The 144,179-nt window shown below is 46.9% G+C and overlaps 1 protein-coding gene across 1 annotated transcript; it reads right to left on the reverse strand.

Annotated features, from left to right (window-relative positions):
* Positions 1-2,680: 2,680 nt before the first annotated feature.
* Sply (Sphingosine-1-phosphate lyase) lies at positions 2,681-110,077 on the reverse strand. Its single transcript, XM_070529496.1, has 13 exons — positions 109,490-110,077; positions 107,113-107,281; positions 94,932-95,107; positions 85,216-85,467; positions 80,637-80,728; positions 76,374-76,410; positions 67,605-67,712; positions 63,880-63,942; positions 54,760-54,906; positions 52,741-52,861; positions 48,101-48,218; positions 5,254-5,521; positions 2,681-3,848 (listed from the first exon to the last, which is right to left on the reverse strand). Exons 1-13 carry the CDS (start codon positions 109,505-109,507, stop codon positions 3,738-3,740), a joined length of 1,680 nt encoding a protein of 559 aa, XP_070385597.1. The 5' UTR covers positions 109,508-110,077; the 3' UTR covers positions 2,681-3,737.
* Between the last annotated feature and the right edge of the window lie 34,102 nt (positions 110,078-144,179).

Here is a 144,179-nt window from a genome sequence, read left to right on the forward strand (position 1 = left end):
GATCGAGGGCGTCCATGCGATAGGCCAGCGCGCCTAGGCCTCTCCTCGGGTCTCCTAGGGCGACTTGCACCTGTGCCAAGCCTTGTAACTGCTGCACGCTCTTAGTGAGCGTGGCCAGCATGCCTTTGATCTCATAAGTTTGCGAATCTGAATCGTCCTTACTGGAAACTGCCCTACGCTTGGCGGCCCCGGCCGAGTCGCAGGCCGGAACTGGTGCTTCTGTGGCGGTCGGCGCCGACGCGTTGGATGTAGCACTCTGACTGATTACCAATTTCTTAATCTATCATTTCGCTAGCCATCTTTCTGATCATTTCTTTTAAGTCCGCGTTTTCCTTCATAAGGCGCGCTACCTCGGCGTCCCTGGCTTGCTCTGGAAGCGGGTCACGTGGGCCCCGGGAGGATCTCGCGTCGGCGCCGCCAGCAACCATATCTGCGCACGATAGCGTCGACTTTCTCTTCCTCTGCTGGCCGGCACTGGACCCATACCGGGCCCTTGAGACAGAGCGGCTCCTGGAGCGGCTTCCGGATCTGCCCCAGGACATAGATCTGCCCCTGGACCCGGATCTTCCCCTGGACCTGGAACGGCGTCCGGAAGGCGGAGAGGGGCTCTTGGACCTAGAGCTCCCGCGAGCCGCGGAGCGACCGGTGGCGGCCGGGAGTTGTCGCTCGCCTATGGCGAGGGCCGGAGACTTGCTTCTATTGGCTCGGGATCGGTCTCCGTGCCTGCGTCTGACGAGGTACGGCGTCTGGTACCTCTGCTTGCACTCCTTGGCAGCGGTGAAGTGTCGGCCTCCGCACAGCCTGCATTTGGGGTCGCACTTGTGTTGTTCGTCCGGGTTGGCGATCCCGCATCCCCTGCACATAGTTTCGCCCGGCGAGGGGCAGACGTCCGCTCGATGCCGGAGGCGGCCACAGGCATAGCACACCTCCACTTGCTTCCTATATAATGCACACCTGACAAGTGTGCCGCCGTGCGACACGTAGTTTGGCACCTTGTAGCCGTCGAAGACCACAACCACGGTGCCCGTGCTCGATTCGTTTGGCTCCCAAGGCCAGCGGGTTCTTCGAGTTGACAATCTTGCGATCGAGCTCCTCCGGGCCTTCACTCGGTGCGATGCCGCGGATGACGCCTTTGCATGTAGAGTTGGGCGCTGCCTCGTACGCGTTCACCTCGTGCTGCTGGCCGCCAACAGCGATGCACTCGACCCTGACGTAGAGGGTCGCATTCTCTCTGCTGGGGGTGCTGATGACCCTGATATTTTGTTGGAAATTCGGGCACATCGTGTCCGAGTCCCGCTTCGCCTGGTCGAAACCGACTGCGTTCCATATGGCCTCGGCCACAACTGTCGGCCCCACCTTGCTGATGTTTAGACCTCCCTTCGGCCTGACGATGACCTTCGCGTCTTCTTTGGGCAACGGAGGCATCCTTCCACCCCGAATAATTTTGGCTTTAGCGCTGCTGCGGTCTCGGCGATCCTTTGCGGTCGCGTTGTTATTTGGCTTAGCGCCGGCAGAAATGGCACCAACTCGCTCGACGGGCGCCGATTTGGCTCTGGAGCGCCTGGCAGCAACTGTTTGCCATCCGGGATCCTTGGAAAATTCCTCGGGAGTCAGAAGGTCCCATTCCACTTCACATTCTATCACTGCAGACACTGACGAAAAAAGCTGGCGCCGCAGCAGCACTTCGCCGCGCTAACACAAGCGCAGCTAGGGTTAGCGTCGCAGCGGCGTGGTCTGGACGGAAAAGGCCGATAAAATTGCAACAAGGCCACCCACCTTCAAAGAGTCGGGTGTCTACGGGATCGCCACAACTTAAAGAGTCCGTTGGCACTAAAATAGTCGATCTGGGCTCAAGTTAAATCACCGAAATCATTTTCAGAAGCGGGAGCCAGTCTTCGCCGCTTACTGGCACGTTCGTCGTTACTGGCACGTTCATCTCAAAGGCTATGCTTTTTGGTACTGTGAGCGCCAATAAACGTTACGGCCACTATGCTTTAAATATTACCTGGTGTCACTTCTCGGCAGAACACCTCGTTGAGAAAGAGCATATAGCCTCCAAGATGTAACATGAAAAAAAAAAGAAGAAAATAAACACGCAGCGCCACGTCCACGTTTTTATCTTGAAGATCTTGAGAGATGGAGAGAACCGACCTGCAACAGAGGCAATGGCCATGCCTCGCCAAACGCAAATGCGTCTCTCTCTCTCTTTCCACTCAGACCAAAACGAAGGGCCGCAGACGGAAGCAGCCAAGTTGCGTGGCCGGTGCGGCGACGCTGGCGCGCTTCCGCGCACTAGCGCTCTCCCCGCCCACGATGGCGCCGAGTTCGCATTATCGGTGGCGGTGCGGATTTCAGTGTGAATTTGCGGGACGCGTTACGTATTGTTTTCGATACACTGTTGGACTACTTCACATTATCCCAAGTTTCGAATTAACGAGCTGTTACTGTAACTGTTATAAGTAGGTTCAATTACGTTTTTTGTATAATTAATGTTTTGATGTCTGCACCGTTTTCGTTCGTTTTCGTGCAACCCGGCTTAAGCAATTATCCATTAAAACAACGTAATTTTATTGACACTTGAATATTGTTATACAAGGTGAACAGGGGATATGTATTTATGGAACAGGATATATGTATTTTTATTTTGACCTTGACCAGTGACACGCTTTTTTAACAATGCTTTTACCAGACGGTATTCCGTCGAACTCTTGATTACATTCTTATAAGTGCGTTCGATTGTACTCCTAAAATATGATATCTTCACTGACACCAGTTTAGCAGCTATGAGTGGTTCAGAGCCAAAGATAAATTAGTATACAAGGGCAATGCAAAAGCGATGTCAAAAACAAATTACTGGATATTTCAACTAAACAATCACAAGTGATGGAAAACATTATAAAAAGAAAAAAAGAAAGCATCCTTTGTCCTGCACTAAAGCAAGAATCCAAAGCACTCCAACTTGCCATTGCACAATACAAGCACCTTTTGCTATCCTTTTGCAGCTCGTAAAATGTTTCTGGAAAAGACTGCATCTCTCAGCCTCACAAGGTAGACGAATGCCAATAGTAGGTGCACATCAATGACGGCATAAACAAGGCAGAGTTCTCAATATTTGTCATGCATATCTGTTTTATGAATGCAGCAAGCCAGAATAATTAACACGAGAATGCCGTGACCTCGTAGCCTTCTTATACATGGACAGAGTTAAAAACCAGCGTCCTTTCTACAGTTACAACTAAAATACAAAACAGCGTACTCTTTCGTGAGCCCATGAATGATCATGCACACAAAGACAGCCACTGTTGCACGGGGGAGATGTGCGTCGAAAGGCAGCACCATTCTCCAGAAAAATAATGAGTTCAATTATCTGTCAAGTTTGTCTATAAGAATACTCAAGGAGTGAAGTACAATTTGTAGGTCACAGTACAGCAATATATGCAAAAGGCTTGTCAACTAGTGAGCACAAAAAGCAAGTATATTTTTTTTCATGTGCTGAACAAAATACATAAAACTTACGTAAAAACAAGAGACAGTTTCGGAGAGGCCAAACAAAACTCTTTTGTGGCCTCAAGCGTCACAATCCGAGATGTAATAAAACAATTGGATTTCAAAGGCGCATCTCCCCTTAACCCTATTGCGATTGTAAGACCTACTTACTAAATACTGTTCCATTCATATCAGTTCAGATGCAGCTAATGGCAACAAGTGAGGTAGGCAAGAACTAACATGATGCAAGGTTAACTTGGTGGGAGGTAACGCGTGCTATAGCAGGCGTCAATGTAAGCATGCGCCAGCTCTTCGATCACAGAACGATCAGGAATGCTTTGAGCCATGCCGTAGATTGCAGCCTGCAAAGAGACAAAAAGCAAATCATCAGGTCAAGAACGAGCATGTAAAATTAAAATGTCTGTTATAAATATGAATCTGCTCCTAATTTTCCTTCAGCATAAAGTGGGATTTTTTTTCTCTAATATTTACGCTACGGTGGAGGAATATTAGAGGTGTATATGAACCGGCCTCTAAGCGAGAGAGACTATACTCGTTGATATCGCGCGCTTTTTAGGACAGATGGCACGGGAGAGTGGCGGCCATCCAAGGAGGTCCCGCTTGCTTGGTGCACAATACGTGCCTTAGGAAGGTTTGCCGAAGTACACTAAGTAATAAAACACGTTTCAAGGCTTCATTTTGCGCATTTCCGCTCTTATTGAGCGCAGGTTATGGACTGTTCATGCTGAGAAAAACATCAAAGAATATGTGCGAGCATATAAGTGGGGATCAAAAGAACATATATGCATCTAGGCTCCTGCTTCACTCGGTGGTTTGTAATAAATTACCCCTGGTGAATGACGACGACAGCGAGATGAAGCTAAGAACACAAATTCAAAGAAGCCAGACGTTTACATTCGATGTGTAATTCAGACTCCACGGGGAACGTAAATAAGTCGGAACTATCAAATGTCTGAAAAAACGAACATATCCAAAAAAAGATCATTTTATTTATATTTTAAGGCCCCTGTGCAAAGGATAAGTGGTTGCTTCATTGCTGCACGCACTTCCGCTTACGTGCGACCAAGTACCAGTCTTGCGCTGTCACTGTACGCCGATGCCAGGGCTGCAAAGGCGCGAGCTCGCACGTGAAGGCTCCAGAGTACACGGCACATCATCGTCATCATGTTGTTTGATGGTGGGAGAACTTGCTCAATTACTTCGTCATTATTTTGTTCGGCACACAACAAAACCGCGCTGTTGACACTTGCAAAATTTTCAACTGTAACGGCGGCAGAAATAGGTCCGCCTTTGAGCACGTTGTGGTTTGAGCCTGCGCGAGCATGCCGCTTCACTAAAAGGAAACCCGTGCAGTCATCTGGCTGCCCACTGTAACACGTGTGGTTGCACCCCGATTTTTAAGAAGTGCGAATGAATTGGCAGATATACGGAAAAGCGTACGCGGAAAATCTTTGAAGCATTTTGCATATTCAAAAGTGGCGACGCATGCTTCAGTTCTACGTCCCTCACACTCTCAACAAAAGAACTGGATTATCTTCTCGGCTGACGCTTATCCTTTTTTTTATGTTCTTTGTCACATTCAATGATGTCTTTATATGCTGATTCTGCAAATAAAGCGTTTGGTTGCTAGTCAGCGCTCTGTCCTGTGCTCTTTACTCGCTCGTCCTGTGTTGCATTGTTCCTGTTTTTATTCCAAAGATGAACCAACCAGTCCCATTGAACACACTGCCAGACTCATTGTCTCACCTTTCCAGTGCTTGGCAAGCGAGGGGCATGCATGATATCGGCTGTGCATTCGCGGACGTCAGCAACGAACCGGTCGGCCACCTTCTCTGCCACGTGCAGCAGCGTGACACACAGGTGGAAGCCTGCTGGGTACTGCAGTGGGTTCAAGTTCCAACCACGCTGTGTCAGCTTGTCCATCAACTGGAAAATGTCAAACTCCTCCGAGCCAACGGCCACCACGCTTACATCGGGTGAGCCGAGCACCTGGATGCCGGGCACTGCACGCAGCCTGTACAAAGGCAAACCAATCAATCAATCAATCAATATTGTTACGCGAAGGACGAGTCAGCAAGACGAGCAACTATTCACAGGTTATATTTACAACAGCGGTTGCAGCTTTGGTTTGGTTTGGCTTGGTGCCTGTAGTTATAGCACAACCCACTACGAGGGATTGGCCATGAATCGGGCGGCAGTGGGTCGAAAAATAATAAATACCTAAATAGGATTTTTTTAACTGAAAATGCGATATGAAATGAATTCTAATCATTAATAATAATTTTCATGCTATAGTTCCTTAAAATTAGAAGTTCATATTTTTGGTGTCTTGTGGAAAATAAAACAGTAAAATTAGCATGGAAGTCTCCTTGTTTGCATTACAAAATTATATATGGCATCACATACGTTCCTATTAGAGTGTCCTAGTGCCGACGCCCCCAGAGACAGAATGATAGGTAGCGTAATGGCTAATCCAAGTTGGCGGAAGGGACCTTCTAGAAGTCGTTTTCTATGCACATTGAACCTACAACACTCTATAAAGAAATGATCCAGTTTCGGGTTCATTGCAGTAAAACATGTAGGAGAAGGTGCCAAACCAGACCTATGGGAATAGAAATTCAGCGTTCGGGAGTCTTCGGTTTAGCTCCCCGAGGTCTCAGTCCCTCAGGACTCAAATAAAGTTCTTGTCATGTCATGGTATTCGCCAACGCATACGCGTAAAAAAAACTCCAAATTTTCTTGTTGCACATTATCCGCTGAGCCAAGGAAATCTCAGGTGCTGAAAATCGGCGTTATCTAATACACATGATTTGGCATGTTTTTCTTGAAAATAAATTTTTTTAAATCTTGCAGAAGTGACGTAAGCCGAAGGTTTTAGGATCCTCAGCACCGGGCCTTTAAGAGATGCCGCTGCTGCTGCGTCTGCTGACTCGTTTAAAGTGAGCCCCACGTGACCTGGCACCAATACCAGGTGGATGAGGCGTAAATGTTGGGGAATGAATGTATGAAATTCTCGGAGAATGATACTTGAATTGGGCACAGATAAAGCGGAGGAAGCAAACAAGGAGTCGGTTAAGATTACGGCTGAAGATATAGATGTGGGAAGTTTCCGTAGAGCTAGGATGATCGCCAATAACGCTGCTTGAAACATTGGCGTAAAGTCGGGTAGTCGAAGGGAGAAAGACCAATTTAATGATGTCGAAAATATGCCCACTCCGGCTTTCTCTTCCCTGACAGAAGCATCAGTGCCTACTACTGCATTTATTTGGAGGTTGTCAAGGTGGTCATCTAATAAATCTTTTAGGTATCGAATAGGTAAGAGCTTAGCGTTATTGGGAAATATATCGCCAAATTCAACACTTACTGTCGAAGTAGGTAAATTTTGAAAAGCCACATCACGGATTATTATTTGTAATTGCTCTAATAGCTTCTGCACAAAAACTACCTGGGGACAATGCAGTTCGTTCGGACCATTGATTCTCAAAGAATGCGGTTGGTTCTCGAATAAAAATATCGTAGGAGCGTCTCTAGGGAGAAGCATAGATGTTTAGAAATGTTTGCACTGTTAGTATACGAAATAGAGTTTGAAGAGAAGGCAGGCGAGTTTCATGATAAAAAATATTATTGGCTACAAATTTTGGACGGCCGAGACACAGACGTAGTGATACGCGTTCTAAAAGAACCAGAGGACGTAACTTATACGTAGGACCTCCTGAAAATAACAAGCATCCAAACTCTAGAATGGGGCGGACATACATACAATAAATCATCAGCAAGGTCTCCCTGCGCATTCCAAAACGACTGCTGCAGACTCTTCGTCATAAACCAACAGCGCGTGCTCCTTTAGGTGCGATGTATTCTATGTGTGTCTGCCAATTAAGCTTTTCGGTCGAAATCGTTCCCAGATATTTAAAAAAAAAAATGTACCTGCGGAATAACCTCCTGGTCATACGACAGTGTTATTCGGATAGGAAAAGTTAAGGGAAAGACAATGATCGCACTTTTGTTGACATTTAGCAACATTTGTATTCCTTTTAGACAAATTTCAATCTGATTCAAATACGACTGCAAAGCTTTATATAGGCTATGTATATCATTCGATACCGTGAAGAATGCGATATCATCAGCGTATACGTATACCTGTACGTCATGATGTATCGGGAGGTGATTTAGTAAAATATTGAATAATGCTAGGAAAAGCACTGCACCTTGACGAGCGCCCCTTGTCTGTGTTTAGAAGAAACACCGTTTTGATAGCAATAAAATGTTCGTCCGCTTGGAAAATTTTGAATCCATGCAATTATATACTGTGGAAGACTCACACTATTGAGTCTGTTGATTAAAGTATTGTGGTCGACACTGTCATACGCCTTCGCAATGTCTAATGTCACTAAGGCCGCGTACTGGTTGTTGCGGCGAGCGAGTTGAATTCTACTCTCCAAGTCAACATGAGCACACCAAATTGAGCAGCCGGGCCTGAATTCTATTTGAGAATCACTTAATATTTGGTTCTCGCCTATCCACCTATCGATATGACCATACAGAACTCTCTCGATTAACATTACAAGATTTGAGGTCAGAGAAATAGGTCTATGTTGTCTATTGTATATCTATCACCTGGCTTTTTGAGTAGTGGAATTATTTTGGCAACCTTCCAATCTGGATGAATCCATGTATTTTTAATCGAGTAATTTATAAAATTAAGCAAATCTTGAGGAGACAATTCAAATAATAATTTTATCATTGCTGTAGTTATGCCATCTGTACCTGGAGCTCAAGCTGGCAGCATCTTTACCTCTCTCATTAATTCTTCTAATGTGACTGTTATGTACTCATTAGCTGGTTCAGGTGCCGGTATATGATAAGGGCGAAGTGATGTGAATCGACGTTCTAAGCCTTTTGCAATATCCTCCAGTGACTGCACTAATTCAGTGGAAGTTAAGCTAACGGTCTCAACATTTATTGGGGCTGAAACAATCTTTTTAGAGCGAAGAAACCGAAATAGGGCTTTTTTATTACTAGACTGCGATAGGTAACTGTAATGTTTCGTGTTATAATTTTCTTTCGCTTTGTCAACTGTTTGCCTGAATGTAGCTGCAACAAACTCATAGTAATTCCAATTACGTGGACATTTACACAGTAACTTTCTCCAGGCCGCCTTTCTTCTTCTATATTCGAGTGCACAGTCCGGATTCCACCATGGTGAATAAGTACCACCTTTAGTTGACTGCATACTGAACTTGCATTTTTATAACTGTCACTTAGCACTTGACACAGATTAACTGCCTTAACTTCATCATTTAGGCCAACCTGTTTTTCTAAAGCTGATCGAAGTGAAACTTGAAACTTACTATATTTAACATAGGTGCGGACATGCTTTTAAACCAAATTAATTAGGCGCGTTATTTCAAAAGTTATTGGAAGATGGTCGCTATTTGTGGCCGAGGTAATAGCAGACCAGGAGGAAATTACACAGCCCGAACTGTTAGGTCTAACACCGAACGCGATTTGCCGGATACATAAGTTGGGGTTCTCGAATTTACACAATTCAGGTTATTTGACGAAACCCAATCTAACAATCGTTTACCACAAGAGTTGGACCGATAACCCCATGATACGTGGTGAGAATTAAAATCACCAGCTATGATTATATCCTTTCTGCATGCTGCAACCACGGTATCAAGAAAGCCTGTATTGCGGACTCCTGTAGGAAAATAAACATTGATTATCCAAAATGGGGCGCATCCAGGAAGCGTTACATCTAATGCTACAATCTCACTTTCAGTGGAGAATGACTGGTGACTAATTTAACTCTATGACAAATTTTTGTTTAGGGACGATTTAGACGAACACTGCGATAATTCTTTAAATGATAACTCTTTTATGTGGATAAACAAGTTTCTTGCAGAACAATCAAATCAGGAGAAAGGTCTTCACAGAGATATAAGAGATCAGCGGCTGCAGCAAAAATGGAACGACAGTTCCACTGCAGCACTTTCAAGCTTCCTATGTTGACGATATTCCGGCAGTATTAACTGCCGTCTGTAGAGTGTTATCGTTTAGGAAATCATCCTTTGATAAGCTCTTATTTTCACTCTTTTTAGCTTTTAGTTTGTGGAGGGTAGTAGCTCTCGGGGAGTATGGAGAAGCACGAAGTTCTAGCATCCAAATCCATGTTCTCCGTGGTATCAAAACCGGATTCGTGACTGTGAAAGCCCTCATGTTCTACATGAGTTGCGGGAGCTTCAGAGGCATCAGTACTGCGAGGCGAGGCCTCTGCCGATACGTGTTTCTCTATGTTCTCATCAGAGACTGTGATTTCAGAAGCAACACTTGGACGCGCAGTAACATGCAAAAGTTGCGACAACTGAAGGTGATAACTTGTCCAACGGTCTATGAAAGGTTCGTAAATAAACTGTCAAGGGCTTTTGCCATAGCTTTCTCTACGGCAGCAGCTACATCACCAAGAGATGCATCCATTGTTTTAGAGTGACGAGCAGCAGCTTCAGCATAGCCATATGATTTCTTTAATGAGAGTGCACGAGCTTCACGACGCGAACACCGTTTCCGTTCTATAATTTGTAGCATTTCGAGCTCTTGGTCTCTCGCAGGGCATTGCGCACAGTCCCTAGGGTGGGAACCTTCACACAAACAGCATGGTTCGCTCTGAGAGGAACACGTTTTTCCATCGTAGCCTTCTCCGCAAATGCGGCACCGAAGCTCTGATCGACATCCCTTAATACTGTGGCCATATCGCCAACACTGAACGCATTGCACTGGGCGGGGAGAAACTGCTTCCACCCTGTATATTAATGGCCACGCCTTGATCTCTGACGGCCTATTTGTGCCTGAAAAGGTGACAATAACCGACTCTGTGGGGGCTCTTTGATTCTCACAAACGCGTGAACATCGGTAGAGGGAGACGGCACCTGCCGGGGAGAACATCTGCAGGACATTGGAAACACAAAGACTCGCGTCGACTCCACGAACTAGCCCCTTAACGCAAGCTAGATGAGCAGGAATAAAAGGCCTCACCGGGTGATTCGCGAACATTTCGCACTTCAGAAGGTCGGAGACACAGGTCTTGTCTGGCGAACAGCATAGAATGCCCCCCTCGGCCAAATTGTCGAACATCGCCGTTATGCTTCGGAAATGCGGGGTTACTTTCCGCAGCTTTTCTTCAATCACCTTGGGATTCTTCACGCGGATGAATCCCCCATTGGTCGGCACTAGGGCCACTGGAACGCTGTGAATGCCACTGCGCAAGAAAGCCTCTATAGGCATGTCATTAGTGGGAAGCAAAGCCATCCAGAGGAAAGATCTCTGGCCGGGAGAAGAAAGAGACATTAGGAACTCACGATCAGATTGACGACACAATAAGAGGAAAGTACAAAACAAAAGAAAATTAAACCGCCCGATACTTGACCGATTCCCCGCGGAGAACAATAACGTTTGTACCCGAACTCCACGCGAGCCCCGTGGAACGTTTCTCCTCTTCCCATGGGACACGGGACGCACACAAAATGTATGCTCAAGTGTTCCTGGCACCTCACAGCCTTCAAAATTTGGGCTAGTATCACTGGCACCTATCATATGTCTATAACGGTTGGTGAATGCGACACCAAGGCGAATCCGGTGCACCGTGCTCGTGTGGCTTCTTTTGAGCTTGTGAGGCATACGAAATTGCATTTCTTGCTCCCATTTGTGTATTCGCTTGTGTCGTCGATCTGGTTGGGTCCAGTGTTCTAACGTAGAGTTGCGGTTTACGCGACGTTTGTCTGTTCATGAGAACGGAAAGTGCACGTCTCGGTGACGCCGGTCGTACAAACGCCTTTGACTCTCTTGGGACTTCAGAAGGCGGTCACGGAGAATTGCCTTTGCGTGGGCACAGCGGGCGATGGCGTCATGTGCATATTCACTGGTCAGTGCCACGTGAACAGGGAGGGTTATGTCGAGGGGCAGTGTTGGTTCTCGGCCGAACAGAAGGAAAAACAGGGAATAACCGCGGCTGTGCCCTGGCGCGAGGAATTATAAGCAAATGTTAAGGGACAAACGGTAGAGCGAGGACCCAGTCAGTGTGGTCTGACGACACATATTTCGCGAGCATGTCTGTGAGAGTGCGATTGAGATGCTCCGTGAGGCATTTCTTTGCGGATGGTATGACGTGGGTAGCTTGTGCCTCGTGGCACATGACTGCAAGATGTCCGCGATAACTTTTGATAGGAATGTCCGGCCACGGTCTGTGAGAAGTCGCGGAGCTCCATGCAATAAAATGACATCGCGTAGAAGAAAATCGGCGACATCTGTGGCGCAGCTTGTAGGAAGCGCTTGGGTGATGGCGTAGCGCATGTCGCAATTCGTGGCTACTGCGATCCACCTGTTCCCAGAGGTAGAAAGAGGAAATGGGCTAAGTAAGTCCAAACCAACCCGAAAGAATGGTTCCGCGGGAATGTCGAGTGGTTGAAGGTACCCAGCAGGAAGCGTCAATGGTTTCTTGCGTCGCTGGTATTTCTCATACGCAGCTACGTATCTTCGAACGGAGCGAACAAGCCCTGGCCAAAAGAAGCGTCGGCGGATCCGGTCGTAGGTACGTGACACACCCAAGTGACCGGCCGTGGGGAGGTCGTGAAGTTTGCGGAGAACAGCCGAGCGAAGGTGTTTAGGGATCACAAGGAGTAATGCAGGGCCGTCGGGGTGTACGTTGTGGCGGTACAGCACACCATCTTGAAGTGTGATTAGGCGAAGGGAACTGTCGGCGAGTGACGATTCCAGGCAGTCAATGATGATACGCAAGGACGGGTCACGGCGCTGCTCGTCGGCGACATGGAGGAGTCGAAAAACAGAGAGAACACCGGCGTCGGTTTCAGTACCAGACGTAGAGGTCGCGTCTTCGACTGGGTAGCGAGAGAGGCAATCCGCGTCCTGGTGTTGGCGTCCCGACTTTTAAGTCACTGTGTAAGGATATTCTTGTAGTCGGAGGGCCCAACGACCGAGCCGGCCAGTAGGATCCTTGAGCGACGAAAGCCAACAGAGCGCATGATGGTGTGTGATTACTGAGAAGCGATTGCCATATAAATACGGACGGAACATTGAAACACCCCAGACGACAACAAGACATTCGCGCTCGGTAATCGAATAGTTGCGCTCTGCAGTAGTCAGGAGCCGGCTAGGGTAGGCAATAACGCGGTCGTGTCCGTGTTAGCGTTGCGATAAGAGGGCGCCGATCCCATACCTACTGGCATCGGTTCGGATCTCTGTAGGTGCGGTCGGGTCAAAGTGTGCCAAGGCCGGTGGATTGGTGAGAATCGTGATAAGGCGTGAAAATGCGGCAGCCTGAGGGTAACTCCACGTAAAAGGCACGTCTTTCTTCAGAATTTCAGTGAGTGGTCGAGCGATAGTTGCGAAATCTTTCACGAACCGTCGGAAATAAGAACAGAGCCCTAAAAAACTCCGGACGGCTTTGACAGACTGAGGTACAGGAAAAGCTGTTACTGCTAGAACCTTCTCCGGGTCGGGTTGTACTCCGGAAGCATCAACGAGATGGCCTAGCACTGTAATCTGTCGGCGCCCGAAGTGGCACTTCGATGAGTTTACTTGGAGCCCAGTCTTGCGAAAGACGTCAAGGATAGCTGCGACGCACTCAAGGTGCGTTTCAAATGTAGGAGAGAGCACAATGACGTCGTCGAGGTCACAAAAGCAAGTTGATCATTTGAAACCTTGAAGCAGAGAGTCCATCCGCTTGAACGTGGCGGGGGCATTGCATTAACCGAACGGCATAACCTTGAATTGGTAGAGGCCATCTGGAGTGACGAAAGCGGTTTTTTTTTTTTTGGTCTTGCTCATTGACGGAAATCTGCGAATAACCAGATCGAAGGTCGATGGACGAAAAGAATTTGGCACTGTGAAGACAATCAAGAGCGTCATCGATTCGTGGTAAACCGTAAACGTCCTTTTTAGTAATTCGGTTTAGGTGGCGGTAATCAACGCAGAAACGCCACGTGCCATTTTTGTTTTTGACGAGCACGACCGGCGACGCCCAAGGATTCGACGAAGGCTCAACAATGCATCTGGCGAGCTTCTTGTTGACTTTCTGCTGAATAACTTGCCGCTCTATCGTGGACACGCGATACGGTCGGCGGTGAATGGGAACTGCATTACCAGTGTTTATCCGATGCTTAACAAGGGACGTCTGACCAAGTGGTCGATTGTCAGTGTCAAATATGTCGCGGTAGGAAAGCAAAAGGCAATATAGGGCGGCTGCTTGGTTAGGTGCAAGGTCCGGTGCGACCATGGGACGTAATGGGCCATCGAGGTTCAAGGCATCCTGCGGGTAATCAGGAGGATCTGAGTAATCGGGAGTAATCAGGAGAATCAGGAGCAGTGACGTGGTCGTCTGTCACTGACCGGAGCGTGGCCACCGCTATGCCTCCAGGAAATAACACTTGCTTCGGCAAGCCAAAACAGATAACGGGGAGACACATCCGATTAGCGGCAAGGGTTACGACGGAGTGTGGCAAAGAGATGTCGCGCGCCAGGAGGACATCACGAATAGGTGCAATGACATATGACTCAGTCACACCGGCGACTTGAGGAGGTCACGCGACCATTTGCGACTCGCGATCAAAAAGCGACCGAAGGCAACTGATGTTCACACCGGCAAGCCCGGCTGAGCGCGACCCGCAAGTCGCAGTCCCGGAAATTATCGTTTTTACTGAGAACTCTCGGAATCTACGTGGAATTTGAACGCGACGCGGGAGGAGGCCGGATGTTGACACATGAAAGATCACTTCTGGTGCGCCGCTGATTGGTTTATCAGTTTTGCGACCACGGTCGCGCGACTGAAAAATTGCACAGAGAGCGGCTGGCCCAAAATGGTCGCTTTTCGAGAAAAGCGACCGCTTGCGACCATTTGCAAAGCGACCAACTTGGTCGCGCGACCACTGTCCGTCGCCGGTGTGAATGAGCCCATAGTCTCCATCAGGCACGGTTGTCGTTGAGGCCAATTCGGCGCAGGTTAGGGCCTTTGGAGGTAAGCGAACAAACGCTGTAGTGCAGAGGGTGTTCGGTTGTTCGGGGCGAACGTCTGAAAGAAGAGGAAGCTCGAGGCACGGCGTACCGCTGCACAAGCCCCGTTTACATGAATGCGACAGTGGCGCATCGCATTTCCAAGCGCATTTGGGAAAGGCGATGCGACGCTGTTTACATGTAGCGCCTTGACTCTCGCGAGAACGTAGCGCCACATGGTGTCGTAGAAGGGAAGTGCAACCGACTTGCGGTGTAAGTGGTTTCCGGTAGTAGGCCGAATGCACGTTGGTGGTTGAGTGCCGAGAAATAGACAGTTTTAGTTAAGCGTACGCAATTTATAGCGTACGCTATTAGTGTAGCGGGCGCAAAGCCGCGCACGTGTTTTGCAGCTTTAGTTGGCCAGCGAGATTTTCGGATCTCAGAGGCCATATGCCGTTGTTGCGGCTATTTTCCAACTCTAGCGATAGGTAGCGCTGACATCTCGAATGTTGCTTTCGTTAGGCTTCGACTCGTTCGAAATGAGAAGCGATCTCGAAAACACCACAAGGGTATCCATAATACTCTGTCGTCGAAGCGGCCTGAGACTAAGCGAAAGCCGTTTACACAATCATTTGCTGCGAACGAAGTGCATTTTACAAAAGCAACGCCAAATTCAATTCGAAGCGGGCAGCCGGGATCGCCGCCATGTTGATGACCAATTCCTTCCCAGCATTCCTAATGTGACGATCCTGCGTTTACATGCTCCGCAAGAGTCGACTCGCGCCCGTAAATCTACCCTCGCCTGGCGCATTAATGCGAGCGCTTTCCTAGCGCATTACTGCTGTTTACATGAATGTGATGCGCTAGAAATGCGATGCGATGCGACACTGTCGCATTCATGTAAACGCGGCTACAGTCGATGAGGGCTGAATGCGTCGTCAGAAAGTCGAGCCCGAAGATTAGGTCGTGAGGACAACTGGTCAGCACGGTGAACAGGACTGCAACTTGGTAGCCAGCAATTCCTATGCGAGTAGTGCACATATCCATGACGGCAACAGTGGCGCCATTGGCGACGCGTACGGCTCGCGTGATGGCAGGCGTAAGAGCTTTTTTTGAGGCGACGGCATAGGTTAGCGCTCATTATGGACACTTGGGCTCCAGTACCAATTAATGCCGTCAACGGAACACCATCTACGTCTACTTCAATAGGGCTCGTGTTGGTGAGGAGCGTCAAAGGAGGATTTGGACAGGACGAACGTGATGCAGTGCTACCTCCAAGAGCTGCATGGCCTACTTTTCCGTCAGTCGGTTTGGCGAGGAAAAGCGGCGAGGCTGGAGTGACGGCGAGCGACGGTGATCGCACGGAGGAGCGGCTGTCAGGGGCATCCGGAGTATGGTACAGACGGCGAGGTGAATAACGGCGAGCGTCGGCGTATGGGCGAGGAGCAGGCAATGAGCTCCAGTACGGCGGCATCGAGGTGGTGCAGCAGTGGTGGGATACATGACCAACGCGGTGGCAGCGGAAGCAGATCGGTTTGTCATCTGGGGTTCGCCATTCAGCAGGATTGCATGGTCTGGGAGCGAAATACTGGTCATTACAGGTTGCGGACATGGGAATGGGTGCCGAATCAGGTTGGGAGACAGAGCAGGCGGTAGGGATGCCAAGGTTTGCAATTTTTTGCCGCACATCTGCTTAAATAACAGAAATACTGGGAGCCGCTTGGTCAAAGATACCGAAAGGGGGTATAGTGGATGAATGGGGGCGGGACTCGCCGCTTCAATCTCACGGCGAACGATAAGTGTGACGTTCTCTTGAAATGGTCGTCTGGCAGTAAAAGCGGAGCAAGAGGACGTGGCAGGGGTGTTTGGGAGCCGGGAAAAGTGTGGGACGATGCGGCGGATTTTGGCTACCTGGAAGCGGCGGCATTCTTTGATGATGGCGTCGACGGTAGAAACGTCGTTATAGACGAGCAAATTGAAGGCGTCGTCCACGATGCCTTTTAGGGTATGGCCCACCTTGTCAACTTCGGTCATTTGCTCGTCGACATTCCGGCAAAGCGCGAGCATTCCCTGTATGGAAGGGACATACAATTCGGTCGACGACTGGACACGGGTGGCAAGCTCTTTTCGCGCAGCCTGTTGGCGACCTGACGGGTTGCCAAATAGGTTGCGAAGCCGCTCTTTGAAAATGTCCCTGCTGGGGTGCTCAGGGGTGCGAAACCAGGCACGCGGTGTCCCGTCTAGATAAAAGATCACATTGGCAAGCATGATGGTACGGTCCCAATGGTGGCTTCGGCTAACACCCTCATACATACTGAACCAGTCGTCGACGTCAACGTCATTTTGGGCGGAGAATGTCCCAGGATCACGGAGACTAGGAACCGTTACGTACGTTCTGGTTAGCGCCGCAGGCGTAGGTGGAGACGGAGTGGTTCCATCGGAAGCCATGGCTGAGAGGACGATGGTGCGGCCGCTTCGGTGCTCCGTGGCGAGGACGGGGAACGTTCCACCTCCACCACAATGTTACGCGAAGGACGAGTCAGTAAGACGAGCAACTATTGACAGGTTATATTTGCAACAGCGGTTGCAGCGCTGACCGGTTAGATTCGAGCCCAGTTCGTTCTTCCTCTTTTCTCCAGTGATGGCACCCATGTGCCTCGTTGAAACAATCAAACTCCACACGCGTGTAGCAACATTCATAGCTGCCTCAATCAGGTATAATACAAAGGAGCCATGTAGCCAGTAAGCAGCTAGGTACGTGTACCAGCATGGAAAAAATAGTCCACGCTCGTTACAACGGACCCGCATACAACATACTTTCGGATATTATTGGGCCATATTTGAGCCTTAGTTTGTTCTACCGATTTTATTAATGCAACGAAGTTCACTTTTAAGAGGCCGCGCTACAACGGACTATCAGCTACAGCAGATGCAATTAGCAGCAATTTTTTTTTCAAAACCGCATGTATAAAAAAATACTTTTGCCGTGTCGACACGGGCTGACAAATGACTTGCGAGGGTCAGCCAACAATCGTGGCTCAATATCGTACGCGCGAGGGAGAAAGGCGGGGCGGAAACGCGCTGTCTTCTTTCACGCGCAAGTCAGGGGGGGGGGGGGGCGAGAGAGCGGAGGGTTCTACTCCAGCGGCTGCTGCTTTTGGCGCGGACGCAGCATCTTGAAAGCGATCAATAATGTGGACAATGTGAGCCCAGTGCTGGTAGCTTCCTATGCGCTGTGCTTTCGAGGTTTAGCTTGCGTTGTAGCGATAGACAGCACGAATGTCAATTCGCTCGCTGCTGCGCTTATCTTACTTAATAATACAAGCTGAATGAACTGATATCTCCCCCACCGAGATTTCCGAAGAAGCAGGATGGTGCGTCATTGGCCCGCGCGAGCGACTTTCTCCTGTGGGCAAGCGCGCTAACCCTATAGCATTGCATCAGCCTCCCAAGCCGGCGTTGGAGGCACGAACAAGGCGCAGCGAGGTCCACGCGCTCAAAAGCAGCAAGTTTTGAAGGCAGAGAAGATGCCCACCCTTCCACGTGATCACCACAAAGTTGTTATCAGGCCACGGGGTGGATTGAACGTTGCAACAGTCGGGGTCATCCGCCTCGCTTAGGCCCTATACAGGGCAGCAAGCGTATCTCCACAAGACGCCACGGAAGACATTGTCTGCTCAAATATGCAGCGAAACATAATCGTTGTGAGTACCCCTCACTCTCCTAATGCAGAACGGTACCGCCGACTCGATAGCTTTGAGGTCGATGGGCACCAGTTCGAGATTCGGGCATATGAAACTGCGCCCGACTATACAGTCAAGGGAGTCGTCCGAGGCATTCCTCTCGAAGACGCCAAGGACATTCACCTCAATATCGTCAACAAGAGGAATCCGAATGCCTTAGCGGCCAAGAGACTCAGCAAGACGACGTCGGTCATCATCGCCTTCGATGGTGGTCGGGTACCAACGTGGGTGTACTACGGGGGTGCAATGCTCAGGTGCACCTTGTACAGAAAGCAGATTGACGTGTGCGACCAGTGCGGACGCGTCGGCCATCGCATGGACGTCTGCCCGAACCCCCAAGACCGTGTGTGTAGAGGTTACGGAGCCTCGAACCCAGACCCCAATCACACATGCCCGCCAAGGTGTCAGCTTTGTGAGGGAGCGCATCCCAGTGAGGACAAGACCTGCAAGGCACGATTCAAGACCCCCCTATCTCGTTAAAAAACGACGCGGGGACCGACAGAAGGCAGCAGCGGAGGCTGCCTTCGAGCTACAGCAGCAGAACTACGATGAACATTTCCCACCTGCCCCCCCCCCCCCCCCCCCCCTCGCAGCCGGGCGGGGTCTCGCTCGGCAGCGGGGCCTCCATGCCGCCAGCAGAACAGGTCTCGGAGCCGGGCGCGCAGCAAAACTCCCGGACCGAGCCGTGGCCGATCGAGCTCGCGGCGTCCGAAGCAAGCCGGCCAGCAAGATCCGGACCTATCTGACAAGGTGAGCTGGGCGATGCGGTCAAGGGCTCGCTGAGACGCAAGGCTCAAGGAGCTACTGCCTCAGAACCCAGTAAAAAGAGGGACCCTAGGGATGTGGCATTAGAAGCAGTGCAGCGCGAAAACGCACAGTTACGCACGGTCGTGCTGCAGTTAACCCAAGAAATTCGCGAGATTAAACAGTCGATGGCGCAGCCATCTATAACTAAACCTGCTTTAGTCCCGACTCCGGTCACGAACGGTTATGACAGTGCAGCGCCGCCCGCACAGGAACACGCGGCGGCGAGTTGCAAGTCTCGATAAGCTCGAATCAGCAGTAAGCGATCGGCGCAAATCACATGTCACGATAAATTACTGGCGGGAAGAACACGAAGTGAGGAAGCTGCTTTCTGAAATTCAAACCGGGATGCGCAACATCGGCGTTGCGGTCAATAACCTCACTGCTCGAACAGACAGGGTTGAAACCTATAAAGACAAGATCGAGACTCACATAGGCCTTGGCCCAGGCATGGAAATTATGCCCAGGCATGGAAATGATGCCCACCATGGGCCCTACAGTCATTCACCCTAGCCCTAGCTCAGGTAACGCACAAGTACAGCACCACGATGGCCAGCCCCACTAACGAGCTCGTGGCGTGGCAGTGGAACTGGCGGGGCTTCACTAAGAAGCAACCACTGCTGCAACAATACGTCCGACACGCGCAATCCAAGCCCGACGTGATACTGATACGGAAAAAAGTAGGTACCGTAGCAAAGCTTCCAGGTTGCACTGCGCATATCTCACCAATTCCCGTTGATCGCGGACTCGCGCTTTTAATTCAGAAAGGGATAGTAGTGCAAGAACACAGCGTACGCGGCACACATGCGGAACACATGCTTGTAGAGCTCCTTCCCAATAGGACACGCAAGCACAGTGTATTTCTCCTCAACGTATATAGTAATCCGGCTCACTCGAGGGATCGTTTTCTCTCTCTGTTCCGAGGGGCACTTGCCTTGGCGGGCGCAGGCCCATTTCTGGTGGGGGAAGACTTTAACGCCCCGAACGAGATCTGGGGCTATGGCTACACTACCGCCAAAGGTAGACGCCTGTGGCAGGACCTGCATGATGCCGAATTAACTATTATTACCGATCCCACGGCGCCGACCCGCACGGGTACATCAACGACACGGGACACGACACCAGGCCTGACGGCGGTCCGAAAGATCCCTCAAGCAACGTGGTGTAATACCTTTGAAGATCTCGGTAGTGACCACATGATCATAGAAACACGAATTCCTCAGGCGGGTACACCACCTCCTCCTAAGCTATTCAAATGGACGGACTGGGGCAAGTTCCGAAAGCAGCGAGTCGAACAGAGAGGTGAGGAGAACATCGATGACATCGAGGCATGGATGGATACGCTCAATGACGACATGAACAAGGCGACACAGACGGTCGCACCCGAGGTCCAAGTTTACAAGATCGACAGCCGACTAGCCCATCTCTGGGAAGCCAAGACATCACTACACGCAAGATGGCAGAAGCAAAGGCACAACCGAAAGCTTCGTAAGAAGATCGCACACATCAATCGCCAGCTAGAACATTGCCGGACCTTAAGCCGCCACAGTGGTATGACATCTGCAACGCAGTCGATAGGCAGCTCCACAATGATAGCACATGGCGTCTCCTTCGCCACCTCTTGGGGGAAATTCAGAGCAAGTCTCCTTAGCGAGCAAAGCTGCAACGCCTTTTGCACAAGGGAATGGGCTACCACGAGTGATCACCAGCTCGTGACACGCCTGCTAGACAAGTACTTCCCTCAACGACTCGATGTTCAACATGGAGATTACACTGGAGAGACAACTGCGCCACTCGATGACGAATTTCACGAGTCAGAGATTAGCGCAGCTCTCCACGACCTTAATGGCAAATCAGCCCCTGGTCCCGACAAGGTTACGAACAAGATTCTACGAAACCTCGATGATGCCTCAATAACCGCTCTTACGGCATGCATCAACAAGTGCTGGCGAGCAGGTCGCATCCCAGAGGCGTGGAAACGTTCTAAGGCAATCCTGATACCGAAGCCAGGCAAGCCGTCCAGCCTCGATCACTTGCAGCCCATTTCCCTCACACCATGCGTTGGCAAGGTGATGGAGCACGCGTTCCTCTCCCGCATCAACCGCCACTTCCAGGACACTGGAGCCTACCCACCCCCTATGATGGGCTTCCGGTCACACCTCTCGAGTCAAGACGTCATGCTCCAGCTCTACCATCAGATCATCAATGACCCCACTAGCGGCAATCGGGCCATCCTCGGCCTAGATCTGGAAAAGGCATTTGACAATGTAGCATATGCAGCAATCCTGAGCCGAATAAGCAAGCTCAACTTAGGCTAGCGAAGCTACAACTACGTCAGAGACTTCCTGTCAGCACAGCCACCCTCGCGGTCGACAGCATGACATCCGACGAACATGCACTAGGAAGCACCGGCACTCCTCAAGGGTCTGTCATATCCACGCTCCTTTTCAACCTCGTGATGCTGGGTCTCCCAGCCTACCTCGACGAGATTGACGGCCTCCCTCACGTCTTGTATGCAGATGACATCACCCTGTGGGTCAACAAGGGCAACGACGGTCAGATAGAATGCACCTTAAAAGCAGCGGTCTCTGCAATCGAAACCTACCTCCAATACACAGGTCTCCGACTACCTCCACTCAAATCGGAGCTGCTCGTCTACCGTCCGCGCCACCGGCCCAAGCCTACAGGCGAATCGCGCCAATGTGACGAAATAATCTTTTATACGCAAGACGGCTCCTGCATTCCCCGAGTACCGAAGATACGCATCCTGGGCATACATATAACAGCCAACGGATAAAACATAGAAGCTATCCGCAAAATCGAAGGCAGGGTTACAGCGGCTACCCGCCTGACCAAACGCAAGTAGGACAGCGTCATGCGCCTCATACACTATTTCGCAATCAGTCACATTACTTATGTGGCTGCCTTCCACATCTGGAACGTCACCGAGAGGGAGAAAATCAACATTCTTATACGCAAGACTTACGAGATCGCCCTTGGCCTACCGGAGTTCACAAGCACTGCTCGTATGCTACAGCTGGGGGTATACGACACGCTTGAGGAAATCGTGGATGCGCAAAGAAGTTCTCAACTCGAACGCACGTCTCTGACAGCCGCGGGCCGGTACATCCTCCAGAATGAATGAATGAATGAATGTTTGGTTTTTATTGGCGCAAGGGCCAGGTATGGCCAAAGAGCGCCAAGCCAGTGTTGATGAATTCGCAATGTTGTTATGAGTTCAATGAGGTTGATGTGACGTGGCTGTAAAGGGGCCTTAAAAATAGTCGCTCTAAAGTGCGTAAAATCTATCTGTTATAAGATTATGTCGATGATAATGACATGTTCTAGGAGCAATAAAATACATCGTGAAAGAATGATGCATAATAAAGGATATCTGAGATGGTAAAATTACCTGGAGCACTGCTGCCTCGCCGGAGCCCTTGAAACACAAGGGCCTAGAGGCATGTGCTATACGAAAGAACTATCACAGCGGCATCCTCTGAAGAGAGGAGACGCTACGAACATGTGGGGCTAACAACATGCAACACAACATCTTTCAGATAACTTAGGATTGCGTTGGTGTCAAATAGCGGTTCTGGGCTGAGTAACATTACTGGATGAAGGGGGATGTGCTGCCGGTATGCTAAGGGAAAATGTTTCTTTCTCTCAGATTCGGCTTTCCGACACTCCAAGAGGACGTGGAGCACGGTCAGCCTCTCCCCGCATTTGCCACAGGTTGGAGGGGTGGTGGTGGTGGTGGTGGTAACAACTTTATTGAGACTCTGCTCAGTTATGATCTGGCAGGCCCGAGTCCTAGGGTGATTTCCGGTGAGTAACAAGTTATGGGTGCCAAATGTGTGTCCTATTCTAAGACGACAGAATAGGACATCTGTCCGGCGTGATATTATTGCAGAAGGCCAGAACCCTAATTCTGGCTTTATTACGTGCAGCTTATTATTTGTTTCCCTGTCCCACAAGCGTTGTCAGTAGTTTCGCAGTTTCCTGCGCAAGAAAGTCCTCAGATCTGTGACAGGGACTGCAGCAGTAGGATGAACAGAATACGATGCAATTGATGTGGCCATCTGGTCCGCCAGAACGTTACCTTCGATGCCCCTATGACACGGCACCCAGCACATGACGACATGTTGGTTACATATAAATGCTTCACATAGGACGGAATGTAGTTCATTGATTACTGGATTTTTTTGCTTACAAAATGACATCAAAGCCTTCACAGCGCTTAGGTAGTCTGCATATATAACAGATTTTTTTAGTTTTGTTTTCCTTGGGAGGAAGAAGAAGTGCCTCGGAAGAAGAACGCCTATAGCTGTGGTCTCTTCATTTTCCTGTGTCTCGGACGTTTTCCAACATCAGAGACTGTGCAAAGGGCACAACGTCATCCTCCAGGATGGGGGATAGGAATCCCAACCAAGCGTTTGACCCTGGTCGTCCACCACTGGCTGCATCGAAGACAAGTGCCCGCACTGGCCCTTCCACTGTCGCCCTTGAATCTTCCGACAGGTCAACGGTTGAAGAAATGAACTCGGACAACGATTTCACATTTGCCGTGGGTCGCCGTTTGAAGAGAAAACTCAGGAGGACATCAACAGACAGTGAATCGTTGCCCAGGCAGGACAGCGGTAAGCAATCATTCACTGTTGCTTACGTCCCTACCACAGCTACGGACGATCTGAATACCTTGAACAGGCAGAGTTTAACAGAGTACTTTGAGCGAATTGCGCCAGGCCAAGTCAGCGAGATCAGAATTAACGCACGGAGGAACATCCTTTCGGTGGACGTGAACAACAAGTCAATTCTGGATACGCTAAAGGCTGCCACACTACTAGGAAACATCCCAGTGCGCTCCTTCTTTGCGTATGGAAAAGGAACCTCGACTGGCGTTATTTCTGACGTGGACAAAGAAATCGCAGACACTGACCTCCAGCGGCTTCTGAATTCCACCGCACCAATAGTGCAGATTCACCGCTTCGGTCAATCCCGGTGTATTAAAATAGTTTTTGACTCTGAAGCATTACCTGACTACGTAAAAGTAGGATACGTAAGACACCGTGTGCGCCCTTACGTGCCAAAACTGGTGCAGTGTCGGAAGTGTTTCAAAATAGGACACGTAAGCGCAGCTTGCAAGGGCGGCGTAACATGCCAACGGTGTGGAGGGGCCCATCAAAATGATAGCTGCGATGCTACTGCCCTAAAATGTCCTAACTGCGCCGGTCCACATGAAGCGACATCAAAGGACTGCCAGAAAATCAAGGACGAAATGTCAGTGCTTCGAAAGATGGTGCGGGACAACTCCACTCACAGACAGGCTGCTACATCGATACGCCGCCGCAGACGTCGATCGCGACACAGACGACAGCAAGACAAGAGTACTTCTCATACAGATGGACCATCGGCCGCATGGCAAGCTCCTCGCTTGCCAAGTTTGCTTCTGCGATCAAGATGCGGGCCCGACGTGCCTTCTTCGGCAGCAGCACGTGGAACACATGCGCTGCATAAAACGACGCTTCCGCCGGCCGACTCTGACATTGACTGGCCGTCGCTCCCACCCAAACAAACAGGCTTAAATGCGCCGGGTGATGTGTCTGCAAGGGTGGTTGAGAACGATAAGACAGAAAATGAAAATGTACAAAGTATGCTGAAACAGCTGATAACTACGATGCGTTCACTTCTCTGCGGACTTCAGACGCCGGTTGCTAAGACCGCGCTACATGTTCTAGATGCTTTGGAACCGCTCCTCGCGGCTCTACAATAAGGCATCATGGCGCTCTTTTGAAAACCAATTACGAAGATCTGCAATAATGCAGTGGAATGCCAGAGGCCTACGAGGCCGCCTCGCAGACTTTCGGCAATGGATGTTCAAATACCAGTTCCCCGTGGCTGTAATATGTGAACCAAACATGACATCTTTACTACACGTATCTGGATATGTGCCTCTGTGGTCAAGGAATGATCACAATTTAAGCAAGGTGCTCACTTTTGTTCATCGGAATTTAACGTGCCTTCGTAAAGACATTCCTGCACACGCTTCCAACGAGTACGTTTGCATAACGCTGAAGTACAAGCGGCGCACACTCTCAGTAATTGGCGGGTATATACCCCCAACATCGAGCATAGACTGTTCATATTTGCTGTCCATACTGAAAGCTTGTCCGGGTCCCCATATAGTCATCGGTGACTTCAATGCCCACCATCCCATGTGGGGCTCTGCTTCGACGAACGCCCGCGGTAGAGACTTGGCTGACTTCATGCTTAGTCAAGGCTTGATGGTTATCAATGATGGCTCGCCAACATACCTTCGAGGCTCTTACTACAGCAGTTGTCTTGACATTGCGTTCGTTTCAAAAAGCCTGCTGTCTGCTACACGATGGTGTACTGATCTCGACACCCATGGAAGTGACCATCTACCAACATATGTTCAGCTGAAATGGTTACGTCCCCCAGCTCCGCACACTGTGCGTTCTATCGATTGGCCAACATTTCGAGAATCTGTGACCACCGCATGTCAAGCCATCCAAGCACCATCCAATATTGAAGATGTCATCGCGGCAACTTTACGTGACACAACGAAACACCTCGGTGCACCTTCACCTAGATCATCTATTGATGACCAGTACGAGCGACTTCGCGCAATACGGCGTCGAGCAGAACGAAAATACAGAAGGACCAAATCACCATTAGACGTCACTGCATCACGCCGGGCTCAGCGTCATGTCCTGCGCCACCTTGACAAGCTTGACAAACAACGCTGGAGATCATTCTGTGGCTCTCTGGATCCGAGAAAACCTCTATCTAGAATTTGGCAAATTGTACGGAGCCTTCGCTCGCCTCCACAACAGCTTCACCCGTTCAGTGCTGTGGCCATACGGCAAGGCCGGCGTGAAGTTGAGGTCGCCGAAGACTTTTGCAAATTACTCGTGAGCTCCTCGAACGATATACCAACCCATTCACGACTGACTTTCCCGTCATCTAGTGATCACCGTCTGGACGCGCCTTTTACCATGCACGAGCTCGACGCTGCGATATCTTCTTCCCGCCGATCAAGTTGTCCAGGACCAGACGGAATTACATACTCCGCGATTCGTCATCTTGGAGTAGAAGCTCGAGAAATTCTCCTGGCGCTCTACAACTCTACGTGGGACACAGCAACTGTGCCTAATCACTGGAAGTGCAGTCGTCTTGTGGCTTTGCTAAAACCTGGGAAATGCCCGCAGGATCTCTCACATTATCGGCCAATAGCCTTGGCAAGCTGTGTCGGTAAAGTGATGGAGCGAATGGTACTGAGCAGACTGGAATGGCTACTCGAGAAAAGTGGTGGACTTCCTGATTTCATCAATGGATTCAGAAGAGGCCGATCATCCATTGACGCTGTGATCGACCTAGTATCTTCTGTTCAACAGGAAAAGAGACGCCGTCGTCTGGTATGCGCAATATTTCTGGACATCAAAAGTGCCAACGACAACGTCTTCCACCATTCGATTCTTCAGGCGCTTGAGGATATTGGTGTTGGTGGCCGGATGTATGCGTGGCTGCTGAGTTACCTCAGTGGCCGCACCATTTTCATGTCCACTTCGGATGGCGAGACTGATAGACATGAAGTTCGCAGGGGTGTTCCGCAGGGTGGTGTCCTTAGCCCAGTATTGTTCAATATGATACTGGTGGGCCTTGCAGACGAGCTACCTGAAACAGCGCGTATCAGTACGTACGCGGATGATATCTGTATTTGGTCATCTGGGGTCACACGTCCACAAGTGCGTGCAAGGCTCCAACGTGCGGTTACCATAACGGCGAAGTACTTGCGCCGTAGAGGCCTGCAACTCTCAGCAACTAAGTGTACAGTCATGGCATTTACGCGCAAATCGATGTCAAATTATCCAATCGTTGTCGACGGAACGGCGCTCCCTTTAGTCACCCACCACAGATTTCTTGGCGTGATAATAGACCGCAGTCTTTCTTGGACCAAACACATTACTCCGCTTAGGGCTAAACTGACCAACTTCGTATACGTTCTTCGTGTAATATCAGGACTGAGATGGGGCCCCTCTGAGCGAAGTTTGCTCCAAGTGTACCAGGCACTTTTTGTGGGCTACATACGCTACAGCATGCCTGTGTTATCTAACATGGGGTCATCTTGTATACGCACGCTGGAGAGCCTTCAGGCTCAAGCACTACGGATATGTCTTGGCTTGCCACGCTGCACGTCAACTAAGGGCACAATAGCGGAAGCACGGGCTTGTCCTATCGACATATACAGGTCTTGTGAACCTGTGCGAACCTATCTTCGCCTGCTAACCAGACACTCACGCCATCCACTGTCAACGCTTCCAAGCATCAACCCTGACTGTGCTTTTTCTAAAGCTATTGCATGTCACGCAAGCATTGTACCTGCAAGATTCCAGGTAACCGACATCCCCGCGACACCTCCATGGACATTGCCAAGACCACTAGTGAGGCTTCAGATACCCGGAATTAGGAAGAAATCTCACGTTTCCTCCATTGACTTGAAGCAGCTCACCCTGTCCCATATATTTACTTTATATAGTGGGACTGTAGAAGTATATACCGACGGTTCGGTCACGCCATCTGCCACAACGGCCGCATTTGTCATCCCACAGCTTGGAATTACTCAACGATTTCGATTAGATCACAAATCGACATCTACGGCAGCGGAACTTGCGGGAATACGGGAGGCTGTCCGTTTTATGAGAACGCAGACACCCCATAAATGGACAATATTGTGCGATGCCAAATCAGCGCTACAGGCGCTAAAATACTTTTTAAACAAAGGACCATACTATCTGCTCGTGCTGGAAGTCGTCGAACTTTATCACAGTGCCGAGTTAAGTGGCCACGTGATCACCTTTCAATGGGTGCCTAGCCATTGTGGTGTTTTTGGTAATGAACTCGCTGACAGTGAGGCAAGATCGGCCTCCCCTTCCTCTGATGAAGTACGGATAGCCTACTCGCGACCTGACACCAACTCCATGATCAAGGCACTCATGCAGGACCTTACAAAGGCTTACAGAGCCCACTCTGATAACATTCACAGACGTCTACGTATGATTGACCCAGACGGTAAATTCTGTTTGCCCCCGAAGCTTACACGGAGCAAAATATCATTGCTACACAGGATTCGGCTCGGCGTTGCTTTCACCCGTCGCTACGCACACCTCATCGGCCAATCGAACAGCCCTGATTGTGTACACTGCCAGATGCTCGAAACACTGCAACACGTACTGTGCGACTGCCCAGCATATATGCTGGAGCGAAGGACGTTAGACAGTTTCCTAGCCAGCGTTGGCAGACAACTACTGTCGGAGGAAGCTATTCTCGGCCCATGGCCTGACACTGCAATTTCAATGCGTGCCACAAAAGTATTGTTGAAGTTCCTGCAGGACACCAAGCTCGACGAGCGGCTCTAGCGAGGCAACTGTCTCATGTACATAAGCACTAACCACTTCTCTTTTCATCATCATCCATCCCAATACTTTCACTCCCCTTCCCTCTTCCCCAGTACAGAGTAGCAGACTAGAGCGCACTAGCTCAGGTCGACCTCTCTGTCTTTCCCATCAATAAATTCTATTCATTCATTCCTCATTGTTTTCTTTATATGCTTTACAGCCGACAGTAGTGCGTAGGCCTCAGCCGTAAAGATGCTTGTTTCCGGATGCAGTACATCGGATTCCGAGAAGGATGGGCCGACGGCTGCATAGGACACCCCCTCGCGTGACTTCTATGCATCTGTGTAGAACTCCGTGCAGGAGTGTTTGTATTGGAGTTGACGGAAATGCATTTGGATTTCAATCTCCGGAGCGTGTTTTGTAACTTTCGTGAAAGATATATCGCACTGTATCATCTGCCACTCCCAAGGAGGTAGCAGCTTAGCTGGAGGCATTAGGCGATGTTTGAGGATTGGGACATCCATTTCAACACTAAGCTTCCTCACACGAAGTGAGAAGGGCTGTCTTACACAGGAACGATTACGAAAGAGTGTATCATATGTCATATCGTTAAGGGTATTAAAACACGGATGTTCAGGATTAGAGTGGACTTTCAGGAAATATGTTTGGCTGATGTATGTTCTCTGGAGATAGAGTGACCACTCATCTGATTCGACATACAAACTTTCATTAGGACTTGTCCTGAAAGCGCCAGTGGCCAGTCGAATTTCTAAATGGCGAACCGGATCTAGTATCTTTAGCGCGCTCGGGCCTGCAGAATGATAAATCACGGCACCGTAGTCCAATCATGATCGAATGAGGCGTTTGTGAAGATTCATCAAACATTTTCTGTCACTGCCCCATGTTGTATGGGATAAAATTTTCAGTAAGTTCATTGTTTTTAAGCATTTCACCTTGAGATACTTTATGTCTGGAATAAATGTTAGTTTAGAGTCAAGTATGATACCTAAGAACTTGTGCTCTTTGTTCACAGGGATCTGCTGGCCATACATTTCGATATTGGGATCTGCAACGAGGCTTCTCTTTCTTGTGAAAAGCACACAAGAACTTTTGTTCGGGTTCACTTAAAATCCGTTTTCGTCTGCCCATTTAGATACCTTGTTCAAGCCCCTTTGTACTTGCCTCTCACACACTGCACGGTTGCAGTATTTGAAACCTATTTGTATATCATCTAAGTAAACAGAATAAAAAATGGCTGGCGGTAATGAAGCACGAAGGGTGTTCATTTTCACGATAAAGAGTGTGCAGCTAAGCACACCTCCTTTAGGTACACCATTTTCTTGTATAAAAGGTCGCGACAATACATTGTCGATTTTCACGCGCAAGGTACGTTTTGGACAGATAGGTTTCTATTATGTTTAGCATATTTCCACGGATGCCCATCCCCGACAAGTGTCGCAAGATCCCCTATCGCCACGTCGTGTCGTACGCCTTCTCCATATCGAGGAATATCGATAAGAACTGTTTATGTACAAATGCATCGCGGATATTTGCTTCAATGCGTACAAGATGATCAGTCGTGGACCGCCCTTCTCTGAAGCCACACTGATAGGGATCAAGCATATTGTTCAGTTCAAGGAAATGTATTAGTCTACGATTAATCTTTTTTTGAACAGCTTACAAAGACAACTTGTAAGAGCTATCGGGCAATAACTTGCCGCCAAGAAAGGGTCTTTGCCCAGCTTCAAGACGGGAATAACAATAGCTTCCTTCCATGAGGATGGGAGGTATCCGGCAGCCCAGATAGAGTTGAAAAGTGCCAGAAGTGTCATTTGTGTGTCTTCGTGTAAGTTCTTAATCATGTCATAGATGATTTTATCAGCTCCCGGTGCAGAGCTTCTACATGTGCTCAATGCAGATTTAAGCTCGGCAATATTAAAAGGACGGTTATATGGTTCATCCGGACGGCATTTACAATCAAGTGTCTTAAGTTCGCCTAATTGTTTATATTTGAGGAATGATTTTGTGTAATGTGTGGAGCTTGATACATGTTCGAAGTGTTCGCCCAGAGCGTTCGCCTGGTCCTCCAAGGACCAGGCGAACGCTCTGGTCCTTGGTCCTCGATGTTTGGTCTGGTCCTCGATGTTTTCCCCTTGGTCGTCCACTAAGGGCAGAGGGTGGATTTGTTGCCCTTTCATCTTTCTTACGCCATTCCATACTTTGGACTCTTGGGTGTAGGAAGTGATGCCCGAGAGAAACCTCTCCCAGCTAGCCCTCCTTGCCTGTCTCCGTGTGCGCCTTCCTTGTGACTTTGCGAGTTTAAATTCTATGAGGTTTTCTGCAGTCGGGGAGCGACGCAGCAAACCCCACGCTTTGTTTTGTTTCTTTCGTGCCAGTCTGCACTGCTCATTCCACCAGGGTACCCGTCTTTTACAAGAGAGACCTTGTGTTTGGGGAATGAACTTTTCAGCTGCGTCGATTATAAAACAAGTAAAACATGCTACTGCATTGTCTATGTTAAAATTAGTGATAAGATCCCGTGATAAGTAAGTTAATTGCTTCCTTAAAATCGTTCCATTAGGCGGAGGCTAGTTTCCACTGGGGTGTATGTAGGGGGCATTCATGTTGAGGCATTGAATTTAACATTACAAGGAAGTGGTCACTTCTATAGGGATTTTTGATTACATGCCATTGCAAGTCCGGGAAAATTGAAGCCGAGCCAATAGACAGGTCTATTGATGAATATGAATTATTATGAATATTATTGGCTCCTTCTTGTAGAAGAGGCATGCACCGGAGTTCACAAGAAAATTTTCAATGAAACGACCTCTCGCGTCACATCGCGAGTCTCCCCACATGGTTTGGTGGGCATTAAAATCGCCTGCAAGCATGTAAAGGTCCGGAAGCTGATCAATTAGGTTATAAAAATCACTTTTTTCCAGATGAAAATTGGGGGGTATGTATAAGCAACATACAGTGATCAATTTATTAAAAAGAATCGCCCGAATCGACACTGCCTCAAGGGGCGTCTGAAGGGCGACATGGTGACAAGCTACGGACTTGTCTACAACTATTGCTACACCGCCAGACGAGGTATTCGCCTCGCTGCGGTCTTTGCGGTATAAGGTGTACTGACGAAGAAAATTTCTTTGTATACATTTAAGATGTCTCTCCTGAACACACAGCACCTTTGGGTTATATTTGTTTAAGACTTCTTTAATGTTATCGAGGTTGCGGATAAGACCTCTAACGTTCCAGTGTATTATTTGTGTAGCCATATTGTTCGTGTTTTTAAGCTGTGTGTCAAGAGGAGTTATGTTAGAGAGTTGACTTACGGAGCCGTTTCAGGCCCCGTGATTATGGTACGGGTTTTGTCTTTTTTGGAGCGGTCGCGAGACTCGCGCTGCTCCCGAGGCGCTGGATGCGCCTTCTGGCTCGGGGTTGTGTCCATCGACTCTTGGGAGCCGCTGGACTTCCGCTCACTAGAGCGGGGTGTTTTCACCTTAGGCCTTGCCTGGAAAGCAGGGCCTTGGAGGCCACTAACCCAGAGGTCGATGGGCCCTCCATCAGGGATGGCGCGGCAGCGCTGGCTGCTGACGCCAGGGGGGCTGGCGGCGAGGCCGCAACCACACTTGTGGGTTGGGCCGGAGCCGGAGTCTGCTGCGACGTTGCCCCCTTACGCGCCGCACCAGCATACCCTGAGGTATGGAAAAATGAAACACGTTTCCGCGCTTCTTGAAATGAGATGTTTTCTTTGATTTTCATTGTGATTATGTCTTTTTCCTTTTTCCATGTGGGGCAGGTTCGAGAGTGTGCTGCGTGTCCACCGTCACAGCTGGGACAGTGGGGTGTGCCATTACAGTTGTTGGATTCGTGTTCGCGTTCGCCACACTTTGCACAGGTCAGTCAGCCACGGCAGCTTTGCGAACCATGGTCATATCTCTGACACTTGAAGCATCTTCGGTGGTTTGGGATGTAAGGCCGGACTCGAAGTTTGGTATATCCTGTTTCTAAGGTTTCTGGTAGAACGCTGGACGCAAATGTGAGGATGATATGTTTAGTTGGGATATCTTGGTTGTCTCGCTTGATCTTTATTCTTTGGACCTGAATCACATTGTGTTCCTTCCAGCCCTCCAGGAGCTCTTCCTCGCTTAGGCTCAACAGATCTTCATCAGAGATGACTCCTTCAGACGTGCTCAGTGATCGGTGGGGGGTAACAGTGATTGTCACATTACGGAATGCTAAGAGATTGGAGAGTTTACCATGCTGTAGAGTGTCGCGGACCTCAAGAAGAAGGTCGCCAGTGCTCAGTTTCGTCACTTTGTAGCCAGCACCTAGTGTGTCGGTAAGGCATTTAGCTACAATGAAAGGTGAGATAGTTCTGACTGTCTTTTCAGGATCTTGACTGTGTATTACATGGTAGCGGGGGAAAGTTTCTTTGCGCTGGCTGAATAGTTGAAAAAAAAGTGGGGAGAATGACGTATTAGCCATGCAGAATTCATTTATTTCGGTAGCTACGCCAGCCGCCCACCACCGAGCCCAACAAGGGGACGCCACGAGTCCGGGAGAAAACGCTGACGCCAGCTGTACGTAGCCACTATAACATAATATAACATACCCAACGTTGGATACACACACCAGGTTAACCCTTGCCGCCAAGAAATTCGGAAGTGAGAAGTGATAAGAAGACAGGAAAGAAGAGATAGCGAGAGGGAAAGCAAAAGATTCAATAGAGGGACAGGAAAAGGCGACTGCCGATTTCCTCCAGGTGGGTCAGTCTGGAGGTGCCGTCTATGTGAAGCAGAGGCCAAAGAGGTGTGTTGCCTCCGCCGGGGGGCCTTAAGGGTCCAAAAACCCAGCATCGGCTCAACCTCCAGGATCCCCCTTTCCCCAGACACGGCTAAGCTGCGCACGGCTACACGCGGAAGGGTCCAACCATCGTGTGCTCGGGTACGTGGTGTCGCAACACACCAAACGCCTGCTGACGCACACAACATCCTGCAGAAACTCAGCTTCAATTACCACGTCCAACACGGTCAGAAACAGGTCATTCCACCCTACCTCAGCGACACGCTGATTGTCGCCCCTATCCCTCAAAACATGCTCCCCGAATATAATCGGGGCCGACGCAAGGCCCGTGCCAAGGCACTGCTGCATTCCTTGGGTGGAAAGAGGACTACGCGCTTCGTAGACGCCGCAGAATACACACGAGAACACCGGTTCACGGCGGTGGTCGTAGACGTTAACTCCCGGTTTACGCACGCGTGTAGTGTCACAACGGAATACCCTCGAAACAGCGGAAGTGGTAGCGATTGCGCTTACCGACCCCCTCTGCGAGGTAGTTTTTAGCGACTCACAATCTGCAGTTCGCAACGACGCGCGGGGGCGCATTTCCTCCGAAGCTCTCCAGATTCTAAGGAAAGCTGGTCGACAGCACTTCGATAGCACCGCGATCATGTGGTTTCCCGCGCACGTAGCCACCCCCACCGATCAGGGCCCCTCTAACTTGAACGAGGTAGCACACCGCTCTGTGCGAGAACTGACGCGCCGCGTAGAATCGGAGATCGCCTCTTCACGAGTTCGGAACTCCTCGTTCAAAACACGCGAGAACGCTTGGTCAGGTACAATGACATCACCAAGGACTACCAGCTAGGCAGGCGGTTACTGCGCCCCCCCCCCCTTCACCCCAAACTGAAACGTCGCCAGGCAGTCGTCTGGCGACAACTGCAGACACAAACCTTCCCCAGTCCGGTGCGATTGCGGCACATTTTCCCCGTGCAATACCCGAGGGCTCTTTGAAAATTATGTAAGGAAACTAGAGCGACGCTCTCACACATGTTGTGGCAATGTCGTGTTACATCAGCTACAAGGGCAGTAGCTCCGGAGGCTCTTGCGTCAAAGTGAGCCGCCGCTCTGCACAGCTCGAACCTCTAGACGCAAAATTGGGCTGTCCAGCAGGCCCGAGAGGCGGCGACGAGGCAAGCCCTCGAAGTCGCCTCATGGCGAGACCTGAGCCCGGGTCGTCGAACTTTGCCAGATTTAAAATAATATTGTTTCCATCCATTCATCTTGCTTAATTTGCTATCGCAACCGATGCTTCGCCTGTCGGGCGAGACTGATTTTTTGTTTTTTTACTTTGAACGCTCGTCACTCACTGCTTGCAATAAAGTTAGACATGGCGACGAAAGTTTTGGAAGTGCGGCGTTCCAGATATTATGGGCTTACGGATAAAACGGACGTTTTTTGTCAGATTATCAGGGTCCGTTGTAACGAGAGTAGAATGTATCTACAAATTTCATTGATTTTTCTTCCTTCTAACTAATTTACTATACCATCTCCAGGCTCTCACAATGGACACTGAATTTTCATGTTGAAGAACAGCGTTTTTCGTTGCACACATCACTTTTATCCTCTACAGTGAAATACATGTACCGACACCAAAGCTCTCAGTCTGCATGGAACACAAAACATTGAAAAAATTGTCAAGCGCAAATATTTACCTGTCGCACAATAGCTCATTGTTAGGGTGTTCAGCTCCCAACTGCATCTTGCCACAAGGAGTTGGTTCAACGATCAGTGGCGGCAGAGGGCAAAGTTTAGTTTTCCTTTGCCATATGGTGAAGGTAAAGTGGAGGAGGACAATACGGCAATGATAACAGTGGAGACGACAATGCAGACCCACACAGCAAATCCAGTTTCAGGCCTTGAGCTGCTGTTGCAGACATGTGCATGTGGATTGAGAGATAATTAAGGTAAGGCTATGCAAGGCAACCCAGAGAAGTCAGTAGCTATAGTGTCAACTAAGGACACCACATTTATTTAATTTGTTCGTCTGCTCAGGGAATAGGGCCTGTACTGACGAAACTTATTTCAAGTAAAGTTTAGAATTGACACACGACAATGGCGATATGCCATCACACTCACTATCGTGAGTGGTGTGCAGCCAAACGCTTGCCAATGAGAAAATGCTCAAAGTACAAGCCCAGGTCCCTAAGCAGAGACTGAAATATTCCTGGAGAATACATCTACCATTTCCTCCCTCTCCTGCTTATGCATGAACTTTTGAATGTGTAATGAAATTCAATTACAAAGGTAATAACTGTTGACGATCAGCCTAGCAGCAGTGAATAGCCCAAGGTCTCTTGCAATCACAGCATAGGTCGTCGTATTCGGGTTGCCACTGTAAACATGAGCCGCATTTGCTTCATTACATTGGCCCCGGGTGTGAAACGGAGCCACCCTCGAGACTTATGGAGCAGACAAGATGAGGGGGTCATAATATGGCTTCAGGTGGCTGACATGCACTGTCCTGTGTACCCGACAAAGGAGATCCGGTGATGGTGTGACGGGCTCAACGATATAGTACACAGGCGAAGTGGTGTCAATGATATGGTACGCGCTGTCATACTACGCAAGTAGTTTACAAGGCCAGGGGTGCGAGACAAACAAGGTCCAGAACCAAACAAGGCAACCGACAAGAAAGGTCCGCATGGCCTGATGACTGTCATGTCGTCTCTTCTGATGCCCCTGATCCGTGATCAGTGGACAAGCCAGCTGGCGATCATTGTCAGCGCAGCAGGCGACTTCTGAAACTGTAGTGCACTTAGAGGCGTCAGGTCAGTAGGGCAGGTTAGTATCCAGTGGACATGAAGGCTCACGTTTGTACAAGAGACAAGAAAGGTGAACAACTGGTGGTCGCTTGCATTGCAGTATTGTATGTGTACCGCAATGTCATCGGACGAGACGTACATTCTCAACATGTCACCGAGTGTGCGTTTGAACCGCTCCGTAAGACCACTTGTTTGTGGGTGGTACACGGTTGATTTCTGATGAATTATATCGCACCCATGAAGGAAGGATGTATTACTTCTGACAAGAAGACAAGACCCCTAACACTGAGTAGTCCTCGAGGAGTACCGTGGTGACGGACGAAGTTATGAAAAATTAACTTAGCAGCGTCAAACGCTGTCGCTACAGGAAGGGCCGCAGTCATCGCTTACTGCGTCAGGTATCGATGTCAACAATAACCCAGCGGTTTCCACATCTGCTGTATTGGCCTCGAGCTCCACCACTGGAAAAGCTGGCGCCACCGTCGGCATGACGTGCTAGGAGGGATCACGTGGACATAGCGGCCGCGTCGGCTGCTTCGGGCGCGCCGAAGCAAGCTGAAAACGAGTTTAAATTCCTCGTACGCTGCGGTCCTCATTTAGTGGCGAAATTTTCCCGCTTCGAGTGTCTCCTTTACAACGCTTGAAAGCACTACAATAGGTAGTGGCTGCCTTTGAAGGCGCGCAACATGGTAGGCTACTGCTCGGTGCCGCAGGGCCGGACGCACGTAACGGATGCCGGTGTCAGCCTTATCACACGTAGCCGCAGGACAAGAAGCTGCGTGAAGCTTGGCTCGCGAAACATAAAACCGGCAAACAGTCATCGGCTATAACTCGGGTATGCAGCAAGCACAGACGCGAGGAAGATTTCTGCTACGGCGCCCGGTCTGCGATGTTCTGAAAACGCGCACTGAGACGCTCGCCCGAGTCCGCTGCCCGACTAATGTCGTGACGGTTTGGTCTATGAACTTGTCGATACTATAGATAATGGTAAGTTCAGTGGAGTGGAAAGGCAGCGGTAAGAAGCACATTTAAAAAAAGCATGGCATATGGTCATGTTTGTGTTATGAATTAATGCACTGGATTACAAAAAAGGAGCAGCGGGAAATTGCACGCTGAGAACACCGATAAACATACAGTGCGACGCAACTCGAGAAATAGTATTGAAAGGTCAAAGAATTTAGAAGAAAAAAAAAAGATTCAATCGTCGCGACGGCACATCACAATCCTCGTAGGCGTCGAAGGCTCTACAATGAAATTATTTTTGAACAGCTCTGATAGCGTGCACGCAACAATGGTTGCTTGTATACTGTCAAATGCTCATATTCTGCGGCCTAAAGATCATGGCACGGTGCGAAAACGCACACGCGTCGAAAGCGAAACAGTGCGCGGACAAGCATGCAGACGCGCAGTCGGTCGCTGCGAATCTGCGCGATCGCTGCATTGAGGCTTCGTTCTATTAAACTCCATTTAGTTATACAAACACTATAAGAACATATTTCACATAGTTTGCTCCCAGCGTTTACCTACCTTTCACGCAAGAAGGCGGTTCGGGAGAGACCATCGCGGCGACCGCGCGCAGTGACGTTCACTGTACGTATTCGGTAAAGAGATGGCGTCTGTAAACGATTGTGTGCTTTCAGTTTGCCCAAGATTATTATTTAGACAGTAAGAAACTTCTCTCGTTTCGAAAGTACTCACAGAAATGTCCGGGAGAGCTCGCGCCTGGTGTTTTCAGTGAGCGCTGACAGCAAAACCTACGAGGAGCGCACCACGTGATCCCTCATACTACAGCATCAGCATCAGCATCAGTACAGCATCAAAACAAAAAAGGAAATCCAACAAAATTGTACTGAACCCATTGTTGCAGCAAGATGTGCAAACATACATAAGGTGCCCACATTAGTTCACCGCCTAAAATTCAACAAAAACTAGCAACATGAGCGTCAGTGTTATTTCAAGTTGTTTGAGTCTTGCCTGTAGCGTGGGAATCATTTGTTGACTATAGGAGGCTTCAAGCTTTATTCCAACGTTTTCCTTCGTACATGCCCTAGGAGAGGGTCCATTGGGACTTCTGAGCCATTTGTTAAACTGGTTTGGAACAATTTCTCCAATGAGTTCTGGTTTGGGTTTGGTTCCAAGGTGGCAGAAAAATAATGGTTTGGTCTGATTCTGGTTTAGCTCCAGTTTTTGGTTCAGTTTCAATTTGGTTTGACACCCTGCTCAAAATACAAATGCCTCGGTAGCTCAATTGGTAAAAGTACCGCACGCGAAATGCGAAGGCGTGTGAATATGTCCCATCTACGGCCAGTTGTTTTTCAACCACTTTTACTTCCATTAATTTATCAATCTTTAAATCAATTAGTAAGTACAAGTAATTTCCCCTACGTTGCACATGGTGTCTTTGTTTGTTGGCTTCTTATAATATTGTTAGCCAACGGAAAAGGTATATTCTGGACGGTTGGCACGTCGCGCATTACACCGTCAAGACACCTTTTCACCTTTTTTTTTTAAGACACATCATCTTTTCCGTTAGCTACAAGAGTGGTCAGTGTCATACCGATGCCAACTGCTTGTCTCGTCTCCTGTCACCACACTCCACCACTAATGATGACGACTTCGACGACTATCTTGCCAGCATTACCGAGATTCCTGACCTCAGCACCTTTAAATGCGAACATTGTTGTGATCCTACACTCATACCCCTATTGGAGGCTGCCTGCACGGCCCTTTACAATGTGTGACAGCCTGCTTTACAAAAAGAATTATTCTGCCAAAGGCTCTTCCTTGCTCCTAGTCGTTACTGAACGCCTGCGTACTGCTATTTTTCGCACCATGCATGATGACATCACATCAGGTAACCTTGGCTTTGCTCGCATGCTTCATTGATTATGCCAGCCCTTTTATTGGCTGAAGCTATGGAAGCGCACAAGACAGTACACTGCAAGTTACCCAGGTGAGGTATTCTGTAAGAGTCCACCTAGTGGACATGTCCATTTCGTCTGCTGATGAAGTGCTGATTGGCTGTGGTGCCTGGCTGCTATGGACGCACAGCCCAGCCCAGCCAATCAGAACTCCAACAGCAGACAAAATGGACATGTCCATTAGGTGGACTCTTACAGAATATCTCCCCAGATTGCCAATGTCATAAGAAGAAGGCGACGCCTCCTGCAGGCTTTTTGCAACCCATGAAAGCACCTACTTTACCATTTGAAAAAGTTGGTGTCGATTTGCTCGGCCCCCTTCCCAAGAGCTCTAACGGCCGTCGCTGGATTATTGTGTGCGTCTACTACTTGACGCACTATACTGAGGCTGCGACGCTTACCTCTGCTACCGCCGCCGATGTGTCGTGCTTTCTGCTTCATTCTGTCATCCTGCGTCGCAGCACTCCCCGTGTTGTTATAAGTGACCGTGGACGGCAATTCACAGCCGAAGTTGTTGAAGAACTGCTGCACCTTCGTGGTTTTACTTATCGTCATTCAACACTGTAACACTCATCGAACACACGAATCGTACGCTTACCAACATGTTGTCACTGTACGTTTCAGCTGATCACAGGAATTGGGATGCCATGCTGCCCTTTGTCACGTACGCACAAAACACAGCCAAGCACAAAGTAACTGGATATGCGCTTTCTATCTGTTGTACGCTTGCAGTCCCCAAACGTTCTTGGACACAATTTTGCCATTGCCACTGAACGAAGACACATCCATTCCACAGACATTGAGTCAAGCCAAAGAAGTGCGTTGGCTAACTCGCTTATGAACACTGTCTTCGCAAGTTTCAAACAAGCCACGCTACGACGCCCGGCACATACACGCCACTTTCGTTCCTGGTGATAATGTCTTACGTTGGACAACTCTACGGAAGAAAGGCTCGTATCGCAAGTTTATCTCAACGTACAGCGGTCCATTTGTGATACTCAGCCAATTAAGACGATGAGCAAAACGTGAACAAGGTGAATGCAGGAGCCAACGTTTCGACAAGTGGACTTGTCTTCTTCAAGGCGACATATGCTTCAAGGCAACATAAGGAGCATATGTCGCCTTGAAGAAGACAAGTCCACTTGTCGAAACGTTGGCTCCTGCATTCACCTTGTTCACGTTATTGTCTTGAATTTCCATCTCCCGCATTCCCCGTCTTTTCTCTGGATTTCAGCCAATTAAGTGACATCAACTACGTCATCACAAAACTGACCGCTAATAATCACCGGTAGCGGAAGACTCAAGTGGTTCATGTGGCCCGCCTGAAACACTACCATCATAGGGTTCCCGAATCAAGAACTACCAATTATGTGGTTCCCTAACTAGCTAGGCGAGCTTCGTCTGTGCCGGAGGAAGATGTTCCGTGGCAGAAAATACTCGATTGCCTGCCGATCTTGTCTCTATGCCCCCTCGAACATCTTGTAAATAAATCTATCTCATCCAAAACAATATGAATAATAAAAATCGGGTCCCTCGGTTCCCTTTCTTCTCTTTATTAAAAATAGGGCAGACAAGACGTTTGAGTACTTCTCTTGAGATAACTTCAGCTGTGTTGTCAGGCGCTTCACAAGTGCAACAATATGGACTCAGAAAATTACTATTAAAGGGACACTAAAGGTTACCAGAAACTCAAGTTAAAGTGGTAGAGCAATGTTCTAGAACGTCTAAGGCGTCAATTTAATCGCGAACAGAGCTTTAGTAACCGAGAAATTGAGGTAAATGCATGACACAATTTGAGACCCCCCAGCGACATTCCGGTACTAGCCCGATAACGAAAGGACTCCTCATAATTTGTGTTACTAATACTCAACTACTCGTATTAAAAATATCATTTCATTCGATTATAAGACGGGAAAAAATGCTGCTTGTCTACGTCTATTCGATTCTAAGAAAAAATAACATTTTGACGTTACCCTTTAGTAATATGGGTGTTCGAAAGGTTTCGTTTTCGCTCGACTCTGCGCGCTCGACTCTGCGCTGCGCACGCTTTGGAGTTTCAGTACTTTCGTTATCGCGTCGTGCTGCGAGGGTTTTGCTGGCTCGCGAAACTTTCATTTGGAACAAGCAGCGAGAATGCCACGTCCATGTGATGTCGTGGGAAGCCCTCGTTGCTTTCCCGCTCCGGAGAGCCGGTGTCGAGGCCGCCGTCGTAGTACACAACGACGCCGGCAGTGCGAGTCCTCAGCAGCAGGTCGCGCTCGTCGGTGCTCAAATCGCTGAAGTTGAGCCCACCATCGCGAGCCAATCTGTCGGTGTCAGGGTCCATTGCGACGAGCGTCGAAGTTTGCGTCATAGAATGAAGTACCAGCTTATGGGCGTCTTGTGCTGGAGCTTGAGGTATAGTAGTGGCGCCTAGTGGCGGTGCGGGAAACGACATCTGGGTTGGCTGTGGCGAAGCACGTTTCTAGGCCGAGTTTTGCGTCGATTCGCACTTTTTTATGCCCTGTTGTGAGTGCGAAAAGGCTCGTCACTTCTCACAGACCACGCCGACCACGCTGCGAGCTCGCCGCAGCCTATAGTTTAACGAAAACGGACTCTCCGTGTGCCGTGGGACGTAATGTGGGACGTGATTCGTTTCTCCTTCCGCTAGCCACCATACTCCCGCTTTCGCTCTGCTGTCGGCTCTGTCTTGGCTCTGTTTCTGGCTGCGCGTTTGCGTTTTGCGCAGAAAAGCCGTAGCGCCGTCTGCGGACGCCGTTCTACTCACCGAGGGTGCAACGTCACTATGAGACCATGATGTCAGTACTCCTCGATCGGAGGGCGGGCGATTTGAACTGCGCTAGAGGTAAGCGGACGCTTCAGAACGCATTTTCTCTTAAAATAAGTCTCTCCTTGGCACGAAACAAGCGTTTCGAGGTTTCTGTGATGGTATTTCAACAGTCCACGTGGACTTAATAGTAACCTTTAGTGTCCCTTTAACAAAAGTATACACCCTTTTACTGGCAACGTACAGTTACAGGGAATTCAGCAAGAGTGCTCAGAGGCATCAGCCGAGTGTCTGTGGCGCAACAGATTTTCATCTGGTCATTGGGCAGAAGCACCTTGCCATATAGCAAAGAAAGACAAGGCTTTGCAGGGTGAAAAGCAAGTGCGATGCTGCTAACACTGCCTTATTGCCTTTTCCCTGGTATTCTCGAAGTCGAGATTCGAGATATACGGAGCATAATGCAAAAAAGTTTCGGGATAATGGGTGAAAAAAAAACATGGGTCAAGACCACAGCCAGAAAAAAATTTTGACTTAGCCGATATTTCGAGATATCAGAGTTCACATTAACTAGGGTGTGCACTCGCAACGCATCTGCTTAAAACTTTTCCTAGTCTCCAGAGCTGCTCGATTCAAACTACACAATGTCTGCGCATCTTTGGGCGATTGGAACGCACGTGATCTGTGCCTGGCTGGCTGAAAAGGGGGCTTTGTTCCGGCCACACTGCCCTATGCCTCAGTATGGTGCCCGGTGCAGTCTCGTGAGGATGTCATCCTCTCGGTGAGCGTGAAGAATATCTTATATTCCTTCATTTTTTAATATGTTCCATACTTAGAAGCATTTCTCTCGCAAAACAGACTTAGTTCAAGGAAATTTTCCATGTCTCAATAATTCCTCTTGTGTTCGAGTGCTGATGGCCGTGTTATCGGTTGTTAACGAAACTTCTTCTCAAGTCTCTGAAAGTATTAAAAAAGTTTTTCGCGTGCATCCCATGGCCACGCACGTTTATATCTCCTTCCATTTCTCTACCACGGGTGCGCTTTAAAACCACGGCGCTGCAATTATGCTTCAGAAATTTTCCTTTCCTTTCTTTTCTCCCCCCTTAAACTCGTTCTCTTAACTACTACATGCAGAAACAAAGCAATAGCGCTCGCATTCGATCCCGTAGATGAGATGGAAATATATATATATATATATATATATATATATATACACACACACACAGAAATTATCAGTCATAGCACTCACAGTACAGCACCCTGAGCCGTTCTCTTTCGAAAGTAGTGATATTAGAGTTATTATAATTAGGTAAAGGTATTTCGCTCTCGTGAGCAGCAATCCTTGAGATAGTTACTCGGGCTAGCTTCCCACGCTAAGCGTGCCGCACTCGCCACGCACCTGCCTAAAACTTTTCCTAGTCTCTAGAGCCCCTCGATTCAAACTACACAATGTCCGCGCATCCTTGGGCGATCGGAACGCACGTGATCTGCGCCTGGCTGGCTGAAAAAGGGGCTTTGTTCCAGCCACAGAGCCCCATGCCCCAGTAAGGTGCCTGGTGCAGTCTCGTGCGGATGCCATCCTCTCGGTGAGTGCGGAGAATATCTTATATTCCTTCATTTTTTAAAATGTTCCATACTTAGAAGCATTTCTCTCACAAACCAGACTTAGTTCAACGAAATTTTCCATGTCTTAATAATTCCTCTTGTCGTATTCGAGTGCTGATGGCCGTGTTATCAATTGTTAACGAAACTTCTTCTCAAGTCTCTAAATTTATTAAGGAAGTTTTTCGCGTGCATATGCCTTCCAACTACTCGGATCGATCATCGCGGACAACATCAGCCTTTTTACACGTAAGTACAAGGCTCTGGACAGGAGCTATGGCGCTTCAATGTAACCTGGGGCTGGACAGACCAACCAACTGTGCTACCTCTCCAGGCAACATCCAAGGATCACGAGTTCAAATCCCCTATTCTCTTCCTTTTTTGTTTTCCCTTTTTTCCCCCTTTTAATATTTATTTTCTTTTAGTTTATCACTGTATGGGACCCCTAAAAAAATTTCTTTATTATGTATGGCCACACATGTGCAGGTCATAAATACCAGGTTTCCCCAGTTGAGTGCCATCTGTGCGGTTTAACCAAGCTCAGATTGGTCCACCTTGACTGATCAAAGAAGGCACCACTGTAGGTTAAATGAGGCGTACAACTCCTGCGGTGGCGGTAGAGTATCCGCCTCACGTGCAAGAGGACCGTGGTTCGAATCCCAGTGCCGCGCAATTTTCCACCGGAAAAAAAAAAATCGTGTGTTGCGAAAATTGCAACAACAGGCCTGGAATGCGGCCTGACCCCGGTGACCAGAACCGGTAACGCACTCTCTCACCAGAGCAGGATGGGCCACCCTGGTGCAGTACTTGGCCACAACCTCCTATATGAATACAACAATCAAACCCCGGCCCTCAGTCCCCAGCAGCCGCGAAGCAACTGACCACGGCGGCAGTCAGATCTGTGACGCAGCAGAGGGTGCTAAGAATCCCTGGCTCCAGACAGGCCGCCATTGAAATTTGGACCTGGCAACGTTCAGCATTAGAACGTTATCTTGTGAGGCGAGTCTAGCAGTGTTATTGGAGGAATTAGAGGGTAGTAAATGGGATATAATAGGGCTCAGTGAGGTTAGGAGCACAAAAGAAGCATATACAGTGTTAAAAAGTGGACACGTACTGTGCTACCAGGGCTTAGCGGAGAGAGGAGAACTAGGAGTCGGATTCCTGATTAATAAGGATATAACTGGTAACATACAGGAATTCTATAGCATTAACAAGAGGGTGGCAGCTCTTGTTGTGAAACTTAACAAGAGGTACAAATTGAAGGTAGTACAGGTCTGTGCCCCTACGTCCAGTCATGAGGACCAGGAAGTCAAAAGCTTTTATGAAGACGTGGAATCGGCGATGGGTAAAGTCAAAACAAAATACACTATACTGATGGGCGACTTCAATGCCAAGGTAGGCAAGAAGCAGGCTGGAGACAAGTCAGTGGGGGAATATGGCATAGGCTCTAGGAATACCAGGGGAAAGTTATTAGTAGAATTTGTAGAACAGAATAATATGCGGATAATGAAGACCTTCTTCCGCAAGTGGGTTAGCCGAAAGTGGATGTGGAGGAGCCCAAAAGGTGAGACTAGAAATGAAACAGACTTCATACTCAGCGCTAACCCTGGCATCACACAAGTGTGGACGTGCTCGACAAGGTGTGCTGCAGTCGCCATAGGATGGTAAGAACTCGAATTGGCCTAGACTTGAGGAGGGAACGGAAGAAACTGGTACATCAGAAGCCAATCAATGAGTTAGCGGTAAGAGGGAAACTAGAGGAATTCCGGATCAAGCTACAGAACAGGTACTCGGCTTTAACTCAAGAAGAGGACCTTAGTGTTGAAGCAATGAACGACAATCTTATGGGCATCATTAAGGAGTGTGCAATAGAAGTCGGTGGTAACTCCATTAGGCAGGATACCAGTAAGCTATCGCAGGAGACGAAAGATCTTATCAAGAAACGCCAATGTATGAAAGCCTCTAACCTTACAGCTAGAATAGAACTGGTAGAACTTTCTAAGTTAATCAACAAGCGTAAGACAACTGACATAAAGAACTATAATATGAATAGAATTGAACATGCTCTCAGGAACGGAGGAAGCCTAAAAGTAGTGAAGAAACTAGGAATAGGCAAGAATCAGATGCATGCGTTAAGAGACAAAGCCGGCAATATTGTTACTAATATCGATGAGATAGCTCAAGTGGCTGAAGAGTTCTATAGAGATTTATACAGTACCAGTAGGACCCACAATGATAATGTGAGAGAAAATAGTCTAGAGGAATTTGAAATCCCACAAGTAATGCTGGAAGAAGTAAAGAACGCCTTGGGAGCTATGCAAAGGGGGATAGCAGCTGGGGATGATCAGGTAACAGCAGATTTGTTGAACAATGGTGGGCAGATTGTTCTAGAAAAGCTGGCCACCCTGTATACACAATGCCTCATGACCTCGAGCATACCGGAATCTTGGAAGAACGCTAACATAATCCTAATCTATAAGAAAGGGGACGCCAAAGACTTGAAAAATTATAGACCGATCAGCTCACTGTCCGTTGCCTACAAAGTATTTACTAAGGTAATTGCAAATAGAATCAGGAATACCTTAGACTTCTGTCAACCAAAGGACCAGGCAGGATTCCGTAAAGGCTACTCAACAATAGACCATATTCACACTATTAATCAGGTTATAGAGAAATGTGCGGAATATAACCAACCCTTATATACAGCTTTCATTGATTACGAAAAAGCGTTTGATTCAGTCGAAACCTCAGCAGTCATGGAGGCATTACGGAATCAGGGTGTAGATGAGCCATATGTAAAAATACTGGAAGATATTTATAGCGGCTCCGCAGCCACCGTAGTCCTCCGTAAGGAAAGCAACAAAATCCCAATAAAGAAAGGCGTCAGACAGGGAGATACAATCTCTCCAATGCTATTCACAGCGTGTTTACAAGAGGTATTCAGAGACTTGGAGTGGGAAGAATTGGGGATAAAAGTTGATGGAGAATACCTTAGCAACTTGAGATTCGCTGATGATATTACCTCGCTTAGTAACTCAGGAGACCAATTGCAATGCATGCTCACTGACCTGGAGAGGCAAAGCAGAAGGGTGGGTCTGAAAATTAATCTGCAGAAAACTAAAGTAATGTTTAACAGTCTCAGAAGAGAACAGCAGCTTACGATAGGTAGTAAGGCACTGGAAGTGGTAAGGGAATACATCTACTTAAGGCAGATAGTGATCACGGATCCAGATCATGATACCGAAATAACCAGAAGAATAAGAATGGGCTGGGGTGCGTTTGGCAGGCATTCTCAAATCATGAACAGCAAGTTGCCACTATCCCTCAAGAGAAAAGTGTATAACAGCTGTGTCTTACCAGTACTCACATATGGGGCAGAAACCTAGAGGCTGACGAAAAGAGTTCTGCTTAAATTGAGGACGACGTAACGAGTTATGGAAAGAATGATGGGTGTAACGTTAAGGGACAAGAAAAGAGCAGATTGGGTGAGGGAAGAAACGTGGGTTAATTACATCTTAGTTGAAATCGAGAAAAAGAAATGGGCATGGGCAGGACATGTGATGAGGAGGGAAGATAACCGATGGTCATTAAGGGTTACGGACTGGATTCCAAGGGAAGGGAAGCGTAGCAAGGGGTGGCACAAGGTTAGGTGGGCGGATGACATTAAGAAGTTTGCAGGGACAACATGGCCACAATTAGTACATGATCGGGGTAGTTGGAGAAGTATGGGAGAGGCCTTTGCCCTGCAGTGGGCGTAACCAGGCTGATGATGATGATGATGATGATGATACAGTCTATGTGCACTTACTCAACCAATGGAATGTATTAAAGCAAGTGTATGTTGTGTAGCTGTGATAGAAATTTATATTTTCGCTGATGCCGTGGTCTCCAGACGTTTGCTTGTGAGTGTACATATGTACAGTGCTCACAAAGTTAAATGTTTCAATTTATGGCTAACCAATGTGCATACCTTCATTTCCACTGTCTACAAGTCATGTGACATCGGTCTAATTTTGGCTTGCACATTTGGATCACAATCCACATCACCTTCAGTGACCAAATTTGTAGCAACATGGTATTCTCAAGTAATTGCAAATATGGAGGGTTCCTTGTTGTCGTTTCTCCCACGAGCACTGTGCACATTTGTGCAGAGGGTTTCCATCACTCCTGCACCACCTTAAACATACACAGGCTACATAAAGTGCAACATTTTGCACACGTTTTGCATGAAAACACTGGCAGCTTTTTCATTGCACAACATCACACATAGTGCAATGTCCAAGCCTGCATCTCAGGACAGTTTCATCTATAGAAGCAGTGATCAATAGTGATCAAACGGGATGCCACGTGCTGAAGCCAATGTATCCCTAATGAAGACAAGAACAGTTGTCGAAACATTGGCTTTAGCCACAGATGTTCCCTTGCTCAACCATGTTTTATCACTTGTAGTCAACATCTTTCTGTGAACCTCTGTCTTCACTGGACTAGCGGAGCAATATGTCACTATGAAACAGGTCACGGATGAAAGCTGGTGCATGTGCACTTAGTAGTCACCATGGTGAACAGATCTGTCACTCCCCTATCAACATGCATTTAAAGTGATGCCTCCAAAAGTGATCCCTCAAGGATACGGCCCCAGACAAAAAGAAAATGCAGGTGGGCATGGTTCCAGGATCAGCCCAGGCAAGTGATGCAGCAGCCGTGCAGGGCCTCACCCAACACTCACCCGTTGACAATTTCGCGGGTGGTAGTGATGATCTTGCGAGTGGCCTCGACGTAACCTTCTCGTCCATAATAAAGCAGGGAAGCCCAAGTGCAGGCTGCCACTGAGCCTGCCCGACTACCTGGGGTAATAAAAGACAGAGTAGGAAATTACAAACATTTATTCAAAATCTCAACTTGCTGCACAAAGGCACCCATACAAAGGGGCCCTGAAACATTTCTTTAATCACAGAATGACTTCACTATTAAATAACGTCACCTCACAAATCTGCTGTCGCAAAAATTTTTCTAATCCTTTAAGCACAAGCGAAGTTAGACATAGTTATTGGACTGATGAGTGGCTTTATTTCTCCTTTCATTTCCACGACCATGCTGGAAGCTACACAGGGGAGATGGCAAGGTGGAGCAAGGGAGCAATGTCTCGTTGGCCCCACCCAAATGTTGAATGCCTCGGCAGCAAGACGGCAACCCATGGCAGCGGTGATAGCGCTACACTTTCGGTTTCAGAGGTCACACAAGCAGGCACAGCAATGCGCAACTGTCGTGTGTAGAGCAGCAATGAAAAAAGGTGAAAGGGTTTTTCTATCCTTTTGGGATCGTAGGCTTACATATTTTTCATTTATTTAGCTCAAATGAGCAATAATTGCATTACTGAAAATTTTATCGCAATCACGAAATCATAGCCGTTAGTGGGCCCAGCTGCTTACAATGGCACTGTCTGATGACAGTGCACAAGAATGTAAATTCCGTGCTCCCTGCAGTGCAATAATATTTGGCTCAGATGCTCAAAGTAGTTGCGTTAACAGATCAGCAACGCTTCTTCAACATGTTCAAAATGCATTTCAGGGCCCCTTTAAGCTACAATGCACATATTTCAAGTGCACGGATGCCAAAAATAAATAGGCTTTATGTTATATTCCACAGGTTGAATTTCCCATGCATCTCAACTGGCACTAAAAGTCAAGACAGAGAACCTCACAGCTAATAAGCCTCACAGAACCACACAGCTAATAAGCAGGGGTTAATAGTGTGCAAATAGTATTTTTTTAGCCTGAATTGAATAGTGCTGGAAGCGCATTGAATTCTAGGGTCCAACCGATACTAGAATGCCCCAAGAGTGCACCAAAGCACTCTGCAGGGCAAAGGCCCCTCTAATGCTTCTCCAACTACCCTGGTCATGTACTAATTGTGGCCATGTTGTCCCTGCAAACTTCTTAATCTCATCCGCCCACCTAACTTTCTGCCACCCCCTGCTACGCTTCCCTTGGAATTCAGTCCATAACCCTTAATGACCATCAGTTATCTTCCCTCGTAATTACATGTCCTGCCCATGCCCAATTTCTTTTTCTTGATTTGAACTAAGATGTCATTAACCCACGTTTGTTCCCTCACCCAATCTGCTCTTTTCTTATCCCTTAACGTTACACCCATCATTCTTCTTTCCATAGCTTGTTGCGTCGTCCTTAATTTAAGCAGAACCCTTTTCGTAAGCCTCCAGGTTTCTGCCCCGTACGTGAGTACTGGTAAGACACAGCTGTTATATGCGTACTTTTCTCTTGAGGGATAGTGGCAACCTGCTGTTCATGATTTGAGAATGCCTGCCAAACACACCCCAGCCCATCCTTATTCTTTTGATTATTTCAGTCTCATGATCCGGATCCGTGGTCACTACCTGCCCTAAGTAGATGTATTCCCTTACCACTTCCAGTGCCTTGCTACCTATCGTAAACTGCTGTTCTCTTCCGAGACTGTTAAACATTACTTTAGTTTTCTGCAGATTAATTTTCAGACCCACCCTTCGGCTTTGCCTCACCAGGTCAGTGAGCATGCATTGTAATTGGTCTCCTGATTGCAAGGCAATATCATCAGCGAATCACAAGTTACTAAGGTATTCTCCATTACCTCTTATCCCCAATTCCTCCCACTCCAGGTCTCTGAATACCTCCTGTACACACGCTGTGAATAGCATTGGAGAGATCGTATCTCCCTGCCTGATGCCTTTCTTTATTAAGATTTTGTTGCTTTCTTGATGGAGGAATACGGTGGCTGTGGAGCAGCTATATATATCTTTCAGTATATTTACATATGGCTCGTCTACACCCTCATTCCGTTGTGCCTCCATGCCTGCTGAGGTTTCGACCGAATCAAACGCTTTTTCGTAATCAATCAAAGCCATATATAAGGGTTGGTTATATTCCGCACATTTCTCTATCACCTGATTAATAGTGTGAATATGGTCTATTGTTGAGTAGCCTTTACGGAATCCTGCCTGGTCCTTTGGTTGACAGAAGTCTAAGGTGTTCCTGATTCTATTTGCAATTACCTTAGTAAATACTTTGTAGGCAACGGACAGTAAGCTGATCGGTCTATAATTTTTCAAGTCTTTGGCGTCCCCTTTCGTATAGATTAGTATTATGTTAGCGTTCTTCCAAGATTCCGGTACGCTCGAGGTCATGAGGCATTGTGTATACAGGGTGGCCAGCTTTTCTAGAACAATCTGCCCACCATCCTTCAACAAATCTGCTGTTACCTGATCCTGCCCAGCTGCTATCCCCCTTTGCATAGCTCCCAAGGCTTTCTTTACTTCTTCCTGCGTTACATGTGGGATTTCAAATTCCTCTAGACTAGTCTCTCTTCCATTATCGTCGTGGGTTCTACTGGTACTGCATAAATCTCTATAGAACTCCTCAGCCACTTGAACTATGTCATCCATATTTGTAATGATATTGCCAGCTTTGTCTCTTAACGCACACATCTGATTCTTGCCTATTCCTAGTTTCTTCTTCACTGCTTTTAGGCTTCCTCCGTTGCTGAGAGCATGTTCCATTCTATGCACATTATAGTTCCTTATGTCAGCAGTCTTACGCTTGTTGATTAACTTAGAAAGTTCTGACAGCTCTATTCTAGCTGCAGGGCTAGATGCTTCATAGATTGGCATTTCTTGATAAGATGTTTTGTCTCCTGCGATAGCTTTCTGGTATCCTGTCTAATGGAGTTACCACCGACTTCTATTGCACACTCCTTAATGATGCCCATAAGATTGTCGTTCATTGCTTCAACACTAAGGTCCTCTTCCTGAGTTAATGGCGAATACCTGTTTTGTAGCGTGATCCGGAATTCCTCTAGTTTCCCTCTTACCGCTAACTCATTGACTGGCTTCTTATGTACCAGTTTCTTCCGTTCCCTCCTCAAGTGTAGGCTAATTCGAGTTCTTGCCATCCTATGGCGACTGCAGCACACCTTGCCGAGCACGTCAACATATTGTATGATGCCAGGGTTAGCACATAGTATGAAGTCTATTTCACTTCTAGTCTCGCCATTAGGGCTCTTCCACGTCTACTTTCGGCTATCCCGCTTCTGGAATAAGGTATTCATTATCCGCATATTATTCTGTTCTGCAAACTCTACTAATAACTTTCCCCTGCTATTTCTAGGGCTTATGCCATATTCCCCTACTGACTTGTCTCCAGCCTGCTTCTTGCCTACCTTGGCATTGAAGTCGCCCATCAGTATAGTGTATTTTGTTTTTTACTTTACCCATCGCCGTTTCCACGTCTTCATAGAAGCTTTCGACTTCCTGGTCATCATGAGTGGATGTAGGGGCGTAGACCTGTACGACCTTCAATTTGTACTTCTTATTAAGTTTCCCAACAAGAACTGCTACCCTCTCGTTAATGCTATAGAATTCCTGTATATTACCAGCTATATCCTCATTAATGAGGAATCCGACTCCTAGTTCTCGTTTCTCCGCTAACCCCGGTAGTACAGGGCGTACCCGCTTTTTAGCACTGTATATGCTTCTTTTGTCCTCCTAACCTCACTGAGCCCTATTATATCCCATTTACTGCCCTTTAATTCCTCTAATAACACTGCCAGACTTGCCTCACTAGATAACATTCTAACGTTAAATGTTGCCAGGTTCAGATTCCAATGGCAGCCTGTCCAATGGCAGCCTGAACTGAAGCCCTGCCCACGGCCTCATAACCGCCAGTCACTGTTCCTTTGCGAGGTTGCAAATAGTTTGGACTTCAAATTTTCCCTGTTACCCAACTAAGGCGGTAACCACAAAAACAAAATTATAAGTACGTAATTTTGTACGTTTTCACTCACCTATCATAGTGGAACAGTGAAAGCCTAATTCTTTACTGAACTGAAATAAAATGCATGCTTTGCTGCAACTATTTATTGTCAAGTGTCACGTGGCTGCCACCTATGCATTGTGAAGATCACGACACGCTCACTCTTTTGGGGCAGCTTCATTTGTGTTCTTACAACATGCAATGATGAAACAGCACACAGAAAGACTACCTATTATTTAACTGGATAAAATTTTCACCCTTCTAGATGTTTTTTTCTTACAGGCTGTGAGCATTGCATCTGCAGCATTAATTGTTGAATGTGCCCTTGTCATACCGATTTTGTGCAAGTATAAAGCAGGGTAGCTCACTTCACCCCTAAGCAAATACTAATTGATGCAGCTGTAAACATTCGTAAATGCTTCTTCTTCGTCCATTCGTTATTCCAACAGGCAAATATTTTGTCTTTTTCTGGTCATGCTGTGCTTGAATTGTACTTTGTTTTTTCTTAATAAACTCAATAAATTTTGAGGCAGGTCTGCACATACAAGACACAGGAAAAGCTTACCAGACATTGTTGGCGTTGCATAGACACCCCCAGGCCAGTCAGTGGCTACCGAGAACTGGTAGTGGTGGTACTTGCGGCTCCGGTACATGACCATAGATGAGCCTTTCGGAGTGTAACCGTACTGCATAAGAAGCACGAAACACATTTGTTTAGATAGGTTGAGAAACTTCTGGCCAAGGAAACTCATGATTTGACAAGAAATTGTCAAGAATCAATAAATCCAGCTACAGGTGCAGGAAAGATGCCCTCATCACATCAGCAAATATTGCGTTCATCCTTGCACATGACAGGGTTGAGCAAGACAGCTTTGAACCCTCAACTGCCATCTCAAAATGGACTCAAAGTGAAGTCTTAAAACTCATGTCCCTCTGTTTTAAAAGAATAATTTACATTAAGTGGCATATGCAAATGCAGTGCCCATGTTTCTTTAATACTGCAGGCTTTTCATATGAAACACTCCCAAGACAATGTGCTTGCTGTGAGAGCAGATGTATGATCAAGTACAAGTACTGCTCTTGCCAGCACCAGTCTTCTGCAAGGGCTTAGAAGCCTCTAGATGCCTCTACATCCGTGAAGTTGAAGAGACCGTACTTGCTGGCACGATAGGTTCTGCTGCGGATATGTGATAAGGTTTCTTTAAGAGATCCTTCAAACGCATATGAGGTGCTGTGTCTTGGTGCTCTAATAAAAGACAAGGCTGGCTGCAACCCACATGCAACAGTAACTTTATCAACACAAGATAACATGCACACTTATAAACCCAGACTAAGACTTACAACAGCCCATAGAAAAGTCACAATGATTGTTATGTCACAAGACAGATTAAGAAGCTATGATGCCAACACAAAGTTCACTAAGTTATCAAGAGATAACAAAAGCAAAGGAAGTCACGAGCAACAAAAAAAACGGTTCACCAGTTTGATGTGATGATGGCCTTTGAGCAGACCAGTTCGGGATGGCACTAACGGAATGAGGCAGGAACAGCAGGAAATTAGCGGGTTGTGGACGGCCAACATGACAGTGCACTCGACTGTCGCCTTGCAGTTAGGAAGTACGTCACAGCAGGACGTCCCAGGGTCTACAGGAGACCCCGTTCTTCGGCACCTCATCGCTTTGCTTCCAGAGAGCAGCCAAGGTCATGCTGACTCCAGCCTGCTACAGAGACGTTCGGTCGTTCGGAAGTTCAGAACTGGCTAGGTAGAGGTCTCGTGAGCCCAGGTTCAAGTGCCCGTCGATGTTGCACCACTGCACCCTAGCCTCCTTCGCTTGTTCCAACCACCGACGTATCTTCCCCACTTTCGCTGCTCTTTCCACACTTCTCTTTCTGTCTCCTCCTTTTGCACTCATCTGCCTCGCCAATTGATGCTTGTTTTTGTCCTTTTTTTTTCTACTGCGATGCTGATGTGCTCATGCCAAACTCACACATGTCATCATCATTATTTTGTATTACTCCCGGCCATTTGATGAACTATGCACGCACACTTCGCACCTCACAGGGTTACACATGAAGGAAGTGAAATACGGGATAAAGAAACTCCGAGTAGATAGGGCTTTGAAATTAACTGCAGTGATAGCTGTGGAAGTCATCTGCAACTGAATTTACAAGCTGTTGCAGATAGGTCATATAATTAGTCTGAAGGTAGCAGATCCTCCACTAGAACCTTTTATGCACAAACCTATCTATGACTGTGCATTGTCGAGTGCTACAATGACTGACAAATGTAGCTGTAGCAACAACACCCAGATCATCATGCCCTAAAGTGGCACAAAGTGACTATGAGAGGGGAAAGTGACAATAGAGTGGTATGGATTAACCATTACCACACTTCTGGCTCCCAAACAAGTGCCTATAATTTTACATCCCTGAATCCATTAGTGACTACAGCAAAGCTCAAACCTTTGCTATTTGGTTCTGCTGTGTTCTCGGTTCCGCTGCATCACTGTAACAGACAATGCTGTGGCAAACAAAGTTCTTCGAAAGACAAGAGTTTGTCTTGAAACAAAAAAACTACATCACACCTTGTGTGTGTCTGCTGATATGCTCGTGACACCCTCAAGGCGGAAGTCAAAAAGAGGCAGCGGGAACCCAGCTTCATCCATGAAAGGCACCAGGAAGCCTCCAAGGCAGGCATCCACATGAACAGAAATGCCATACTTTGCCCCCAGCTGGTCAAAAAGAAATGAATCGACAGAGGATTAAATCAGCTTGGCATTCAAGTCCACCAAGCCATAGCTGCTTGCTAATGTCGCTATCACTTGTGTAGAAGCCATCCACATTGTTCACTAAGAGGTGAATAAGTTGTAAAACTAATTTTTTAGTACTTTCATGTGCCTTGAATAGCCCCTAAGGTTGCCTAAAAGGGACACTACAGAGCAACACTAAATCGGTTTATACTGGTAAAGTATAGTTTCATAACTATGTTCAACAATTTGGCAAGAAAGTTTGATTACAGTGGATAAAATAAAGGCCAAACAGTCCTTTCCTAGAATTTTTCCCCTTCCACCCCTCCCAAACATGAATTGACTGCACCGGTAGCACCGATATCAGAGGGGTGAAAGGGAGATGGGAGAGAGGTGCGCGAGACTGGCAATGTGGTGAAGGCGGGCCACATGGCATGAGTGGCACACTGGTGAGTGTGGTATGTAGGTGGGCGTGGCGGCTCGCATTTTTTTTTTCTTTTTAAAGGATTGCACATTCCTGTTCCTTTCCGTGCGGACACCTAGCCAGACTTACGCTTGTTGTAACTGATAACACAGCATGGAAACATTGTAGTAAGCAGTTTATTATGCCATGGAACACGCAAAAAAGTTCACAGTGCCACAACTGCTCATCGTTACATCCGAGTTGTTAAAACCAGTAATGCTATAAGTGCATTTGACTGTCCTTGTTTCTGTCTAGTTAAAGTGTTTTGCTGCTTGTCCCCTCTGTTGTTTTTCATGTAACCTGGCTACAGTGATTATCGATTATAACAATGGAATTTTCTTGGCACTTCAATATTGTTATAGGTGGGCTCGGCTGTATTTGTAGTTAAGCCTTTCTGTGCCCAGAACAAGTCACACTCATCCAGAGATTTCCTTTCTCTTGCTGATTGCCTTGGACAACTGGCTGTCATATTATAATTTTGGAGTGAATTCTGCGCTACAGCTTTCCAGAAAACTAATTTTTGTTAAGGCACACTTGGCAAAAACGAAGCAAAAGTCTGACTCCCCCTGAGTTTTAAAAATGGCAGCACGTAGTGAGGCAACGGCAGCGATGACGGCCACCTTCTCAATGCCAGAATCGTGGTATCTTTGGACATTCATTCACCTCAATTTGACAAGCACACATGGAAAGCTCTAGCGAGTTGTATTCGGAGCTTGAATTTAGTGCTACTGATTGCAAGGAAGATAAAAAACCTGAAGCAACCTTTCTCGCATGGACACGGCTCAACAAGTACACTTTGCTGCCAGGACCACTGTGGTTTTTCTTTCTACCCTGCACCAGCAATAATACGTCCATGGAGGATAACAAAACTACGCACGAGACCTGTGATAAGAAATATTGCCCTTTATATACTTTGTCTGTGGCCTTGCCCAGCTGCAACTCAAAAACATGAAAAAGTGATTAACGCCAAACGACAACAAAAAATAACAAATGAACAGCTGATCCTGCAATGATGAAAACTGTTCATAATGAAACATAAAAATATACTAGAAATTTTCATGGTTTTCTGAAAAAGAAAGTTGACATGGAAGGGTGACAGCTGGCATGTCCAAGGAGAATGCCCCATGATAATGAAACGAACATAAAACATCTGGATATATTATAAATGGAAAGCACATACAAATATGTCTCCTACTTCTAATTTAAAGGCATACTACACAGAAACACCAAGTCACATTAGATTGATGTTCTCTCAAAACAACGTTTTCATTAATTTTATGGTAGGATCAAGGAGAAAACAAACTTCTTTTTTTAATTTCTCATTGAAACCCCAGCACTGGTACATCAGTGTGATGTCATAGATTTTAAAGAATTTTCTCATATTTGGGCCATTGTGGTACAGTAATAGTTCTTAAATTTTTCCAAGTTCACTTTTTCGCTCCTTTAGAATACAAAGTCATCTATCATTACTAGTAAAAATTTAACCAAGCCCTACAGACACTGTAAACCCAAGTTGTCACAGCAAGCTGGTTAGGGAACTTCAAGGCAGCATAGCTGCTTTGAAGTTTCTCAAAGTGAAGGCCATGTAGGCCTTGAATGGGAGGCCAGAGCGACCTGCTTGTAGAGCTAGTGGTGCTAATGTGTGACATTCTCGAGAAAAAATGGAGAGGGTTTTGCCATTCTACCAATGCACATACCCCCTGCTTTCTGCCATCTGCTTGCTTCGCAGAGCAATAATAAACTGCCAGACATACATTCGACGGTAGGTGCCTATTGCAATATCTCACCAATTTAACTTTCTCAAATGCCACAGTCAAATAATGAAAAAGAAAGAAAAAAACGAGAATAAACTGCAAAGCTAGGGCAGCAGTGCTTTATGACAAAGCACACTACGCTAAGGAAGTCATGCTGCTTCCATTGTATTATCGCTCTGCAAAGAAGGCACACAACGGAAAGCATGGGAGTATCAGCATTGCTGGAATGGCGAGACCCTTTTCCTTTTCTTCTCAAAAGCATTGCACGTGACACCACCGGCTCGTCCGAGGGAGCGTTCTGGCCACAGCTCACATGTTGCAACTCATATTGAATGCAATAGTACATTAAGAGCAGTTATAGTGTAGTACTAGTGTCATTGAAAGAATGTACTACAGGGCTTGTGACATAATCTGATAATGACGAACACAGTTGCCTATCGAAGAGATTACAACATTTGCAGAGTTATGATACGGCTAGCAAGCCTTGCTTGGATGCAATAATAATAGTGACAGTTTTGTGAAAGACGTGAGTGGCAATAAGTACAACAATGCACACATGGCAATACAGTGGAATCTCGATGATACGATCACGGCTGATACGAATTTCTGGATGATACGAATTTTCTGTAGTCCCGGCCGAGCCCCATTACTTTGCAACGTGTTAGAAAATGGTTGTTACGAATCAATTTTCGACCCGCGTCGGTTGATACGAAAATTACCGAAGACATTGGAAATTTGAAAGTGTGCTTGGCGAAAGCCAGACGCTGCTGCCGTCTGCGCTCCAATTCATTCGCTTTGGTGTTCGGCGATATCGCCTGTCGCTGCTGCCGCTTCCGTTCTTCTTCCCTGCCTTTGGTACCCGACGATCTAATCAGTCGCTGTTGGCGTTTCTTTTCTGCCTCCCTTGCCTTCGCATCTGGTAACATGTTCATTCGTGGCATGCGCATTCGCTCCTTGTTCTTCTGGCGTTTGGTGTTGGGGGAATCCGGCATCCGCTGGCACTTCCCCGAACCGCATGGCGCGCAACACGGGCCTCTCACTCGACGGCAACGAAACGGCTGGCGAAGGAGCGGCGGTGCCACCGCGACGCGCGCGCGCCCGTTCTACCGCTACTGTGTGACGTCACGGTTGCTATGCGCAGCTGCGCCCCTGACCGGCGCGCCGGTTGCTAAGGAGGGGAGGAGGTTGCGCCGCTGCGCGGAGGAGAGACCACAGTTGGCACGATTCCAGCGCACGGATGGACGCGACCGCGAGCATGAGCCCCACCGATGGCAGTGAAAGAAAACAGCGCGCAGTTACGCGATTTCTCCCTCTCTTTTGGTGCGGAGGCGCGGACGCGGCGCCGGACAGCGCGGAGGCCGCGACTGGGCGCGAAGAGTTTGAAGCGGTGGCACTTTGTGTTGCTTTTGTGCTTTTCTTCATTTTCCGCCTGCCATTGGACGGAGTGGCTGCTGTGCTTCGGGCCGCGTTCATTGTGTTAGATGTGGGCGACGGCGAAGGACCGACCACCGGCGGCTGAAACGCTGCATGCGCGCTAAGTTCTGAGGCGTGCGCGAACGAAATCAGCAACGACACTTGCACGCGTTTTTATGGATTTGAACAAAGTCTGCTAATTGACCTGACAAAGAAAAAGAGGCAGAGGACATTGTAGAATTTTCTACAATAAATAAATCCTTTTTACGTACGTGTGTCTGAGTGAGTTCACCTCTGACTCTTTGATTTAGCTAGTTTTAATTGTTTCGATGATACGAATTTCGGCTAATACGAATATTTTTCGTGACCCCGTGAGATTCGTATCATCGAGATTCCACTGTATGCTGTATCAACCAAAGTTAACTGACATCAAGCAGTCTCCAATGTCCGTGACCTGTTGTGCAGAATCCCAGCAATCTAATGTTCTAGTGAAAAGGTAAGCTAAATATATACTAGTACATTGCAGGCAGTAGCCAGTATATTAAGTAACCCTAATAGCCCACAATGCAGAGCTGTCAAAATCAGTCACCTTAAAGGGACAATAAAGGCAAATACTAAGTCGATGTGGACTGTTTAAATACCATTCCAGAAACCTTGCAACACTTGTTCCGTGCCAAGAAAAGACTTATTTCACGAGAAAATTGCCTTCAAAAGGTTTGAATACCTTTTTCGAAATTCAAATCTCCTGCCACACAAGTGGGGGAGTGGTGACATTGCATACACTATCACCTTTGCTGCAGTCTGTGAGTAAAACGGTGCCTGACAGACGGCGGTACGGAGCTAAGACAGAGTGGTGGATTTGCTGCTGCAGCTGCTTTTTGGTCAACTGGTGTAGACCATTTGGGCATCCCACAAAATCATATCAGAAACACCAGAAAGCAATGGTATGCCAATACAGTCACAACCCACGATAACGAAATCCCACAATAACGAAATTCTCGCGACAACGAAATATTTTCGCATACCCGGCGAACACCCATAGGATTCAATGCATTTCTTACCTCTTGGCAACGAAATGTCGCTGTACTATAATACCGCATCAACAGAATTTGCCGGAACGTATCCTTGAGTATTATCTACTCACGTAGGGCTAGCAGGCTCCAAAATGTGCTCAAATACAATTGTTTTGCACTAAAATTGTGTAAAAAACCACTACATTATACTTGCATGGGTGCCGCCATTTTTGTTTACAAAAATAATCAAGCACTGGAAGCGATCACATGCGCTAAAAACATGTCGTGGCCGCCATCTTGTATGTTGATGCCCGCTTGAAGTGGCATGCATGTCGCTACAAACATGTGACGACAATTTTTGCACACCTACTATAGTAGGATACCACTTTAAAAACAACAGTTGGAAACCAAGGCACACGGACCGCGGGGTTACTTCGCCAGCCAATCACCCGTCCTGTGTACTTGGGTTTTTCTTGGTCCATGTTTTTTTGCGCTACTCGTCAAGGTTTTCAGCTATGAACCAATTGGCCCAAACAAAAGTTTTATTGCAAACAAAATCGCTGTCGTTTGACTATGTCAAAATGACGTCGTACTTGATACCTCTGGAGTGTCTGCTGTTCCTGCAGAGTCTTTTCATCAGCGGAAGCGATGAGTTGTGCAACAGACATGAACAAAGTGCATGGAGTCTGAGCAATTCACTCTTTGAAAGTCTGCGGCAAAGTTCATTTCACTACTAAGTCCATTTTACTCATGAAACTTCAATGCCAAGTGAAGTGAAACTTGACAGTAAATAGTTGCAGCAAAGCAAGCATTTTATTTCAGTTTAGTAAAGAATTAGGCTTTCATAGTTCCACTACTATAATATACAAGTGAAAACATATAAAATTAGGTACTTATGATTTTATTTTTGTGGTTACTGCCTTATTTAGGTGTAGGGAAAGTTTGAAGTATGAACTATTGGCTGCCTCACGGAGGAACAGTGGCTGGTGGTTATGAAAGTGTGGGTGGGACTTCCCTGCATACTTTAGTTGTATCCAATTATAGGCTACTTAATAAAGGGAAAATGAGACAACCACCTAAACATAGCTAAGTGCTACAAAGCAAACCCATATGGGCTCCTCGGAAGAAAGCCTCGCAGTTGAAGAAAAATTCATCCTGGTCTGGGATTCGAACCCAGGACCTTTGTAGCACTTAGCTACGTTTGGGTGGATGTCCCATTTTCCCTATATTAATTACTTCTCTCCACCTTACGGGTTTCCGCAGAACTATTACAACTATAGGCTACCGTCAATGGTCAGGCAGCCCAGTGATTGGCTCAGCCATCAGCGCCACTGTGTAAGTTCCACGAAACACAGAGGAGGCCACTGCTACGGAGGCATGCTTTTGCAGCGCTCATTTGAAACGTGTTGGTCATTCTAAATTGTGCTTTTAAGGTAATCACAGGCACCGAGGCTTATTTTGGACTACTGATGCTTGAGAAAGGATGTCACATTTACGGCTAGAACCATGCATATCGTGTCAAAGAAGTAAACAGCTCGGACACCGCAGCGACATGCTTAAATTAAATTATGGAGTTTTAGGTGCCAGAACCACAATGTGATTATAAGGCCCGCTGTAGTGGGGACTCCATAAAATGTGGGTCATTTGGGGTTCTTTAATGTGCACCTAAATTTAGGTACACGGGCGTTTCGCTGGCGGCCGTGGTTGGGATTAGATCCCGCGACCTTGTGTTCAGTAATACAACACCTTAGCCATTAAGCAACCACTGCAGGTGGCGAAGTGTTTGTCAGTACAAAGCAAGCATGCTTTCGCCGTCAAACTTAAAGTAAGTTTACAAATCATTAGTATTTTATGCTACTTAAGCGAGCAAATACGGCCGTAGACGTTTTTCAACTGTCGTTTGTAGCTTCATTATTTGGAGAGTGCCTTGCATACCACAATTGCAGAGGTTTTGGTGAATTGGCAAGTAAGTGCTTTTTTGCCTGTTGACAAAGTGCCTTGAGCATATTCTGGTATCGTCGTTCAGGCTCGAAGGTTAGAGGTCATCATCGCTGAAACATAATAGAGAGTAATCAGCTGAAAATAAAAATGTGAAGACTGAACAAATGTGCGCTAGCGTGCACAAGAGAAATGCTAATTTGCGAATACTCGCCATGTGCTGTGGTGCACTCCAGCCTTAGTTGGATTATTCTATATGCAAGAAAACATCAGCATGAATGAGCCCAATTCCAGCAGTTGTGTCTTGATCTTGGTGCAGAAAGAAGCTGCAAGTTGGCTTATTAATGCACAACAAAAAGCACAGTACATACAAAGCTCCAGCACAAAGCACTTACAAAGCTATATTTGACACGTAACAATCACCGCATGTTTGCTTTGGAACGAGACGAGCTAAACATCAAAACCAATTTACAACAGCGGGAAGCACACATTTTTATGCAGTTGTCGTTTTATTGTGCATTTTTACGGATGCCCCTAATGGTTCTTTTCTTCTTCTTTTTGCTTTTACGTCTTAGTTCATTTAACAGAAATGTGCAAGAGCAACACGAATTGTGACAATCCACTTCAGCCGCCGGGGTTGCTTCCCACGGTTTTGAAGGGAAACGGTATAATTTGATGCTGATATCCCCTTCACGGTTGTGACAATCCTTAATGCAGCAGTATCTGTGGTTGTTGTTTTTGTTCACACTTCACATGGAGGAGCTGCCGAGAGGCCGTGGTGAATCCATTGCAAAATTGGAAAAGGAGGCTTTCAGGTGGGCCTGAGCACAGTACGGAGAATGGTGAAATGGTGGTGAGAGCGTACTTACGGGTGCTCACTGCCGGTGCGAGGTGGCACAACATGCGCAACCAAACTTCATTGCAGGGTGCCTATAGGCGAGATCATAGATCGTTGTTCGAAAGACGCATTCAGCCAGCATTCCCCACAGCTGATGACTCGGCACAGCCTAGGCCAATCACGTGAGGCGAAACCGAGCACAAACTGAACGCGCATTTCAAACAACGATCGCAGCAGTGCACTGTATAATGTGCACCTCGGTGAGAAAAATGCAGCAAAAATAAGGAAATCCACATCCCACTGACATGGAATTGTTTATGGAGCTTAGATGGCGGTCGCAGCAAGGAGTGCCATGCATCGGGCCATGACTGAGCGACCATCCGGGAATACGCATCCCTTGCTTCGAGCATGCTGGTTTTGGTGCCACCCGACAGGCATCGTGTGTGGATTCGGTGCCGAACGTAGATTTGCGCGAAGGGGTCGTAATCTCGAGCGACTGCTTTCGGGTACACAAGGTACGATCACTTTTGCGCTCGGCATTGGATGCGTTGGCGCCAACAGGCAACAGCGTGCGCTGGAGAAATGCTACTGCATGCGCTCTTGCTCTGCGTCCAGTGCCGCTTTACGCAAACTCTCACAAAAGTGATCATATCTCCAAAAGCAATTGACCAAGAATACTGTTCCATGGGAGTGCTGCCACTGCTGATCGACGGATGAGGTGTGCTTTGTACTACGTATAGGTGAAAAAAAGAAATTAAATTATGGGGTTTCACGTGCCAAAACCACTTTCTAATTATGAGGCACGCCGTAGTGGGGGACTCCGGAAATTTCAACCACCTGGGGTTCTTTAACGTGCACCTAAATCTAAGTACACGGGTGTTTTCGCATTTCGCCCTCATCGAAATGTGGCTGCCTTGGCCGGGATTTGATCCCATGACCTCGTGCTCAGCAGCCTAACACCATAGCCACTGAGCAACCACGGCGGGTTACGTATAGGTGATGCGGTTAAATATGCTCAAGCAAAACTTACCAAAGTAGGCTAACAACATCTGGCAGTAAAGTTTTGTTCTGCAATGCATTACCTACCTGTGCTGTCTCTTTTCACAACAAAATTCTTGCGAAAGCAAATTTTTTCGCGTTCCCCACTAATTCCGTTATTGTGAGGTTCAACTGTAGTTGAATACCTCAAGTTGGCAGCAGCCATTGAAGGTTGCATACTTATGCCAGTTTTCATCTCCATTTGGTACTACTAGTACTACTACATCAACGAGCTTATTTGCTCTGACCACGACGCTTGAGCATAATATCTCCTCTGATTAAAACACCTCCCTTTTTTCATAAGTTTACAATCTGTAAAAAACAAAAAGCAAATGTAATACAAATCCAAGTTGTGACTTCAATGCCAAGCTGGTCAACCTTTTAACTGTTTCATGTGTTTTTCAGTAAATACTTAACCCTCAAATGCCAGAGGTTTGTTTGACGGATCCATTTCACTAGAGAATATCTACTCTACTTAAAAGAATTTCAAAGCATAATCACCTCTGCTATTTCCTGGATGGGATCAATGGAACCATGCGGGAATTGAGGTGAAGATCCCACAAGCTGAAAAAATGAAAACACATGAGGCCTCACTCTTCGATAGCGCAAAAAGTGAAAAATGGTTGCATGGACGTATGCTTCATGAAACCATTTTTCTTATGAATGAATTAATGCTCATTTGAGGAAAGATCGTGCACTGGCCTGTCTGGTGCATAGCCCAATGACGTAACCTGAAGTACTCCCCTCGTCCCTGGCTTCACCACAGCCTACCTCCTTCATTAATCTTACAATTAACACCACGCCCTCAGTCCTCACAGGCTGCAGAGCACATGACCAAGGTGGTGATAAGAATTTCTGGATACATACAGGCTGCCATTAGATATGTTTTATGTGGTGTACAAAAGCAAACCAAACATACACACTGATGTCTCTAAGTGCAGACCCCTTTTTCATATGCTAATTTCTTGTACTCACTATTGCACAACAGGCCATTCTACATTTTTACCTCTTTAGTGAAGTTTTATTTATTTATTTATTTATTTAAAGCTGTGCAGTAAGTGTAAAAAGCAACCCACACTTCAACATGTGAAAAAAGCAGCCTGAATGTTGTCTCTGAAAATTTCAATGATACTTATATATATACAATAATTTTCCTTTTCCTGAAGCTATATAATTTTTTATCTTAACCTAATGTCAAGGCAAGCTACATCAAATAGTTGGAAGGTTTCTCTACCTTGAAAGCACTGTGATCGAGCTAGTTGGTACGAGTCCATAGCGTTTGATAGCGAAAGAGTGACGAAGGACAGAACAAAGAATACAAGACAGATGCTTGCAGACTGAGTTGCTTTGCTGTGCCTGTGTATCAAGTAGCAAGCACTTAAAGAGCACTGATTATGCTGTTTCTCAAGCCACCCTGAATTGATTCAAAGCTCTTTACTTTGTCTTCTAGTTCATGTACTACCATAATATTTCACTGAGTAAATGGCAAAACGCCATCAGTAGCAGCCTAATTTATGCCCACCGTAGGACAGAGGCCTCTCACGGCGATCTTCAATTACCCATGTCTTGCATCAGCTGACCCTATCCCCCTGCATGCAAATTTCCTAATTTCATCACACCACCTATTTCTCTGCCATCTTCAACTGCACCTCCCTTCCCTGTCACCCATCCTGTAACTCTAACAGACCACCGGTTATCTCCCCTACGCATTATATGGCCTGCCCAGCCCCACGTTTTTTCTCCTAAAGGAGCCCTGAAACCCTTTTTTATAGAAGACAAGAAATGTATTTGAAATTAAACTAGACTATTTCGCAATATCTTGCAGCAAAAAGTAGTTAAATGCATTCAGCAGAAGGGGAGTTATTGGCCATGAAAGATCACTTTTGATCCACATCATGGTGCAAGCCCACAATGCTCTGCCTACGTCATCCTGGTACTGTATGCAGTTGAAAGTTAATTTTGGGTATTCACGTACACACCACTATTGCCGATTTCAGTGCTTCCAGTGTGCCAAACATGGTTGTCTTCAGCGAACAGTAGTGCGCTCAGTGAGCAGGCTCATCGTGGCACCCTGCAGTGACTGCAATGTCTACACTACATAGCAGACCCTGCAGCTACATGCAACTGTGGTCTGTATGCGCAGCGTTTGTTTTGTGCACGGCAGGGCCGAAGACTAAGACAGGGCTGGATAGCATGATCATGCTCATGTGTTCTAGTTTGGCTGCACTATGCAGTGCGGACCGACTTTGTCCAGCACCAGCTTGACCGACGGATCCACATCCAACTTGCGCATTTTGAAGTGCTGTCAATAGCTCCATACAAAGCAATGTCTGCCAAGGCGTCTAGCCAGGAGTGGCCAGGAGTAAGCATGCAATGGCAAGCATATGTATCGTCTGACCTTAAGTTTAGCATGGTTCGAGGCTAGTTGATTGCTCAAAAGTAATAAACATTAGTGAAACCTCATGGCTATGACATTGATAAGTAGGGTGGCCAAAGTTTAATTCCTACATGGGTGGCCGCAGCAGAGCATGCGCAGATGATAGTCAGCTTATTTCGGAAGTACGTAATTCTTATCGCAATTCCAAAGAAGATTTTCACTTATTGCAGCTTGTTTATTAAAGTTCGTCAATAAATATACACAGTAACAGCAGCATGAAGCGGACTAATACATTGATGTCAGTTATCAATCCATAGCACTTGTCCATGGGAATCTTGCATATGACGACGTATGCGAGCTGCCAGTAGCTATAGCGAGTGAGGAGAAGGCGTCATTTGAAAAGGGAGTGTTTGAGAAATATGTGACTCCATGCTCTGCTTGTGAGCTCCATGCACCCTACACAACTGCAAAATTTGGCTGACATGTTCAGAGCAGCATATGCTATCCACAGACTACATGTTTTTTCACCAAGCCCGAGGGATAATTCAGGACTCCTCTAATGTCAGCTAGAATATCAAAGGAGCACTTCTTGCTGGCTTATTTGGTGACACATAAATATTATTTGATGGGCACAAATAAAGACATATTACATCCACAAAGTAGGCCGGATTACTGCTCCTACTGTCTACTTTGCCCGTGCATGTCTTTATTTGTGCCCTTCATCTAATAACTAGAATACTATCGACTACTCCTGTTAGCTCTATAATCCACACTGCTGTCTTCCTGTTTCTTAACAATATGCCTGGCAATTTTCACTTCATCACTTGTTGCGTGGTCATTAACTTCTTTTCAAGCTTCTTTGTTAACCTCCAAGTTTCTGCCCCATATGTAAGCAGTGGTAGAATGCAATGATTGTGCACTTTTCTTTTCAAGAATAGCAGTATGCTGCTGGTCAGGACTTGGCAATGCCAACCATATGCACTCCAACCCATTTTTGTTCTTCTGAAAATTTTCTTCTCATTGTTCAGGTCCCCATAACTTATTGGCCAAGGTAAATGTACTCTTTGAATACACGTCAAATGAACAGGCATAATTTTTCAGGCACTAAAATAACCACAAATGACAGGTTTTGACAATGACACAACCTTTTGGTCCACTAAAACCTCACTGAGTTCTTATCAGCAACTAAAATGAGGACATGAAGTCTGGCTTATACTCTTGCAGTTGTTCAACATTGCCATTTAAAAGCAATGCATTTATGTTTAAACTCTTGTTGGCTAGAACATGTACCAAAAAAGGAGACAGTACACCATAATTTCAGTACATATCATGTCAGGACTATTACATAATGTACCTATAATGCAGGCTTCTGTTTGTCATCAACTATTGCTGACACAGAAATAGACTTTACTGCTTCTGCTTTCCTTCATGCCCACACAACCTGCTGCTGAATAAGTGCTATCCATGAACGTCATGGAAAAGATGAAACAAGAAAGCCTCCAAAATTTGAGTGTACAGTAACCTTTTTGTCAGCTAGTTATCATTACCTCCACCTCAATTGGTAACACTTGGGCATTTCTGAACGCCTCCTCAATATACAGCTATTCCCACTCCACTGTAATGCTGTAATGCTTTAATAGTGAGACGCAAGTTCAAAGTAAACAAACAAACAATGTAGCTCTTATTACCTCTGTTTAGAACCATCATCGAAATCTATCATCATGCATAATTTTCTTTCTTATTCTACTGTACTGTTTATTGGCTCTATAACCTGACCACAGTTTCAAAGCTGTACAGTTCAAAGCACAAGCAGTTTACTTAGTGACAGACAAATGGAGATTGCACTTGCCAAGATGGTGTTTCCAGTGATGGAAGCCTTCATTTTCCGCACGTCAACCTTCATCGTCTGTGGGTCAACTGGCACATGGATGACCTTGATCCTCAGATATTCACCGGCCTGCAAGGATATATGTGATGCATTAAGGTCACTCTAGAGCTATTTTTACCACACCATTACACCTTTCTTTATTGCGCCATTCTGTGCATATTTCCTAAAGCTGCAAGATAAGCACCACTGTATTGCTTAATTACAGCTTGAAAATGATGTTGCATCTTACAGTTTGTCCAGTGGCTGCGATTGAAACTTAGTTATAGAACAGGAGAACTTACTTTACTTACTTGCTTTACTTACTTTACCTTACTTCCTTTACTTTACTTTCTTACTTACTTTACTTACTTGCTTTACTTACTTACTTTACTTACTTGCTTTACTTACCTTACTTACTTTACTTACTTACTTTACTTTCTTACTTACTTTACTTTACTTTCTTACTTACTTTACTTTCTTACTTACTTTACTTACTTACTTTACTTACTTGCTTTACTTACTTGCTTTACTTACTTTACTTTACTTACTTGCTTTACTTACCTTACTTACTTTACTTACTTACTTTACTTACTTACTTTACTTTCTTACTTACTTTACTTTAACTTATTTACTTACTTACTTTACTTACCTTACTTTACTTACCTTACTTACTTACTTTACTTACTTACTTTACTTACTTAATTACTTACTTTACTTACTTACTTTACTTACTTAATTACTTACTTACTTTACTTACATTACTTTACTTACTTTACTTTACCTACTTACTTTACTTTACTTACTTTACTTACTTACTTACTTTACTTACTTATTTACTTTACCTACTTACTTTTTTTACTTACTTACTTTACTTAACTTTCTTACTTACTTTACTTTAGCTTGCTTACTTACTTTACTTTAGCTTACTTACTTACTTATTTATTTATTTATTTATTAGTACCTTACAGAGCCCTCGTGGGGCATTGTGTAAGGGGGGCAGTACAGTAAACACATACATACATAAAGATTAAGATACAATAATACCTTAACAGAGTAAAATGTCAGTGCAGAAAGATGTGAATGAACCCAAGAACTTAACAAGATACACTACAAAAGCAAGGGAGTAACAATAGCATACAAAGTTGATAAAACAAAAATGAAAACGCAACAACCAACAAAAAAGTAATTTTAACTCAATGGCAACGGTGCTATGGAGAATAAACACAACTGACAAATGATCGTTTTCACGTAAGAAAAAAGAAATGAAAAAGAAAATATCGGCAACAGTATTAGAGGCAAGGGCGATGGCGAAAGTAGGAAATTGCAATACATCAGATTTTTGGAGCATAAATATTTTTTAAGATCATCGAAAAACTGTGTGATCTTGCTCTGATGCAAGGTTATCGAGAAGGTTCTTCCACAAACGAATAGCTCGAGGAAGAGCCAGCGAGTCGAATGCGTCAGTATCATCATACATGCTCGCTAAGCCAAAGCTGTTATGCAGTCTGTGTGAAGTTTGATGAGCGAGATTAGGGTGCACAGAGAATGTCATGTTGGTGTGAGTGCATTTGTAGAATAGTAGTGATAAGAGAGCAATGTCACGATGAGCAATCAATAGTTCAAGTGAAAGGTATTGTTTAATTTGTGTTATGCTGCATGGGTGTCTATAATTATGGGTAATGAGCCAACTTCCTCTGTTCTGAATGACTTCTAACATGTTAATCAGGTATTTCTGGTACAGGGACCAAATTGAGAAGGCTAACTCAAGTTGAGGATGAATTAAAGAGAGATAAGCCTGTTTACGTATACTGAAGGGAGATCTCAAATTATGCAGGTTATGGCATACATAATTTAATGGCACAGATGGAAGCGTTATGTGTGGACCAAGAAAGCTTCGAGGTTAGGTTTGTGCCTAAGAACTTGTGCTGCTTAGTGTTCTCCACAATGTTGTTACCAATTTTATATAGGCCGCTAGAGTTATGAAGTTTATGGCTAAAAGTGATTATTTTGTACTTGGAAACGTTTAAAGTCATTAACCAGGTCCTCACCTCACCACTCACCAATATGTTCAAGGTCCTGTTGAAGGGTGAGATGTTAACTATTATTGTAAATTGGACTAAATAATACTATGTATTATCAGTAAATATGTGCATACAAGGTTATATTTTGTCAGGCAAGTAATTAATGTAGATGAAAAAGAGTAAGGGGCCTAGAACGCTGCCTTGCAGTAGCCCAGAGGAAACAAAGTGATTAAGAATTATTGCTTACTACAGTACATTGCTGCCAATTGTTAGACAATTACGGAGCCATGTTAACATAAGTTGTTGAGCCTATTGACATATGTCCAAATAATTTATTTCCGTGACGATAGCCAGTGTGGTTTAAATTTTCCAGGCTGCGAAGAAAGCACCTGCTGAATCAGAAAAAGTACCCCATGATTCAGTATTCCTTATTCATTACCTTCTGCCGAATGACCTGTTATCCATTTTACTTAGTTTCAATAACAAAAAATCCCGTGGCTTTGATGGCATACATGTTCCAGAAATCCAACGTAATGTTGGTGTTTTGAACGATGTGCTGCTAACGAGAAATGGGTTTATTGAACACAGCTTTACTCTGACAAACCGAAGATCACCATAGCTTATAAGCTGCTACATAGAGGAGGAACACTGCGACGGAATAAGGGGATTGGGCACAGGGCCTATCACTAATGAACGCAATGGACACCCAAGTGCACACACAACACAGAATCTATTCACAGGACAAACTGCAAACTGTTAACACAAGACATATACCTCAAGGAACTAAAGCCAAATTTAAAGTCAACTTCAAGGAAGTAAAAGAACTAATGTTGCTGCACTTGTGGACAGTGACATTAGTGCCCTCAAACATGCTAACAACAAATGGTCAACGCTGCACGCAGACTGAACGCATGCTTGGTCTTCCCAATGTAAAATGGTGACCACTCTGGGCACAGTATTCATGTTCTGTCAGCTTGCAACTTGTCCAACCAGAGAGACCTCCATAAAATTTAAGGCTGTCTTTGCTCAAGTCAGTGTCCTGGGTGGTCATCTCAAAATCACAGGTCACATTTTGCAAGAGTAATGTTCATGTACCCGCCGTGGTTGCTCAGTGGCTTTGCTGTTGCGCTGCTGAGCACGAGGTCACAGGATTGAATCCTGGCCATGGTGGCCGCATTTCGATGGGGGCAAAATGAAAAAGCACCTGTGTACTTACTAGATTTAGGCACACGTTTGTTGCAACTTCACGTGTGTTTTCAAAGTGTGTGCACCTTTTATCACCTCATCTGGCGATCGTTCAGAGTTCGGACTATCACTACTAACACATGCTCCCTCCTATCTTTCTGCCACTTGGCAACTCATAAATATGCGCTACCTATTTGAATAAACAGTCATTTTGTTATATTGGCTACGCTGATGCTTTACTGGTCTGGCGTTACTACGAGCACGCCATGGCTATGCCAGAGTGGCGACGAGGATGGACATCGCCCATGCAGTGAAAGTCGACATTGAACCGGAACTCACGCAGAACCGAGAAACCAAGGCCATCATGGCTCACAACCTTCCGGACATCGAAGAAGACAAAGAAAAGTGGAAGCCGTACCTTATTAAAGTAGAAGCATACTTCGAAGCTAATGCATTTGAAGACTTGACTAAGAAAAGAGCACTGCTGGTTGCCACCTTAAATATGCATATGATCCAAGTGCTGGCAAAGAAGGTGGCTCCGTGCAAGCCAAATGGTTGATGTATGAAGAAGTTGTCGAAATTTTGAGTGAGCAATACAGTCCAAAGAGACATGAAATCACCGAAAGCTACAAGTTCTTCAATCATTGTCAAGCGGAGGGCAAGCCGATTAATGAATTCCTGGTAGACATTCGCAGAATAGCTGACAATTACAATTTTGGCAGTGCTTTGGATCGTATGCTACGAGATCGCATTGTGTGTGGTATGCGGTCAGGTGCCCTGCAGAAGCAGCTACTGGCAAAGCAGGAATTAATGCTACAAGACGCTGAAGCGATGGCCCTTGCAGCTAAGGCTGCGGATAGTGATGTAAAATGCATGATCGGACCAGCAACGACACCTGTCAGAAAGAAACTGTGCTGGATGAGAGGAGGGCTGCCGCACGTCAAGAATGCGCAAGGTATGGTAGTACAAAACATAATGACGCATGTTGCCCCTGGTCTAACGCTCACTGTTACTGCAGTAGATAAGATGGTCACCTTGCAAGGAAATGTTGAAGCCGCGGGGCTGGAGAACAAGGCACGGCAAAGACGGCACAAACTAACACCCTCTTGGGGACGGAAGCCTCAGCAGACAAAGAACACGAAGCCGCCCAAATTTGGACTTTGGTATCGCAACGAAAAAGCTATCTGGAACCTCCGATCCGCCGAACACTTGCTTGGTGCGGTGTGCAGCTGAGCATGGAAGTCGATACCGGGTCACCCGTTTGTGTCATTCTGCGTCAACTGTACGATAAGCACCTCGAGCAATGGCCGAAACTGAAACCGTCCAGTCTGACTTTATCCTCACAGGACGCCTCCCAGTACTTGGAGAGCTTGTACTCCAGGTTTGTCATAAAGGGGTGACAATAGAGTGCGCTGTAGGAGTTGGAGGTCGTTGAAGGGAGGAACTTCGGAGGAACTAGCCATATGGGATTTATTTACATATTTACATTAAAAGAAAAGATACATTTCGACAGTCTAGTGTGACTCCCAAATGGAGCATGCAAGACGAAGCATACAGCAAACGAACACAAAGCACTAAGCACACCGCTTGCCGAGCACGAGCACTCTCCAGGAGCCGACAAACTGCTGCTTAAAAAGCCTCTGTCCTCACTAGATCCCTAGGGGAGGGAAAACTACTGTCCAACCTTTGTACAATTGGACCAGCCACAGTCGTTGGGGCATAGTCGACCCGCCTTTTGAGGGGGAAGGCTCACACACTCACATACGCACTTTGGATTCCCAGAACCCGAGTTGAGTGGGTCCTTCTAGGCAGGTGGTCACACTTGCCCCAGCCGGGGCCTCTTAATTCAAGAGCTGGCTTTCTCCGGTAGTCACCATGAGTGTCAGCAGACTGTGATGAATCCTGGGGCCTCGAGAAAAAACGTACCACAAAGCACCCTTTTGTTAGAGAAGCTCTTCTTGCTGCAAATCAACCAACAATACACAGGCCGCAAAACGTGGCCAGCTCTACTGCCATTGCCGATTCTCCGAACGAAGCGCATGGTGGATTAACGCTGCCGTGGTCTTCCATTCTCCGAAGGAAGTTCATGGTCGGTTAGCGCTGTCATCTTCGCCGGTTGTCTAAAGGGCGCTACCACCGCGGGTCCATTGAAGCACCTGCAGCGGGCTGAGATAGCTTTGCAGAGCAGTATCCCTGCAGGCCAATCGTAACAGTGCGCTGACCGTGTTGGACTGTGCGGGACCAAGCCTCTGCTGTCGCAACTTGATCCAGCAGCTGAACAGCGCAGGTGCTCCGGTGGTTCGTTTTGTAGAAGACTCAGTGTCAACAAAAGAATCAAGTGAATCCAGCATGAACAGCATATTCAATTACTACCACGGTGTGTTCTCCGAGGAACTAGGGCTAATCAAGGGTCCTCCAACCAGCCTGCACATGAAGGAAGGCGCCGTACCCAAGTTCTGTAAGGCCAGACGCATTCCATACGCGCTACACGAGCAAGTGTCACTCGAACTAGACCGTTTAGTTTCTCTGGGCGTGCTGTCGCCGGTGGCACACTCTGAATGGGCAACGCCTATAGTCGTAGTGCTTGAAAAAGACGGCGCAGTAAGAATCTGCGGCGATTTCAAGGCCACAGTAAATCCAGTGTGTGGGACTGAGCAATACCCATTGCCAATCATTGAGGATATGTTTGCTCAACTACACGATGGGGACTATTTCAGCACTCTGGATTTATAGGATGCATACAATGAAGCGGCGCTAGATGATAATGCGAAGAAAATTTGCGTCATTAATACGCCAAAAGGGCTATTTTGCTACAACAGACTTCCTTTCGGGAGAGCCTCTGTGCACGCAATATTCCAAAGAAAAATGGATGAGGTATTGGCTGGCCTTCCAGGAGCACAGGCTTATCTTGATGATGTACTCATTTCTGAAAGAGTGAGTGACAGTGGCGAAAGGCTGAAAAACGTCTTATAGCGCTTCGAAGAGCGCGGCGTAAAGCTAAGGTTTGATAAGTGCAACTTGCGCAGCCCAACAGTAATTTATCTAGGGCATCACGTCGATCGTGATGGGCTTCATCCGACAGAGCCTTGACGCTATCATGCAGGCACCGAGCCCCTGTAATGTCAGCGAGCTACGTTCGTTTTTGGGTGATTACTTTTTACGCGAGGTTTCTGCCGAACATGTCAACTACACTTGGTCCATTGTATCAACTGCTTGAAAAGACTGCACATTGGCAATGGAAACAGCCTCAAGAGCTCGCGTTTGATCTTGACAAGCAAAGCCTTAAAACAGCCAAGGTTCTTGCTCATTTTGACCCTTCAAAGGAACTTAAATTTGAATGTGACGCATCTCCGTACGGTGTGGTAGCTGTCTCTTTTCACACAACCGGTGACGTTCACAGGCCCATCGATGCGTTAATGCCGCTCGCAAACATTAACGCAGGCGGAGCGCAACTATTCGCAGCTCGAGCGAGAGGCACTGGCACTGGTATTCGGCATCACGAAGTTCCGTGACTACCTTCTAGGTCAGGAATTTACCTTGGTGACTGACCACTAGCCGTTGCTGGGCCTGCTGAGATCAGACAAGCAGATGCCCATAATGGCCACCACATGGATACAACGTTGGGCGCTCCACCTGGAGGTTTACAGATACCGGCTACAGTATGTACCAGGACAACAGATGCTGAACGCTGACCCCCTGAGCCGACTTCCACAGCAATCTCCGGAATCTGACGACAACGGTGAGCCACCCGAATATGTACTGTCGCAAAACCAGCTGAACAATGGCGCCATAACAATGCGTGAGCTGAAGGCATTAACGTCTTCTGACCCTGTCCTGGTCGCGGTCAAACGGTACATACTACATGGGTGGCCCAGAAACGCAAACGGAATGGCCCGGGCCGTACTGCCGTTTTTTGAGCGTAGGCTCGAACCATCCGTAGCACATGAACTGGTGTACTAGGGTAATAGGGTCATAATACCAACCGAAGCTAGGGAGCGAGTGCTGCATCTTCTACATGAAATGCACCAAGGTTCACTGGCAATGAAATCTGTTGCACATTCTTTGTTCTGGTGGCCAGGCCTCGACAGAAATATTGAAGAGGTGTCTGCTCAGTGCCAGAACTGTGTTGAAAATCTGCCGATGCTAACTGCGGCCCCCGTCGTTAACTAGCCTGAAACAGGCGAAAAGTGGTCCCATATTCACATTGACTATGCGGGTCCGATCTGCGGAAAAAATTATACTCATAGTAGTCGACGCACACATCGAATGGCTCGAAGCAATACCTTTGTCGCATGCTTCAACGCAGACTACCATTAACTGCCTGCATGGCATTTTTAGCAGGTTTGGAATACCACGCACAATCGTTTCTAACAATGGGACCCAGTTTGCCAGTCAAGCCTTCACGTTGTTCTTGGCAAACAACAACATTGTGCACTTTCGATGCGATCCACACGATCCCCAGTCTAATGGCACGGCGGAAAGGGCAGTGTAAACTATAAAAGATGGCCTTCGAAAAATGAGGAAAGGAAAACTGGAAGAGAACCTAGTAGGGTTGCTTTTTAACTACTGAAGGACTCCGCAAAAATTGGGTAAATCCCCAGCAGAGCTGGTTTTGGGCTATCAAATACGCTCACGCTTGGACACATGCTTTCCTCCAGCACTTCCAGGGCCGAAAGAGAACCAAGATGACTGGCCGCCGCTACCTGGAAGTGATGTGCATGCCCACAACGACGGTGCGGGGAGCAAGTGGACGCCCGGCCATGTGAAGGCGCCGTCTGGAGCGAGAATGGTGACCATGGAAACATCGGACGGAGTCGTCCAGCGGCACCTAGACCAGGTCCGCCCGCGACAAGAAGCACCGACAGTAACTACAACCACCACACATCGCAGTGAGCCAGAGCAAGCAACAGAACTACAGCATCCAGAAACGATGAACCCGGATGAAGGCATAACTGCTTGGCGCATCCCAAATGGCACCGGTTCTCCAGAGTTTGCGGCACCAGATATTTTGGTGGCCCTGTTGAATACAGGTGTCACCCAACAAACTCTGAGACGCCCAACGAGAGAATGCAAGCCAGTGCAACAGTTTCATTTCTGAGGAGGAAGGAATGTTGCAACTTCACGTGTGTTTTCAAAGTGCGCGCACCTTTCGTCACCGCATGTGGCGATCTTTCAGAGTTCGGACTATCACTACTAAAACATGCTCCTTCCTATCTCCCTGCCACTCGGCTACTCATAAATATACACTACACCTCTGAATAAAAGTTCATTTTGTTCTACTGACTACGCTGATGCTTCCCTGGTCTGACATTACTGCGAGCACGCCATGGCTATGCCACAATGTCAAAGAACCCCAGGTGGTCCAAATTATTCCAGAGTCCCCCACTGTGGTGTGCCTCATAATCAGATCATGGTTTTGGCACATAAAATCTCGTAATTAATATTTTTAATGTGCATGTACATGCAAATTTCACAAAAATATTCAAAACACCTAAGTTTTTTCTCTGAGAATCACTAGGTCTTCCAATACTTTTTTTTTACTTACCTTGTCAAAGCCAGCATGTGCTGTTACAGGAACAACCCTGAAACACAAGTAAGCATATGAGAAAGAGCCTTACTGATACATAGCATGCAATTGCAATTACTGGGAAAAGCATTGTGTAAAAGCTGATATCATAGCCTGTAATTATCACCTGACAAAGTCCTACAGCCCCACCCAACACTTTCCAAAGAATTTTTTACTCCACTGTTTTTTATAACTGGTTACATGCTTTTCCTGTTGCATCTATTTATTCATTCATTCAAATGACCTGCGGTTGGTCCTGGCAGACCACTGACTAGGACCGTTGTACTTGCAAGAACAAAGCATGACTGCAAATATAATAGGCAGATGAATTTTTTTTAGAGCGCAGGTCTTAGGTGCCCGTTCCTGCAGTGAGCATCAGCATCAGCGTTGTCTCTCGTAACCGAGCAAATGAGCCAAGTGAAGGATAAAAGCGAACATGGAGAACAGCAGGAGATTAAAGATGGAGATAGCAAAGTGAGTGCAAGGAGGAAAGTGGAAGAGGAGGTCCCACTTCGGCTTTATACGGATCCTCATGGCAACGCCGATGGCGAGAATTTGCCTGGAGTTACCACATAACTGCTCATTTGAAACTGCGCTTAGTGACATTAATCACAGTAAACGACATACGCAGACACATCACACAGGATGAGAGCATGCAATCTTGTCCGTGTAGTGCGTCTCTTTGTGTCACTGATTAGTGTCATTCAGCGCAGTTTCAAATGAACACCAACTAGCCCAGTTCATTGCCATATAACTGCTATCGCAATAATATGACCTGTACATTTATGATTCAAGCAGTTCCTTGGCTTTTCGGTGTTTTATAAATGTGCCAGTGGAGCGCTGCAGACCTATTATTTCACACAATGGTTGTTACTGAATGCCACTGTAAAGAAATGCTTCTTTGTTGTTGTTTAGAAGTTTCCACAAAATTACAGTGTTGTATGAAATCAGAAGCTTGCAGCATTTTGCTGGCAGGTTCATGAAATGCCAATAAGACCTGTTGTGTCTCTACTCTTGCACGTATGCAAAGGTGGATTAGCATTGACAGATCCATTACAGAAAGCAGTGACCTTGCTAACGAAGACATAGCAAGCAACAATATATCATTTAGAAATTCGATGTTCTCTCACATCCTGTGGTCTCTATATTTGTAACGCTGACTGTACTTATAATTTGCAAAACACAGGTGGCAAAATGTTTGCAAAAAAGGTGGATAAACAATGTAATTGCATAATTTAATTTTTTTTTTATCTTTTTGCAGCACAGAAAAAGTGGGAAAGAAAAACCACTACAACTTCCACATACAGTTATACTTGCCATTCTCTGCTGTGAAGCATACAATTTTAGAAGCAACGAGGATGACAAGAAAATATCAGTGCAGTTTTCAAGTGTCTTCATTATATGCTTTCAGTTTCGTGTTGAAAAGGTAGCACAGCTTTCAAACATACTAGTAGAACACAGGACGCCCTCTGGGTTTTGGTCCAGAACTGGCGTCTGGGACTCCACAAAGCATGTGAGACCATCAACCTAGTGAAAAGACCTTTGAACTAATTAGCCAGTGACATCTATAGCTTCTAGGCTGATTTAGATACCTTTGACATCTGCCAGTTTTTAATGAAACTGGTCTTTCTTTGGAAATGTTCGTAACAAGCTTCGTGACAGGCTCAAACGTAAATGCGTTCAAAAACTCCTCCATGTACAATCAAATACGAATGTGGAAGCAGCCGCGATTGATTCTAATGCGTGTGTCAAACAAGAAAGACTCAGACATTGAGTGACCTTTTTCTCAGTTATCAGATTAGCAATCTTTTGTAGAAGAGAACAAGGTGTTCATTCCATTGTCTTAGCGTTCTCTGTATACGGTAATTATCGCACATATTTAAGAATAATCCTTTTGTATTGCTGGAATAATAAATATCCACTACTTTTACCACACTTTAAATTTTTCGCAAAATTTCCAGAAATACTGCATCTTCAGTTCAGTGTCTGCGCACAGAGCAAAAATTTTTTCCCACAGATTGAATGGAAAAATTAGAGGGATCGTCGCTGCTATGACACAATAAATGGATGTAATTAATAAAGGGAAAATCAGACATCCATCCGTTCGTAGCAATTGGTACAAAGGAAAACCGTACGGGTTCCTCGGAAGAAAAGTCTCAGAGTTGAAGAAAAATTCGTCCTGGTCCAGGGCTCGAATCCAGTACCACCGCCTTTCTGGGGCAGCTGCGGTGGTCCCGGATTCGAGTCCCAGACCAGGACGAATTTTTCTTCAACTCTGAGGCTTTTCTTTCGAGGAACCCGTAGGGGTTCCTCGAAATTATGGGTTCCTCGAAAAGTATGGGTTCCTTAATTAATTAAGAGCAGATTGGGTGAGGGAACAAACGTGAGTTAATGACATCTTAGTTGAAATCAAGAAAAAGAAATGGGCATGGGCAGGACATGTAATGAGGAGGGAGGATAACCGATGGTCATTAAGGGTTACGGACTGGATCCCAAGGGAAGGGAAGCGTAGCAGGGGGCGGCAGAAAGTTAGGTGGGCGGATGAGATTAAGAAGTTTGCAGGGACGGCATGGCCACAATTAGTACATGACCGGGGTTGTTGGAGAAGTATGGGAGAGGCCTTTGCCCTGCAGTGGGCATAACCAGGCTGATGATGATGATGATGAATTACTTCTCTCCACCTTGCGGGTTTCCGCAGAACTACTGCGTCAATAAAAGGATGTGTTCAATGACCTTCACATAGGTTACACATCTTTCAGGGCAGGTTGACAGTATTGCAAGTTCGATATAGTATGCTAGGCCCTGTAGCATAGCATACCGATGACTTAACTTTTAGGGCCATAACTGCACATACACTTCTGATCATGCCAAAGCTAACTAGCTCTTAAATATGATCGTGGCATGTCACATTGTGCATCACGGGTGTGTGACAGCACATGCGCGTGCACCAGTTTCCTTTACATCAATGATGTAGGAATGAAATGGACAAATAATAGCATTTTACTAACCTCTTCATTAAAACTTCATTTCACATAGGTTACAAGATGTGTGTTGGATATGCATAATTTTTTTTTTCACTATGCCTAAATTTATCATTATTATTTGCTGCAACATCATTCTTTTTTAAATACGTTTTATACATGGCAAGATTCTAAATACAAGGACGATTCAGAAAGTAATGCCTCCGAGTCCACTACTTTGCCAATAGTACTGCAAACATTCTGAACTCTTTATCAGTAATGCACTGATGTTTAAGCTATAGAATGTTACTTGCCTCACCTTCTTATCTCTTCTCGTTCCAGAGTAATCGAGCAATCCATGGCATACAATACTGACGTCCGGATGAAACAGCGGGCTCTAATTGAATTTCTGACTTCACCGTCTGACTGCGGGGCATGCCTGCGTTGGCATCAGCACTATGTGGAGGTGGGCAAAGACTGTGAAAGACGAAAATCTAGCCACATCAAATTTCCAGGATCAGCACCGAAGTGGACGGCCCGCAACGGCCTCTGATGAGGATCATCAACAACAGATGGACGAGTTAATTCGGGGCAATCGTAGGATCAAGCAACACGAGGTCACAACAACAAGTGCTATTTCCATTAGTTCAGTGAAGCACATCATTAAGGACCTCCTGTGTTACAAGAAGATTTTCCCTCATTATGTATGCTTCCTTGACTCTTTCATGCCAGTTGTCAGCTGCCGTGGTTAACTCGTACACCTGATGTTGATGATCCTCTTCAGACATCATTGCGGCCTGTCCACTTTGGTGCTCATCCTGGAGATCTGATGCGGCAGGATTTTGGTCTTTCACAGTTCTTGCCCACCTATACACAGTGCTGATGTCAACACAGGTATGCCTTGCAGTCAGACGACAATGAATGTTGATATGCGAACAATCTCCCTCAGTCAGAAATTCACTTACAGCCCGCTGTTTCAACCTGACGTCACCACTAGATGCCATAGATTGCGTGATTACTCTGGAACGAGAAAAGATTGGAAGGTGAGGCAAGCGACATTTTATAGCTTAAACATCAGTGCATTAATTATAAGGAGTTCAAAATGTTTGCAGTACTACTGACAAAGTAGTGGGCTTGGAGGCATTACTTTCTGAATCGCCCTCGTAACTGAGTTCAATGTATCAACGTCCAACTGCACATTGCCCAATCCCTGTAACAGTGTTTAAAATGATGCAAACAGTCAGTCTTGACAAGGAGCTGAAAAACTAGAGTAGGCACTCACATCTCGGGATAAACAATGCCTTTTTCGAAGAATCCATAGTCCCTGTGAGCCTTGCAGGCCAAAATCAGGCTCTCCGTGCCCCCCGAGGTCATCTGCACATAATAGACATGGCATGTTACACACTAGAATGCAAGCTCACTGTCTGAAGTACAGTGCAGCCTTGCATCAGTGCCCAAAACAAATTACCTTTAATTTTCTATGCCATTTACAGGACAAGGGACCCCACTGAGGCGATATGAAGCAATCAAAATGAATATGAAGCAAATATGAAGCAATCAAAACAGGTGTCCCCATCATAGCCTACACTGAGCTGTTCTAAAATCTCTGTCAGTCTGCCCATCCGACCAACTGACTGGTTCACCAAACAGCACCAGACTGATTGATTGGTGGGTTCAGTGTCGTAAGCGATGTAGGGACTTTGAGAAAAATTGCAGTAAAGGGCTATGCATTCATTTTCAAAGCCTGGCATACTGTAATGTGCCCACAAAAATTGGTGCACAAGCACTTTTGCATCCCACTTCAATAAGGATGCCACAACCACGGCTAGGAATTGAACTTGTGACACCTTGTGCTCAGTAGCCAGTCACCGTGGCAGCACGTTAGGTAATGCTAATAGTATTAATAGTGTACATCACGTTACTGCAGAAGCTATCTTAAAAAACGCTTCTTCAGAACACTGACTAGACATTGTGAATTTGAGAATATAATGCCAGAAAGGAATACTTCTCAATCAGCCCTTGCTAAAGTAGTTCCTTATTTTGAAAGGAATGTTTATGGAAGTGTTTACTTTGCTTGTAAACTGAAAATGTTAACTCTGAAACAACATGCAAATATATTCATAAAAGCTATGCTGTTTTTCCACACAGAAATTCATTGCGACTACCTGGTCCTCATCTGTCCAAAATCACAACTGGCACTGTTGTTTATTAATGCTTAGCATTCTTTGGCTAGGTGCCTGAGGTCATTTTCTGCTCTGTTCTGCAAGTCCTTTAGCTCCGGGTCCCAGAAAACCTGTACTTTAAAAATTAAATTATGGGGTTTTACGTGCCAAAACCACTTTCTGATTATGAGGCACGCCATAGTGGAGGAATCCGGAGATTTCGACCACCTGGGGTTTTTTAACGTGCACCTAAATCTAAGTACACGGGTGTTTTCGCATTTCGCCCCCATCGAAATGCGGCCGCCATGGCCGGGATTCGATCCCGCGACCTTGTACTCGGCAGCCTAACACCATAGCCACTGAGCAACCACGGCGGGTGACAAGAGGAAGGTCGCATATATATATATATATCAGTCATTGAAGTGTGGCAGTAGACCAAATGCATCGACTATCACCAGAAATTATGAAACAGAAATTATGAAAACCCGAGACAAACCGGCAGCTTCAAGAAACAGCGGCGGAGGACTCCATCTTTGAGTCTTTCTGTCTGTACTTCCGTCTGGCCATGAATAGGTGAATACAGAAATGTCAGTACACTTACTGCCACCTACTTGTTGGCGCACAAACCTATGACACAATATTTTGTCAGCCAGCATGGAAGTGATGGTTAATGCATAAATTTGCCTAAACTTCTGGATTCAAGTGGCTTCGTGACTTTGTAAACTCATCATTTCAAAGAAAGTACTGTTTTATAAATAATTACATAAACACCATTAAAAAAGTCAGATGGCAGGATATGAACACACGGCATCTGCTAAAAAAGCCCGATATTGAAACCATTACGTCTTGGAAGAATGCATGGACAAGCGGCATAGAACACTCTTATGAATTCCTGAAGTGCAAGCAAGTGCATAGATATGTTTGGTGCATTTCGATCTGGCTTTACTAAGGCACAGTTAGAATGCAAGTGGGAGCTTACACAGATAATGTAAGCAACCAGATAATTCCGTCTGCAACAACAGGAAGAAGCCTCTGAAGAGGACGCGTTGGAATGAAGGCAAGCGTGTCAGTGGGCAAATTATGCAAAAAAAAAAGCACTACAGCAACATTTCTTTCATTTACCAAATACAAGATTGGTAGTAAAAATTAGTTGATTGGGGAGGTCGTCATAGTGTGAATGGTAGTCTTTGCAGTTGCTTATCTCTTAAAATATGGTAGTCTTGGTTTCAAGGGTACGATATAGGCTTCATAAGTAATGGTTATAAAGAATGCTATGCACTATGTGACAATTCCCCAGCGGGGAGCTTCTGCCGCTTCTGCCCAAATTTTTTTAGCCATATTTAAGGAATAAAATAAGTACGTTTTAGGATAACAAGAGGCACTGCGCAAGCTTGGACTACAATTTTTCGTCAGATTAAATGTGGTGTGTTGTCAAGTGAGAAGAGCTCACGATATCAGAGCTTTTGTGAATATCCAATGTTAAATCCACATGTAGAAAGATAGCCTAGTCCAATCAGAGTGTACTGACTGCTGTAGCCTGTTCTCAAACTTGCACAGTTACTTGTAGAAAGGAAATCTAGAATGTACGATGACACTGCTATAAATAGGAAACAGTAAATTAACACTGTCATTTGATTCAATGACTACTGACCGTGCCTGTAGCTATCGCTGCTGCTGAGCTGTACCTTGATTTGTAGCGTGCAAGTTTGCCCAGTAAACAGTGTCCACTGGTTGCACGATGAGTGCACCAGAGGACACTGTGATGAGGACACAGCAATGATGAGTGTTGGCCTACCTACTGGCCAGCATTCATCACTGCTCAGTGACAATATAAAGAAATAGTACTTAGCAACCCAGAAAAAAAAACTAAATGAAATATTTTCAGGCCATCCACAGTAAAAAAAGATGGTGGTCAAAAAAAAACAACAAAGGAACAGGAATTCATAATCAATAGTTATGCTACTAAAGGTAAAGCTAGCAGCCACCCAGAAAGCCTGGTTAACAAACAATCCTCATGAATAAAAATAAAGTGGTGGATAAAAGACATTGCATTTTTGGTCTTCCTAAATAAAACAGCAAAAAAAGAAAGAAAAGAAACTGATGCTGTGTCATTTAGACTGCTAGACTCGGGACACGAGCCTTATGAACGCTCACTGTCACACTATTTGCACCACGAAGACAACTCAGGGTCTACAAAACTTGCATATAAACAGCAGTGCTTAACTTTTTCGCAGTCTTACCTATGGCCAGAATGGAAGCAACCATATCTATATTATTTAATTTTTTTATTCATTGTTTTTAAGAGAAGAAGAAGAAACTTCATTAAAAAGAATGGTCCGGCAGTTCTTGTTGTGGTGGCCTCAGGTGGCGACTTGAAGTCCTTGCACTCAGGTAGCACCTTCAGCTTGCCAGACGGCCAAGAGCTGGTCTCCCAACTTTGAACTTTTGAGAGCCGCCTCCCAAGTGCGGCGACGCTGATGGTGAACGTCCCCGGGGGCCGGCATCGGGAAGAAGCGAGCTTGAGGCTTCCTGTACTCTGGTAACGGCCGTGGTTATGGACACATCACGAATGGAGGTGGTTTCAGTACAGTTGCTGCCGGCGGATTCCCAGAGCATGTGTCACAGCGTTGTTCTCTGTCCGCATGCTTTACATGCATCAATTGGGTACAAACCTGGGTAGCAGTGATGTTTCTCTCTTTTTTTAATATAATACGTTATTGATAGTTATTGTCTGTTAGTCTATTTCATAGCAGTACTATATCTGGTCAATCTGCTTTCCTTTCTCTCAACATTTGACAAAACATGTATTAGTACTAACTGATATGTTTCCCAATTGGCACATCTTACCCTTCACTGAATACCTTTTATACACTTACTTCTTTTTTTTTTAAATCACGTTTTTCCACTGCCAAAGGCCTATCTCATCTGATTACTTCCTTCTTTCTGGGAAAACTAAGTGCATCACTTTGATATGGCCTGCTTATGTGTCCAGGGTTCTTCACCATTTCTTTCGTTTCCATCACTTCCCACCAAAAGGCAGCCGCTGCAGCTGGAATTGAACCTGCAACCTTGAGTTCAGCAGCAGCCATCGCCACTGGACTACTACTACAGTAGGTGAAAATGACACCAAGGAAAGCAGTTGTTGCCCCGACAAAAGTCCCCTCGATAAAACATGTTCACTCCACCCTATAGCTTCCCTTGTTAACCCACTGTTGAACACTTGAAGCCTCCAAATTACTTTGAATACTTAGTATTGTAGTCTGGACTGCATGTGTATTGCAAGAAAATTGTGAACTATGTACGCTGACCAGTACTTCACGAAACTCCACTTAATAACTGGAGAGGTTAGCCTAGCTACAGGCTTGTGATGCTACTCCAGGAGCAATAAAGAAAAATATGCACACACAAACACACACATGAAATACTAAAGGCCACAGGCATAGCACAACCGACTATAAACAGAAAGAGTAGCACAGACACATGCTCCATACTTGTATTTGTATTGCTCTTTTTATCCTTTGTTCACTCTTGTGCACACAAACCCCGAATTATATTACACACATAAAAAAACAAAAGAAGGTTTAACATTATCTAACCTTCGTAACCATCTTTCTTGGATGCTTACCTCCAGTATTGAGCAAGTACCACAGGCTAAAACAGGTGCATAAGCAGTAAAGAAAGGAGAAAAATGCCACTCACCGATCCACAGCTGTCGGGCCCTCCATGGAAAAGCTTGCAGCACCAGCGGATTACCTCGGACTCCATCTTGCGCACACCAATGAAGACATCCGAATGCAATGGGTTTGAGCGAAGGTGCCGCTCGAAGACTGATACCATCAGGCCCTCTAACTTGGGGTCATGCTCTGTGTAGATGGCACCAGACACCACCCCTTTCTTCCACTCGACATGACAGAGAGAGTCATTTTGCGCCATCCCTCCAAGTATGGCCTCCTACACATATGATAAAAGCAATTAAGGTCAGTTACTTTGAGCCATAACCTGGTTCACTAAATTGAAAGGCAAGACAGATTAGCAACATTCCATAGGTTAGCTTTTAGGGAAATAGACCAAAGTTTTCACACAAGGCAGAAGGAAAAAAAAGAATATTCAGAAGAATTAAAAAAATCTGAACAACAATGCATTGTACTATGCCAGTCAACAAATGGTGCAATCACCATCATCGCCCTATTTATGTCGACTGCAGAAGGAAGGCCTCTACCAGCTATCTTCTAATTACCCGTCTTGCACCAGCTGATGCCATCTTATGCCTGCAAATTTCCTCATTTCACTGCATCACCCACTTTTCTACCGTCCTTGACTGCTCTTTCCTTCTTTCGGCACCCATTTTGTACTTCCAATAGACCACCGCTTATCACAGTCCTACACATTGCATGGCCAGCCCAGATCCATTCCTTCCCTTATAGTAAACTAGAATAGTGGCTATTACCCCTGTTTGCTCTCTAATCTGTCTTCACACTACAGGAAGACACTACTGTCTTCCTGTCTCTTAACGTTACACCTAACATTTTTCATTTTATCGTTAGTTACAGAAACAGTGTGCTAAATATTAAACAGAAATGTTGACATAACATGCGTGGAAAATCCAGTAAGTCTTCAGTGCCAGCTTCTGAAAGGCAAATCATTGCTTAACACGTAGCTGTAAGTTTGTTGTGCAGAGATTGCCTCTCTATTCTAGATTTAATGAGCAGCTGGAAGTGAAGCTACCACCAAGAATGTGCATAGTATAGTCTACCTGACAAGACCCTTCCTCATATCTAGGCATTATGAACCGATCTGTTATAGGAAGCCTAAAACAGAAATTATGTTATGTTCTATGTATAAATCAAGCTTCTGCAATATAAAAATGGCCAACATTACTATGGCTTTGTAAACCGGAAAAGATACAACTAAAGACAGGTGGTAACACTGCAGTAAAGTTCCCACAAATTGATTTTAACAGCATCAACTAGGGTCTAATTAATTCTTCAACATTACTATGGCTTGGTAAATCAGAAAAGATACAAAAACTAAAGTCAGTTGAAGACAGTTGATGATGTTGCCCTAAAGTTCCCACACACTGATTTTAACAATGTCAACTTGGGGCTAATTGTTCATTGGTATAGGACTCAGGAGAATTCTAAAAAAAGTCACGACGCTTAAGCTGCCGAGATTTGAGAACTTTTCTTGTGCCCAAACAGCCCAAGTACGAGAAGATACCTTGAAATCTGTGACATCATACTGAGGCACAGGAATAAGGTTTCAACATGGAATTAAGGAAAAGCTTAGCCCTCATTTTCACCTCCAGTAATCAGCCTTTGTCTGCCAAATAAAGAATAACGAATGCCTACTTTACCAGATAACTTAAGTTTAGTGTTGCTATTTAGAACACCCATTCCAGATTACTTCCAAGGCACGGCACATGGGCCCCGTATGAACACAGACAGTCATGCACAGTCATGGTTGGCATAAACAAGGAGATGCGGAGACGTGTGCTCACCTGCCCTCACTAGCACTCACGTCATCCCATTACTGCGTGCTGAACTCCTCCTCCCCTCCCCTGTGCACGCACTTGATCACGTGACCTCCAAAAGTGGGTGCGCATCAAGCCGCCATCTTTCTTGGCACACGCTCACATGATTTTCCTTGAACCCACAGCATACGGCATGCAATCTTCTCCCACTTGGGCTTTATACAGAGCCTCACGGCTAATGGCAAAACTTCGTCTCAATTATTATTATTATTTGTTTTGAACACATATACACATATACACAGTTAACAGGAAAGGGAAAGCGAGGAGCAGGCTGGCAACTGCCACTGCAAAGGGCACAACGCCTGCCTACTCTTCTGAAGGGAGGTGACAGCAACACAGAAATGGAAGATAGGAAGGAGGGGAGGAAAAACGAAAGAGGAAAGGAAGAGCAACAGGACAAATCTAAAGACTAAAGTAGAACTCTGCAGCCGGAATTAAAGTGACGCCGCGTCGAACAGCCTCCACAATTATCAACCACATCCATGGATAGTTCGCTATGCGGCTAATTGTGTTCTCCACGATGAGATGCCAAGTACAGCTAGCTGCACGTAATCACCGTTTCACCAGTAGTTGGTTCACAATATACACTACAAGGTGTTTGAACTGGCCACCTCCCATCTTCGAAGGAAGAAGCGTTAGGGCACAGTACTGATCACACACAGTAGGGCCGATCACTGAAGGTCATGCTTACTACAGAATGTTGAATGTTCATGCTACAAACGTGAACCTAAGTTAGTTAACTCTATCAAGGTTAGTAGGGCGCGATGGGCCTGATCACGTTTAGATGTACAACCACTGGGGTATAAACATTCCTCGAGTGTCGCACACCGCAGGCCAAGGCGATGATAGTTTCTCACTAGCGACATGCGCTGCGCACTGAAAGCGGGACACTCAAATATAAGGTGCTGAAGTGTCTAGTAGCAGCCACAAGACGAGCACAATGGACTTTGAATTGAATTGAATTGAATGTGTGGTTTTTATTTGCGCAAGGGCCTGGTATGGCCAAAGAGCGCCAAGCCAGTGTTGATGAATTCGCAGTGTAGTTATGCGTTCAATGAGGTTGATGTGACGTGGCTGTAAAGGGGCCTTAAAAATAGTCGCTCTAGAGTGTGTAAAATCTATCTGTTATAAGATTATGTCAATGATAATGACATGTTCTATGAGCAATCAAATCCATCGTGAGAGAATGATGGATTATAAAAGATATGTGAGATGGTAAAATTACCTGGAGCACTACTGCCTCGCCAGAGCCCTTGAAACACAAGGACCTGGAGGCATGTGTTATACAGTGTGACTATCACAGCGGCCTCCTCTCAAGGGAGAAAGCGCTACGAATGTATGGGACTAATAACGTGTAGGACAACATCTCTAAGGAAACATAGGACTGTGTTTGTATTAAAAAGCGGTTCTGGACCGAGAAACATTACAGGATGAAGAGGAATGTGTTGCCGGTATGCTCACGAAAAATGTCTCCTTCTCTCAGATTCGGCTTTCCGACACTCCAGGAGGACGTGGAGCACGGTCAGCCTCTCCCCGCATCTGCCACAGGTTGGAGGGTCATTTCCGGTGAGTAAAAAGTTATGGGTGCCAAATGTGTGTCCTATTCTTAGACGACAGAATAGGACATCAGTTCGGCGTGACTTTGTTGCGGAGGGCCACGAACCTAATTGTGGCTTTATCACATGCAGTTTGTTATTTATTTCTGCGTCCCACAAGCGTTGCCAGTGGTTCCGTAGTTTCCTCCGTAAAAAGGGCTTCGGATCTGTGACAGGGACTGCAGCGCTGGGATTAACAGAATGTGATGCAACTGACGTGGCCATCTGGTCCGCCCGAACATTACCTTCGATGCCCCTATGACCTGGCACCCAGCATATGATGACATGCTGGTTACCTATATAGGCTTTATACACAGAGCGGAATAGAGTTCAATAATTACCGAATTTTTGTGGTTACAGAATGACATCAAGGCCTTCACAACACTAAAGGAGTCCGTATATATAACTGATTTCTGGAGTTTTGATTTCTTTATATGCTTTACAGCCGACAATAGTGTGTAGGCCTCAGCCGTAAAGATACTAGTTTCCGGATGCAGTACATCGGATTCCGAGAAGGATGGACCGACGGCTGCATAGGACACCCAGTCGTGTGACTTCGATGCGTCTGTGAAGAATTCCATGCAGGAGTGTTTGTACTGGAGTTCCCGGAAATACATCTGGATTTCAATCTCCGGAGCGTGTTTTTTAACTTGCATGAAAGATATATCGCATTGTATCAGCTGCCACTCCCAAGGAGGTAGCAGCTTGGCTGGATGCATTAGGCAAAGCTCGAAGAGTGGGACATGCATTTCATCACTAAGCTCCCTCACACGAAGTGAAAAGGGCTGTCTTACAGAGGGACGATTACGAAAGAGTGTAGCAGATGTCACATCGTTAATGGTGTTAAGACACGGATGTTGAGGATTAGAGGAAATTTCAGAAAATATGTTTGGCTGAGGTATGTTCTCTGCAGATGAAGTGACCACTCATTTGATTCTGCATACAAACTTTCAATAGGACTTGTTCTGAAAGCGCCCGTGGCCAGTCGAATTCCTAGATGGTGGACTGGATCTAGCACCTTTAGCGCGCTCGGGGCGGCAGAATGATAGATCACAGCACCGTAGTACAGCTGTGATCGAACGAGGCTCTTCTAAAGATTCATTAAACATTTCCTGTCAGTGCCCCATGTTGTGTTGGATAAAAGTTTCAGTAAGTTCATTGTTTTTAAGCATTTGACCTTGAGATACTTTATGTGAGGAATAAATGTTAGTTTAGAGTCAAGTATGATGCCTAAGAACTTGTGTTCTTTGTTCACAGGTATTCGCTGACCATACATTTCGATACTGGGATCTGCAATGAGCCCTTTGTTTCTCGTGAGAAGCACACAAAAACTCTTGTTGGGGTTCACTTTAAATCCGTTTTCGTCTGCCCATTTGGACACTTTGTTCAAGCCCTGTTGTACTTGCCTCTCACACACTGCAAAGTTGCAGGATTTAAAACCTATTTGTAGGTCATCTACGTAGATGGAATAAAATATAGCTGGTGGTAATGAAGCGAGGAGTGTGTTCATCTTAACTACAAAGAGGGTGCAGCTGAGCACACCTCCTTGGGGTACACCAGTTTCCTGTATAAATGGACGTGAAAGTACATCGCCGACTTTCACGCAGAATGTACGGTTGGACAAATAGCTTTCTATTAGGGTGAGCATATTGCCAAGGATGCCCATTCCCAACAAGTCTCTCAAGATTCCATAGCGCCACGTTGTGCCGTACGCCTTCTATTGGAAATATTGTTTATGTAGAAAGGCGTCGCGAATGTTTCCCTCAATGCACACAAGGTGATAGGTTGTGGACCGCCCTTCTCTGAAGACACACTGAAAGGGATCAAGCATTTGGTTTAATTCCAGGAAATGTATGAGTCGCCGATTATTTATTTTCTCAAACAGCTTACAAATGCAACTTGTGAGGGCTATCGGGTGGTAACTTGCACCAACGAAGGATCTTTAACCTTGCTTCAGAATGGGAATCACAATCACTTCTCTCCATGCATGTGGAAGATATCCAGCAGCCCAAATAGTGTTGAAAAGTGCAAGTAAAGTCAGTTGTGTATCAGTGTGTACGTTCTTAATCATGTAGTACATAATTCTATCAGATCCTGGTGCAGAGCTCTTGCATATGATCAAGGCAGCTCTCAGCTCGGCAATACTAAAGGGATGGTTGTAAGGCTCATTCTCTGGACTTTTTCTTGTGAATGGCTTACATTCTTCTATTTGTTTATATTTGAGAAACGATTGTGAATAATTGGTTGAACTTGACACGCTGTCAAAATGCTTCCCAAGTGAATCTGCCTAGTCTTGCAGGGTGTATCGCCTTGTATGTTTACCAAAGGGAGGGAGTATATTTGTCGCCCTCTTATCCTATTAGTAACCCTGTTCCAGACGTTGGCCTCATCTGTATACGAATTGATACCCGATAAAAACTTGTGCCAGCTTTCTCTTCTGGCCTGTCGGCGGGTTCGCCTGCCTTGGGACTTTATTTTTTTAAAGTTCACAAGATTCTCTCCAGTGGGAGAACCGCGTAGCAACCCCCAGGCCTTGTTCTGATTCTTACGGGCGATCCTACATTTGCTGTTCCACCATGGTACACGTCGTTTGCATGCCAGACCACTCACTTCGGATATGCATTTTGATGCGGCATCTATTATGAATGATGTAAGATACTCCACAGCAGCATCAATTTCTAAAGAAGATATGTCGGCCCATGAGATGTTAGTGAGAGTTCGAAATTTCTCCCAGTCGGCTGTGTCTATCTTTCACCTAGGAGCTTGCGGAGGATATTCGTTTTCTTTAGATGTTCTTATCAGTATAGGGAAGTGGTCGCTCCCGTAAGGATTGTTCGTAACTTCCCATTCAAGTTCGGGCAGTATGGATGGGGAAACTATGCTAAGATCTATTGAAGAAAAGGTTCTGTTTGCTAGGGAGTAATACGTGGGTTCCTTCTTGTTCAGCAAGCACGCACCTGAAGAAAAAAGGAACTGTTCAACAAGACGACCTCGCGCGTCTGTACGAGAGTCGCCCCACTGGGAGCTGTGCGCATTGAAATCGCCCAGAACAACATAAGGTTCTGGCAATCGATCTATAAAGGATTGGAATTCATGTTTCGTTAATTTGTAATGTGGGGGTATGTAAAGAGAGCTAATGGTGATGAGTTTGTTTAGGAGAACAGCTCGAACCGCCACTGCTTCGAGAGGCGTTTGTAGCTGTAAAAGTTGACACGCAATGCTCTTATGGATAACAATGGCGACACCGCCCGATGATGTGACAGCATCATCGTGATCTTTGCGAAACGTTATGTACTGTCGGAGAAAGTTTGTGTGTTTGGATTTTAAGTGTGTTTCCTGTAAACACAGCACTTTTGAATTGTGTTGGTGGATGATTTCCTGCACATCATCAAGGTTTCTAAGAAGACCTCTGACGTTCCATTGTATGATTTGTGTATCCATATTTAAAGTAAGTTGGTGCTGTGTGTACGGAATCGGAAAGATGCCTTAGATTACAGAGCTCTTTCGAGGCCCTGTAACCGGGGTTCTGCCTTTTTTGGAGCGTTCGAGGGAGCATCGCCGCTCTTTAGGCGCTTGGAGTGCCGTGGGGATAGGTGTTGTGTCCATTGCCTCTTGTGAGGTGCCGAACACGCGCTCTTGAGAGCGAGAAGTTTTTCGAGAGAGTCTCACCTCGGAAGGCGAGACCCCTGCGCCCACCAGCCTGGAGGTGGATGGGGCTCCCTGAGGGATTTGGCTGCGCCGGCTGTTGCCAGAGCTGGAAGGGACCTAGGAGGTTGAGGCAGCCTCGGCTGCGCCCACTTTCGGGGTCGATGGTCCCTTCTCCTCGGTTGATGGAGCAGCGCTAGCTGCAACCGCCGCGGGGACAGATGGCGTGACTGCCGACTCACTGTTTGTGGGTCGGATAGCTGCCGGAGGCCGTTGTGGCGCTGCCCCCTGACGCGCCACTTTGGCAAAGCTTTTCTTTGGCAGGTATGCTACCCGCCTTCGTGCCTCTTTGAACTATATATTCTCTTTTACTTTTATCGTTACAATTTCTTTTTCCTTCTTCCAGGCGGGGCACGACCGCGAGTACGCGGCGTGATCCCCGTCACAGTTTACACAGTGGCAAGAGTTCTTACAAGCTTCAGTGGCGTGTTCAAGGGCACTACATTTCGCACATGTTTGGCGGCCCCAGCAGCTCTGCGAACTGTGGCCGAAACGCTGACATTTGAAACATCTTAGGGGATTCAGCACATATGGTCTGACACGGAGCTTGATGTACGCCGCCTCTACAGACTCGGGAAGAATACTTGAACCATATGTGAGTATTAGGTGCTTTGTTTGAATTTCTTCTCCATCTCTTCTCATCTTAATTCTTCTCACATTGACAACATTTTGATCACTGAAGCCCTCCAGGAGTTCAGCCTCTGTCAGCTGGAGCAGATCGTCATCCGAGACAACACCGTGGGTGGTGTTGAGAGTGCGGTGTGGAGTTACTGTTAGTGGAACATCTCCAAATGATACTAGACTGGGCAACTTTTCGTACTGTTTCTGAACATGGAGCTCTAACAGGAGATCACCACTTGCCAGCCTTGATACCTTGTAGCCTGGACCAAGGACATCAGTTAAGGACTTGGAAACTAGAAAAGGGGAAATGTTTCGTACTTGTTTATTGGATTTTTCTTAGTGGATCACATGGTAACGTGGGAAGTTTGGTCTTTTGACGTCCAAGGAACTGGAAAACTTCATCGGTGCGCCCTCTTTTGTGAGGGCGATCAGGAAGCGGAGGGAAAGAGGTTGCCATAAAGGGATTGAATTTTCGGCAATAACGCCAGCCACCCACCATGGAGTCCTACAAGGGGACGCTACAGGGACTGTGAGAACAGGTCCTGCAAATGCCAGCTGTGCGTTATCACTATAACCAAATATGAGATAACCTAGGTTGGTTATTCACACAAGGTTAACCCTTGCTGCCTGGAAAATTAAAAGTGAGCGGAAGCTAGGAGAAGACAGAAAAGATGGAAAGTGAGAGAAAGACGAAGGTTGGAGGGAGAGCGAGAAACAGGAAAAGGCAACTACCAATTTCCCCCGGGTGGGTCAGTCCGGGGGTGCTGTCTACATGAAGCCGAGGCCAAAGAGGTGTGTTGCCGCCGCCGAGGGGCCATAAAGGTCCAAACACCCGGCATTGGCTCAACCCCCAGGATCCCCTTTCCTCCGGACACGGCTAAGCCGCGCATGGCTACACGCGAGAGGGTCCAACCCTCGTGTGCTCGGGTACCTGGTGTCGCAACACACCAAACGCCTGCTGACGCAGACGCCCCTGCAGGGAAGCGAGAAGTGTGAGGGTGCTCATTGTGTTGCTGCAAGATGGCTTTTCTTGCAGGCCCCTTATCGTGCAATGAAGAGCTTCTGTAGCCTTTCAATGTATCGGCCAGCATTCATTTTTTGGTAACATCATAGCTTTCACTGTCATCTCCTGAACTGCATTGTACCCCATTTCAAGCATTCTTGCTATTTCATCTATTGTTACTCACTTGTATCATTTGGTGAGTGCATCGACGGTCTCCTTGTCGGCATCAACTGCGACTGTTCAAAGGTGACCCCGCCGAGGCTATCTTCAATGCTCGTCTGGCCATCTTTGAAATGCCTGGCAGATCTTTGCACAATGCTCGAGCTAATTCACGCGCTGCCATATATGGGTGGAAGCCTCTTACGAATTTGTGTGACTAAAATTGACTCATTCACCAGGTATTCTTTCACCCCACATTGACGAGACAAGCCACTGTGTGCTGCCATGTTGCTAGTGCCCTGGTGGCTAGATTATGCAATGTATCAGCCATCCACGATTGCCCATACCACTAAATCACCCATCCTTGTGGGCTTTCAGATTTCTATACAAAATACAATTGATCGCTGCTTCAATATGCGACCCTCGTATAAAAAGCACACCTTGTACCGTGAGCTCCTGCATATACGCAGCTTTCTTGCGATTTCAGAGTAAAATTTATCTGTATATAGCTATGATACGACTACGGAGCAAGAGCAGCATGCAAGTCCTGTAAATTTACAGGCTACTGCAGCTTGGTACTGTACTACTGCTGCCCGTTATATTTAGCAGACTGCTCGAGCAATTGCAATAGGTAGACATTTGTGAGCTGTGTGAGCAAATAGGCAGCTTTAGGTGGACACAAGTGCTTGGCTTGCCAAAGAACCCAAAATCTGCTTGGGTATTGCTCGGCCAACGCAAATCCCTTGCATCCCCTAGTCTAGATATTGAAAGAGCTGCGTGCCACCCTTGGTGTACCGCTCACCGGCGTCCATCCTTTCTCGGGCAGCTCGAGGATGAACTGGCAGTCGGCGTAGCACTTATTCAGAGACTGCTCCACGTCGACCGCAATCTTGCCCATCTTCTCCTGAACATAGTCACGAACGATGGGCAGGTTCCGCAGGGTGGCCAGCAGCCCACGCCGCACATTGGGCACGAAGCCTGCATAGATGCAGAGAGACCCGCCGCTCAGAGTGCAAATCCTGCCAAGATTACGTCGAGTTGAGACTCTCCAAACGTCATGGTGGATCTCCATGGGGAAACCTGAATGTGCCAGCTTATACAAGGTGCCGTATAAACACTGTCAAGGCATGTGCAGGCAGACGCTGCACATGCAGCGTCTGCCTGCATGGTGCACACCAGGTCACTATAACGAGATGACAAGCACGAAACGGAAATTTCATGACCACTTGCAAGCTACTGTGATCCTATTTAACTTAATGCTGCTATGTGCTTATTACGTTTATATCCGATAGTATGTTCATGATTACAAAAAAATATTAATGAGCGCTCAAGCAAGACAAAAATAAGGTTAGAATCACATAGACAAAACAAACATTTCACTCAAACGTTTCGCTCAGAAAAGTAGGTACAATGAAGTAGTGCTGGACTCCTAATGAACGAGTGAATCCAATAAAAAGGAGTATCGCCCTCGCCAAATCTATACCCGACGTAATCGAATACGAAAATAATGACGCTCAACAAAACGACAGAGGGAGATAGGCTAGTGGCACTAAGAAACAAATGAAGAATACAGCGGTCAAGCACAAAAACAAAGCATGTTAAAGGTGTGCCCTGTACTATAGTTGTAAGCCAAAGAACAAGCTTTGCTGATTAATGGCCATTCCACGGTGCTGCTTTCGTCATATCACGCATTCCAGGTGAATCGCAAAACTATAGCACGCCAGAACAGTACAACACACATGCATGAATAACACCCGTTTCAAGGCACAAGGTATTCACAGGAAACCCGGTCGTTGGATATAAGGCCTTCTGCTGCCAAGCACGAGGCTGCTGGTTTGACTTTCGGCCACAGCGGCTGCATTACGATGGGAGCGAAATGCAAAAAAATTCACCGACAATAACGATACTCCCATAATGCGAAATTTGAGCGCAGTTCTATGCGTGTTTTCATTCTGCCATATATTGGCTGGCATGGACAATCTGTTGCAAGTGGAGCGAAGTGCGAAGCAACTGCCTCGCTAATCTCAAGATCACGAGAGCCAGTACATGGGTGACGCATGGGCGCGATTCACAACAGCCGCCGACAGACTACCTAGATGGCCCGTGTTACACTGGTGCCATCTCGTAGCCATCGTCGCCGCACTACGCTTTTCTTCTCACGCTTTTGCCATACCCTCCTCCGCTTTCCGCCTCGTGGTTCTGCTGCACCTTCCTCCTCCACTTTAGTTCTTGAGTCTTTCATCCTCTGCTGTGCTCCTTGTTTGCTCTCAGCTTTCGCTGTGATCGTTGGCTTGGTTACGCTGCCGACGCCGACACTCGTCGCAGGAACGGGCGCTTAAGAGCTGCGCTCTAAAAACATTCATCTATATATATTTGGCGTAGGGTTCGCATTAAAGAAGCCCCAAGTAGCCAACAATAATCCAAAGCCCTCCACTATATCGGCGTCTCTTGTTGCCGCACGTGTTGCTTTGCATGGGACATTAAAACCATTAACGAATGAACCCAAAAACGTGCCAAGCACACAGCGCATTTGTTTCTGAACCTCTACACGCTACGAGAATACAAAAGCAAAGTTATTCATCAGTGCTGCACTAGTAACCTTTACACTCAGTGTCTACACAGACTGACTATCTCCAATTATTAAATACAGAAACATAAAGAGTGCACATTAGCGCAGGGAAAATTTATACAGTTATGGACGCCATAAATTGAGTCAAGGTCGGCAATAAAATTTGCCAATATGCTTTTAATAATTTTATCGAACAAGTTGCAAGGGCAAAATGAAAGCCGGTCAGTGCAAGGCACACATCTAAATCTTGTGCTCCCGAAAATCGTTAAAAATAAAGTTCACCAGCAGCAATTCAAAAGATTACGGACGACCGATATCATCCAATTTAGCATGTCCGCTACTGGGTCATGAATGTTGGCCAGCAAAAAATAGTTTTCTATTCCATATGCCATTTTTAGAAACTAAAGAAAGCCGTGGTTATCACACATGCCGTTCTTCCACTCAAGATGACTGGATGATCTCACCTCACCGGCATACTACGCATCTCAGAGGCCACGAGCAGAGTTCGCGGGTGCACTTCTATACTCTATTTCAATAGTTCCTTGCAGCACTTTGGAAGCTACACGCATTCTTAACGAACAGAAAGGCCGAAAGCCCCTTGAGATGTGCTCATCAGTGCCGCGCCGTCTGCTCAGCATCTGTTTGGCATCCTGTTGGCACATTTTCCATGGTCGGTGGATTGATGCAAAAAATGTTTTGATGCCTTAACTTTAAGCTTCGTTTACATGCATGCAACAGCAGGGCTTCGCTTCACCTGTACACTTTCCCTGCAGTTACCTTAGCAAGTAGTAAAGGTGAACACTGAAATTTTCACCTGCGGCACAGCATCTACTCGGCATCCACTTGGTGTTTGCTCGCTACCGTCATCGTGTACCACGGCTCAAGTGGGGTAGTAAATTAATAATGAAGTGAATTAGGCTTTTATAGCATTCCGCGTTGTCAACACATCACCAGTGCTAATGGTGTGCCACTATCTGCTAACTAGAAATCAAACCAATTTTACAGCTCGGTGCCGTGTCTGTAGTCCTAGCAGCGTGAAAACAATTGCAGGCAATCTCAATAATTACGACAAAACATACCTAATACTTTGACCTCAGCTTGGCCCGAGACTTAGCGACGCCGAATTTTGCCTCTTGTTCCTTGCTGACGGGGGGGGGGGGGGCATTAAAGAGCGTGAATTCGGATCAAAGAAGGTAGTCGGTGCTGTATGGGTGCTGCGAATGTTTCTGTAAGTGAGAAGAACAAGAAGAAGATCGCGTGTGAAGGACGAACTCCGAATGGGCTCCGGCTCTTGGAACACCTCACAGCTGATCTTTTGTTTCTACAACGTGCTTACCACCACCAGTCGATGGATCTTAACGGGTGAAATCTTTTGAGACCAAGATCTCCCAGATCCGGTGAGACCTCGGCCCTTGAACATTTCGAGGTGAGCAGGCTGCAGCGCTATAGGCCTAACGTAGGCGCTGCGATTACGGCGTGACAGCATCTCGTGCCTCCCATGCCCACTGCACTGCTACCGTGACGATGGCTGCCCGAGACCCCCCACAGAATTGGACGAAACCACACCAGCCGCCGCTATGGATCAAGAACCAACTCAAGACAACGAAGATGGTACTTGGTTTCTCGTGGCCCGAAAGCGCAAGAAACAGTTCCGAGCTACGTCGAGCTTGCCACTCAACACCGAACTCGCACAGCAAGACCACCTACATCTGACACTGCGCAATAAGAGCTCGCAGCTGCCCCCGATACCGATCGACGACTTGAAAGTGGTCTTCCGACAGAGAGATGGACTGAATCTCGGTTAGTGGCCGCAGCACTCAATAGCCAGAGCTATAAGCACAGCGGCTCAATTAAACGAGAGCACACTCCACCAGCTAATCATCCGCATACGCCGAGAGCAGAACGTCACAGTGGTCAGCACACCAGATGAAGAACTAGCGGCAAGACTGCAGCTGATCAAGTCTATATGCCTGGAAAACAAGCAGCAAGAGGTTCAGGCCTATGTGGCTGCTCCGGATGCTTCCTGCAAAGGAGTCATTTCCGGCACAGAAAAGAACACAACGCCGACAACGCTGATGACAAATATCCGATCACTGATGGCTCAGGTCCTGCATGCAAGAATGATGGGAAATTCAGCCACGGCCATCATTACATTCTCTGGCATTCGGGTTCCCCGGTACATCTACTATTATGGAGCTGAATACCGGTGCTACATTCATAAACCCCGACAGCAGCTGTGCAGCGTGTGCCTCTCCACGGGTCATCGAGCGGATTTATGTTTGCCCAACCCCAGATAAACCCCGGTGTGCTGCGTGCAGAACTTCCAACCCCTCTGAAGGACATGACTGCACGCTGAAATGTTTTCATTGTGGTGGTGAGCACCCCGCCACTGACTCTCGATGTCCAGTAAGGCAACGCAAACCCTTTAACAAGAGCCACGTGTTCCGAGAGCAGCAGAAAATGGCGGAGCAACAACTCCAGCACAACAAGAAGTTCAGCAAGGTAACGACATTCAACGATGGGGCACCTGCGACTACTGATGCAACACGTGGTCGTCCTCGCTACAGATCCCGGGAACACAGCCAGTCCCAAAGTCGCAGTAGGTCCAGGGTCCGCAGGCCGTCCAAGGACCAGAAGCAACCACATGGTCAAAGCCAATCTGGGAGCCGCAGCCTGACGCAGCAGAAACAGCTACCGAAGGAACCTCAGGCCGCGTGGACGAAAACGCCCGACCATCACACCAGGAAGGTGGCAGTGGCGAGTTGGTCAGCGCAGTTTCCCCCTCTTTCCTCCTCCTTTCCTTCACCTCTGTCCGCACAGCAAACAAACAAACAAAACAAACTGTCTCCCACAGCGACGCTTTCACTCACCCAGACATACACACTCACACCTGAGAAACTCCCTCACAATTCCTGCACCAAACAAGAAGTGTGCAAAATGATAGAGGAAATGGCAACTGTTTTGAGAGCGAAGATGCAAAAAATGAAGGAAGAGATCATGGCTGATGTCAAGCACATGCTACAACAGGTCATACAACAAGCCATGACTGACATGAAACAATTCATCAGCGCAACTTTTAGCTCAACTTTCAGCCATTAAAACGACTCACTTCCACGTGACACTAACGCCACTCGAGAACCAAGAAGGTCACACCCTTATACCCGTCCGGCTCGTACAACCCCACCTGCCCTCACCAGCTAGGCGGTATCAACCAATCATGGCCAGTAAACCTAAGATGCGTACTACCACCACCTTCCGGGTGTGGCAATGGAATTGTAGAGGGTACCGAAGGAAGAGGGGTTCCCTCACACAGTTCCTAGCCACACGTCCTCACCCACCAGACGTTATAGCACTTCAAAACGTACATTGCACTCCCACACTCACTGGATACAATGCATACACCGACAAGCATGACACCACCAAACAACCACTAGCTGCCACCCCTGTGTCCAAACAAATCACAGTGATCTAGCACACGCTCGACAGCTCCCATAATCCACATGTGCTCTTAGAAATTGTACCTAGGAATCAATATGAAACCAGCTTGTTTTTACTTAATATCTACAGTGCACCCAAATCGCGATGAGACGACTTCGGACAACTTTTTTTCGGCCGCCAGTAAACAAGCCAAAAAATTTATTATTCTGGGAGATTCCAATGCGTCCCACCCAGCCTGGGAGTACCAAACAGAAACTCCAAAAGGCCGCTGTCTAGACCACGCCATGAACCTTCATCAATTCACTCTGCTGACAGAACCTGACACACCAACCAGAACGGGCAACAGCGTAAGCAGGATACCTGCCCTGACCTAACAATGGTCAAGGGGTTGACTCAATGCTCTTGGAACAACCTAATGGAGAATCTGGGCAGTGACCACAGCATTCTAGCCACAGAAGTCCAACAGGTGGCCATACGCACCCCAGAACGTCCATTTAATATAATGAATTGGGACACTTTCCGGCGCAACGGAACCAAATCTCAACAACACGACCCGCCATCTCTACACGAGTGGACACAACAGCTACAAGCAGATTTTAAAGCAGCCACTAAGCAACTTACTGCAACAACGGAGACACCGAATGTGGACAGACATCTGCTCCATCTCTGGGATGCTCGAAGAGGCCTGACCAAACGATGGAAGAGGCAGAGGCACAACCGTAGGCTGAAACAAAGAATTGCCCGGATCCCAGCAGAAGCTGAAGAATACGCCCCCAGCCTCACTAATAGCAATTGGCACAAATTCTGCGACCGCCTTAATGGCACACTAAGTAGTTCCAAAAACGTGATCCCTCCTCGGAGCACTACTCAACCCAACGCACACAACGAACACAGTCCGCACTATCATCCACAAAGAACAAATGGATGATGACGCGCTCCTCCAAACACAGCAACAGAGATACATTGCTACAGGCCACCGACCGGAGTACAAAGACTATCCACACGAGGAAGAAACCCAATTGGACGGCGATATTACAGAGACAGAAGTGAGGGCAGCCCTACACGGCATAAGACGAAACACGGCGCCCAGAGCAGACGGCATTCACTATGCACTGCTACGCAACCTCGACGACCAGGCCCTACGGCAACTCACTGCATACTACAACGACAACTGGAAAAATGGAACGCTTCCACAGGAATGGCGACACGCCGATATCACCTTAATTCCGAAACCCGGGAAACTGCTGTCCCTCCAAAATCTCAGACCCATTTCCCTGACTACGTGTATTGGCAAACTCTTCGAGCACATAGTTCTAAATTGCCTCCAGCCTCACCTCGAAGCGAACCAATTCTTTCTCAATACCTTATTCGGCTATCGACCAGGTCTGTCTGTGCAGGACATACTCCTGCAACTTAAGAAGGATGTTGTGGATAGTCCAAGTAAAGCTCAAACAAGAGCCATTCTGGCGTTGGACCTCAAAGGAGCCTTCGATAACATCTCACATGACCTCGTTCTAAACAACCTTGCATTCTCCCGATGTGGAAAACGCATCTATGATTATGTCCGAGCCTTTTTATCTGACCGCACAGCCACCATCGGCCTAGGTGATATTCGGTCGGATATCATAAAACTTTCCGGCAGAGGGACTCCCCAGGGTTCGGTTCTCTCACCCACCCTGTTCAACGTGGCGATGGCAAAGCTATTACTGCTCCTTGACAAACTTTCGAACGTGCAGCACGCCCTGTACGCCGATGATGTTACAATCTGGGTGACCACAGGGTCAGATGGCGCCATTCGAGACGCGCTACAGGAAGCCGTAAATATAGTTCAAGAGTATGCAACAGCAGGAGGACCCACATGCGCAGCTGAGAAGTCGGAGCTCCTGCTTGTACTAAAGAAATGGAACGAGGCCGATATTCCACCAGCTATCACATTGCATCTCAATGGCAACGTTATTCCAAGGGTAGACAGACTACGTGTACTAGGCCTTCACATACAACACAACGGGAAGGCCACACATACCCTACACGTGCTCCGCCAACAACTTACCCAAGTAACGCACATGATAAAGTGCATTACAAACCGCCGACAAGGACTGAAAGAAAAAGACGTACTCCGAATGGTGCAAGCCCTCATAATTAGCCGATTAACCTATCACCTCCCCTATCATAATCTGACTCAGACTGAGATGCACCAGATGGACACCCTCCTCCGTACGGCCCTAAAGGCAGTACTGGGACTACCTCAACATGCGTCTACACAGCTCCTACTACGACTGGGGGTGCACAACATCATCCGCGAACTAGTTGAAGGTCATCTTAACAGCCAATTGCAACGTCTGCAACGAACAATGCAAGGGTGCCACATTCTATCCCGGCTAGGATACCAAACACCAAGAAAACCGCAACAGGAAAACCGCACACTTCCTCCGCTTAGCATTCACAACAAAATTCACGTGGCCCCAATTCCCCGGAATGTGCTCCCTGACCGTCATAAAGGTCGAAGAAGGGCAAGAGCACAAGCCCTGGCTTGACTCTTTGGCGATGACACATCAAACACACCAGTCCTATACACCGATGTGGCCCGCTACCCAGAGAAACGTGCCCTATGTCTTGTCGTACTAGATAGTGCAGACATTTTGAGGGCTTCGGCCACGCTTAACACTGTGGACAGTGGCACGGCGGAAGAGGTTGCTATCGCCCTAGCCATCGTACACACTTCAACCATGCCGGCGCCGGATGGACCTATCACAGTGGTCACTGATTCTCAGACCACCTGCAGGACTTTGGCACAAGGAAGGGTGACACCCTACACATAACGCATCCTTACATAATTACACCCCACAGCGTTACACAGGGTGCATATCGTCTGGACACCTGGACACGCCTCTCTCCATGGTTCCACCGACACCAGGGGTTCCCCGCTAGCAAGGGAGGAGGGTCGTTGAGCCACGCACTCGCGCACCCCACAATATTTTGTGGCCGATGGTACATCTGTTCATAGGTGTATGTTGCCCTAGTCTAATGCATGCTCGTTTGTCACAATGAAGCCAGTGGGTTGTGGGTCCGTTTAGTCTAGCCAACACTGCATGTTGTTTTAATGGAAAAATAATTACGTAGTCCATCTACTAGTCTGTGTCTCAAAGATGTCTTGCCACAACACTAAGTTAACGCAAACAACGGTGAAAAGTTGACCCAGCAACATTGGCTTGTGGACTGCTATATAATGGTACTCGGCATAAATTGCTTTTGTTACAATATCTGATGAATTAAATTTTGCCTGTATATACCATCCGCATACCCAATGGAGCTCAATCAAGCACTCATCTTGGGCACAAGAACTTTGCAAATGTCTCACCACATGCAGGTTGATTTTTGGATGTGCAACAGTACAATTATGTTTGCAATACTTTGTTCATGGCATTTACTAATCAAGGATGCTACACCTTTGACACTGTTGCTTCTATGAACGTGTGCACTTAGGGTTATGTATGGTATGGTATGTGGTGTTTAACCTCCAAAAGCTGCACATGGGCTGTGAGACAAGCAGTGCACAGCTTCTTAGCTGCATTGCCAGTATCAGTAACTTCATGTGTGAGCTTTAATATAAGGCAATGTTTGGCTAGTGCATGAATCAGACATGCACCCAAGACATTTGAAATTGAAACAAATTCTCCACCATCTAATGTTCATGGTTACCGAAACCAATTGCTTGCTCTGTAGAACAAGAGTGTATCACACATTTGACCTGCGCAGTTAAGATGATTGTGCAAGTATTAGGATGGTTCTTCTCAGGGCTGTACAAAGACAGTATATTTAGGCACAAAATAATTGCACAGCACCCAAACATCGTCAAACACAGCTCGTGACTTCTTGGTGACATTGGATAAGTGGCGAAAGCGACACATTGGTAATGAGGGACGGCTCAGTGGAGGGCTCTGGAATAACTTCTACCATCTGGAGTTCTTTAATGTGCACTGATGTCGCACAATATACAGCCGCCTTGCATTTCACCTCCGTCGAAACATGGCAGCCGCGGCTGCGATTGCACCCATCCTCAGGCTCAGCAACCAAGTCAGCCCACAATGACAGCGTTCACTGTTGCACAGCACCCAGAAATCATGGAAGTGAGCTGAAAATTATGTGCCTTTGGATAATGCTTGACAATTGCACTATCTCAAAAGGACGTCCGCAGTGCAAGCGACCAGTTCAGAAAGCATGCCAGCAAGCCGACAGCGGTTCTTCAGTGGTCCTGTTCAACCACGAAAAATTACAACGAAACGTATATAGACTGACTTTAATGGTATGGACCTTACGATGCAATAAACGCACAGGTACAACTGAATTTAGGTTAACTCCTTGATCAACAGCACTTCTTGGTAAAAAAATATTTTCAAACGACTGATACAGCACGCATGATCAATACGTAGAGACCTGGCTTTAGGGTGGAACGTAAGGAACTGCAAGGATGTCGAAAATACTGTCTTGCTTCGCTGCAACTATTTATTGTCAAGAACGGTTTTTAGCTGGGCTTGTTGGTGCATATTAACTTTTGGGTGAACTACGTGAGGATGGGACAAGAAAGGAAAGAAACTCAGGTGCAAACTTGACAATATTGATTGAAAAGATTCACTTCAGTTGGCAGTGAAGTTTCATGAGTAACAAAACGGACTAGGCAATGAAATGAACTTTGCCGCAGACTTTTGAAGAGTTAAATGCTCAGACTCCATACACTGTTTCCATGTTTGCTTCCCACCCCATAGCTTCCGTTGATGAACAGACTCTTCAAGAACAGCAGGCACTCCGGAGCTATCAAGTATGACGCCATTTTGAAAAGGTCACATGACGATGATTTTGTTTGCTTCTGTGATTGGCTGGTGGAGTAACACAACCCCGCATGGTCCGTGTGCCTTAGTTGCCAACTGCTCGTTTCTTAATTGTATCCTACCATAAATACCCTCATGTGGTCAATTATTAATGCACCACCCGCCTTGCACCCCTTTTCTTACGTGTCTTATAAACCATAAACTGATTTGGGAGGGCGCAACATGCTCTCCGTTGCCAGTGGACAAACACCTGCTTCCCGTGTCCCGATTCAGTGTGCATTTGCAGAAGAGTGCATAGCATGGCCCACTGAACATGACGAGCGGTACTGTCAGTTACGACAATTGCAGCAAGATGTCGCCAAAAAACAAGCACAGCGGGCTGTGAACCAAAACTTTGCTTTTCCAAGCTGTTTCGCTTGATTGGCGTTCTATATTCTGTTTCCCAGCAGTCACTCGTGGGTTGATGTAAAAAAAAGAAAGAAAATACAAACAAACGCAATAACAAAAGAGTGATGTCGAACAACATAGATGGGTTTTACTTAAAGAGAGTATGGCACTTAGGCCTGTTGGTGGAAGGGGTATTATGGTAGTGTTGCACAGTTGCCATGACCAGCAGCAATATTTAACTCAAGAAATATTTAAAATCTAACTATTTACAATCTGCTTTTGAGTGACCTACTCCCAAGTTCCACTACCATGTGACGCCTGCGCTTGAAATGATGTTTCACATCCGCTGCCACGGCCAACTATTTGTGATCCCCTGTGAGGTCGACATAACCAGGAACAACTGTAGCCCTGTCCTTTGTCAGCTGACTCCATTCTATACCTGCATACTTACTCATTTCATTGCACTACCAAACCCTATGCCATCCTCAGCTGACTTTCCCTTCACTCTGCATCCATTCTGTTGCTTTAATAGTGGTGTGTTCTGCTCTACGCATTATATGATATGACAAACTTCACTTCTGCTTCTTAATTTCAACAAAAATTTCAGCTACCCCCATTTTATTTCTAATCTACACACTGCTGTCACCCGTGTGGACAATTTTTTGGAATAATTTTGTAGGAAACCAAATTAACCAGAGTCATAACGGCCTGCACCTTACCTTCTGAACATCCATTAGCCTCACACATTGTCTAGAATGCAAGTAATCCTTAAATTTGCTGTGTATTCACGACCGACACAACCCTTTGAATCAAAGTGACTACAGCAAAAGTTCAATTTCCATGTCAGAGAGGAGCTTCCTCCAAATGCTGACATCGAAAAATCCGTACTGCTCTTATCATCATGAGTGAAGTGAGCTATATTGGTTGCTTATTCTTGCGCTGAAATATGCTTATTCGGATGTGTGCTTTGTAAAAGGAGGAGACAAGGGTTCAATGATCCTTTTGAGCCCACTGAAGTAGGCACACACTTGTCTCATAGTGTCTGGTCTTCACAGATTATGAAAGACAGCAGATCTGGAAGGATACACTGGTAAAGCTAAGGGTGGAGATTAATGAATGCGAGTCTACTATTCCTGCACTTTTGGTCAAACGTTCCCAAACAGCTCCATTTGAGGTTCTTGGCAACATTGCAGTTATAGCCAGTATAGAGGCAACATGAGCTGGTGAACACACCAGAACTGGAGCATGGGATCACTGTCGAAATGCTAGTGTAGTCCTACTTGACCCCCCACGGGGCTCCTTTTGTGCAAATACTCTGATGTGCTGACAGGGTTTAACATTACAGAGCAAAACAAGGGTTAATTGAGACACTGTAGTGGAGGGATCTTGATTAATTTATACCACTCGGGGTTCCTTAAAGTGTACTCAGAGCCAGTGGCACAGCCATAATTTTTTTTTTTTGGAGGGGGAGGCACCCACATGACTGGGGATGAAGAGAAAGGGGGCTGGGAAGGTTGAATATACTAACACAAGAATTGGGGGGAGGGTGGCACGTGCCCAGTGACCCACCACTGGCTACGCCACTACTCAGAGCACTGTACACAGGCATCTTGCACCTATATCAGAATGTGACTGCCACATCTGCACAATGAACCCACAGTTTTATGCTGAGCGGCTGTTCACCATACCCACCGTGGCGGGTTATGAATATTGTGGCCATTGAAACTCAGTTAATACAAGAAGTGGCATAAAGCAGAGCTCACCTTCCCCATAAATGAGCCGGCGCAGTGCATGCTGCCCCACATAAGTTACCAAGGCTGTGGTGAGAATGAGGACGGCTGGTTCAGTATTTTGGCACTTGGTGTTGAGCATGTCTCGGTGGAAGTTGACAAGCCCGCACACCCTCCAGAAGGCATACAGCAGGCTCTCCTTCTGTGTAGTGCACAGGAGCAGTTAATGTACAATTAACCGTGCTATCTTTCAGGCCCAATTTCTACCAACAGTACCCTTGTGCATATGTGATACCCTTCTCCTTCTCTACAGTGGCCTACCAGGCAAGAATTACAGGGATACTAAATCAGTTCAGAATGGTAGAGCATTCTTGCACTACTATTTCTGCGTTTTCATGGCAGAAAAAGGTAGATTATTAGTTAAGAAAAGTAAGGCCAAGCGTCCTTTTCTTCAGCAAGAATTCTCAAAACGGACCATTGTATTTGCAGAGTTTCAGTGTCTCGAGCAGCTGAGAACAATAAATAATTAATTATGGTGTCCTAAAACCAGTCTGTGTGTGTATATATATATATATATATATATATATATATATATATATGAATGTAAGTGAATTTAGCTAGCAAAAGCTATCTATTTTTTATACAATGTTAACAGTTATTGCTGTAACTGTTTAACTATAGAGATAAGAAATGTCGGCATTTAAACATGCTTGCATTACTTTTGAAATGTCCACATTCACAATCACATGAATGAAGAAAGCACTCATAAGTACCTATAGGCAACATGCAGGCACTTCGTAAAACGACAACTGATTGCACATATGCACAAAGTGCAGATGGGGCATCAGCTTGGCATCGAACAATGGCCACTCAATCAAGCAGAAACACAGCTACTCATTCAAAGCATGCATAGTACACTAACACTTTGATAGAGCGGCCGTGGTTTCACATTCCGGCAGCACTACAGGAGCACATGTGACAGAGCTCTTCTTGTTCCTCACAGCTGCTGCTCTATTTCTGTCCAGGCCTGGGGTCACACAAAGTTTGATTGACAGCTTATAAGGCGCAAAGCAAACTGCACAGACCTATGAAACTGCACAGCTTTGTTTTCGCCATTCTCGATTCTCCTACCCCATATAGATCTATACCTACTTCAAACCAAGACAGGAGATGTTTAAATGTAAGATTGGTTGGCTGTAGTGCAGGAAGTAAGGTTTTACATTGAGTATAACATGCTCTCTCTCTCTCTCTCTCACACACACACACACACACACACACACACACACACACACACACACACACACACACACACACACACACATATATATATATATATATATATATATATATATATATATATATATATACACTCAAGCTTTATAAACTGCCTACGAAGGAGGGAAATTCGAGACAGTAATCCAGCTTACAGTTATACATTCGCACTTGTAGTCTGTGAGCACTAATATACACAAGTGCGGACGTATAACTAGAAGCTGGATTACTGCCTCGAATTTCCCTTCGTAGGCAGTTTATAAAGTTTGAGTATATTCATACACAAGACATAAATCTAGCATAGAGACGAGGGTCCCCATTCATTAATACTGAAAACAGGACCCCCGGTTACAAACTGTAATTGTACAATTGTTGGCATCATAACAGTGGATGACATAATAGCATTATAGATACAAGAAAAACTAATCTTAATAAAGAAAGAAAACCCAACAAACAGCTCTAATACCATGTAATGTAACAGAAATAACAGTGGAAGTGTCAAAAATTATACAAAAACTGCTGCTGTGGTATTGATCTTTATTTGTGCCAAAGTTTGCCTAATGTACGCATTACAAAAATCTTAGATATTTGTTATAAATTAGACAAATTTTGACAAAAATAAAGCAACCATGATTAAGATTTTTGTTTTGCATTTGACAAACATTGACAAAAACAAAGCAACTATGACCAGAATACATATGAGTGAGAATTGACCACTGGAACAAAACTGCTGTCCGATCCCAGCTTACAGCAGCAGTTTTTGTATCATTTTTGACGCAATAACTGCCGGTCTTTTTTTAAGCGCCCGGTTTAACGCTGTCTCGTGCTCTGGTGCAAAATATGCCAAGCGGGAGCAGCTTTCAAGGTCGTTGTAAACATGAATGCTCTTCTAATTTTATCCCGCATTCTATTAAAGAAGAAAAATACAGGCATGCGGTGGAAGCAGCAGTTGGAGTAATTTCCACGGCGTCAGGATTTTTTTTTTTTTCGAAAATGCATTAGTTGGAACGCCTGAAATGTTTTACTAGTAAGCGTTCAGTGCTGAGCCTTGAGTGCGTGCGCTACCAACATCATACGAGGTTCGATTGCTGGAAGCATTTCTTCCTGCAGAGAACGGTTTGAAAGCAAACGCGCTTACCAGCGAAGAGTCCGGCATCTCGGCGTTTCACAGTCGTAGTGGTCACCGGTCGAAGAATGCGTCGAGCACCCAGCAACGGAAAGTCTCACGTCGTTGCTCGTAGGTGACCGTACACCGCCTATCCCTGTAGTACGCACTCCGTTTATCGGCGTCCCAAACCACTACCCCACTACTATCATGCCGCCGATACTACGATAGCAGAGAGGAAGCGATCTCCAGTTACGAGCTTTCGGTATCCACACGGGTGCACCTCAGCCGTCGCTAAAGTGGATGGCATTACGTTCAGGCGCACGAGATATTAAACTGTCGTCTATAACATGGCCCTATTCAGAATTTTGTATTGCTTTGCATCACCGGTTACAAACGTCGGACCCCGTATATGCACCGTAGCACGAGGTTACACTCTACGATGACCGAGATGGGCGGAGCAACATAACGCATATCACAACAGCGAGCACGGCCTCCTCATGCCTCCTCTCCAGCGAACAAGCATGTCGGCGATGGTCGCTTGGGTGGATTGATTGAGACTTCTCATGACTTTCCGATCAGCTGTTCATGGAAGCGTCGCAGTAAAGAGAAACCAATCCTCAGGCCACGTGGTTGCAAAAGTCACGTGACCAAAGGTATTTCTCTGCGTAAAATAAGCGGACTCTACTTGGGGTCGTCTGCTGCCACATGCGCGCACCCAGCGCCGGCCTAAAATATAAGGAACGCCTAAGTACAGCCGGTGCCCTTAATATTCGAAAAGCTTCTGCTCTTTGCAACATGCGCAGAGGAGCATGGCAAAAGTTTTCAGACGTGAATGTTCCGTCACAGAAACGCCAACCTTAGAGAGGGGAAACAGTACCTTGCACAGTGCAACGGAAATAAATGTAGCGGTGGCGTTGCAAACTAAAGTATGCGACCTAGAGATGGCGCTAGCATTATTATTATAGGGTGGCTGTTATTATATAGGTAGTGACTACAGTGACGGGGCCCGGCACTTTAACATCTGCACTACGGTGACGGGGCCCGGTACATTAACATCTACACTACGGTGACGGGGCCCGCCGCTTTAACAACAGCACTGCAGCGACGGGGCGGTCACGATGTCGGTATTGGGAGCGATTACGGAATCGCCATCTGTTGGAAGCGCCTCACATGCGTCGGCGCTAAATAAACATACTACGCGGCAGCCCTCCTGAACAATTGTGCAAGTACTCTAGAAATGGCAGTATTTTACCTTTAAAATAATAATGTTGGACAAACAGAAAGCACAGAATGGTTTACAGACGCTATCTGCCTACTACGTACAGTAAGCTGGGACACTGCACGCGGTCGCCGCGATCGATTCCCCCGAACCGTTTTGCGTGAAACGTAAGCAATCGCCGAGAAAACTATGTGAAGTATGTTCTAATGGTGGGATGGCTGTTTGTGTAACTAAATGTAGCATAACAGTTAATGCAGCGATCGCGCGGGTTCACGGTGACCGACTTCGCGTCTGCATGCATGTCCTCGCACGATGTTTCGCTTTCGCTCCGAGCACGTTTTCGCACCGTGCCTGAGCTTTATGCCGCAGCATATGCGCATTTGACAGTACGCAAGCAACCATTGTTGCATGGACACTATCGGAGCTGTTCAAAAATAATTTCGTTATAGCTAGGGTATTCGACGCCTACGGCGAATTGTGATGTTCCGTCGCGATGATTCAGTCTTAATTTTCTTTTTCTTTTCTTCTAAAGTATTGGAAGCTTCAATATCATTATTTCTCAAATTTCATCGAACTGCATGTTTATCGGTTCTCTAAGCGACCCACTGATTCTTTTTCTTAATTCAGTAGAATATTCATTGTCTGGCGTTACACAAGCAGGAACATGTGCCGTGCCTTTTTTATGTGTTTTTTATCATTCCCCTTCCATTACAGTGAACCTTCTTTCTTTATTATAATCATCATAGGTGTTACAGTGCATACGCAAAAGATTGTTGGACCCAATAACCGCAAGCTAGTGGTTGGGTCCGGATGTGAAATATAATGGGGACAGTACTGCAATAAAATATCGCGGTCCGTGAAGTGCTCGGCATCCCCATAGACGCCAGCACCACGAAGCTCATGCAGCTGGGGGTCAACAACACCTTCCATGAGGTTGAGTCACAGAAATTAGTCCAGGTTGTCAGGCTCGCTTCCTCGCCTGCGGGGAGGCGGATCCTGGAGGCGCTGGACTTTAACCCGTCAGGGAAAGGCGGTGCGCGCTCGACGCGTGGTCGCGGGAGGCCGTCACGGTCTCGCTGTTGCCGCACAACATGCACCCGCAACGCAATGTAGGCAGACGCCGGGCCCGGGCGGCCGCACTTCTCGGATCCGCCGCCGACGATCCACGATCGGTCGCGTTCGTCGACGTCGCCCAATACGGTTCGTCCGACCGGTTCGCAGCGGCCGTTGTGGATCACAGGGGCAACCTAACGCCGCGTCCGTGCGGAGGTCCATTCTGCCCTTTAGAACACATGCTCTGGCGGTGTCCCTCGTTACGGGACCACGATCATCACACCACGGAAGAGTGAGAGGAGGCGGTCAGGTACGGCCTGCCCGTCCCAACGTGGGAGCGGCTCGCGGCGGCCCCTCCCTCATAAGAGAGTTTCGGAGTCGCTCCTTAGGACCTTAATAAGGTTCACTGCCTGCCGTGAAGTGCTCGAAGTTGTTTGCATAGAATGCTGTTTGAAAGAAGTGCGGCCATTGACGTCGCTACAGTGTTGACGTTAAAGTCTAGGCAGTGACTACAGTGACGGGGCCCGGCACTTTAACATCTGTACTACAGTGACGGGGCCCGGTACTTTAACATATGCGTGCACTACAGTGACGGGGCCCGGCACTTTAACATCTGTACTACAGTGACGGGGCCCGGCATTTTAACATATACACTACAGTGACGGGGCCCGTCTCCTTAACCACAGACGGGACCGGCACTTTACGTCAACACTGTAGCGACGTCAATGTCCGCACAAGCTTCTTTCAAACATTGTATGCAAACAACTTCGAGCACTTCACGGCAGGCAGTGAACTTTATGAAGGTCTTGAGGAGCGACTCCGAAACCCCCTTATGAGGGAGGGGGCCGCCGCGAGCCGTTCCGACGTTGGGAAGGGCAGGCCGTGCCTGACCGCCTCCTCCCACTCTTCTTCTGTGGTGAGATGACCTTGGTCCCGTAACGAGGGACACTGCCAGAGCATGTGTTCTAAAGTGCAGAATGGATCTCCGCAATCCGGACACCTGCGCCGCACGGACGCGGCGTTAGGTTGCCCCTGTGATCCACCACGGCCGCCGCGAGCCGGTCGGACTAACCATATTGGGCGACGTCGACGAACGCGACCGATCGTGGATCGTCGGCGACGGATCCGAGAAGTACGGCCGCTCGGGCCCGGCGTGTGCCTACATTGCGTTGCGGGTGCACGTTGCGCGGGAACGGCGAGACCGTGACGGCCTCCCGCGACCACGCGTCGAGCACGCACCGCCTTTCCCTGACGGGTTAAAGTCCAGCGCCTCCAGGATCCGCCTCCCCGCAGGCGAAGAAGCGAGCCTGGCAACCTGGACTAACTTCTGTGACCCAACCTCATCGAAAGTGTTGTGGACCCCCAGCTGCATGAGCTTCTCGGTGCTGGCGCCTATGGGGATGCCAAGCACTTCACGGACCGCGGTATTTTATTCCAGTACTGTCCACAACACCACGTGAATTTCACAATGTCAGCAACTTCCGTGCAGTAATCGAATACATTGATTGCACACATACGGATCGAACGACCGCAATGGGTACTTGTCCACGAATGTACAATCTTTTGCGTATGCACTGTAACACGTATGATGATTATAATAAAGAAAGAAAGTTTACTCTAATGGAAGGCGAACGGTAAAAACACATTTAAAAAGGCACGGCCCATGTTCCTGCTTGTGTAGCACCAGACAATGAATATTCTACTGAATTAAGAAAAAGAAGCAGCGGGTAATTGCTCGCTTAGAAGACCGATAAACATGCAGTTCGATGAAATTTGAGAAATAATGATATTGAAGCTTCCAAGACTTTAGAAGAAAAGAAAAAGAAAATTAAGACTGAATCATCGCGACGGAACATCACAAGTCGCTGTAGGCGTCGAAGACCCTAGCTATAACGAAATTATTTTTGAACAGCTCCGACAGTGTCCATGCAACAGTGGTAGCTTGCGTACTGTCAAGTGCTCATATGCTGCGGCATAAAGCTCACGGCACGGTGCGAAAACGTGCTCGGCGCGAAAGCGAAGCATTGCGCGAGGACATGCATGCAGACGCGAAGTCGGTCACCGCGAACCCGTGCGATCGCTGCATTGCAGCTTCATTCTGTTATGCTACATTTATTTACACAGACAGCCATCCCACTATAAGAACATTTATTTCACATAGTTTTCTCAGCGATTGCTTACGTTTCACGCAAACCGGTTCGGTGGAATCGATTGCGGCGACCGCTCGCAGTGTCCCAGCTTACTGTACGTAGTAGGCAAAGAGATAGCGTTTGTAAACCATTCTGTGCTTTCTGTTTGTCCAACCCGCCGTGGTTGCTCAGTGGCTATGGTGTTAGGCTGCTGAGCACGAGGTCGCGGGATCGAATCCCGGCCACGGCGGCCGCATTTCGATGGGGGCGAAATGCGAAAACACCCGTGTACTTAGATTTAGGTGCACGTTAAAGAACCCCAGGTGGTCAAAATTTCCGGAGTCCCCCACTACGGCGTGCCTCATAATCAGAAAGTGGTTTTGGCACGTAAAACCCCATATATTATTATTATTATTTCTGTTTGTCCAACATGATTATTTTAAAGGTAGAATACTGCCATTTCGAGAGTACTTGCAAAATTGCTCAGGAGGGCTGCCGCGTAGTATGTTTATTTAACCTTTATTTAACGCCGACGCATGTGAGGCGCTTCCGACAGATGGTGACTCCGTAAGTCGTCCTCGCCCCCAATACCGACATCTTTATAGTGACGGCCCCGTCGGTGTAGTGTTGTTGTTAAAGCGACGGGCCCCGTCACCGTAGTGTGGATGTTAAAGTACCGGGCCCCGTCACTGTAGCGCAGATGTTAAAGTGCCGGGCCCCGTCACTGTAGTCACTACCTAAAGTCTATGTTAAAGTGGAGACGGGCCCCGTCACTGCAGGGCAGATGTTAAAGCGCCGGGCCCCGTCACTGTAGTACAGATGTTAAAGTGCCGGGCCCCGTCACTGTAGTACAGATGTTAAAGTGCCGGGCCCCGTCACTGTAGTCACTACCTATTATATAAGACCATTGTATGTGGCCTTTTTAGACATTTCAGGAGCCTACGACAACGTGGACCGCAAATATATTGTGGGATATCCTGGAAGGGGGAGGCTTAGGTAACGATTGTATACAGCTTTTGAGAGAGATTTACCTAGAAAATACCGTTTGCGTTGAATGGGAACGGATGAGGAGCGAGGAGAAAGTTCATATCAACAAGGGACTGAGGCAGGGGTGCCCTTTATCCCCGCTGTTGTTTCATTTGACGCTGATAGTACATGGTGAGGATGGAGAGGGCGCTAGAAGGAAGTAATATCGGGTTTAATCTCTCATACAAACAGGCGGGTACAATACAGCAGCAACTCCCAGGTTTATTTTATGCGGACGACATTGTGTTGCTAGCTAACAAGCAAACTGATTTGCAACGTCTGGCTAATATCTGTGGACAGGAAGGCAACGATTTAGGTTTGAAGTTTAGTGTTAGAAAATCAGGTGTTATGGTATTCAATGAAAACAGTGAACATGCAGACAGTGGAGATACAGGGCCAAGAAATACCTCGGGTAACAGAATATAAATACCTTGGTATATGGATAAACGAAGGCAATGGATATATGGAAACACAGGAAAGAACCATAACAGTAAAGGGGAAGAGAAATGCAGCCATAATGAAGCACAGAGCGCTATGGGGATACAATAGGTACGAGGTCCTAGCTCCGAGGTATGTGGAAAGGTGTAATGGTTCCAGGACTTACTTTTGGAGATGCGGTTGTTTGCTATAAATCAGGGGTACAATCAGGACTCGACGGGAACCAAAGGTCAGTGGGTCGCCTCGCATTGGGCGCTCACGGGAAGACTACAAATGAAGCTGTGCAGGGTGATATGGGCTGGGCTAGTTTTGAAGTGAGGGAAGGTCGCAGTAAAATATAGTATGAAGAACGGCTGAGGAATATGGAAGAAAGTAAATGGGCTGGGGGAGTGTTCAGGTATCTGTACAGGAAAAACATTGATTCACAGTGGAGGAAAAGAACTAGGAAGCTTACCAGCAAGTATGCGGCCTGTAGGGTGGACAATACAACAACAAAGGTCAAGCGGAAAGTCAGAGAAGCTGAATTAATCTCATGGGTGGCGGCAATGGAAAAGAAACCTGCCATGAGTAACTACTTAAGAGGAAAAAACGAAATCAGGAAAGAAACCATTTATGATAACTCAAAGGGAAGCTCATTACTTTTCGAAGCAGGATGCCTTAGAACACGCACCTATAAAGCGAGATATAAGAAGGAAGAAGCTTGTGCTTGCTGTGGTAAAGCTAGGGAAACTACGGAGCATGTTTTATTAGAATGTGAAGACGTCTACCCAGCAGTCGATTTAGGCACCACTGGCCTCCTTGAAGCCCTTGGGTTCAGAGGGAGCAGTGGTAAAGCAAACATGTCCGCAATAGACATCAGTAAGAGGCGGCTGGAGGATTGGTGGAAGAAAAGTAGGGAAACGACAAAAGACGGAGACGTACAAAAGCACAGTTCGCAATAGGGGATCAGAAAATTTGGGCGTGGTAGTTCATAGTGGTTTTTTTTTGTCTTTTTTCATTGTTTAACCTTGGTAGAATATTAGGCAGTATATAGTAGCAAGAGCTTGGTGGCGCAACCCACCGCCCCGTTCCAAAGGGGACGCTCATAACATCCATCCATCCATCCGGCGGCAGAGGAAAGGAAAACTGGGCAGAGATTGAGGAGCAGTTACATATAGAACAAATAGGGGTGTATGCATTACAGAAACGCACCTTAGAGACTCGGAAGAGTCGCCAGTTTTTGAGAATTATGTATGGGAAGGGTGCAACAGAACTAAGTCGGAAAGAAAGGGAGGGGGAGTCGGAATGCTGATCAATCAGGGAGTCAAATGGGAAAGAGTAAATCCACAATGTCAAGAGCATCTTTGGTTATCAGGTACAATGAGTGGGAAAGAAACTTGGCTGGGAGTTACGTATTTGTGGACCGGAAAAAATTGCACAGAGAAGAATAAAGAGTTAGTGGAATGCATAAGCGCTGATATTAAGGGTTTCGGGAATGGTGCTGAGATTGTCCTATCAGGCCCCGCACACTCTCAAGTTCAACAAATGGCCACAGATGGCAAAAAATCAATCGAGGCGCGTTTCAGCGCAAGTGGAGCTACTGTAATTTGGTCGCATATTCTGATTTGTGCTTTCTCTGCTAGGGGCGCTAAATATGCTGAATTTTTTACTTTACACAAACCATTAACGTAAATAGTCGAGGTGTCTAAGGATGTTTTTTTACGTCAGGCAAATAGGTAGGTAATTTTTTTCAAAATTTGATTGTTGAAGCTGCTTTTTAGTCATAGCGTCAAGGTTTTTGTACTTGATTAACCACCGACATCGATGGGTTTCCTGGCCGTTGGCATTCGAATACTACGGCGGTAAAAAATTTTCGAAAAGCATGCTGGTTTCGTCTGCGAGTCATTACATAGACTTGCTATAAAGAGGTCTACTCTTGGCAAAAGATAGTGCCTCATTTTTTTTCGGCGTTGATTATCATAATGAATGCGGCGGAGGTTGAGGTACGTTTTTGTGCCGTTGATCTCCATAACACCGTAAGTACGCAAACCGATGTCACAGAACACCCGATGCATCATTGTGTGTTCTCCGTCATCGCTTGTTTGCTGCACGCCTACTAATTCTTCATTTCTTTTTGTTGTATCCTCATTTTGTCCTTGTTCTCTTTTGTACTGGCATTGGACATCAAAAAGGCTTTCGAAAGCATCTCCCACCACCAAGAAAGGGAGGGGGAGTCGGAATGCTGATCAATCAGGGAGTCAAATGGGAAAGAGCAAATCCACAATGTCAAGAGCATCTTTGGTTATCAGCTTGGGGAAGATCCAGAATAGATTCCAGGGGCCGGAAACTTGTGGAATTTGCTTCCGACCATGAACTTAGCATCATGAACGATGGCAGTCCGACGTACTTGCGTGGTTCGAACTATAGCAGTTGCTTAGACTTGACCTTGGTGTCACGGCAACTTGGTCAAAATGTTCGATGGTTCTCTGACATCGAGACTCATGGTAGTGACCATATTCCCACCTACTTAAGTATCACTGGATTTGGAAGCTTCTCCTCTTGTACTTCCCGACAAGTATATATAAGGTGGTCAACGTGTAAGACAAAGGTGGAAGAGGCATGCAAAGAAGGATTTACCGGCACCATTGAGAACCTTATTACAAGTGTACTGGAATCGTCTAAGTACACATTTACATCCGCTAAAAAACGTACGGATTTTGACATGGAACTTGAGCGACTTCGAACGATTCGCAGAAGAGCCGAGAGGCGATACAGGCGCACGAAGTCAATTCATGACCTTAGAGTCGCTCGACGTATACAGAAGAAAATCCAACGTCGTATGGACAGGCTGGAGGAACAACGGTGGAAGACGTTCTGCGAATCACTTGACCCCCGCAAGCCACTGTCTATCATATGGAGGACGGTGCACGGCCTTGGCTCGCCTCCACAGCAACGACACCCATTCTCATCCCTAGCCCTCTATCAAGGCCGCTCACAGGTCGATATGGCCGAAGACTTCTGTGTGAAGATTGCGGGCAGTGTGGTCACCATCAGTAGCGAAATTCTGGGTGAGGTTCCTGCGACACGCTTCCCAGAATTGAATGTGTCCTTCTCACTTGAGGAATTGGACGCTGCTCTGGCCTCATGCAGGCGCTCATCGTCGCCAGGACCAGACGGCATCACCTACGCTGCTTTATGCCACCTAGGTGAAGATGGCCGAAGCAGACTTCTGGAATGTTACAACCAGTCATGGAATGATGGCGTCGTTCCTGAGCGGTGGAAGTCCAGCCGCTTGATACCACTCCTGAAGCCTGGAAAGTCGCCACTTGACCTAGCGTCCTACCGACCCACTGCGCTGTCCAGCTGTGTACGGAAGGTCATGGAAAGAATGATTCTCACCCGCCTAGAATGGTATCTTGAGCGCCACAACGTATACCCCGATGCCATGGCTGGTTTTAGGCCGTTCCTCTATTGACAACGTCATTGACCTAGTCACGTCTGTACAAGAAAAACACCACAAGCGTATATCGGTTGCACTATTCCTCGACGTGAAAAGCGCCTATGATGATGTAACGCATGAAGCCATCCTTGATGCCCTGGAAAATAATGGAATTGGTGGACGCATGTTTCGGTGGATTCGGAGCTATCTATTCAAAAGATCATTCTTTGTGCACAGTGCAGATGGCCGAACTACTGACTATTACACTTACCGTGGCGTCCCTCAGGGTGGGGTTCTTAGCCCCACTTTGTTCAACCTTGCAATCCTTGGCCTTGCCGACGTTCTACCGCATACAGCAAACCTTTCAATATATGCTGACGACATATGCATATGGGCCTCGGCAGTTACACGTCTCCAGGTGCGTGCAAGGCTCCAAAATGCAGTGACCCTAACATCACCGTACCTGCGTGCGCAAGGCCTCAGCACTTCGACCGAGAAGTGCGCCTTAGTCGCCTTTACCCACAAGCCCATGACCTGGTACCCCATTTCTATTGGCCACCAACCAATTTCCTACGCAAAAACTCAACGATTCCTAGGCGTTATTATAGACAGAGACCTTTCATGGAGCCCCCACATCTCATACTTGAAGAAGAGGCTTACTTCTATCTCCCATATACTAAGGTTTCTTGCCGGTAAAACATGGGGCACATCCGTGGCATCTATGCTTCAACTATACAGGACGCTCTTCCTAGGATACTTGCGCTACAGCACACCAGTGCTGTCCAATGCTAACAAAACTAACATCCATGTCCTACAGAGCCTTCAAGGCCAAGCCCTTCGAACATGTCTGAGGCTACCTCGAAATGCTTCAACCGTGGCAACAATTGCCACCGCGAGAGACAACCTAATAAGGACCTATTTATGGATATCGACGCACTCCGGGCGCATGTTCGCCATATATCCAGGGTCCCTGACCACCATCTCGCTCACTTGCCTGAGAAAAGACCCAAGGCAGCGTTCTCCAGATCAATTGCGGCTAACCGGCACTCTTTGCCTTTGAGGCACTCACCCGCAAGAAGAATGCCATCCCCTATGTGGTGCTTGAAGAAGCCTCCTGTGTACCTTGCTGTTCCAAGAATAGTGAAGAAAGCTAGCCTGACCACCGCGGCTCTCAAGCAGATCACATTGGAACTTCTGCATTGTTCATACGCTAACCGAATTCATGTTTACACGGATGGTTCCGTCTAGGAAAATTCTACGGGCGCCGTTGTTCTACCATCTCAATCGGTCGTCATCAAGTTCAAGACTTCACACGTAACGACATCTACAGGTTCCAGTGGCGTAGCCAGAAATTTTGTTCGGGGGGGGCTACGCCACTGGCCCCATGTGTGTATATATATATATATATATATATATATACATACACACATGGGGCCAGTGGCGTAGCCAGAAATTTTGTTGTTGCATTTAAAAGAAAAAGTTTAATTCTAGTGACTACTGGTTTCAATTTTTTTATTTAGGTGGTCAATTATTTAGTAAAAATTGGCCAAATCAAAAATTTTCAGAAAACGCAGCTATCAAGTTTAAAACTCCGTGACTCAACAATGAAAAATGATATCACAATTCTGTGAATTGCATCTAATAGTGCATCTACAGCGGACAAAATGCATATGTGACACATGAATCTCAAAAAAGTTTAGTATTGTGGAAATACGGCTTGTGCAGAACCCTTGTACACAACGTAACCAATTCGCGTAAGATACAAATTGACATAGCAAACTTGTCCGCTTTGACTGTTATAATAGATGCCGTTTACAGAACCACAATGTCTGTTATTCATGCATAGCTATTAGTTTGTAAACTTCGTGCTTCTATATTTTCAAACTTTCGAATTTTTCAAAATATATTAAACAACATTCAGGCCCTGAATCGAAGTTGTGTTTCCAACAGAACTAGGATTTAACTTTCTCTCTCAAATGCAACGAATTTCAATAAAAGCGATTAGCAGGATTATCTAAGAATAGGGTTTTTGCGTTTTACAAGTATTTGAATAGGCCGCGTCGGATTGGGCCCGAGCTAAAGCTCCCTCTTAAACAATTTGTCAAGGGATCAAATCCGTGAATAACTGCATTGTCATTGCCATAGATGCTGCAAACGAATTCTTGAACGCTACGCACAGTCAAAACAATAAAATATGTATTTTTTTATGAAAGAATATACTTGTATGTGCCAAAAATATTGCCCAAAATAACTGATATCAATGCTTCCATATTTTTGTCTATTTAAGTAAAGAAAATATCACACGAACTTTAGAACTATATCAGTTCGAAACCAGGAAAGCAGTGCATGCCACTGATATGAAAAATTAAAAGGCAATGAACTGAACAAGTTGAGGACAAATATGTTAATGAAACTTTGTCATTCAAGAACCGTGCTTACATTCTTGTATATATGCAATGGACAGTGAAAAATCTCAATGACGCTGTAATTTGTTTTAATGTATTACGCAGAAGCAGCTGTCACCGGTCGTGTATCGTGAGTAATTGCACCGAAATCAGTCGCAACAGAGGGCACGTATAAAAAGCAGGAATTCTGCAAGATATACGAGGGCAAGTCAAATGAATGTGAGCCAACAACGGGGTACTTCTTTTAAAAGTAGTCTTCATGAGAATTTAGACATTTGTCCCATTGACTAACGAGTCGCGTGATTCCCGTCTTATAAAACTCCTTGGGTTGCTGCTTCAAAAAGTATGTATCTGGTTCCCTTGAGCTGTTTTTTCGGTTGCCCCAACATGTAGAAGTCGCAAGGTGACAGGTCTGAGCTGTATGGCGGATGCTGCAGCGTTTCCCACTTGAACTTTGCCAGTTTTGTATTAACCACATAAGCGACGTGGGGACAGGCATTGTCGTGGAACAAGATGACCCCATTCGTCAATTTTCCACGTTGTTCGTTCTTGATTGCGACACACTGCCGTTCTGGCGTTTCACAATATCGGAAACAATTGATAACCTCTCAAGATTTAGCAAATTCTATCAGTAATGGACCCTGACGACCGAAAGAAAAGTCAACACCACCTTTCCAGCGGAAGTGATGGCCTTTGCGTTCTTTGGGGGTGGTAAATTCGAATGTTTCCACTGTAAGCTTTGCCGCCGTGTTTCAGGCTCGTAGTAGTGGCACCAAGGTTCGTCCCCGATCACAATTTCAAACATGAAGTCGTCATCCTCATTGTGATACCCGATCAGATGAGTCAAGGCAGCGCGAAACTTCTCCGTCTTCTCGCTATGGATCAAAATCTCGGGGATCCATTGCGCAACAAAGAGCCGATAACCGAGAATCTCATGAATTAAGGCGTGAACCGAACCTTGACTGATGTTTCAGACGCTCTGCCAGTTCATCGATGCTTATCCTCCATTCTTGTTTCATCAGCTCATGAACCTTTGAAATTGTGTGGGGGTGATTGCACGATGGTTTTGGCCCGGTCTTGGAATGTATTTACAACGTCCTTTAAACCGTTTGCTACAATGCTCCACAGTGGTCAATGAAATGCCGTGTTCAACGTAAACGGCAGCCATACGGCGATTAATTTCTGTTTCGGAAACACCTTTAGCTGTCAAAGACTTCGCGACACCGAGCTGTTCAACTTTTGAAGTGTCCATTATGTGACGCAACCATATTCAACCCAGTGTATGAGAGCATTAAAGAACATTTATCTTCACACCTGCGTGCCACTTTTGTAAATGAGACATGCCGTTCTCCTACGCGCATGCCTCGCAGATAATGAACCGAACCATTATTGCGCGGGTAGGGTAGGCGCACTTTCATTTGACTCGCCCTCGTACATTAGAAATGCAAAGATACAATGGGATATACAAATGTGAAAATACGGCTTGATAAAGGACAAAAAAGTGTCAGTGGAAACATAGTTCACTGCATGTATACACAAAACATCGCAACAAGATATTTAAGTATACGTATAAGTCTCCTATGAGTCTATGTATGTAAGAAAAAGTAACTGTATGTAATGCGTCAAACAAGGCAAATAAACATGTTGCACAATCATAGATTCACAGAATCCTAGATTCCGCCCCCATTCCATCCACTCCCCCCGATGTATTGCGCGCGACGGAAGGCGGCGCGCTTGCTCCCCGCTTTTCTCCTTTGCGCACACAAGACTGAGCCACCATCGCCGGCTCACCCATTCCACCTCCCTTCCTACGCTTTCACTCGCACATACAGCATGCAGCGCGTGGTCACGATTTTATCACCCTTGGACTTTATACGAAACATGGGGGCGACGGCGACGGCAGGAATGCGCCTGGAGTGTCCATATAATTGTTTTCGCAATAATACAATAAACGTATCCGGCAACTGAAGCGTCCCGTCGCCCATTACTTTCTGCAAAAGAAGTATAAAAATCGAACTTTCCCCATGCGACAATTCGCTGCGCCGCAACAATGTATTTTTTTTTTCTGTGGGGCGGAGACACCGAAATGGAAAAAAAAACGCATAGGAAAGTATGTTGGCCAGAATCGAATGCCTACATCGGGCACCTAATGGGGCTACAGAATTAATACCGAAGAAAACATGAGACGATTGGCCCACTGAGAACCATACGCATATTGCTCAGTATCCTACACCGGCGAAACAAGACTTTCCGGAAAGGTTCCGCTCAAGGAACGCGGTGCAATCCTTCGAGTCCCCACAGTGATGGCGGCGAGTGACCATTGTTTTTTTTTCTCGTCTGCTAGCCAAAAAGCTTCCAAATCTCTGTCAGGTGAAAATCCACTCGTCCAGAGCAAACCGAATGCCCACCGAAGTGCACAGCACGGTGGTCGGGGCCATACGAGAAAAACACATGCGCTCTGGCTCGCTCTGGCAGCCCGCGGGTAGGGTAGTGAGAACAAAAAAAATTGAAGAGGCTCAATGTGTTCTCGGCGAATAAAAGTCAAAGTAGAAAAAATAAATAAGGACGTAGTTACTTTGGCTGGCTTTAGTGTCTTGACACGGTTGTTCTGGCGTAGGTTAAAAAAGTGTTGATATTTTTTATGTGACATGACGGCACAAATGAACCACCTCAACACATCGTCTCATTGGACCTCGCTGCGTGCTTTGTCAACTCGTCTGCTAGTGTGTCGATTTGGCTTGTCTCGTTGTACGTTCCGATGTAAGACTTTAGAAAAGTCAATGGACCTTTGGTGTCAAATGTTTATAACAACATTAAACCAACAAAGTTCCGCAATTGAAAATTTAAAGCACAACTTTGGAAATGTCAATGCACGTTTCACATCAAGAGCTTATGAGCTTTATACCCATAAAGTTCCGCAATTGATATCCATGCGCTCCATAGATTCCATGGCCACAGTGAGATGCCGCGGCGAGCCCGCTCACCATCAAAGCGCCCTTGAAACAATGTGCTCGGATGGGACTGCTTGGCGTTATGTGACTGCCGGTGTATGGGCGTTGCCACGAAATCCAGCCCGAGTTCGCAATCTTCGCGGTTAAATGTCTTTTCGAGCGTCAAAAAGACATTCTAGACAAAATCCAGAGTGATTTCCGGCGCCGGGGGCCGCTTTGGTCGGCGGTGCATGGACAGCACGAAAAAAATTTCGGGGGGGGCTGAAGCCCCATAAGCCCCCCCCCCCTGGCTACGCCCCTGACAGGTTCCGAACTGGCCGCTCTTCGCGCTGCTGTCGAATACATTGAAAAAGAACCGCCCAACAAATGGGCAATATTTTGTGACTCGAAAGCAGCCCTCCAGAGCTTGCGAAGTTTACGACGTGGCAATTATGAACAGCTGGTGTCACAAATTAACGAAACCTGCCATTGCGCATCTGAAAGAGGACATGATATCATATTTCAGTGGCTGCCGGGACACTGTGGCATCGTTGGTAATCACCTCGCCGATGACGCTGCCCGACGTGCCCAGGCTGGCTCACCGACACTCCTTATACCTTTATCCAGAGCCGACGCTGCAAGAGAGCTTCGCAGTCTCGCTCGTACCATCACGTTAGGTTGCTGGCATACACCACAAAACTCTAAGTCTCGTTTATACAACCTCAACCCATCACTGAAACTTACATTACCAGCGAACCTTCCACGACGTGACGCAACACTGCTGTGTCGGTTGTGGGTAGGAGTAGCATTCACCAACTCCTACAGCTATCGTATTGGAATGGCGGATTCACCAATGTGCGCTAAGTGCAAATGCGAAGGGACCATCAGTCACCTTCTGTGCCACTGTTCTCGCTTCGATAATCAACGTGAGACTATCCAGTGTGCCTTAAAGGGAAGCTGAAAGGTTTTCAAGCAAAAATGAGTGAACATCTGTACATAATGGTTTTCAACCCTCCAAATTCGGATATCGTATCGAAATTGAGCGAAAGAAAGCGCAAATATATTTTATTTCGACGAAAAGTGCAGCAGCGGACACGCCCAGCTCGCGCGTCTCGTTTCCGCCTGTGATTGGTCGGGCGCCTCGTCACGTCAACTCTAGTAACTGACCGCTGCCGCTACACATGAAGCGCGGTGCCAGGTAGTTTGGTGCTGTTTTTCTGGGACGGTAATGGAAAATTTAGAGAGACTGCGTTTTTCTGAGGACTTCGGCGTTACTCCCTACATGTACGAGCCGATTGCGAAGAGCCGGCCTCTCGAAGAAGCAAACGATGCTGGTGCGAGCAGTGCTTTCGACGCGAACGAAAGCAAAGTCTTGGGATCTCCTCGTGTTGGAAATGCTCTTTGGTGAGTATATGTTTTGCAAAGTGATCTAGTGATCTCGCCGACCTTTCGCCGATCTAGTGAGCTCGTTTCCGGTCAAACAACTGTAGTGTGGTGTTCCTGCATGCCTCCTCGTGGAACGTAAGCGGGGATGCGATCGTCGGCATTTGTGCGCTGTCCAAAGCTGTCGGCAATCTACAAAGACGGTTTAAACGCGTGAAAAGCTTCCCGGTTCATGCACTACGTGTAGTGACCTTCATCTGTTGACTACCACGTTGACTACCACTCACGTTGATTACCACTCACGTTGACTACCACGCACGTTGACTACCACTCTATATACACGCAGACGCACCAACAAAGGAATGCAGGGTCGATCGAAGCAGATTACGATGGCACGCACGCAGAAACAAGCGCGGTCAGGCACGGTCGCGGATGCTGCGAAGGAACGAAACACTAGAGTTGACGTCACAAAACCGCGGTTTCCGGTCTCTGCTCGCATCGTCAGCGTCAGCAGCAGCGCGCGGCATTCGGCGAGGGCGGAGCTACAGCGCAATTTTAAGCGATGATTACGTCGCTCCTAATTGAAAAAAAACAAACAAATTTTACCTACATGGTTTATAAGGTTCCCGCATCCGTATATGAGCGTCTTATTGAATTTGACAGACTCTTCAGCTTCCCTTTAAATAGACTGGATGACAGACCATTTACGGAAGCGAAGATCTTGGGAACCTGGCCTCACAGTTCATTAGCCCAGAAAGCAGTTCGAGCGCTTTTTCGCTACCTGAGGGCAACAGACTTGAGTGCCCGACTATAGACATCCTACACCTAAGTTCTCTCTCTCTCTCTTTCACTCCCCATTCCTCTCCCCACGTGTAGGGTAGCAAACTGGACTCAGTCTGGTTAACCTCCCTGCCTTTCCGTCTTCCCTTCTCTCTCTCTCTGCTCCTGAATCTCTGCCCACTTTTCCTTTCTTCTGCCGCCCTGCATGTTTATGTAGCCTATTGCATGGCGAGCATTTTTTCTTGTTTTCCTCGTTTTTCTGTTATCGACGGCGATGCTCTTCTGATGTTCCCCTAGGGACCTTCTTCCTTACTATCTACTCTGACCTCCTGAGCGACCGCGGGCCCCCTAAAGAAGCAACAGCTCGACCACCAAGTCGCCAGCCCACTTCTCGTGCTAGCTTGTAATTGAAGTGGATCCCGTCTCGTTTAAAACCACCACAACTTCTCACTTGCCTGTTTACTTCGACAACCTCGAAGCCTTTCTCTCGGCTCATTTTCCATATTGCCTCATTAGCAGCCACTACGGCTCTTTGTACATGGCTGTCACGCACAGGCACCTCCGGCACCGTGCACACCACGATCTGTACCTGAGGGGATAGCTCACTCAAGTCGTCCACCCCCTTCGCCAAGCGCTGGCCTAGTCCTGGCCCTTTCCTGTTTAGGACGTCATTTAGCCCACCTGCTACTATGACTAGGTTGCGCACGTGGGCATTTTCCGCGAGCTTTTCTTTTGCTCGCTGCATGACAGAACCCAGTGTGCGCCCTGGAAATGTCCCTACCGCCACTCTTTTATCGCCTTTCACCCTCTCCACAATTGCTTTTGAGCATCCAGCCAGCTTTGAGTCGCCGGCGATAATCACCCTTTCACTCTCTCCTACCTCTCCGTGCTTCCCTTTGTCATTTTCCGCGTGATTCGGACTCGACAAGGGGCATTGTCCCCTGGGCTCCTGCTTTTTCCGCGAAGCGGCCTCAAGGTAGATACCTCAAGGTACCCGCCGTGGTTGCTCAGTGGCTATGGTGTTGGGCTGCTGAGCACGAGGTCGCGGGATCGAATCCCGGCCACGGCGGCCGCATTTCGATGGGGGCGAAATGCGAAAACACCCGTGTACTTAGATTTAGGTGCACGTTAAAGAACCCCAGGTGGTCAAAATTTCCGGAGTCCTCCACTACGGCGTGCCTCATAATCAGAAAGTGGTTTTGGCACGTAAAACCCCAAATATTATTATTATAAGGTAGATGCTTCTCTTTCCAACTAATCCTTCATCACTCTGCCTGCGTTCCACGTATTTCTCTGACTCTGCCGCGCCTGTCGCGTCGGGGGTCTGCGTTCCATTGTCACGCGCATTCTCGGTCACAATGGCGGCCCTGTTCAGCTTTTCCTCAGCTGCTTCCTGTCTCTTTTCAACTACCTTCCGTGCCTCACGCTCCGTGTTTAGCTCATTTTTGAGCTCTTGTACCTGTTTGAGAAGCTCTTCCTGGAAACTCTCCATTTTCTGCATCCTAGTATCGACATCACATTGTGTGCCGGTTGATTCGACGCCCTCTCCATTCTCACCCGTCTCCTCATCTGCCTTGAGGGTCGCTCCCCGTACTGCCTGCTTTACCGGCTTTCTCGCCATGTATTGCACGGCTTTTTGCAAATACTATAATACTATATCAATGCAGAGCACGTGCCTTCTAGAAAAAACCGATACGCACTGGATCCAAATCCTCAAAATGCCGCAAAGCAACTCTCACCACTGTTTCAAAAACAATCAATGCCGCAGAGACCGAAGGTATGACACGCTCTCGCACGCGCTCGACCACGCGGCTACGCTCTCACTTTTCTACCAAACACGCACAGTAAAACCACTAAGAGCTATTTGTCTTGCCGTTTCCAAGCTACTATTTAAAGACTACAAACACTCAACGTCCCACCCGGCTGCACGTGTTGGAGCACGTGGCACGCAAGGACGCTCTAATCATCCTGCAAAACAAATGTACACGAAGCACACCCGCGCACCCGAAATACGAGACATAAAAAAGGAAAGAAAAGAAAACCCCCCAATTACTATTTAAATGCAAAAAACCAGCAAATAAAAACAGAAGCAAGCTCAAAGCATGCACAAGAACTTATGATTTTGTCGTCGCCACGGAGCCCCGAAAAGCATGTCCATTCGCCACAAAATCCAAACAGACCGTTTCGTGAATAGGTCGCGAGCGCCGCGGTGCGGATCAGGAGCCAGCAACGCCGGCCTCAGAGACTACGCTCTCTTTCCGTGGGATGGCCGGAGGAAAACCTGCTGGCGTGCGCCAATCTCCGAGGCCATAACCAAACACAGCATGGACCACTTATAAAACAAGCTGCCGGAGTATCTGCACTGTAAGCGGTACCGTAGCCACAACCAAAAACATCTTTCAAAGGCTGCGCACGTGCGAAACACGTATGCACGCGTATCCGAGAATCGTAGTATGCGACCGGGATATTTGCATTCGGGTAAATAAACCAACGTAGAAAGATTATTGCCGGGGAACCGCTGTCTTTACATTAAGCAAAATAATGGAGAAAGAAAGAAAAGAAGAACAGTATAGAGGAAAGTGAGTCGCTCAGAACATTTTCAGGCCTGCTCGGTTATTTAGAATTCCCTGCGACACCACCAACTCCACACAACTAATATGAAGGGGCGACCGAAATAGTTTATGATGCCTAGTTCGATTTATCGCATTTATCCGCATTCGCGATGTTGAAAACATGGCGACCGCGATCCGAGTTGCCACGATTCGAATGCTGCACGTGCCACCGGTGCCCTCATTTTCATTGTCGAGGTGGTTCCTCCGCTTTCGAAGTGGTCAACGTAATGCTTCGCAGCCGCTGTATTGCAAACTTCAACTTTGGTCGCCGGCTACAGACAAGGCAACGTTGTAAGGCCTACAGCGGCATCGTGCCATTGTGGGTGGCAGCTCCCCTTGATATGTTCTTATCCATGTACAATTAAAATGGAGATCACGCTCATGGCTGAACTGCAGGCGACAAGCTTGAAGAGGAGTTGGGGTTCGCTTGTGATCAGCCACGGCAACTACTGCTAATGGCTACCAAGCTTGCGTGTGCACATACCGGTGAACGTTCGCATATGGACATTGGACACAAAGCCTAAAAGCTCCGAACCGAATTTGCTGAACACAACTTAAGCTGACGGCATCGCGCAGTCGAGGTAGCACGAGCAATATCTGCACTTCGCAACGACATATACAGTAGAACGCGAGTGAGTAGAACCTCGTTCATACGGTCTGTGAAAGAGCGCGAGAAAAAACATTCTAACCGGGACAGCGTACGATCCGAAGCAACTAAATCTATTCGACAGACTCGACTGTAGTGGACATCCACGTAGTGAGAGTCCTCGCGCACGAGACACCGACGCACATCAAGCTGGTGGGGCTTCGGCGACCCGAGGCGCGTACGTTTTATCTTCCTGTTGCGTAGTGGTTCAAGACGGCGACGGGAACAAACGAAATTGAGTTCGTAGGGCAACGCCGGATGCCGTCGAAGCGAAACGTGACGCTCGCATAGCACTGCCTGCAGGAAGGAACGGAGGCGCGTTTGCGTTATCGCCTACTGAAAATGTGCAGTATACGCTACCAACAGCACTACGCAGTAAGCGCCACGCGCTGTGAAACAGATGAAGCTGCGTATCGTTATAGGTTTGGCGGCGATTGGTGTGAATGAGGCGTGTGATGAGCCAGTGGATTTGCTGATACCGGGTTAAGAAACTGCGCCCCGACGTTTTCATGCGAGTATACATAGCATGCACGTGCGTCATTCAACGATACTCCGCGGCTTCCGGTTCACGGCAGCGCCATGTTGGGGAACCTATAGGCCTATGCCAGCCTATGCGCGCGCCTGTTGATCAGGTACCTCAAGATGGCTGGAGGTAGTGCGGAAGCTGACTACAGCAGCAGCTGTGACAACACGTGCATACTATGTATTGCGGGGAAGCTTTTGCGGCAGGCAGCTATATACTGTTCTCGATCGCGCGCGCCTCACGCGTTCGCTTTTTAAAGCGAAAGCTTAACTGGCCTAGTCGAGCGAGTTTCACCGTGCGTAACAATGTGACCTTGAAGTGACCGCAACTGCAGCCGCGCGCCGGCCGCCGCCGCTGCACGGACCGGCCCTCGCCAGCTGTGTCCACGTGACTGACCACGTGACTCAGCGATCGCTTGAAAAGGACTTTACATAGGGCCTAGCGGTTGGAAAATGTATGATAGGAGTGCACTTTGGCGATGTACTGAACGTTGGTGTCTAGTAATCGTGTTTTGCAGGAACATATCAACCGGTAAAAATAATCGTAGCTCTGTTGGGTCCGTTTCTTTGAGGCGAAAGCCTTTCTAAGGCTCATGGTGAAGTTTGTGTCGGCAGACTTGACCGACGGATTGTCCGCCGAAGCGTCATCACGCCATGTGAAGACAGATTAAAGAATGAAAAATGATTGATAGTGACAGTGAACGATAATGTTATAATAGAGAATGGTAGGGGGTACTAATGACTAGTAATGACTACTAATGACTCCGAAATGACCGATATGCCTAACGGCAGCTTGCGATGACCACAACTGACTGGAAATGACTAAAAATGCTTACTAGTGAGCAGTGATGACTTGTAACGACTATTATATGACCAATATGTCTAACGACGAACTGTAACGACTACAAATGATTAGAAATGTTTAAGAATGCTTATTAATGGCCAGTAACAACTGATGACTGAAATGACTTGTAATTACTACTGATTACTATAGGACCAACATGTCTAACGACGGTTTGTAATGAGCACAATTGATTACAAACGACACTAAATATGCTTAGTAGTGAGCAGTAATGACTAAAAGAAAGAAAGAGGCAAAGAGAAAGAGGTGAAGGATAAGAGGAGGAAGAGCACGCTTTCACCGTTCACCTCTTAGGAGAGATCATTAAACATCATGTAATTTTTTTTTCTCCATCGCGAACATTGGCGCCGAGACATTGTATGTAACGGGATCGTATCACTGAGGTTCTACTGTACATATACAAGGTGCAGCAGCCTCTGACGCGGTGGCTTTTTCTTCTTTTTTTTTCCTGCTTCTTCGTTCCCTTCTGTCCGTGTCTCCTCTTCCTCCATATCATCCTGCTCTCTCTCCCTGACCGGGTGTCCTCGTTGAGAAGCGCACTCGCTCCCTCGCATGTCTGCCGGGTTTTGTCGCGATCGAGATCGGTAGCCGCCCACCACATGAGCTTCCCCACAATACTAGGCGGCGCGTCCCACGAGAAACACCGGCACCATCGTTTCCTACATTATTTAGGAAACTCTATCACCGGCGCGCACAGTTTCTTATTTCGGTACGAGCAAATTTCCTCCTGGATTGTCGCACGCCGCATTCGCAGCTATCGCCGACAACCCTATTGCAGTAAGCATCTTCAGGTATCTATTTTACCACGCGTGGGGCGTAGTGCTGTTAGAAGCGCACTGTACGCGTTTAGTAGGCGACAATCCAAATCACCACCGTTCTCTGTGGCAGGCAGTGCGATGTGAGCGTCACGTTTTGTTACGTGCGCATCCAGCATCACCCACCAGTTCGATTTCGTTTCGGTTTCCGGGTGCAGTCTCAAACGCTGCGCAAAAAGAAAACAACACAAACTCAACTCGGGCAGCCGGAGACCCACCGGCTCAATGCGGATCGGCGTCCTTCGCCACAACGATTCGCACGACACTTCGCGCTATGTAGACATCAACTAGCGTTGAGCCTGTGAGATTGTTGTGAGATTGTCGAGGAATGCATTTGAAGTTAAACTAGCTTACTTAATTAATACTTTTAGGTGTTTTTTGCTGCAATGTGAATTATTGGCAATCAAAGCTCACCTTTCATCTCCTTCGTGGTGCTCCTTCTCCTTCAATGCCGCGCGCCGTCAAAGCTACGGCAGAGCAGGTAGCACACATCAGTATCGGTTATCTTTCATTCATTGCTAAGTAAGTCCTCGTTAATTCGAAGTCCACGGAACCGCGAAAAATTTTCAGGTAGGCATATCCTGGAAGTGCCCGAAAATAAAAAATGAGGAAAAGAGCAACACAAGCATGGCACGTTTATTCTTCCTGTAGCAAGACCACTTCAAGTAATCATTCATGCGAAATGTATTTATGTTGTAGTTCCCTGTACCAAGTGATCCCTGTACCAGCTCAATGCGGATCGGCGTCCTTCGCCACAACGATTCGCACGACGCTTCGCGCTACGTAGACATGAACTAGCGTTGAGTCTGTGAGATTGTTGAGTTAATTTGAATCGTACATTTTCCCCGTTAGTGCGTTCTTTTTTTTTAACCATGTGGATGCGGTTCTAATGAACCAATCTTGGCAAAGCCGCATGGTTGGCAATTGTGTAGTTCTCTTGATAGCAGCTTTTGAACTAGCACCTGCGCAGACAATGCGTGACCTCGTGGTGTCGCCATGACTTAGGTTGCATCACGCCGTGCCCAGATGTTTCAGTACACCACAGACAGTCGCGGCTTCGGGTCGTTAGGCTGGCCATGCGCCTGTACTTGCGTCCCCCACAGAGATGAATCAAAGCACAAGTTTGACCAAGCGTCTTGACTGCGAGAGGGCTCATCGCGGTGTGCCGTGGCGACTGCAGTATCTACGCAACACACTGGGTGTCGCTACACACACATGTTCGCACAACTGCTACTCCCAATCCTGTCTCTCCAGTATGGCGGTGCTATGTAGTGCGGACGGGCTTTGTGTAGAATCAGCTTGCCCAACGGATAGTAACCAAATCCAGATTGCAAATCTTGAAGCGCTATCAGTAGCAAGCGTGCATGTGTTCTGAGCTAGTCTCTGAGGTCCTACCGAGGAGACACGCTTCCCAGGTTAAGCGTCAATGCTGGCAACCGAAATGCCATTTTTAGTTTAGGTATAAAAAAAAACGGCTATTCTTGTGAGCTTTTCGCGACGCTCTTAAACTGTAAACTTTTGCGCGAGGATCCCTTGTATCTATGCACTACCTTAAGCTAGGCTTTTTACTTGGTCCAAAATTCCATTGCATTTGGCCTTGAACAGCACTGCAGCGAGCTACATCACCTTTTTTAAGAAAGGCGCAAACTGCTCCACGCGGCGATGCATTTGATGGTGTCCTAGCGCACTTATGCGCTTGATTCATCTGTTTGGCTGACATCATCGCGAAACTTCAGTGCTCGGACGCAACTCCAATTAGGAATGTGGGGCTCATTTCAGACATTCAGGAAAGGTTCGACACCATCCCCAACGTACCTTTTGCTGGTAGTCAGTTTGAAACTTCTCTCTGCCCGGGACAGAAGTCTCGCGTTCTCAGTACTGAAATAATTACTCCCAAAGCTTCTGACCCGCGAACGTTCTGCAATTCTGGAAGGGAGTGAACGTTCCGAAGTAGCCTACAAGTATGTGCCACTTACTTCGGTAGACGTTTAGTGTTCCTTCTCTTACTGAATATTAGTTTGTATGGAGAAAAGGCGCACGAAACGAAAGAAAAAGATACTGGGGTGGTGCTTGTTTGTCACTGCTTTCGTGAAATTTCCTGCGGTATCTAGTCACGTCAGATTTCAGATAAATATCGTAACCTACGCAACCTGCATCGTTCAGCTTGTGTCATAAAATAAAATGAATTTCACAAAACACGAGTTTATGGGCTGTATTCCTGTGGAAAAAAATCACCATTTTAACCAGTCGTCACATTCACAGCCGAAGTTATTATTTAAACCTATACATGCCTAAAGAACAGTAACTGGCACCTATATATGCCTTAAATGGCAGCTTTAAGGGGCCCGCAATGGTTGCTTAGTGTCTATGGTGCTGGGCTGTTGAACACGAGGTCGCGGAATCAAATACCGGTCACGGCAGCCGCATTTTGATGGGGGCGCGCAACACGAAAACACCCATCTACCTAAATTTAGGTGCACGTTAAAGAACCCCAGGTGGTCCAAATTATCGCGGAGTCCTTAACTACAGCGTGCCCCATAATTCGATCGTGGTCTTGGCACGTACATCCGCACTTTTTTAAAGGAGCCCCGAAGCACTTTTTATCGAAGTCTGGGGAATGCGTTTGAAGTTAAACTAGCTTATTTAAAAAATACTTTTAAGTGTTTATTGCTGCAAAGTGAATTATTGGCAATCAAAGCTCACCTTTCATCTCCTTTGTGGTGCGCTCCTTCTCCTTCAATGCCGTGCGCTGTCAAAGCTACGGCAGAGCAGGTAGCACACATCAGTATCGGTTATCTTTCATTCATTGCTAAGTACATTCATTGCTAAGTCCACGGAACCGCGAAAAATTTTCAAGTAGGCATATCCTGGAAGGGCCCGAAAATAAAATTAAAAAATGAGGAAAAGAGCAACACAAGCATGGCACGTTTATTCATCCTGTAGCAAGACCACTTCAAGTAATCATTCATGCGAAATTTATTTATATTGTAGTTCCCTGTACCAAGTGTCGTGGGGCAGGGTTCTTGGGCCGTAACTTTCGGAGATAGTTTCACTATCGTGAGATATCGGTGCTGCACGCGTCAAAGTATATGGCTGACAGCAGGCGCGTACCCAGGATTTTTTTTTTTGGGGGGGGGGGGGGGGGGCAACCCAAGGTGACCTTTCTATTCAAATGAGGGGGGTACCTTTACTAGTACAAATATGAATAACGACCACCATTCGCCGTAAAGACGCGTAAACCCGCAAAAGAGAAATGAAATAAGGTGTATCTCACAGGTACGCCTGAGAGACACACATCTCCTTTACTTGGCAAACCAGGAGCCACATCAAATGGGCTCGCGCAGAAAAGAAGCGCAGGAAGAACACTGCCAAGAACAGGTAAACAAGCAAAAGCTTAAAATAAAGATTTCTATAGTAGAATACAACTTTAAAAAAACATAAGCAGTTAGCAACCAAGGCACACGGACCACGCGGGGTCGTGTTACTCCGCCAGCCAATCACAGCAGCAAACAAAATCATCGTCATGCGGCCTTTTCAATATGGCGTCATACTTCATAGCTCCGGAGCGTCCGCTGTTCTTGAAGAGTCTTTTCATTGGCGGAAGCAATGAGGTGTGCAGCAGACATTGACAAACTATATGGAGCCTGAGCATTTCACTCTGCAAAAGTCTGCGGTACTGTTCATTTAACTGCTTAGCTAGTTTTACTCATGAAACTTCGCTGCCAATTGAAGTGAAAATTGACAATAAGTAGATGCACCGAAGCAACCATTTTATTTCAGTTCAATAAAGAGTTAGGCTTTCGCTATTCCACTACAATAGGCGAAAGAAGACGTATAAAATTACAAGCTAATAATTTTATTTTTGTGGTTACCGCCTTATCAGGGTAACAAGAAAAGTTTGAAGTACGAATTATTTACAGCCTCGCGAAGGAACAGTGGCTGGCGGTTATAAGGGCGTGGGCAGGGCTTCACTGCAGACTTAAGTTGCATCCGACTATAGCAGCGTTTTTTGAGTTAGCTCTGGAAGAATTACAGAGAAATACATATTTGCAGGAAAATCAGTTCTTTTGGATCCCTCGTTTACGGCTCTACCAAGTGCCAAAACCGACTCGCATGGTTATTTGGGAAGTTGCGTAACGATGCGTGGCCGCCAGTCCCGTATGGCTGCGTAGAGCCCGAGACGCTGCGGTTCTAGACGTACTGCTCCCACCGCGAAAGGTTAGAAAAACAGCCACATAAGCACAGCAGAGAAGTGGCTACGTCAGGCGGTTCGACTGATAATTGTAGTAGCGTCATTCAAAACACACAGTATTATTCTCCACATCTCGCGGCGCTTTCTCTACTTCCTTTTTTAAGTAAAAAGATTACGAGCCATAAATATTCTCATAAACAACGGTTCAATTTGTTAATTTTCGCTTTTCCTTCCTGTCTGGCTGTTGCCATGGCTCTCTCCCTTTGTAGATCACTTAATTTGCAGACACCTTGCGACTCATGTTTCCCGTTGCCAATTGTGCACGAAAGGTGCTGTGCAATTAAGGAAAAACCAGACGAGGTAACAGGTGGCATTTATATTGCTTCTGGGTTTAAGGGTTATTGCAGGGTTTAATGATGGACGCTGTTTCGCATTATATCAATTTCCACCTTATAGATCGCGGGTATATGGTTCCGGGTACCTGCCAGCATTGTGGCGAGCCCTCTCGAGAAAATAATGCAGAAAAACGAAAAGTTAAGCGCAACTTTTCTCCGGCCGCAACTCGTTCCACGTGCATACAGACCAGCTGACTAAGAACCGAATCCCTTTCCTGGTCCCTGGATCAGTCTGGACTAAGAAGGTTGAACTAACGAAGCAATGGCGATGCGCGCGACCATTGAATCGATGGTGACAATTGAACGCACTTCAAGTTAATCACGCGGGCACCAAACCTATGAGAAAACTGGCCTTTACACCCCAAGGAGATGCCGATAACTACCGCCATCCAAAACGAGTGAAAAAGGCAGCAAAATGTTGACAAAAACTCAGAGTTGGGCGAGTTGGTGTGGTTCCATCTTCACGAAAAAGTGCGCGAAAAAGACGTAGACGAGAAAAGAGAAACACCCGTGTTTGTCGTTTCTCTTTTCTCGTCTACGTCTTTTTCGCGCACATTTTCGTTAAGAAGGAAATGTTGATAGACCGCCAAATTTAAATGCCTACTTAGTTAGGTATAATCTAACCAACACACTGGAGCAATGGGAGGCACAACTCGCCAGCTCAGACCCGAAGGTGCAGAAGGCTCTTCTTGGTCACGTTCGGCTAGCTGCAGAAGCCAGTGGAGCCCTGGACTTGGGGCACCACCCATCAAGCTCCTAATCCCCTATCCCCATTTCCCCAATTCAATAAAGTTATTCTCTCTCTCTCTGACCACTGAATAGCTGTCAAGTCTCAACATTAATGTGGCGGCGCTTTAGGCATGTGTGAGGAGTGGTGGCGTGGGCGCGAGGGTGGGGGGGGGGTTATGCCTCTTGATTTGGAGGGGGGCCGGACCCCCCCCCCCCCCCCCCCTCTGGGCCCCCGCCTGGGTACGTGCCTTGCTGGCAGAGCTCTTCGCTCTGAGTGAAGGTGAACGGGACAGCAAGTGACATAAAGCCTCTTAGACCTCGTGAAGTAGTGCCACTCTCCTCCTCCGCCTTCACTCCTCCTCGTTTCTCCTCTCTTTCACGCTCCCCCCCCCCCCAACCGTGGCGCCGCCTACGATGCTCGAGCGCAGCAGACGACCTTTCGCAGAGTGAATGCACGCATAGCAAGGCAGTGCTCTTTAGGCGTTCACGTTGGCTTTCCAGCTCTGCGTAACTTCGTGTACAGCATAGAATTTCTAGTCGAATGCTTATACAAATTCGGTAGCGGCAGCTTTTGTTTCATTTTTTGATAACTATTTCTTTAAAAAGTATCTGAAGGAGTGTTAACGCTGTGCGTTGACGACTGCGAATGTATCGCGTGCCCAACAATTAGGTACGCAACATTTGTCAAGGGCGTCTAGCAAGATCTTGTTGCGAATGGTTGTAAATAACGCGTTTACCATCGAGTGACAACCTCTTGGCTTCCAGCAAGCCCTCAGCCTAAAGAATCCGCGCCGCCCTTACCATGTGAATTCGCGGCGCGCATCAGCTATGACGTACAAAGGCTGACGGAGATCACTGCTCTGAAGGCTCGAAAGTGTATTACAAGCTACAGTGCCGTCAACGTGCGTGCTTGCCAATCTAAGCACGCGCAAAGGCTCAGAGGTGGGCGCTGGTGCTATTGTGTTTCTCGTGTCTCAACGTCGACAGAAATACCGCAGCCGATCATGGAGTCGGGACTCTGCGTACACAAGAAAATAAAATAAGTTTTGGCATTCGTGCGCGAAGCGGGAGCGCGATAACAATGCTTGGCTAAATCTCAAACAAGACCACTGTGGGCTTCAGTAATTTTTTTCAGGTTAATGACTTATCACGAACAACACTTCATCGTGCGTTGGTTCGTCCGTTTACTAAGTGAAGTACTTGTCGCGAACCGAGTTGGACTGAAGTGCATGCATTGAGGACGGTTGCACTCTCTCCGAAGTAACATTTGCGAGGCATGACTTTATTAGTGAAGTCATGATCGCGCAAAGAATCCCGCCGCCATGACGCGGCCAAAATTGTGGCAAGTGAAATGATGTTTTATCGAGAGGTCAAAATTATATGAAACGGCATTCGAGTTGCAAGCTAACAGTTTATTTTCAGCATAGATACATTACAGATTTGCCTTTGCAGTCACAAGTCCGTGTGCACCATTTATTGTCTCATTGCGTAAATAAACGCCCCAGCATAAGAGGCCTAGAGCAAGCGCATCTCAATTAGGCATAGTGACTGTAGAAACTAATAGTGGAATGAACGAGAAAGCGAACGACTGTACGAGCGCGCGAACGAACGAGCAAACGACTAAGCACGAACGACAACTAAACCAGCCAGGGAGAGGGCGGGCGACCGCACGTTTTCTTTGCGAGTGCTCCACCACCGCATCTGAATCTTCGCACACTTTAAAGCTGACGCGAATTAGCACATACGTCTCAATTACCCATGATGCGGTCGCTCGACGACGAACGCACCGCGTAACACGGTTTCGGGAGAGCACGCACGCTTTTCATTGGTGCCTCTGTATCGCAAATTCACCGGGCGACCGCCAACGAGGAACACGAACAAATGTGGCAAACAAAGCTAGTCTATCTAAAGAAGGCTAGTAAGTAACCACAAAAGGCAGAGAGCTGCTCTCCTGAGGCGCTTTCATGATCTAGACTGAAATTTTGTCAAAAGGACTGCGCTGAATATTAAAAATTTCGTGATCAAGTTATCGCACGCAACCTCGCGTGCCCGCGAACTCAAGCCGGTTGGCGTACAAGACGATTACGCGCACCAAATACGACTAACACGACCACGTAATGCGTACATAAACAGAGCAGACGTTGCGTAAAAATCGTGTTGAAGCGTGCGTAGATATGACAACATGCACAGTGAACTGTGCAATATCTACTACGTTATTGCCCGCAGCACAATACGCAAGCCTGGCACATACTATACTCTGAGAGACTCGCAACATACCTCGCATAGACGCGCGGAGGCAGTTGGTCGGAAGTTCTCTCCTCCCGATTCAGTGAAGCCATGTCTTTCTTCCTAACCCGTCGCGCTTACCGGACGGTATCGCGAACAGATTCTTGCCTTTGCTAAAACTATATTGGCATCCGAACGCCCAGTAGGTCGTCGTAACAGAAAATGACGTGAAGCGACGTCGCACTTGCCACAAAACTTCCTTCAAGGCGTTCACAAAATCAAAACAACACAGAATAGGAATGGAAGGAATGGCAACTACAAGCGCCGCTTCTCCAGCAAAAATGGCACTGAAGCGGGACTGTAAACAAACGAAGCCGGCGCAAGGGGCCACGTGATGCCATTAGGCCAATAGCGACGCGGCGTCGGCTTCGGCAAGAGCGCTCGAGGAGGAGGCGGCATTCTTCAAAGCGTGGCAGTACTTTACGAAGTTAAAGGGGCTTTAAAGTGACAGGGATTGCGCCGCCATCTAGTAGCGGTGAAGTGGAGTGCTTCATGACACTAACAACCGCCGGCAGTGAGCGCTTCGGTAGTCTCGGCGCAGCGGAGGCTCCCACACGGTGTAGCATGGTGTAGGCGGTGTAGGCCTTCTGCTGAGGCGACGAAGTTTGCACGCATGGTGGGACTTTCGCATCGGATTTAGCCTGTGCCGCCTAGAAAGTGCAACTTCATCGTCGTCGTCGTCATCATCAGCATCATCATCATCAGCCTGATTACGCCCACTGCAGGGCAAAGGCCTCTCCCGTACTTCTCCAGCTACCCCGGTCATGTATTGATTGTGGCCATGCATGTTTGCAAACTTCTTAATCGCATTCGCCCACCTAACTTTCTGCCGCCACCTGCTACACTTCCCATCCCTTGGAATCCAGTCCATAACCCTTAATGACCATCGGTTATCTTCCCTCCTCATTACATGTCCTGCCCATGCCCATTTCTTTTTCTTGATTTCAACTAAGATGTTCAACATGGATCAACAGTGCTTACACGCCGCCTACTGCTTAGCTTGCGATGGCACCAACTAAGAAAACTGATGCGTTAAGTAGCGCAGACAGGCAACGAGGTCGACGGGCTAATCTCGCTTTGGTCCGGTGACAGACATGCCTGCGTGAAGCAGGATGCTTCCCACGTTGGCTGCGCACGCTGCTAACTCAGCCATGCGCATACCCGAACCTGAACGCGTCGCAACTCAGCTGGCTGCCGAAGACACCACGGAGCCCGACCAAAATGCTAGTGCCTTTGCCCAAGCGACTCGGCAGCAGGACGCTGCGGGCGAAGCAAGCCTACAACACGGTTTCCTGCCCTCAAATTGTGCGCCTTTCGCAGCAGCGGACTGTGAGTTCGCGAAGCGATTGACTAACAAACCGTTCGATTTCACTTGTACGATTTTCGAGCGCCTGTTGCTTATGGCGGATTTGCGCAGTGCTCCGACGCGTGCAATGCAGTGTCTCGGGGGGATGTTTCCCGGTCGCGAGTCGTTCGACAACTTTCGCTTGTGTCGATGGTCGCGGCTCACTGTGCAGTGATAGGGTGCCGATGAAGGCTACTTGCGATTTAATTCTTCGCGTACAGACACGTTTCACTTTCGTGTTCTACCGATTCCTAAGAAAGAGAGATAAAGCTTTTTTTTTTTTTGCGGGTGCTACCGGGTTCCCCCGACCGCGAAAGCGTCCTAACGTCCTCTATAGATTGACATATTCCTGTACTGTTAGTTGCTGAAAATTTAAAAAACAAACAAAACAAATGGGACGAAACTGCTGCCATTGCAATGGCAACTATATGGGCACACCAAGTGCATTTTTGCCGTCGCCATCGCCATGATGTTCCGCCTAATCTCTAAGGTGGATAACACCGTCGCCGCTTGCCGTATGCTATAAGTGAGAGTGAAATCGTGCGAGTATGAGCCGGTAATCGGGGCTCAATCTCGTGCGCGCAAGGGACGAAAGCGGCGAGGGAGCACGCCGTCTTGTGTCACGCGCATGGCCGCGGGGGGGTGGGGGGCGTTTTTACAGTTTCTAGAAGGTACAGCGGGGCGTGGCGCTTTTTACGGCGCTCGACATTTCTGCGCAGGCGCGAGAGAGAAAATCTAGGGGCTTTTGCTCCTTGAATATGTTACTCTGCCTAGGCACTACGGCGGAGGCTTCTTAGCGCGCGTTGTATTGTTTGTCTTCTAGACATGCCGGCATAGCGGAGTACGGTCGAGTTTGTTTAGGCTCTGCCGCTGGCTGCCCGCGCAGTGAGGCAGTGGGCGCAGACGCCGCTTGGTGATCGCTGTGTCTGAAGGGGCAATGTTCTGAAAGGTGTTGTATAAGTCACGGGTCGTTTTTTTCGTCGCGACGATAAATCGAATTTTTTACAAGCACTGCTCCAGGAGGGCACATGTAACCGGCAAACGGAGACCTCAGGAGAGCACCTGAGGTTATATTAAAGCAGGCGACGCAGGATCTCCGCAGGAGCACCCAAGCGGTAGCGGGGGGATCAAAGCTGGAAGCAGGGCGGCCCGTGGGCTGGGGCCGCGGAGGCCGAAGCGTGCCAGGGGGTGTTCGCATTAAAAAAATGGCTGTCCGCGACAACGGACAGACGATCTTATACTCCCCTAGCACGCGCAGGCCTGTGCGAGCCCCAACCCACGGGCCAGTCCGGCTTCTAGCTTTGATGTCCCCGTTGCCGCTTTGGCGTCCTGGAGGCGCCGCCAATAATGCGAAATAATGACACGTTCTTGTCATTAGTAAAAACATGATTGAATAAATATAATTTCGTCGAGCCGCCAACTTGCGATGCTAAGTTCCGCACTACCGCGCCCCGCGACTTCTGCCGGCACGCCTAGGAACAAGCGCATACAAGAAACTCCTCCGTAGTGCCCAGGCAGGGTCGTATAATCACGGAGCCAAAGTCCCAACATTTCTTCTCTCGCACCCGCTCTTACTCGCACATACGCGCAAACGTCCGTCGTCTCCGCAAGTGCCACGCTCCGCTGTACCTACTAGCAATTGGAAATACGCCACCGGGGGAGGGAGGGGGCGTTGTAACTCAGCAGCAACTGCGTATGGCGCGTAGATGCGTGGGCGTTATCTTGAAAGAGATCTGGTTTGAGGGCATAGTCTACGTGGGCCGGTGGCTCGTAGCTTTGCATGTGCTGCGCTCTCGCCGCTGAGTTTACTTGCTCACGCAAGTGTTTTGACGGCGAATGTCCACGGTCATCGCGAGCGATATGTGTTCATATTCGCCTGTTGCGGGCTGATACCATGCTTGTTAATTTAGTCAGTAAGTGAATGTTTACAAGCTTACACAGCCGTTAAAACTACTATCCTTACACCGTAAGGCTGTCTGCTAATTTGCTATCGATATCGATCCTTCACCTTTCGGGCGAAACTGTTTTTTTTTATTTGCTACTAAAAACGAGCTGCAACAAATTATCATTTCCCCAACTAAAAAATTAGCTACAAAATGCTTTTGGTAATTCCCACCATTGCCAATATGGTGGGAATATGGGACAATGTTACTACTATCGCAAGTGTGTCCGTCCCAAGCCACGACGACATCTCCTCAGTGATTCGGCAAGTGGTTAAAGAAGAGCTGGAACGCCTTAAAGTTGTTGACGACGCTCATGTGTGCCATCAGTGTGCATTTGATCATCGTTCTCGTGTGCCACCGTCCACCTGGGCACCTCAGAGTTTCCGAGAACCTCGCAGGACCTATGCTGATCGTACGGAGCGCAGCAACTTGCCACCGCAACCGACAAGTCTGGGACGCCGACAAGATGCACCACAACGATTTGTTCCGCGGGCTATTCCCTCCTACAACCAGCCTGAGAGTACGTTTCTACCCATGACACCCATGTCACCGGTGTCACCCGCGACAAGCCGCGACTCCCGCACTTGCTACAGCTGCGGTGTGGCTGGACACATTGCTAGGTATTGCCACCGCCGCCAGCAGCGTGCTCCACGGTTTAATTCCTACACGCCCCACGTGCCCGCTGACGAGCCCTGGCCATATCCCAGTTCCTTCCAGCGGCTGCAGCAGGGACGCGCGAACCGCAGTGACTCCCCCGTTTCCGATCGCAGCCTGACACCACCACCGACACGACAGCGACGCTCTCCATCACCTCGTCGTCGCTCGTTATCACCGCCGCCGCTGGGAAACTAGCTGGTGCGACTGACGGGGGTGAGGCCGCAATATGTTCATCTTCATCAATACCCCCTTGTGTGAAATTGTTTAAAAAACAAAGTGTGCGTTTTAGTTGACAATGTGAGTGCTTTTGCTTTAGTTGACACTGGGGCGGCAGTTTCTGTTATGAGCCTGTCCTTCAAAAATCGTCTTGGACAAAAAGTTATGTTTTCTTGGGATCGGAACGCTGCCTTTCGTGGAGTTGGCGGGGAAAGGTTGCGCCCACTTGGGGTCTGTTCTGTTTCAGTTACGATAGGGGAGCAGACATTTAGAAGTGAATTTATTGTGCTTGCACGTACAACGCATGACATTATTTTAGGAATTGATTTCTTGCGTGAGTGGGGGGCAACTTTGGATTGTGGAAGTGGCGCGATTTCTCTTCGCCGCGACGCGCGAACTTCAATGACAGATAGCACCAGTGATGCCGCTGACGTTCTCACCGTGTCACAAGATGTGTGTTTGCCCCCTAAGACTGCAATGTTTGTACCTGTCACTACTTCTCGCCCTCGTACAGGTTCTTGTTGTGGTTTAGCCGAGCCCGATTATAACAATGCGCTCAAGAAAAATGCGATAGTCCCTCGCTCCCTCGTGGTCACCACTGATGGTTGTACTCGTTTGTGGACAATGAACGTTTCAACCCAATCTATAACATTGCCGCTAGGACTTAAACTGGCAAGTTTTGATGAACAAGCCATTGTCAGCGTCGGAACGGTCGAAAT

Source organism: Dermacentor albipictus, unplaced genomic scaffold (genome assembly GCF_038994185.2).
Source record: "Dermacentor albipictus isolate Rhodes 1998 colony unplaced genomic scaffold, USDA_Dalb.pri_finalv2 scaffold_22, whole genome shotgun sequence".
NCBI lineage: Eukaryota > Metazoa > Arthropoda > Arachnida > Ixodida > Ixodidae > Dermacentor > Dermacentor albipictus.

Excerpts from the sequence above, each read along its gene's own strand:
- Sply (XM_070529496.1), bottom strand. Across the intron at positions 67,713-76,373 it reads CACATGCTGGCTTTGACAAG|GCCGGTGAATATCTGAGGAT; the intron begins GTAAGTAAAAAA and ends ATATCCTTGCAG. Across the intron at positions 3,849-5,253 it reads GCTTGCCAAGCACTGGAAAG|GCTGCAATCTACGGCATGGC; the intron begins GTGAGACAATGA and ends GTCTCTTTGCAG.